We start from the raw sequence: 131,609 nt of genomic DNA, 5'->3' as shown, positions 1-131,609 counted from the left end.
ATTAGTATAGTGGATTTTGATAGCCATCAAATTGATATCAATCCAAACCACTCACTCCTATATATAACCTAAGGTTTTTGAATAAAGATGCACATTTTGTATTTCCATTTTCATAGTTTATGCACTCATTCAGAGGAGGAGAGGGCAACTTTAATTGTTCCTAAGAAGTGTTTAAATTTGGGATTTTGGTTTAAATTAAACTTTAGCATCATCTAGATTTTACTTATTTTTTTCTCTTTTGTTTTTCTCCTTTTTTTTCATCTTCATGACATAGTAGCTTCCTCCTCCTTTAATTATGGAGCAATAATTAGTGCAATTGTTCGATGTTATGCAGTTGCAATTGAATAATCAAACTTAGTTGATGGTAGTATTCATAGCATATGGTACAACTCCTCCTGCTATTGCTGCCAATCCTTGCATTTGGCTAAAGATCTTCTATAGGAATTCTATGGATGATATATACCATTAGTTTAATCATTTTATGGTGATTGTTACATATCATTCTTGAGATGATGTTTAGTGTTTGTTTGAGTTTTCACATGTCTCTAAGAGACAGTGTTACAATGGTACAATGGTTTAAGTGCAACCACTATACAGATTAGAGCATTCTCTTTGGTGCATTGTATGAGATATTACTTGTTCCACTTTTTATTGCACATGCTTTACCTCCACTTCATATGAGAGATGGTTCTATTTTAATGGAAGTTGATGCTACTATTGCTCAAGTTCAAAAACAAAAGTAAGGATGTAGTCATGGCCATGATGTCCACTATTGGGCGTGTGATGAAATTGGTCACACTTATCGGTGTTGTTAACATTTTCTAGATTGGTGTACTTTATTTCTTGGGTGGAGACTTTGGCGTTAACAATGTCTTATTGATGCTGCTATAGTGGAAGCTCTAAATAACAAGATGTTTCTAGGAAACGAGGAGTCACGTGAGTAGTGGGGGCTCCTTGTGCCAATAAGTTGGTGATCCATTCATTTTTTTTTAGGAGTATCATTAAAGGGTTTATTTGGCATCAATTCATCTAGTGTTTACTTCTCAATATCATTTTTATAACAAAAGGTCTTCTATTATTCTTTTTGTGTTAGATAATATAGGCTTGAGTTTATTTTCTATTGTTTAGTGTGTTGCCACATGTTGCCATCTACATTTGCGTCATGTCGTAAAGCTAGTTTTTATTCTTTATGGCATAACTGTACACATGCATGTGCACGGGATGAGGTGAACCTAGTTTTGTGTATGGGTGATGTTGAGGGTGAAGCTTCTATTATTAAGAGTGGTGCCAAGTCAAACTTTTGACCTCATCCTTGGTATAGATTGATTACATGTAATCATGTCAAATGTGACTTTGAGGCTTCTCCCCTTGTTTCATAATTCCTTATCTTTTTTTCATTCCTTTCATTTCTATTCCTTTTTGTCCTTCTACTTCTGTTTTCATCATTTTTGTCTCCCCATTATTTCCTTTTATGTTTCCATCTTGTTCCTTTATTCCCTCTTTAAATCCCTTTGACAATTTTTGTGTTGCAGTGGTTCACTAACTTATGAAGGAGTATGTTAATCTTTTCAAATTTAATTTGTCATCTAGGGCCAAGATTGCAACACATCATCCTGTTCCAATTAGGGATGCTTGTTCAATCAAGGTTCCTGTTCGTCATCAGTCACCAAAGGAGATCAAGATTTTACATACAAACATCAAAGAGATCTGAAAAAGGGTGTTATTCAAAAGTCACGAAGTCCTTAAGCATGTGAACCTCATCTTGTAATGAAGTCTAATGGGAGTATTAGTTTCTACATCAATTGTCATCCCTTAAACAAAGTAACTATCCCATATATATACCCTTTTCCTCACGATACTAATCTTCTAAATCGTATGGGGAGAAGTTGTTAGTTCACCAAATTAGATTTTGTTTCTAGATACTGGCAAGTGCTAATGGCCAAAAAGAATATTCCCAAGATTGCTTTTTATATATCATTTGGTTTGTACAAGTTTTTGGTAATGCCATTCGGTTTGAACAATACTTTAGTGATTTTCTAGTGGATAGTGGATGAAGTTCTTTGCAAGATGTTAAAGGTGACTACCAACTTCTTCAATGATGTTTTGATCCACTCAGAAGGGATATGGGAGGAGCATATTTGTGATGTTCAAAAGGTGTTAAATCAATTGCAAAAAGTTAGTTTAAAGCTGAAGTGATTAAAATGCATATTTGTATCTAAGGATAATGTCACGAATGTGACTTCGGGTATCGAAAGTTATCTGTCAGTTGTCTTTTGAATATTCTTTCCTTACTGCCATGATGGCAAAAGGTTGGTATTGCTAGACCCTTTATCAGTCTCTTTTGTGCTAGTGGAGTTAATTGGGCATTTCGAGTGTACTTAGACCGGATGAGCATAAGGATAGAATTCCTATATGTTATTAGCTAAATATACTTAGCCCGGTAAGGAGTTCCTGTCTTGTTGTGTCTTGCACTAGTTAGTGACAAAAACCCTCATGTAGTGAGATTAGTCCCTCAATATCACTGGATGATAGTTTACCGTGTTTGCCAAACACCCTCACCATCATGCCCTTTATGTTAGTCTCATTTCGGTCCCAAATGCTATTTATGGAAAGTGTTTAGATTCGCTCATTTAGCATATTTATGGAATGTAGAGATTGTCCTAAACACAATGGTGTTCATCCCATGTCCAAATTTGCAATCTAGGGACATTCTATATTTAGTAAGTTTCAAGCTTATCCCAAAGACTAACTCTTGATATTAAAGGAGGCTTGGGGTGAAAGCCCAAAGCATGTGTTCCTTAGGGCAGGGGGGTAGGGGGGGGGGGGGAACGGGCGCTATGGGGGGTTCCAAATGTATAGTAGGGATAGTGAGTAGGTCAGGCATGGTTAACCAACCTAAGGTATAGTCGAGCTCTTGCTTGCGTGTTTGTCCTTGTTCTGTGTCCAATTTGGGTCTAAGCCCAAGTTCCATTCCATGCTAGCTGGTGGAGTACCCATATCCTCACGTTAGGCCACCAGTATGCCAAAATAACACCAGACTCCATTTGGCTCTATTTTGTATACTTGGGATGTTGGTTGCTCTAGGATTGATCTAAGTTGCTCTGTGCTCCTATCCCTTCACTCTTTGGACTATATGCTTGGGAGTCATTCCGTGCTTTAGTGCCATCACTCCTTGGCTCCATGTTTGGGAGTTTGGCACTGTTCCTTCATTCAGTGGCCCAAGGCCCTGAATCTCAGGTTTCACACCATTGTCCTTTGGACATGTGGCATGTGGCACATGGCATATGACATGTGACACATGGCATATGGAGGGTTTAGGTTCCACTTTGTAGTGTTATCCTATGTTAAATCACCATAAGATAAAGAGTAAAAACCACATGCGCTACATTTGGTATCAGAGAATGAGTCTCAGCGAGTACTATCCAATAAGATTAGGCAACTAGTCTCATTGCATACGTAGAGATGAAAACAATGATCCGAGTGGTATATATTTAGGTGCAAAGGCTTCGCAATCATTCCTTGGGTATGGATTTGGTTACCTTTTTGTACCATATTATATGAGTTTGCTCTTGGGCTCATAAGATGGATTGAAATATTCCGTTTCGCATAAGTTTGTGCTTGGGCTCGTGAGTGAGGCACATTAGCAACTCAAAGTTACCCTTTGAGTTGGCAGGATTAATGATAGCCTATTGATGTTTTCATGAGTTGTTCTATGTACCATGAGTAAAAGTAAACCTCCTTGGGTTTACTATGAGTGGCAAATAGGCTGGTCCGTAGTTGTTTAGCATGACACTAGTGGAACCTTCCTAGGCATGATTACAAAAGGATCAATCAAGACTGTAGAGAATAATCTATTGGTTCAAGTAGTTATTGCCATACTCTTTCATAAACTTTTCTTGGATTGGACTGAAGGCAGTGCGGAAGCAAACTTGAGGTTTGGTCAAAAGATGAGATCGAAAAGAGAGTCATCAGGGACGAAGGATCAAACATGTAAATCATTTTCTCTTCTTGGAGAGATGATTTGCAATGAAATGTTAACTCATTGCTTGTGTTCACATTATGCAATCAAGAGTCCCTACCTTAATGCATGTTAGTTATAGTGCTCTTACAAATGGTGAATTGCGGGATGGATAACGATGAAATGCTATGCCATTTTGTCTAGGCTTATTATTGAAGACTTGGGTTGCAATGCTTAATTCTTTTCCAAGGAACCTTGCTATTGCTCCTTGAATAGCTTGATGTTGGATTAGTTTTGAGTTTGGTCAAATAAAGGGTGGCATGAGCTTGTCTGTGTTGTGAGCAAAAGTTAGTGGTGTTGAGTGTTGTAAATCTCTATTGGTGAAGTGTGGCATTTATGTTGCATTTTGTTGAATCCAGTTGGCACTTGATGCTTACATAAACCTTTGAAGTAATGACATGTGTGTTGCTCGTGGTGTTACTCAATTGATAATCAAGTCATTGTGATACTTATATCATATCCATGTGATAATGGGCAATATATTTACGAAGTTGCTTAGTTGAACGATGATCAACCAAAGTGGTTGATAATGAAGCTAATCTACTTACATATAGTAATATTGAAGTAATTTTGACTAAAGTTCTCAATAGTGATCCATTATGCTAAACTTAAGTTGGTTCCTTAGTCTTTAAGTTTGCCCATTGAAGTGTTGGAAAAAGGTTGTAGCATTTATTTGTTATAGGTCATCAATAATTCCATTGCACTTGGAGTAGATTATTGAATGAAAAAGATGTGTAATTGAGGCATTAACATTACTAACACTTATGTCAGTAGAAGTGGCATTGTTATGTTGAGTGATGAGGAACTTTCTTTAGAGCTTGATTTTCCATATCATTTTTCTTGTTAGTGTTTTGGCTTCATATTAGATCTTGAAGGTGGTTGAAAAAAAGTGTTAGTGTAATGTGGATATCTGAAGATGTGGTCTTCGTGATCAAGCCTTGAATGTTCACTTTGCGTTTTGCAGATGTCGGTGTTGGATGTCGGTTATATGGGCAAAAATGTTTGATGCTTAAGCATATTGATGGATCATAAGAATTTGTGTTGAGGTGAACCTATGTGTAGTAGTAAGTAGGAGGAAGTTAGTTGAGTCTTGAAAATTTGTATTCCTAGACTAAAAGTTATTCTTTCTTTAGGATGGAAAATTTTTCTTTAAATTTTCTTAGACTTTTCCAATGGCTGATTTGTTGATCACTTTGCCCGAAAACCTTTCTGTTTTCATAAGCTAATACAAACTAGTGAAAGGGTTGGAGTTGACTTCGGTTGGCTTAGATCTTAATAGGTAGTTTGTATGATGTGGCCCGAAAGGGATATTGACTTTTGGGGTTAAAGCAATTGAGTTGGATAGAGTCTGGAGTTGGTGTAGAAAAATGATTGTTGTGTTTTTTTAGAAAGGTGACCTTTGTGCCTTTCTTCTGTAGCATTGTGCTTAATGGTAAGTTACACTTTGCATTTCGTTAAACTCTATGAGAGTAGTGAGCTCTCACTAATCTTGACTTGGTCTTAGTGGCCCTGCACTTTGGCTGAGGATAGTGATGTTCAACTTAGTTGTTTAAAGTTGAGATGTTGATACCTGTACTATAGCTTTATCTATGAGGAGGTTTTGTACCAATATGAGTTCATCTCATGATCTTCACTTTAGTTTTGATTAAGTGTTGATTATGCATAGCTAACCCCTTCAAAGCATGCTCAGAGCTATTAGTTAGACGAGTTGGTGAGCTTATTGCAGTTGAGTTAGATTGAATAGTCATTTAGTTTATGCTTGTCCATGAATCTTTATCTCGTACCTGAGGTATTACATTCATGTTGGATAAGTATGACTTGATGGCATGAGTTTAGTGTTGGGTCTTATGAAGGCAAGTTGAAAGAGTGATTGTTAGTTGTTTTGCAATTAGTGATTGCTTGTAGACTTTGTTGAAGACTATTGACACTTGCTTTGCTTGTTAGGGCGTGGCCACCAAGAGAATGAGAGAGAGAGAGGGAATATTCTAGTCCTCAAAATATTCCCCATCTTCCTTGTATAAAACCCTTGCCCCACACCCCACAAGGGCAAAAGGGGGCATTTGCAAAGAGCACTAAAGCATTTCTTATGTTTGAGCGAGTGTTGGGGACCCCTTCTTCCCCCAACAAATGGTGAACCTGATGTGATGTGCAACACTTTTGGAGGCGTCATTTCTCTTTTTTTTTTTTGGCCGCAGACTTTAGGAAGGAATTCCTTGTTTGTCTTGTAGTGGTTTTGTTTGATCTTGGGCGTGTTGGATAAGTTTAGAGCTCCTCTTTCTAGCAAGGTATGACGTTTATCAAGCCGTGTAGTATTTGAAGAAATACAATGTTTCTTGGCTGGGTTTGAGGAACAGTTTAGGGTTTTCACTTTTTCGCCTAGATCCTCAGTCCAATTTCTCAAAGTAGTGCATTTGGGCTTGTAGATCTGGCCTAGATCTATAAGTAGTGGTGATTTTTAGCGCTAGATTTGGCCAAATTGGCAGCATGCAAAAAGATTTTCTTCTCCAGCTAAATTGGGTCATTTTTGTAGCAGGAATTCGTGCTCCTTCGGGCTTTGTTTTGGATGTTGTTTGTTTCTAAAGGTGCTCCTGGTCCTAGGCTTTTCAAAAATACCAACGGCGCTTTAGTATCGATCTATATTAGTGACATGCACATGTTTTTCCACAATATTGGCGTTCTGGGCTACTTCTTCTTGGAATTTGGGGAGTATTGAGGCGGCTTCTTCCCAAATTCTTGCGATAGAGGGTAGATGGGGCTGAGCTCTTTCCAACGAGCCCACCAGCAATCAAAATGGGGAAGCATCGAGACCAGAGGACTCATTTTTCTCTTTTGGGCTAAACTTTATTAGAGGTTCCTTGGGAACAAAACAATCTTCAAGGAACAAGAGTTGGCATAAAAACAGGAACAGGAGGAACAAGAACAAGAGTTGGAGTAGGAGCAGGTGCAGGAGTAAAAGTGAGAGCGGAGGGTTACCGGTTACAGGTTACAGGTCCCCAGTTACTAGTTACTAGTTATTGGTTCCCGGCTACTTCAGCGGCTACTCTAGCAGCTACTTTGGCAGTTACCTTATAGGTTAATGGCTACGTGTGCTTGAGGCCTACATCTCCTTCCATTTCGACCCTTATTTCTCTTTGTCATTAGCATTTTGGGCAACTTTGTGCAGCTTGAGCACAAGTCTACAATCTTCTTGCTCCTATCTACCCAGTTGCCTTGACCGAGCATTTGCAGTGTTTAGGGTATTTGATGCTGGTACAAACCAAACGTGCAACAAATTGGCACCCTTTTACCATACCTCAAGGCCCTAAGGTACAGAATAAACTTTCTAGCATCCAAAGGCAACTTAGGTATGACATTGCACCTTCTCTGGCTGAGTCCTCTTCATCCTCAGCAGATTCTAATGACTTAGATCTATGAGCTATGGCACAACCACCTTTAGCTTGACCTTAGCTCCATGTTCTGCAAAAGGGGAGTGATCTGCCGACCTTCTTAGGTGTTTGAACAGTCTCTCCGATATTGCATATCAATCACTTTGATTACTACTATACCACAAATATGATCGTCGATGATGATCGTATGTACCATAACTTCTTGCAGTCTCTCGAAGGCAAAGCAGCAACTTGGGCAAATTCTCTCCTCCCAGAGGACCGGACAGACTTCCAGACATTACTTGCTTCTTTTAAGGAATGTTTCATTGAAAAAAAACCCACAAGTCGGCTACTTGTCGACCTCTTTTCGTTTCGGCAAGGTGCTCACAAGTTTGTTCCTGACTACATCACCCAGTTTTGAGCATATTGGAAGCAGTGTTAGGATCATAGGGTGGTCCAAGATGAGCAACAGGGGATCATGGCATTCACAACAGGTCTGTGTGGGAACTTGCAGCGGAAACTTCTTAAGAAGACATTCAGGTCTTGCCGCAAGGCATTTTTATTTGCCACGAAGCTGGAAGGAGAGCTTCTTGTCGACATGGGGATTGCTAGAGTTGATTTCGACCAAGCCACCACCACATCAGAGTCACCTTGTGCAGTTGTTCGCCCGTCCACAACAAAGCCCATCGCTATTGAGCATACACCTCTGGCTATTGAGAACTTTGCTAACAAGATGCGGCAAATGAAGGAGATCATTCTTCAACAGTAATCACACCATAACAAACTGCTCCAGGAGCTGGTGGAGTCCAGGAAAGAAGCCACTACAACTCAGTAACACAGATTTAAATCCCGTTGGTGCACTCACTGCGAGATGAACACACACAACACACAGCGTTGTTTCAAGCTTCACCTAGAGCTTCGGCCTCCATCTTCTCAACATGTCTAACAACATCCCTTCGCTGATAATTCCACATTGTCTCAGGGTCCAGAGACCTATCAGGAACAGTTGGAGCGACAAGCAATTGAGACAGGCAAAGGCAAGGCACCAGCCTTATTGGTCAACACGATTTTGGTAGCCGAGGAACTTTATAGACAACAGCAGCAAACCGCAGCCACTCATGCCCAAGCGAAGAAGAAGGCAGCCGCTCAGCCTCCATAGATCCCCCGGTGTCAGTTGAGAGTGAATCTTTATTGGCACCAGATCCAGTGACACAGAGGGTGACTTGTAAGCTCCCCTTCAAGTCACTACTCTCTTCTCCTCCTAAGATCTCACCAACAGATATTCCTGTTCTAGAGCTGATTCTTCAACAGCTGGTTGACACTCCCGTCACCTTTTCTCTCTGAGCCATGTTGTGCCTTGTCCTAGGATTCGGCCAGCGTTTGGAGGAGTTTGCACGGTCAGGAACACTAGAGCACACTCTCAAGAGGACTCCTCAAGAGGTGCGCATTGTCAACATGACAAGATATAGTGGAGATCCTGGTCCATTCTTCATCCCGGTGCAGATTGGTACTTCCTCTTGTAGGATGGATGGTTTGGTTGACTCCGGTTCAGGAAGCAACATTATCTCTCTCGAAGCTGCCCTTTTAGCATAATTACATATCATTGAGACCTCCTCCATCGTGCTCAAGACCTTCGCCAATCACACCGTTCCTCCAGCAGGCATTTGCTGCGGTGTCAAGGTCTCTATGCAGAGTGTTACTTCTGAGGTAGATTTCCTTGTGGTTGACTACTAACGTTTTGGAACGTCCTCTTTGAAGGACTCTATCATCCTTGGCCACTCATAGCAAGTCACAACCCATTGCACCATTGATAGTATGCAAGGCAAGATGGAGATTAGCGATGGAACCCATAGTGCCACCTTTCTCAACAACCATGGCAGAGCTCTTTCTCAGCAAGCCCAGAAAGCTCAGACTAAAGTGGTCTCCACACCACACTTTCCTCCTAAGCTCATAGAGGCTTTTCCCGAGTTGGCAATAGAGTTGACCATCTATAAGACGGATGCTTTCTCATTCAATGCAATTGACATTGTTGGAGGTGAGCCAGATAGCTTGAGACATCTCTCAGCCTCACTCTCTTTATTTGAGAGTAAGGCTGAGCCTCTAGCCACACCCTCTTTATTTGATGGCAGGGCTTATAGGGTACGGGCTCCCATATCCAGCTTTTCGGTGTTTCTTGATAAAGGAAGGGCTTCTCAATTCGTTTCTTGCATGGGACCAACTCTCTCTTATGGAGCTTGATGACACAGTCACTCCAGACCAGGTTCATCTTTCACAAGACACAGTTGAACTCAATCCTCCTCAGCAACTATCTGAGGTGTCACACAGATAGCATCTTCCTACTAAAATCACGGTAGCTGACAACTCCGAGCGTATTTTGTCATGTTATTTCTTGGAGACAGAAGATGATATTCAGACACACAACTGACAGAAAGAATCAAGCCAATCAAACATGCTGCATGCGAGTTATAGCTCTTTGAGTTCAGAATTTCCTACCATGGAGCCTCCGGTATTCCAACCACCAGAACGACAACTTTCTTTCAAAATTTACATCACAACGGGCATGAAGGCTTTTGGACTACGCCTTTGCCAACGTTCACAGCCTAGCAAGCCACCACATGCAACATATTATGCCTCACATTCGTTCGAGGAGAATGGAAAGAAGTATGTGGATGCGGAAAAAGAAGCAATGGCTGTTGTTTACACTTTGGAGCAATTTCATCACTTTCTTGCTGGAGCTTGTATCCATTTCCATGTCTATTTTAATGTGCTGACCTTTCTTTTACAGCGACTGGTTCATAGTCCTCGTACTTTATCTTGGATTGTGACGATCCAAGAGTTCTAGCCAACTTTTCATATGCAGCAGGAGTGTGTGATGGATCCGAGTGAGTTCCTGGTTGCTGAAGCTACTTCCTTCATGGATCACCCAAGGCGTTGGCATGAGCACTTGGTTACGGCATTGTGGGCCTTTTGGATGTCCTTCAAGACATCCATCTCCACAACCCCATTCTCCCTTGTCTATAGGACAGAGGCCGTGCTTCTAGTGGAGATCTAGGTGCCATCACTCTCACTTTCACTTCGATACGCAACAGCGATACAGCTTAGCGATGAGGACAAGCTTCATGCACGTGACTTGGAAGTTCTTGCCTTGGAAGAATAGCGAAGATCCACATCGGAACATCTCCTTCGAAGCAAGCAGAAGATCAAGTCAGTCATTGATCACTAGTGGTCTACTGAACCATTCAAGGATGGCAATCTTGTTCTACTCAAGGAGTTTACGCCAACTTCGAAGTTCTCCTCTCGCTGGACCGGCCCCTACTTTGTCCAGTGACACATCGGAGGTGGAGCATACGTGCTAGTTGATGCTGAGGGATGTGAGCTCCCACATGCTTACAACCACTCTCACCTCAAATGCTTCATCCGGTGAGGTGTTCCTCTTCTCTTCTTTTCCTTTTCTTTTTCTTCCTTTCTTTCACTTTACTTTCATAATTCCTTTTCTTACTTTTAGAGGGTGTTTCCCCATTGAACCATGGCCTATGCCTTGGATTTCGTGCTCAGGCTGCATTGCCGTTTGTATGAAGGTTCCTTGCTTGGCTCAGTCTATGTTCCAGGTTCTTTGGCCCTTCCCTTACCATTACTACACTACACACATTCCCCTCACTCATTCCATATCATCTACACCCACAGTTCCATCACCAATCACTTCCAGCAGTGTTGCCCGCACTTATCTCTAGATGCCCGTCTTGCATCTTTTCATTCTTTCACCATCATTCACATCTCTGCTTGAAGTGACATTTACACCATACCACGGACACACATACATGCATTAGCAGCAAAAGACACTACCTCATTTTGACGTGCTATTTCAGAGATATCCTTACGACCATTTGACGACAATGCACTAGCTTTTCTGGAGAGACTTTCTTCCAACCAGGTGAACCTATTCACTCAAGGCACCTAGGTGGATCTTTAGGCAAGGCCACAGAAGCCGAAGCCACTTTCTTCTACTCTAGCACTCAGTGGACACATGCCACGTCTCTTGACCGGCAATCTAGCGACTACGCCATCCTTTTCAGCTGCTGTCTTCTTCAGTCCAACACATCAAACTGGCCACCTTCTCAAAGTGCCACCACCATCTCGGCGCTCCACCATATCAGTGTCGGAGTAGGCACAGGAGTAGGAGCGAGAGCAGGTGATTACCGGTTACAAGTCCCCAGTACTGGTTACCGGTTACCAGCTACTCCGAGAGGTCAACGCTTACTCTATGGGCCAACTGTTATCACTGGCCACCGAGAGAGTGCCATCACCATCTCGGCACTCCACTATATCACTCCATCTTTCATCATTTCCACACTTACCACCCTTGGGCAACACATCCCCTTTTCTACCTCTCTTTCTTTCTCGATTTCAGCCAATCCTTGGAGCATACTGGAAGTCATCAAGAGGTTGCATTTGCATATTACACTTTCCTGAGCCAAAATCTAGGTACAGGTTAAGTTCTTTGGGTACTCACACTTTTTTCTCTATTTTCCTCTTTTCACACTTTTTCTGCATGTTTTCTTCAACTTCAGGGTCCAATTTGACTACAGGGTTTCCCACCAGGTTTTCCTCCGTGTCTCCAAACTTCATACCTACCTTTTTTATTTCTTTTCCACTTTGTTTTCTAGAGTTTCTATTATTTCATGTAGGTACCAGCACTTGGCATCAGTAGCGGTGGTCCACTCTACACTCTTTGGAGGGTTCTCGTGCATCTAGAGCCAGTGCGATCCACCGTGGTCGCATCTTAGGGCATAGCCACCGAGAGAGAGAGAGAGAGAGAGAGAGAGAGAGAGAGAGAGAGAGAGAGAGAGAGAGAGAGAGAGAGAGAGAGAGAGAGAGAGAGAGAGAGAGAGAGAGAGAGAGAGAGAGAGAGAGAGAGAGAGAGAGAGAGAGAGAGAGAGAGAGAGAGAGAGAGAGAGAGAGAGAGAGAGAGAGAGAGAGAGAGAGAGAGAGAGGAATATTTTGGTCCTCAGAATATTCCCCATCTTCTTTGTATAAAACCCTTGCCTCACAAGGGCAAAGGGGGGCATTTGCGAAAAGCATTGAAGCATTTCTCGTGTTTGAGCGAGCATTAGGGGAGGCGCCCCTCCTTCCCCCAACACGCTCGATGAAGATTTATTAGTGATAGGTTTGCTTTACCGAATGGTGTTGCGAAGGATCATGTCGTTAAACTTACATGGTTTTTTCATATTGGTATATCAACTCTACCTCTATCAATATTATTTGGTTATGTTTAGTTTGTAGTGTTGGATTTCATTGAGTCTTGGATGTGGTGAATCATTCTTTGATGATGTTTTATTTATAACTGAGTTTTGCTGAAGAATTGGTCTCAGATACTATCTTCAACTTTGGTTAGCTTAGTTGTTAAAGAGTTTTAAGTGGTGATTCACTCTTGCTTTCTTTTAGTTTTGTTATAGTGTTGATGACATTGAAGTGATGCCTTTTCGTTAATATTGTTGATGTTGAGATTTGAGTGAAATGAGATGTCTCTCCAAGGATTGATATTGAGTTTCATTAATCTCGATAGACATAGTGTTAATGATTTGGCTATGGCTTTGTGTTATTGGCATTTGTGCATTTGTTAGTTGCAACTATGTTAGTGTTCAAATGAGTTGAGTGGCAAGTTTGAGTTAGTTGTGTTCTAGATAAGATTATTTAGTAGGGGTTGAGCTTTAGATTTTCCTTGAAAAGTGATTCAATCATGAACTATGCTAGTTTTACGAAAGGAAGAGTTAGTGATTGATATGAGAATGTTTGAATCTTTATTGAATTTGAGTTGGGATATATCAATCATTAATGATTCTTCTTATGCTTGTTATGAAGTGAGTTACATTTTGTTATAAATGGATTCATGGAGGATTGATTTGGTAATCGCTTGTTGAGCATAACTCTATTGTGCTTAGCTTTTGGATTGATGCAAATATGCTCTTCATTAGCTTAGCATTATGAAGTTTATTTTATAAATCTGTTGAGAAGGATATTATGGATTGTGCCACGATTCCTTCTTTAGCATTGAAATTAGTTTATGCAAGACTTGTAATCATTATTAGGCAAGATTTAGGTATAGACTTCTTCGAGCTTTTGGTTTCTTGAGTTTTTATGTTCATTGTTCCATTTGTTAGAAGTTGTTAGGGAAGGCATTTTAGCTTGTTAACTTCAATGTTGAAGTTAGTATTTGCATCTGGCAATCATTGGTGATGATTAATTATCATCTAGGATAGTTGATTGTCCTTGTGAAGGCTTTTGCTTGATTATTGTTGGTATGGAATAATTTGCCATTCTTCGGGATGGTAGATTCTTTCTTCAATAATGATTATGCATCTCTTCATTGATAGGATGATTGATGTTCTTTCATGATAATTAGTTATGCTCTTTGATGACTTATGGTTTTCTTTTTCTTGCAATACCGCATGTTATTTATGGTTTGCTCTGGATTAATCTCTTGGGTTTGAGACATCGATAGGATGTTGCTAACACTTGCTTAAGAAACTTGAATTCCTTTATATTGTTAACCGAGATTTATTTAGATTGACTTTTATGATAGTTGGCATAAATGAGTGTTTGTTAGTTTTACCATATTCTTTCTATTCTGCTGATTATTGCTTGAGTTAGTTCTGATAGATTGAGATGTTATTTCCTTTAGGTGATACATTTGCAAGCATTTTGCTTGCCAGCCGATAGTACTTTGTGTTCTTTGAGTTATCTTTAGTAAGTTGTTCGGCATACTTTCTATAATTTTTGGTAGTTAAGTTTTCTCATTGAGTTTTCTTGATAATACACTTGCTATTGAATTTTTTTAGATAGTAAATTCTATGTTTTCCAATTATGATGATCTTGGTGGTTTCTATACTCTAATACTAATTTATCAGATGATAACTTACTTGGAATACTTTTGTGTTTTAATCTAAGATATATTCATTGATAATTAAGTCTCTAAGATATTATTGTTTATGACTTTGATATTGTCCATCTCTTGATCTTTGACTTTGGGCCAGTATAGGTAGATTGGCTTCAACACTTCGTATGCATAGTGAAATCTCAAGTCTCGAGGTTGCTACTGTCGATTAGTCATATCACCCGCTTCATTGTTGATGTTCCTTCTTTCGTTCAAAAGGCGTGACTATGTAAACAACTCTAACTACTTGTTTACAGTAGTTTATCTAAACCTTACTGACAGGTTTGGTTTCTTTGCTCATGAGAGTTAGGGCCTTTGGCTTTTCTCTCTATGTCTCTACGGGCAAGGGTGTATCACACTTTTGAAAGCGGGGTGACAACCAGAACAGTAAGGGTGACTAACTCCATTGGTCATTTCCTTGTCAGCGATGGCCGGAAGGTGTCTGAGTTAGTAATGCATTTGCGTTAGACAAAGAGATTACCCTTACTGATTTAAGTTGATGCATTTCTCATATAGTGTGATCACCATGAACTTTTTCTAGAGTTGTTTCCTTGCCAGTGGTCTAGACTTGAGTCTCTAATACCAAATGTAGCGCACCTGAATTTGGAGCCGAACTCCAAGCCCGTTGCACTACGAAACAAGGGTCTGGTACAATCGCACGAGCACCAGCTCCCCATATCTAGCACCTACATGCAAAATGGTGTCAGACGGAGTCTGGCATGATTTTGGCATACCAGTGGCCTAACGCGAGGAGGAGGGTACCCCACCGACTAGAGCAGCATGGAGCTTGGGCTTAGACCCAAGCCAGACGCAGAACAAAGAGCGACACAGCCCAGTGGGAGAAAAACTAATACCTCAGGTAGTCGAACATGCATTCCAACCACTATCCCTACTATACATTTGGAACCCCCCATAGTAGCCTCCCCCCCCCCCCCCCTTGACGAACACACGCTTTAGGCTTTCACCCCAAGCCTCCTTTAGTATCAAGAGTTAGTCTCTAGGACAAACTCAAAATTTACTAAATATGGAATGGCACTAGATTGCGAATTTGGACACGGGATGAACACCATTGTGTTCGGGCTAATCTTTACATTCTGTAGCTATGCCAAATGAGCTAATTTAGACACTTTCCATAAATAACATTTGGGACCGACCAACACAAAGAGCGTGATAGCGAGGGTGTTTGGCAGACACGGTAAGCTATCATCCAGCGATATTGAGGGACTAATCTTAATATGCGAGGGTTCTTGTCACTAGCAAGTGCAAAACATGACGAGACAGAACTCCTTACCATGCTAAATATGCTTAGTTAATAGCACGTAGGAATTCTGTCCTTATGCTTGTCCGGTCTAAGTACACTCGAAATGCCCAGTTAACTCCACTAGCACAAGAGAGGCTATTAAAGGGATCCAACTGTACCGACCTCTTGCCGTCATGGCAGTAAGGAAAGAGTGTCTATAAGGACTGGCCGACAAGTATCTTTCGATACCCGAAGTCACATTCGCGACACTCAAGTATGCATCGACGAGGATATTAATCTTCTCTAAGGGGCGAGAGTGTCGTGAATTCCAAATGTATAGTAAGGATAGTGAGTAGGTTGGGCATGGCCAACCAACCTGAGGTATAGTTTAGCTTCTGCTTATGTGTTTGTCTTTGTTCTGCGTCCGGCTTGAGTCTAAGCCAAAGTTCCATTCCATGCTAGCTAGTGGAGTACCCATATCCTCACGTTAAGCCACCGATATGCCGAAATAGTGCCAGACTCCGTTTGGCTCTATTTTGCGTGCTGGTCCTGGCATTAGGATGTTAATTGCTCTAAGACTGATCCAAGTTGCTCCATGCTCCTATCCCTTCACTTCTTAGACTGTATCCTTGGGATTCATTCCATGCTCTAGTGCTATTGCTTCTTGGCTCTATGCTTGGGAGTTTGGCACCGTTCCTTCATTTAGTGGCTCAAGCCCCTGAATTTCAGGTTCCACACCACTATCCTTTGAACATGTGGCATGTGGCATGTGGCATGCAACATGTGGCACATAGAGGGTTTAGGTTCTACTTCGTGGTGTTATCCTATGGTAAATCAACATAGGATAAAGGGTAAAACCACATGTGCTATAGATATAATTTATTTTGGATACCATATTTTTTATGAGGGTTTGTAAGTTAATTCTGTCAAATTTGTGGCCATTCAAAATTTTCCTACTCTAATGATATGTAACACTTCCTAGGCAAGGTATAATATCTTGGTTGTTTTATTAATCATCTTTCTAATCATACTGCACTATTGTGGGCATATAGAATATTGGCATATGACTATATAAGTGTTTCTATTGGCTGGAGATGCAATATGATATTATTCAATGTGTGCATAGTTGTGTTTAAGTTATAACAAATCATCCTCCTTCAACTTGTACATACTAATGATTGAGTCCTATAGATTAGTGGGTGTCAAGACCCCCAACAAGATCAAGATTGGAAATGCAAAAGACAAAGAGAAAAGCTAGTGGAAACGAAGAAAAAGCCTTAGACTGGTGTTGATTCAGATTGTGGAGAAATGGAACAAGGCTAACCTATATATACTATAGGTTGATGAAGCTCCACCACTCTTGGATCAAGGACGGCTTAAATATAGCTGAGGTCGAGGAGGCGCCACATCATCATCAGAATGTGGCTCAAGACTCAGGAAATCAGAAAGTCAGGAATAGGAAAGTATCTTGAGAGTTAGGAATGTGGTCTGTAGGTCAGGAATCTGGCGAGAGTCAAGAATGTGGCAAGAATTGGGGGATTCCTGACAGCACCTCCTCCTCAAGAACGAGTGGAACGAGGACGTGAATGAGAACAAAGAGGAGGATGAGATGGGTGGTGAGGGATGGGAGATGGAGAAAAAGAATGAGGATTGGGACAAGAAGGATAGCGGCAGTGGAAGTCCTGAACAAGGTCAGGAGAATGAATCAGGTTGTCCGCAAGTTCCCAAGTGCATTCCTCAAGTCCGTAACCCTTCCAGTCTACCAGATAGTAGAGTTTAGACCGTGAAATCTTGGAATCAAGGATGTCCTAAACCTCGTACTCATACCCATCCTCGAGCTGCACTGGTGGAGGCAGAGGAATGACCCAATTTGGAATAAGATTGGGAATATAAGGCTCAAAGATAGAGGAGTGAAAAATAGGGTGAATTTGATATGAGGAGGGAAGTGCAAGGCGATAAGTGACAGGATTAATGATGGCAGTGATAGAAAAAGGATCAAGGCATTTAGAGTCTAGCTCCTCAGGTGAAATATTTTCACCACCAGGCCATGTCCCAAACTTGATTTCATCCCCGATATTGTAAGGGGGACAATCCTGACGATGGACATTGGCAAATGTTTTGTGAGATTCTTGAGCATGATGGAAGTGGAAGGAGATGGAGTTGTGGATTTCCTGGAGGTTGGAGACAAAGGCCTCAGAGCGGGGATTTGAACGAGAGGATTCGGATGGAGAAGGAAGTGAGAGATTGAATTGGGGGTTTCGGCCGGAGTTCACAAAGAAGGGGGAAACTCGAAGGGAGGAGTGAACAAAATTATTATAGGAGAACTCAGTAAGGGGAAGGATATCGAACTAATCATCCTGATGATAGTTGATGAAGCACCTCAGGAATTGTTCCAACGTTTGAATCGTTCGCTCGGACTGTCCATCAGTTTGAGGATGATATGCCGAAAAGAGGTTGGCCTTCATTCCAAGTAGCTACAATAACCATTGCTAGAAATGAGAGATGAACTAAGGTCCCTGATCCGAAACCACATCTGCAGGAATCCCACAAAGTCGGAAAATTTCCCTAAATACCAGTTTTGCCATGTCCTCGCTCGAAAACCCCTTTGTACATGGCAGGAAGTGCGCCATCTTTGTGAAGCGATCCATCACAACTAAAATGCTTTTGAAACCTCTAGAACTCAGAAGATCACTCAAGAAATCCATGGAGATGGATTCCCAAGGACCTGAAGGGACCGAGAAGGGATGAAGCAAACCTGAAGGAAGGTGGCGAGGTACCTTATTCTGGGCGCAAGTGTCACAGGAGGTAACAAAAGCTTTGATGTAGTCATCCATGTGAGGCCACCAAAAGTCCCGTGCAACCAGCTCATAGGTTTTCGCAATGCTGAAGTGACCAGCAGTCAGACTATTGTGGCACGCCATCAGGACCAACCTTCGAGCATCACCTTCAGGAACGCAAAGCTGCTCTCCACGGTACAACAAGCCATCTAAGAACTCGAACTCGTCAAATCACCAGCAGTTGGGAGTCACTAGGTGTCCAGCTTGAAGATGGGGAAAAATGTCACTGGCGAGGTCGTCGAATTGAAGATCGTTTCTGATGGCATCCATCAAGGAGGAGTCCTGAGGGGCCAAGGAAATTGCCATAACTTGAAGCCGATCAGGACTGAGGATAATTTGATCCTGTTGATCGAAGGCAGGATTACCAGGCCTAAGACTGAGATAGAAGTGCCTTGAAAGAGCATCAGGAAGGCCTTGAAGCTTTCTAGGTCTGTACTTGGTAACAAAGTCAAACCGACTCAGGAATTGTGCCCACCTTGCCTAACGACAACTCAAAACTCGAGAAGTGGCAAAGTACTCGAGATTTTTGTGATCCATCCAAACCGTTGTTTGATGGCTTGCCCCCTCCAAGAAACGACGCCACTCTCCAAAAGAATCCACGATGGCAAGGAGCTCCTTGTCGTGAATTTCATAATTGATTTCCGCAAGCTGGAATTTCTAAGAATGGAAAGCAACCAGATGAAATTCCTTATCCGCTCCGAATTGAGACAGCACAGCACCGATGGCAAAGTCGAAGGCGTCAGCCTCGATGAAGAAAGGTTATGAGAGATTAGCATGGATCAAGACGGGAGCAGAACTAAAGGCCATTTTGAGTGTGTTGAAGGCCTGCTAGGCAGCAGAAGACCAAGAAATGGGAACATCCTTGTGAGTGAGATGTGTGAGAGGAAGGACAATATCAAAGCAGTGATCAATGAATTTGCGGTAAAAGTTGGCGAAGCCAAGGAAAACCTGAACATCCGACATTGATTGTGGAGGCTCCCATTCGAGAATAGTCTTGACTTTGGCAGGATCCATCGTGATACCCTCAGGAGTGACAATGTACCCAAGGAACTCCACAGACTCCTAATCGAAGGAACATTTCTCAACCTTCGCGTATAGGCCGTGTTCCTGCAACTTCGCCAGCACCTTTCGCACATGCTCGTCATGCTCCTCCTGAGTTTTTGAGTAGATGAGGATGTCGTCGAGGTAGACGATCACCATCTAATCAAGAAACTCCCGAAAGACGTCGTTCACCATGTGTTGGAAAACTGCTGGAGCATTTGTCAAGCCAAATGGCATGACAGTGTACTCAAAATGGCCATAGCAGGTTCGGAATGCAGTCTTCTATTCATTGCCAAGCCGGATCCGAATCAGGTTGTATGCTCCACGGAAGTTGATCTTGGTGAAGAAGCGGGCACTGCCGAGGCGTTCCAATAGGTCCGATCAAGGGCAGCAAATAACAGTTCCAAATAGTCACCTTGTTCAAACCTCGGTAGTTGATGACTAGCCGCAAACTCCCATCCTTCTTCTTGACAAAGAAGACAGGCGCTCCAGCCAGGGACTGCGAATGTTGAATGTACCCCGAGGGAAGGTTCTCATCCACGTACTCTTTGAGGGCTTTAAGTTCGGACGGGGATAACCCGTAGATAGGCCCCCACGGAGGTGATGCTCCTTCCTGTAAATCAATGGGATAGTCATAAGGCCGATGAATAGGCAGTACACTAGCTTTTTTTTTGTCAAACACATCCTCAAAATCATGATACTTCTCAGGAAGACTGATAGGAGAAACATGCAAAGCAAAAAGGAAAATAGGTTCTTCATGAATGAGTTCTTTCATAGTGATTGTGGAGATAGAAGGAGGCATATGACTAAATGGAATGATGAGATGAGGATACTGTCCAGTGTCAAATGGAAGAGAGGAAAAAGAAGAGGGTGAAAACTTCATAGAGTCAAGAACAAAACCCCAATTTGAGTTTAGGGAACTTTTCCTGATTTGGACTCGATGAGCAGCAAGGGAAGCCGTGGAAGATGGTGACGTGGGAGAGACGAGCTGTAACTCCCTCCAACAGATCTGAGGTTGGTGTAGTTGGAACCAAGGAGGTCGAGCACCATAGAAGAGGACTTGCTATTGATGATGTTAAAGGCGATATCAGTGACAGTGGATTCGATTGTACTCGAACAGGCAACATTTCCCTAAGTCTAGAAGATGGAGACATAAAATGCCCACCGATGCCTTCAACCCTCAGATCCCGTATAGTAGGAGAAAGACAAATGTGATGTCAGGCAGCAAAGTCCGTGTCTATGAAGCAGGAAGTTGCACCCGAGTCCAATAGCGCCAGAGCCTTAAGTCCTGATTGTCCGGTGAAAAAAAGGAGACATGGGATGCAGAAGTTGCGGGAATTGGTGGTGGCTTTGATGAAAGGTGGTGAGGAGCTTGATAAAGAAGAAAAGTGATTTTTATTTGGGGAGTCTAAACAAACGGCTCCTACTCTATTTGGACAAGGTTGTTTCCCGACTGCAATAGAGGTGGACCTTGAGGCAGAGTGAACTCGAGCAGTCGGGGAGGCTTCTTGGGACACACAGCTGCTTTGTGATTAGGATCAGCACAATAGAGGTAAAGATTATGAGATATTCGACATTGCTTCTCAGCAGGACTCAACTTCCCTCTGATGAGTTGGGGAGTACCAGAAATATCCATCGGGACTGGAGTAGTAGGTTCAGGAGTATGCCCCGAAGACTCAAGTTGGGATTCCTGAGTCTGGGACGGGAAAACGGCGGTGCGGCGACTTTCCTGATGACGTTCAAAGAGATGATTGTCGCATTGAAAAGCTTTGTTGATGGCGTCCGATAGGTCCATGGGATCCTCCATGGTGAGTAATAAATCCTTGACACTGTTGTTGAGGCTGAAACGAAATTGATCAATCAGGGCCCGCTCATCCCACTAAGTGTCCAAAGCAAGGAGTTGGAACTTTGCAGCATAGATCGAGGCAGGACGAGACCCCTGAGAGAGACGTCTCATCTTTGTTGTGGCAGCTCGAGCCCGATCCGTCTCGCCAAAACATGCTTCGAGCTTCTCTTTGAATAACTGAAGATCCATCAACTCCGGAACCACGACCCCTTTCATATTCTTCTCCAAGAGAGGAGAAAACCATGACAAAGTTGCACCTTCGAGCAATGTCCCGATCGCGCCGATTTGAGACTCAGGAGTGGGGTACTGCCGATGTTAAAGTGCAAAGATCAGCTCCATTTGGTTCAGGAATCCGCAAAGCTCCAAATGCTTGCCTAAAAATTTCGCCAAGAAACTCACCTTTGGTTTAGGAACTTTGCTTGATCCTTGAGCCGAAAGTGAAGAAAGCTCCTGCTACATGCGAAGAAGGGTCACCTTTAGCTCGGTATTCTCAGACTGGATTTTTGCAAGGACTTTGGCAAAGAAATCAGGATGGCTTGGAGACTCCATCGGCAAAGAAGAATGAAAAGGGGGAAAAAGGCAAAGGCAGTCAAACAATCAAAACGAGCTAAAACAAAAACGAAAAGACCACAATCTGAATCAAACTGTCAAGACCCCCAACAAGATCAAGACTGGAAATGCAGAAGACAAAGAGAAAAACTAGTGGAAACGAAGAAAAAACCTTAAACTGGCGTTGATTCAAATTGTGGAGAAATGGAACAACGTTAACCTATATATACTATAGGTTGATGAAGCTCCACCACTCTTGGATCAAGGACGGCTTAAATATAGTTGAGGTTGAGGAGGTGCCATATCATCATCAGGAATGTGGCTCAAGACTCAGGAATCGTATAGGAAATTAGAAAGTCAGGAATAGGGAAGTATCTCGAGAGTCAAGAATGTGGCAAGAATTGGGGGATTCCTAACAGTGGGATGTTTACTTGCCACAAGAAATTTGAGTCATTATCCAAGAAAAATTATATGAGACTTATATTACTACACAAGATCTTCCCTCAACTTCACCTTTGGAGACCATTCCTAAAAGTTTGAAGATACTAGTGGCCCTATGGGTTTATGCCAAGCTAGAGGCATTAAATAGAGTTTTTATTTATGGAGAACTAGATCATTACTATATAAAGATTTTGCTTTTGATCAATCATTTTTTGGATATGCATGATCAATGGTAGAAGCAAATAGAGGATCCTTTGATACTATTTTAGAACATCTCTATATTTGAATCAATCATGTGTTACCTATTTAGAATGTTACTAGTAAGGACATCAAGGAACACTAAGGTTAGTACATCTATAAGAAAGAAAAGGCTAGATAATATTATGTACCTGATAGAAGAAGAATATTCAGTATTTTTAGTAGAAGTGAAATGGTTACAAGAAGTTATGTGGCATATAAGGAGTGGCAATCAAAACCTCAAAAAGAGTTGCAAGACAAGGTGGTGTGGATATTTGATAGGCTGCCATATATCCTATCATATGTGTCTGAAGGTTTTTCTTTTGGCTCTATGTCTTGACAAAGGGTCCTTCAAACTAGGGAAAACAATCTGTACTCAACTTGCACACTTGAAGTTAAACATATTGACTAACCTTGCACCTAATTTGATATGCCTCTTCAACATTTCCTGGATCATACTAGTGTTGGGAGAGCTATAAAAGAAAAATTTTGTGGAGTCGTACATATATGTTCGTGACCTTAAGGGAAAGGTTGTAGAACTTGATGGCTTTAAATCAATTAAGTCCAAGGAGGCTCATGCTATTAACTTGTTAACATCTTTGCTTTGATAAGATCTAGAATATGTTAAGGAAGTTTACACTTTAACCAAATTGGAGATAGTTTTTATGACTAGGCTAACACCAATTGCACTGACCGAACACTAGCATCATGAAATAATCTAGAGTTTCAACATAAAAAGGTTAATTGGGTATGTAAAGGGAATGGTTATCTCTTTTATCCTTGGTTAAGTTATATGAGGGAGTTGTAAACTGAGGAGGAGCATATTAGTGCGTTAATTGATATAATCATACAAAATGAGTTGATATCATATATGTAGACTTTCTTTGCTTATTTGGATGACCAAGAAAAATGTAAAGTAGTTTACATGACAAGTACTCATCTTTAACATTATGAATTTATTGTTAAGAGAAAAGAAAATGACAAAAACTATTGAGGAAAAAAATAAAAAAATAAAAATGATATCATTTTAACACTTTGAATATAAAGTTAATAGAAATTTTAGTTTTAGAAAAGTTAAATAAAAGTCAAATCTCAAACTAATCTAGGAATATAATGTAGGTATACATTAAATGCCTATAAATATGTCTTGAGTTTAAATTTTATGAATAAAAGTTTGACATTATTATTTATAAAACTTTAATAAATATACAAAGATGACAAATGTATCATCCTCTTTTCTCATTGCCTTTAATTATAAGTTTTGAATGGCAATTTAAATATTGTATAAATGTGGATATCATCAATTAAATTCTTTAAAAGTATGAGTAAAATGAGAATTAAACTTTTAAGTATGATGATTAAAAAAATATCTAAAACAAGTTCACTTAGTTACTCTTTTATCAATTATCTTTCAGTAGCAAGAAATGTGTTATTTTAGAAAAATGGTCAACCACAACAAAATTATCTTAAATCTTTAAGAAAGTAAAAGATTAGTAAGAAAATCTATAAATATAAATTTCAAAATCTTGAAGCAATAGGAATTAATTAAAGAAGACAAAATAAAGTAATTAAAAAAAACTAGATGAAGAATTAAAGAATTTTTATCTACTAAAATGTATTACATGAATGTATTTGAAACTACTAAAATAGTTAATCTAAGTGTTTTGCTAAGGCTAGGATTTTTATGATAAACTTTGATAACATTCAATTACACTTCACTATATAGTACATATAGTGAGTATATCTTTACTCCAAAACTAAAGAAATCAATAATTACAATGTTGAATTGAAGTAATACATAAAGAAATGGATTCACAAATTTATTGAGTAATTTGATCAATGGTATAAATTATTCAATTAATAACTTGAGAGAGTGATAAAAAATTTGATGTACTTCAAAACCTAGAAAACCCTTTAAAAAATAGAAAACTAAATAAAAAGGGTATTTTATGATAAGCTGTATAAAAAATTTGGAGAAATATCGAATACAATTTTAATAGAAATTCATAATGCAAAATAAATACCAGATATTATTGGTAGGGTTGTATTAGAAATGATACATAACCTAAAAACTATAAAAAAAATATTTTTTAATTTTGCAAAAGGATTATGTTTTTAAAGTTGTTATAAAACAAGATAAACATGACAATTATGCTCTCTTAAATCTCAATATGTAACATGAAAGGAAAACCTTTCCAATTAAAGAATGTAATTAACTTAAAATTTAAAAAAGCTTTAGACTTGTCCTACAGGGATGAACTTTCCAGCAAAACATCTTTTTACTATTTAGATATTTTGCTTCAGTTGTTCAGAAATTTGCTGCATAATAAACTTGTCCCAACGTATCTTGCATAATCTTCCGCTTTGGATGATCCATCTCAAATAAGATGGGACAAACTCACTAATATGAAAGTTGAGCACCATATGTAGGTGAATGCTCTTTCTTGCAGATAAACCACTTGCAGTGTTAAAACCATACGTAATCACATTTCCAGCACTGCCAAGCAGAAAAACAACCGTTCAAACATCAACCTGACGCTGTGAATCAATTCAGAGTTTCATGAGATTTAATCTCGTGTTTTCCTGCACGAATGGCATTTTGTGCAGCGATTAAAAAGTCTTCCACTAGACTGGGAGTTTCCAAGGTACCGTGGAGTGCAGAGGTCGGTTTCTTGGAAGTAGAACCTTCCCAGAAGCCTGCTTGCTGGTGGATGAAATTGGAGCGCTTTGGTGAGGCTGGTAAGCTTCGCAAAGAGAAAATCCATCAAAAAGAAAAGAAAAAAGATGAGAAGGGAGGTAAAACTTACATGTGTGAGAAACAACATGCCAGATTTGAAGGAGTCATGCACCTGACAATGGGTCAGACCATATCCCGGGGTGCTTGGACATCTACACGAGCCAGAAATCAAAATGTCATCATTCCAGTAGAAAAGAGACAAGAAAGAAAGAAAACAAATCCACGTACCCCAATCCAGAGGTAGAGACTGCAGTAGCTTCGGCAATGAGCAATCCCCCTCGATACACCGCAGCTTGCGGCTGTGGCAGGTAATTATACGATCGACGTCTTGTAAGTGGCACGACTCTGAAAAAAAACGAAGAAAAGAGTTCGAATGAACGAATGAAAAGAATATGGTGCTTTGTACCTGTGATTGAGATGGATATCGCCCAGCTGAGAGGATCTGTGAAGACGATTGAATCCACACAAATTTCAAGGGCATTGCACAGCAATTTATAGCCTTCGGCATGAAGATTGTAGATAAAAGCAAAGTCTGCAAGTGATCGTTTAGAAACTTCCGAGGCCCCGTTATTTGACTTTGGATTCTGAAAAATAGGTCCGCAATGTGGACAACTTCTAAAGATGTTCTTCCTGGCAATCAAGATGAAGAACATAATAGCTTAGCTATTAGGAAGCTCAACATTGTCTAAGAGACGAACACTACCAAACCACGCAGCAATTGCAAACACTGATGGGCTCGCCACTTTATCGACACTCTGCAGTGTTTCTTGGTCGACAATCTAAACACAAAAGCGTTAGAGAACTAAGTAGCCGAGCAAATAAATCTTACGCTTGCATAATCCACTCTTCCACCGGCATGGCTGATGGCACTCACTGCCTGTTCTATGAGAACACTGGAATCCGTCTCGCCGGATCTCACGAGCTCCTCAGCCCTCTTGAGCGAATGAAAGATCGCCAAAGCCTGAGCCAAAGAAAGAGACTGGAACTCAGGAGACAAATAACTAGAAATGAAACAAATGTAGGACTTACATTTTTTCTTTCGGTGGCAGTGAGTCTCACATTCCGGGAGCTCATTGCAAGGCCATCGGCTTCTCTTACGAGCTTGCAGCCGACCACCTCCACTCCAAAGTCTAAATCCCTCACCTAAGCTAAGGTAAGAGATTCGTCAGCCTGTTTGAATCGAAAAGACCAAGAAAGAAAGAAAGAAATGGAAGAGAAGAAAACGATGGAGCTTACCATGCGAGACAAGACTCGCCATTGCTGGTAATCCTTCTTGCCAAACACGACCACGTCCGGCTCCACAATGTTGAGAAGCTTTGACACCACGGTAGCAACACCCCTGAAGAACAATGGACGGCTTCCACCGCAAAGAGGCTTTTCCAAGTTTTCCACCCGGATCCAAGTCTCGTGGCCGGCGCCATTCTTCTCGGGTGAGTCTCGGACATACAAGTCGCGTGGATTGAAAATGATGTCCACGCCAAGTGGCTGCTCCAAAAAGAAAAGGAAAAGAAAATGCGAGAGAGAAGCGATAATTCTTGAGACGGACCTTGAGCTTTTCGACATCGCCATCGAAATCGCGGGGATAAACATCCAGATCTTCCCCGGGAGCGAATTGCCCGGGATTCACATAAATCGACACCACCACTTTCTCCGCTCGCTGCTTCGCCTCGGACACCAGCGACAGATGACCTTCGTGTAGGAATCCCATCGTCGGCACCAGCGCGATCCGCCTCCCGCATTGGCGCTGGGACCTCGACCACTGCCGCATCGCCCCCTTTTCCCCCACGATCGCCATAAGAACCCTAATTCTTAAACCCTGAGCTCTCAAGAACCCCAATCCTTAAACCCTGGGCTCTCGTTTTAGCTCGTTGGAAGAATGCTGGAAAGAAGAACGCATGGCGCTCCAGAGTTTGTGGAGCTCCCAATTTCCATCGCCCTGGGCATTGCTCTTGTGGCTGCCTTGATCTCCTTGTGGATCTTACAGCCCCCAAGGAATGCCCCCCACGCCATCTTGTCCGGCTCGAATGGCATGCTCGCTAGCAAATCCTCGGCATCTTGGAGCTCTCCAGATCGCCCCAGGACGTCCACCAGGCAGCAGTAGTGCTCCCTCTGGGGCGAGACACCGAAATCTCTCATGAGAAGGAAGAACGCCAGCCCCAATTCGACGAGGCCAATGTGGTTGCAAGCCACCAGCGCATTCGTGAAGGTGATCTCGTCTGGATCAAACCCCTCAAGCACCATCATCCGGAAGAGGGCGAGCGCTTGGAACCCATCTCCAAACGCCGAGAATGCCTGGACGATCGAGTTCCATGCGACCACATTGTGCTTGGGCATCCGATCGAATAGCTTGATCGCGAGATCCAGACGCATGCTCGATGCAAAGATGTAGATCATGCTCGTCCACGACACGACGCTCCTCTCAGGCATCTCACAAAAGAGGGCGATCGCTCTCTCCAGCTCTAGATTCTGGGCATATGCCGCAGCCATGGCATTCCAGGTGACCAAGCTGCGGTTCTCGTCGGCCATGGCATCAAACACCAGCCTTGCGCCTTGGATATGCCCGGCATGGGAATATGCTGTCATGAGGCTCGTGCACGCCACGGCATCGTGCTCGGGCATGTTGTCGAAGAGATTCTTGGCATATTCAAGGCTTCGGCTTTGGGTATATGCTGCGATCATGGCATTTACCGCCAGGATGTTCCACCCCGGCATGGAATCAAACACATCCTTGGCCCGGTGAATATGCCCTGAGCGGGAATATGCGGCGATCATGACGCTGCAAGATGCCGTGTCTCTAAACGGCAGGGCCTCAAAGAGAAGATCCGCGGTATATGCGTCTCCAGCTTCGTTGTAGGCTTGGATGAGCGCATTGCACGAGACCATGTCGTACTCGGGCATCCCGGCAAAGACCCTGTGCGACTCTTCCACGTAGCCGTTTTCCGAATATGCCGTGAGCATTGTTGTGTGGGAAATAACATTCCGCTCGGGCATTTTCAGAAAGAGGTTGAGTGTTCGATCCAGATGCCCGGTTTCGGCATATGCTCGCATCATGGCGTTCCAGGAAACCACATTGCGAGACGGCATAGAATCAAACACATGCTTTGCCATTTCAACAAACCCTAAATCCGCATAGACTTGTAGCAAAGCTGTGTAGGCAACCACGTCGTGGCTCGGCATGGAATCAAAAACTTGCTTTGCTCCCTCAAGATAACCTCTTTGGGAATATGCCTGCATAAGAGCGGTTGACGAGATGGAATCTTTCGCGGGCATGGAATCAAAAATGTGTTTTGCGTCATCCAGCAATCCAGACCGCACGTACAGGCTGATCATAGTCGTCCACGTCACTGCATTTGTTTCTGGCATAGAGACAAAGAATAACTTTGCCTCCTCAAGGTGCCCGGTTTTGGCATATGCCTGGAGCATCGTCGTCCACGACACAACGTTTGGCTCGGGCGTTCGATCAAACATCGCCTTAGCCTCCTCAAGATTCCCATTATGGGCATATGCTGCAATGATAATGTTCCACGAGAATACATTGGGGGATTCCAGGGAATCAAACACGGAACGCGCATCGCACAGGCTCTGGCATTTGCCGTACATCTCGATAACCAAGTTGGCAATGTAGGTATCTGTAATCTCTCCATTTTGCGCCAGCCGGTCGTGGATGCGTCTTGCATGCGCGAGATCTTTGCTTCTCCCACAGGCCCGGAGGAGTGTCGCAAAGTAGTCTGTGTAGATGGAGTGATTTGGATCTTGTTGGCTGCATTGCATCTCTATGTCACGAGATTAAATTGGGAGTTTATTAGTGAGTAATGCAAGAACTCCAGCTCGAATTCGCATCTCGTCTACGAAATGCCAGAACCCCAGTTCAAGCCAGGGAAGTTCACAGAGAACTCGAGACCAGTCCTGTACGAGGTGACACATTCCTTGCAAATCTAACAGTCCAAATGTACGGCCGTGTCAGATGCCTCGAAGATGCTTGCCAGACATTCCACGGTATCGAGCATCCAAACCTCTTCTCGTGGAATATCATGGCTTCGGCATATGCCGTAAATGGGCATCTTGAAGAATCTTTACAGACCCTCTTGAGCATGCCGGAGAAGAATCTTGTGTCCTGGAATACAATTCTAGCTGCGCTACTGAAGCTCAATCAACTCGATCAAGTAAAGTCTGTCTTTGATCAAATGTTTGAATGGGACACTGTCTCATGGACTTGCCTTGTTCAGGCATTTGCCAAACGAGGGGATTTTGATGAAGCCAAGCGCGCGTTCGATTCCATGCCCGAGAAGAACCTGGTGACGTGGAATGCCATGCTGGCGGCTTACGTCTCGCGTGGGCACATCGACGCCGTGGATCTGTTGGGGATTCCAGGTTGGAATCGCCAGACCTGGACGCTTCTCCTCAATGGCCGTCTGGACGAGGGGAATCTGGGCGAATGCCAGCGTCTCTTTCAGTCGATGCCCGAGCACGACATCGTTTCATGCACGGCGATTCTCCGGGTTTTCGCCCAGCTGGGCGATCCAGGCCGAGCGAAATCGCTGTTTGATTCGATCCCCCAGACGGATCTTCTCGCGTGGACGGCTTTGCTTCAGGCATACGCGCAAAACGGGCAACCCGAGCGCGCCAGTAAGATCTTCTCGTCGATGCCCGAGTGGAGCGTCGTGTCATTCAATGCGATGCTCACAGCGCTTGGGACGAGCGGCAGTCTCGCAAAGGCGGAGGGGTTCTTTGATCGGATGCCCGAGAGAGATCACGCAACCTGGACAACAATGATCCAGACGCTCGCTCGCGCTGGGCAATTTCGATCCGCGAAAGATCTCTTCTATCGAATGCCCGAGTGGGATTCTAGATCCTGGGACGCGCTTCTCCAGGCGCTCTTCTTGGCGGGAGAGGTCAAACAGGCGAGGGTAGCATTTGACTCTTTGGGAACAAAAGATGCCTCGACGTGGAACGCGATGCTAACCGAATATGCCCAGGCCGGGCATCTGGAAGATGCCAAGCATCTGTTTGACACAATGCCAGAACACAGCACTGTGTCGTGGAATCTTCTTATCCTTGCCTGCCACCGGGGCGGCCACGTGGAAAGCGCGCGGAGCCTGTTCCAGAAGCAGCCGGACAAAGACGTGGTGACGTGGACGACGCTGGTCGCGATGAATGCCGAGCTGGGGGACGCGCAAGAGGCGGCAGCGCTCTTCCGGCAAATGCCGCAGCGGAATATCCTATCCTGGAACGCACTGCTGGCGGCATTTGCGTCGCTGGATTGGCATCTCGTGAAGATGCTATTTGATGCCATGCCTGAGGTGGACGTGGTCTCGTGGACAACGCTGGTCCACGCGTACGTGTTATCTGGGAAGATTGTTAATGCCACGCGGACGTTTGGGAGGATACCACCGGGCCAGAAGAACTTGGTGACCTGGAACACCATCGTGGCAGGGCACGCCCGGTTTGGGTCCAGCCGGGAGAGTTTTAAAATGCGGGTGGAGGGAATCGAGCCCGACCAGAGCTCTTTCGTGAGTAGCCTCATTGCGTGCAACCATTTGGGGCTGCTAGCGGCGGCTAGGGATAGCTTCGTGTCGATGCGCGGGGATTATGGCTTGGCGCCGCGGAAGGAGCACCTCTGGCTCATGATCGATGCGCTCTCCCGAGCCGGAGAATCGGAGGAGGCGCGAGAGCTCCTCCAGATCGTGGCTGGCCAAGGGTTGAGCAAGAAATTCTATACTCTTGTTTCTTGCAGGTGATATAAGTCTGACGCAGTACTTTCGTATTCCTTGCGATCTTCTCTAGATATCACAACGATTTTTTCGAGCTACATATCCTGAGGTAAAACTTATCTATTCTTTTGTAGGTAGAGTTCTAGATCTATCACAAGGATTTTCTCGAGCTACATATCCTCCATTGCGTTTGAGCGTAAAGTTTTCTATTTCTTTGTAGGTGGAAATCTAACTATGAGTAACCACTTTCATATTCTTTTGCGATCTTCACTAGATATCACAAGGAGTTTCTCGTTGAGGTCAGTTTGCGTAACCTTTTCTATATCTTTTGTAGGTGGAAACCATTGTTCTAACTATGAGCAAATGGCTGTGAGCAGGACATGAGCCAGCATCACATCAACGAAGTAAAAATGGCCAACTCTGTCAAACCAAGGTGCCAGCACAGGCTTTATGCCATAGTGTCCACCATCGCTACAGCAGAAATCGTAGTGCCACGGGAAGGTCATGTCGTAATCGTCTACAAACATCAGCTGGTTCTCCAGGCTATGCAGCTGCTTTTGGAACTCGTTGCTCAGTATGGAGTTGAAGACTTCTATCTTCTGGGGATTGGAGGGGTCACTTCTTTTGATTGCGGCGAGGGTGATCGTGTTGCGGATCACGACACGAGTGCTGCTCTTGTTTTCCAGCAGTGACCTCCAGAAAGCCGAAGCAGTCTTAACTGCTGTGGCAAAGTGATGAACCTTTTTCCATGCGTGCCCGTCGTGGATGCCCGAGTTTATGATCACTGCGTCCGGAGCTCGACCACGAAAGAATTCGTTCTTGACCAGATCACGATATGCCGGTACGTAGAGCGAGCCTAGACCCAGTAAGTTTTGGTTTGGATCTGCATGTCCGTTGAAGATCGATACTAAGCTGAAATTCTGTGCAGGATTGGATGGATTGGTGACGTTGGCCATGAAGATCCGTTCTATGTATTCCTGCTTCAGACCAAGAACAAAGTTCATGAGGTTCCGGATTGTGTCTTGGTGGTTTGAGTCGCCCCAGAAGAAGAGCTTCTTCCCGTCCAAGCACTTCCATGCATCGGCTGCGTTCCAGATGCGGAACTTACAGTGAGCTGAATACACCCATCCGTTGCTCTCCAAGCTCTCAAGGTTGCCAATGCATTGGCTGTCATCGCACTCCTCATGTTCTCCCAAGCAACGGTAACGTCCTTCCTTGTCGAGCTGACAGGACTCGTTGAATTTTGTTCTAGTCCATTTGCCTGACCATGTTGTTGCTGACACGAAGTCGTGGCTGGTGCAGGTTGCAAGATGAGGATTTCTTTTTCGGCTGGTAGTAAAACGGATTTGGACGGTTAGCATCTCTTTCGTAAGGGCCCATGGACCCGGCTGATGCTCCAGTCCACGAAAGTTGGAGTATAGAAGGATAACCTTGAAGGTGTAGTTTCCAGCGAATTCCTCATCCACTTTCAGCTCGACGAGGTAAGAGCCATCTCCGACATCTGTGATTGGTGGCCTTGATTTCCATTGAGGACCTACAGATGATAGAAAATTCGTGAGAACAAAAACTTTCAGAACAAACTTAACTGGAGAGATCCGTCTCGTAGAAGTCTCCTCCAAAGCATCTCCTGTTTCCGCTAGCAGCATATGAGACGATCCAAATCTTGTGAAGAACATCAGTGGACAAGGTAATTTCGCCTCCATTCTCTGCTCTAGGGAGCCCAAAGAAGAGAGCAGCGGTAGTACTTACGTTGTGACATTCCTGTTTGCCATACTCAGAGAAACGCTTGAAGAAGATGCTTGTAGACTCGTTGAAAGACGAACGCTTGTTTGCGTTGGGGGACGACATCGAAGGTACTCTGTCTTTGAATTCGAACAGCAAATCAGAGTAGTAACTTAATGGTGTGCATAAATGCAGTGCTAGCAACAAGAAAGCACCCAGAGAAATCAAAATAATTCCGTTCATAGTGGAGTTCATATGCCTCAAAGGCGATTCATTGAAGCAGCTACCAAAGTGACTGGCCGTTAAGCCAAACATTCTCTCCAACCTTTGTACTGTAAGTTTTGCATGCGTGCTTTGAAATTAGCTTGAGCTTGAGCATTTATATGGATTTGGTGTATCTGACGTTAAGAGAATGAAATCCTAGCTTCCTAGAGGAGCTGGCAGTCGAGATGACATTGGAGGTAACATTTTGTTGAAACTCACTTATGATCAGTCTTAACTTTTGTTTTGCCAGGGTAAGAGCAAATGGTGGTAAGAAGCACATGAATGAGCACCAAATCAACAAAGTAATAGTGGCCAATCGTGCCAAACCATGGTGACAACGAAGGCGCAACTCCATAGTGCCCCCCATCGCTGCAGCAGTGATCATAGTGCCAAGGAAAAGTCATGTCATAGTTATCCACAAACATGACCAGGTTCTCCAGAGCTCGGAACTGTCGCTGGAACTCGTCACTCAAGATCGAGTTGAAAGCTTCCATTTTTTGAGGATTGGAGGGATCAGCTCTTATACTTCCAGCCACGGCGACCGTGTTACGGAAGACCACGCGTGCTTTGTTGCTCTCCCGCAACAGTGACTTCCAGAACAGTGCAGCGGTCTTGGCCGCTGTGGCAAACTCCCGGGGATTTTCCAGGCGTGTCCATCATGGAGGCCCGAGTTAAGTATCACCGCGTCCGGCACTCCTCCTTGAAAAAACTCCTTCTTGACAAGCTCAAGGTAAGCCGGTTCATCTAGTGACCTGAGTCCTAGGAAAACTTTTCCTGGATCCGGAGCACCGTTGTAAATCTGAAAAACGCGTAGATTTTGTGCAGGGTTTGCCGGGTTTGTGACGTTGATGATGATGGAACGCTGCTCGATGATTTCATTCATGCCAAGAACAAGGTTGAGGAGGTTTCGAATGGTGTCTCTGTGGTTAGAGTCACCCCAGAAGAAGAGCTTCTTCCCGTCCAGGCACTTCCACGCCTCGGTGGTGCTCCATATCCGGAACTTACAGTGCGCAGAGTACACCCATCCGTTACTCTCCAGGCGCTCGAGAGCTCCACTGCACTGGCTCTCGTCGCACTGCTCGTCGTCTCTTAGGCAAAGGTAACGTCCATCCTCGTCGAGCGCGCAAGACTCGTCGAACTTTGTTCGGGTCCACTTGCCTAACCACGGTTTTTTCGAGGTGAAGTCGCTGCTGGTGCATAGTGGAAGAGTAGTCCTTGTGCTGCCACCAGTAGAAGAAGTGAAGTGGATTTGGAGGCGGAACACTTCCTTGTCCACAGCCCATTCGGTTGCGGAGTGATCCATCCCGTGGAAGTTGGAGTACAAGAGAATGGCCCTCAGCGTGTAGATGCCCGTGAATTCTCCGTCGACTCTGAGCTCCACGAGATAAGAGCCATCTCCAAGGTCTGTTACTGATGGCCGTGACTTCCATTGGTGACCTGCAGTTGAAAGGATCTTTCCAACAACGCTCGAAAAGAACACACTCTTTTACTTACCCGAGAGATCAATCTCGTAGAAATCTCCTCCATGGCATCTCCTGCTTCCGTCTGCTGCGTACGAGACTATCCAAAACTTGTGGGAGACTTCCGTGGACAAGGTAATCATCTCCTCCCCGTTTCCTTCCATGGGAAGGCCGAAGAAGTAAGCGGCTTCCGTGCTGATATTGTGGCATGGTCTAGTTCCATTCTCAGACACACGCTGGAGGATCACTTGCGCGTCCCGTGAACTGGCTGGAGGAGCTCTTGCCTTGGGTGAAAGAAGGCGGCGAAGTAGATCGAAGTGGAAGCTCTCTGGCGCAGTGGAATGAAGTGCCACGAGGAGTAAGAGACTCAGCAACATAGCTGCAAGGAGCCTCACGGAGTTTTTTCGAGTCATTGGAGGTAAGCTCCTACCTTTAGTTTGGTCCATACCTATATTTGCGTCTGGATATTTTGGTTGTCAAAATTCCTCGTCGCACGTCATTCCACTGCGCCAGAGAGCTTCCCTTTCACCCAAGGCAAGATGTTCGAATCTCTACCCGAAAACACTATAAACACTACGCATTTCATTACCTTAGTTTTTGTTTAGTTGCTCCAATTTTGCTTTTACCTTTAAATCGAAAAACTAGGGCAGTGGTTTAGGGTTTATGGCACGGATGAAAGGAGCCCAGCATTTCCGGCAGCGCCTCGTGCTCTCGACGCTCTCCAACACCGCACTGAGGATCGATGACATCCGCGCGGACAGTGAGGCGCCTGGATTGTGTGATTTCGAGGCGAGCTTGCTCCGTCTGGTGGAGAAGATCAGCAATGGCTGCGGGATAGAGATCAATGAGACGGGTAAGCGTCTTGCCTTTTGCTCCTTGATTTCTTATTTTCAGCAGTCCAGGCACGAAGCTGCGATACAAGCCAGGGATTTTAGCCGGTGGACGCAACCTCGTCCACGATTGTGGGACGGGTCGCGGAATTGGATACTTTCTCGAGCCTCTCATCATCTTGGGATTGTTTGGAAAGAAGCCGCTCTCGATCACACTGAGAGGTATGCTTTCCTCCATATCCAGAACGTTTTTTTGCTTTTCCTTGTTTCTTTCTTCTTCGTGTTTCGATTTCCAAGTCTCTCGGTTGTTAACTAGAATTCTTTGTGGCCTGTGACAGGCATTACAAATGACAGCAGGGATCCCTGCGTCGACACCTTTCGCACAGCAACACTGCCAATGCTCAAGCACTTTGGTGTTCCAATCGAAGGCCTAGAACTCAAGGTTGTTGCCCGCGGAGCTCCTCCCTTGGGTGGCGGTGAAGTCGTCCTCAAAGTTCCCATTGTCCCCAAGAGCCTCACGGTCAGTTTCTCCAAACTCCTCTTCTTTTCTTTCTCTCCTCGCTAAGAATCCTTCGCCAGGCTGCTACATGGGTGGACGAGGGCATGGTGAAACGTATCCGAGGAGTGAGTTACTCCACACGCGTCTCACCTCATATGGCCAATCGAATGGTTGATGCCGCTCGTGGTGTGCTAAATCGCTTGCTCCCCGACGTGTACATCTTTACCGATCACTACACTGGTTCGGAGTCCGGGAAGTAAGTTCCATGATTTTGTGCTGCAAAGTCAACTTTTTTCATCTTGCTTCCTTTGTCATGGCACAGATCTCCGGGCTATGGGATCTCACTGGTGGCAGAAACGACCACCGGCTGCATTTTAAGCTCTGAGTGCGTGGCTATGCATTCAGGAGCATCCGAGCTCCAACTTCCAGAGGACCTGGGGACGCAAGCAGCCATGTCCTTGCTACAGGAGATAAGGCTGGGAGGAGTCGTAGATTCAACTCACCAGGTATCTATCTGTGAAGCTGGAAAGGAAAGAAGTCAATCTCACAAACTTTCTTGTTTGCTATACAGGGGTTGCTGTTCATCCTCTGTGCTCTGTGCCCGGAAGATGTTTCCAAAGTCAGGGTCGGGAAGCTCTCTTCTTACGGTATCAAGATGCTGCAACACATCAAAGAATTCCTGGGAGTGCAGTTTAGTATCAAGCCTGACCCGGCGACAGGCACGGTTCTACTTACGTGTGTTGGAAGTGGCTTCCAAAATCTCTACAGGAAAGTTTCATGAGTCACTGGGGCCATAGCTCTAACAAAAGGAAACTGAATCAGTTACATGGAACTTTTTCTTACCACGCTAGAAGCCATTTTTCCAGCAGCAGTGCATCCACTCTCCTTGATGTGCACAGCGATCCGAGCCGCGGCCTCAAACTCCAGCCAGCCATCCACGACGATCATCTGCCTCTCATCGTCATCATCTGCTGATGCTTCTGAAGATAAGAAGCTGGAATACACTTTGGACACCTTCACCATGTCCGTCACTACCAGCTGGGGGCTCTCGAAGTCCGGATGGCGGTGAGCTCCCGGAGTTAATCCTCGTGGCTTGCTTCTATACTGGCTAGAGCGTCTCGCATTATAAGAGCTGTGTGGTGACTCAAGCTATGGTGAGGACCGGATCGAGGCACTTGAGCATGCAGCTGAAGATCAAGAGCATTTTCCCATGTCTCCCGCATCAAACGTTGATGTCTTTTAGTGACTCAAGAACAGCATGAGGCGTGGGCATTTTAGACACGATCGGTTGAAAAAGCATCTTAACCTGCAAAGAATTCCAATGAAACCAATTCTCTCTAGAGACACAGTCCTTAATAAGGAGACTCTTTGTATCTCCCGAACTATTTTTTGATGTATATCCTGATGAAAATGGCAGTAAGAGGTGTGAGAAAAATTCCAAGTGGAACTAACTCACAGTGAAACCCTGCCTCCCCCCCACCACAATATAGACTGTAGTCCAAAGTTTGTTACTTGAGAACAAAGAGCAAAAAATAAGTCATGATGAGAACTCCCCAAATCTCATGAACCGCACAAATCTAACTTAATTTTTCACAGGCATTTTGCAAGACATTTGCCTATCCTCACTCAAAAGTAGTCACTTTACTTTTCCATTAGATCAAAAGTGCAAAAGATCAAAGTGTTGAAACAATGAGTTTGAGTATTAGAAGTTAAAAAGTAAGGTTTATTACTAAATAATTAAGGTTTCTCTCAAACGGACATCATTTTTTGGAACGGCCAGGATAAAAGAAAATCGATGTACAATAGTATTATATTTCTATCGTCAACTGAGAAACATATGAAGGCATGAGAGCTTCTTTTGAGCATTTTTACTAATCCCAAAGCTTTACAGTGAGTGCCTTACAGAGCATCTAACCAATTAATCTCTTTCGAAGAGTGACGCTATAAAACTTATAGAAGCTTACTATTCATTTCAGCAGCTAGTAGAAGTTTTACTATTCATTTCAGCAGCTAACATTTATTAACTAGTTAGTCTCTTTCGAAGAGTGACACTATAAAACTTTGTTGTTCTAATGGACAAGATCAAGCTCACAATAGATGCAAACAAGCACACTCCAGCCATGACGAAGAAGGTTGCTCTGTAGCAATGCGATCCATGGCAAAGGAGATCACCAACGTCCGGTCCAAGCTTACTCTCGCGGTCGTATAAAACTCCTGCCACCCGGACGGACAAAACATAAGTTCCCAGCGCCTTAGCGACGTAAGTTACATTTTGGAGCGTCCCATAGAACCTGAGCCCGAAGATCTCCGCTATCATGGTGTAAAGAACCGACCACTGGCCACCGATTGATAACCCAATCAAAACCGAGCCGTAGAAGAGCGCTCCGGGAAGCCCAAGAGCGATTATCAAGCTCCCAAGCGAGAGAAGCAAGAGAACCAGGCACAGGAAGAAGGGCCTTGCGACGCCATAGCTGGCGAGGCATATATCCGAGATGAAGCCAACGCCAACGCCACCGATGAAGTCCCAGATGCTAAGGAGGGCGATGAAAGTGTTTGTTCCGGCCTGGGAGTAGCCCAGCGACGTTCCAATCTGGCCGAAATTGTTGGTCACGGTGAGCACAGCGCCAATGCCACAGGTTGACGCCACAAAGATGAGAAGCATGTCGATGCTACAGAGCGCCTGGAGGATTGTGAAATCGTCTCCTCGCTTGACGGGCGATCCTTTAAAGAAGAAGATCGCGCTGTGCAAGGCGATAGCTGGAGCAGCGGCGTTTGCTCCATGATCCGGAGGATCTACGTTGACGACGTTGTTGCCATGATCTTGATTATCTGCTTGAGCTGCGTTCTCCACTAGATCAACCTCGCGATGGAAGGTTTTGGATTCCTGTCTCAGAACCACAAGAGCCGGGATGGAGAGTATGAGCAGCATGATGGAAAAGAAGGCCTTGATGATCCTAGATTCCAGGCGCACGAAATGCTGGAGGATGATAATCGCCATGAGATATCCAGCCAGGATCAAGGTTACCGACAAGAAGACGAAGAGCGTTCTCGAGTCATTGTAGCGGCCGTCGAGTGGGACGGATCGAATGACAAACGCGAAGAGAAGGCATAAGAGCGATGGAAACCAGGCCAGCAAAAGGACGAAGGAATCATCGCTGCGGGAGAAGAAGGCCTGGTAAAGCAGAGTGAACATCGCAACGCTCAATCCCTGTGTGCTGTCGAAAAGACTAAGAACCATGCCCTGGTTCTTGGGGAAATTCTTGGCACAGGCCACGAGGACCGCGGTGGTGGTGAAGGCTGCCGACGCGCCGATCATAAAGAGATAGAAGCACAGCTCCCAGACGTGGGGGTGTGCGATTCTCTGCGTTGTAGCCAGCCATATCGTGAAGTATCCAGCAAAGTTTAGCGCGAATCCAAGAAGGAGCACGACCCAGGGCCCGGTGAGATCGTAAACGAGGCCGGAGAGAATGCCGACGCTGGTGCCAACGTCCTTGAAGAAGCTTATGGTGTTGATATTCTTTTGGTTGTAGCCGAGGGACAGCTTGAGATGCTGCGAGAAGAGGCTGAAATTGTTGAGTGATCCTCCTGAGGAGATCATGAGGAAAAAACTTGCCAATGCAACCATCCATCGACTGTTGTAGAGGTGTGTTCTCGTCCCAACCATGATCCTGGTAGCTAGATTGAAAGAGCACTTCGCAAGTCACTGTTTTCTCTTGTCTCAATGACTAGGTTTTCTACCCGGCTTTCCAGAAAACAAAGGTTTCCTGGAAACCAAAGCCTGGACAGCGCACAGGGAGGGAGCTGCGAGATATGCAAGATGCGGCTTCAATTTTCAATCTTGCATTTTTGCATCCATCAGTTTCATGCTTGACAATGGACTATCTATTTAGTTATATTTGTCAAACATGAGACTGATAGATGCAGAAAATCGATGGTACATCTTGTGCTCGCTCCTTCGCTGCTGCTCCCTGCCGACTTCGTCGAAACAGCTCTCGAGAAATATTAAAACAAATACGTGTTGTTTTAAGTAATTGACATGATGGCCACGTGGGCTGCCACCTAGAAGATCTTTCGCGAATCATCGGCCATGTGACTTGGATTTTAACGTCATGGAAAATCAACTATATAAACCAACCAATTTTATGCAATCTCATTCATCTTATAGCTATGCCTTCCTTTGTTGCAAATGCCAATGAGCACACTGGTGTCAAAGCTCTCATGGATAATGGCCTCGTTACCATTCCTGGCTGTTATATCAAACCTCCCAGCCACCGAGCTGTGAAGCATTTGATCGTTCCCGGGGTGGAGATCCCTGTGATTGACATGGCTGCATTGGAGAGTGACCGAGAGGAATTTGTTCAAACTTTGTGCATGGCTTCGAGTGAATGGGGCATCTTTCAGGTATTTTGATGTGTACCTGTTATGTATCGTATCTAAAATTGATCATTCATAATATGATGCCACATGCCACAGGTGATCAACCACGGGATTCCTGTTGAAACGATGCAAGGCATGGTCTATGGAGTGCTTGAGCTCTTTGATCTTCCGATCGAGGAGAAGATGAAGTATTATACGGAGGAGGTGTTTGTGCCAGTGCGGTACTGTACAAGTATGACACCTTCTCAAGAGACTCATATGGAGTGGCACGATCACTTTCAGCACTACTTTTCAAACAGAGAAAAGGAGCATCCATGGCCGGAAAAACCAGCGTGCTACAAGTAAATGAGCTTGATCAATTTGGATTTCATGAGATTGCTTGTTTTCTTGGATATTGCAGGAGGCTCGCTTCCAGCTATGTTTCAAGCGTGAAACATCTGAGTCAGACTCTGTTGTCGGCTTTGTCAGAAGGGCTCGGGCTGGATTCAAACTGCCTCGCGAAATCGTTTGGAGACTCAGAGATGATCTTGCGATCGAATTACTATCCACCGTGCCCAAATCCTGATCTTGCTCTTGGAATGAATGGCCATACCGACAGCGGCGGTTTGACAATCCTGTTTGAAGATCAAGTTGGTGGACTCCAGGCCAGGAAAGGTGATCTCTGGTACGACTTGAAGCCTATAAAGAATGCATTCATTGTGAACATCGCTGATCAGCTTGAAGTAAGCTATTATATTGACTTGGATTGATTTCTATCATGGTTTCCATGCCAGATTTTGAGCAATGGCAAATACAAGAGCATTGAGCACCGGGTCCTTGTCCAGCCTGATCAAACTCGTCTCTCCATCGTGGCATTTTGCAATCCATCGCGGGACGTTGTGATAGGACCCCTGCCAGAATTTATCGATGAGCAAAACCCACCGCTCTACAGGTCAACCTTATACGAAGAGCACATCACAAATGTCTACACAAAATATTTGGATGGCAAGCATTCACAAAAGCTCCAAATAAACTAAACCGCTCTGCTGTCACTAAAATAAAATAATACAAATAATGAAATAAAACAAGACTACTATCTTATAGCAAGAGCTCTGTGGAACCGTCTGAAGGCATGCAAAGATCTCCACAAAGTCACAACTGCATTCTTGCTTCCAATCTCCGCTATTGCTAGTTCAACTGGTGCTGAAACTGCAGCAGGCCAGGAGATCTTCAAACCTGACACCAGATCATGCAACATTATGCTCAACAGCAAACCTTTCCTTTTATGAAGTCGCCCTGCCTGACATAGTATCTGATGCTCAGAGTCGGTGTTTTGAAGACCTTGATTGATGTTCGATGGCATGCACCCTTGTGGGATCTAATCACCTGGAACTTGATGATAACGTGTTTGCACAGTGCTTCCAGAGTAGACAGTTCTTTGAGATTTTACCCAAGTGGAACGAGGTAGCATGATGGAACTGCCTGATTTCTACATTTGCTAACATGCCAGGCCTCCGTCGGCCATGTTTGACATTGCTGTCATAGAATGCCTTCTCGTGAACAAATGATATATAAGCACATATGCCCAAGCCGGGTTGCTACAAGTGCCGTGTTTGAGAGGATGCCACTTCACGATGTTGTGTCGTCCAACAACTGAGTTTGCACAATGGAATGGATGCGGAGGCAAGGAGGATATTTTTTGTAAAGGAAGAAAGGGGTATGATTTCTTGCGTTGTGATGATTTGATTGTAGAGCATTTTTTTTTCTAGCAAAAGATGATTCAGTCCAGCTGGGTTCTAGCAAAATCGTTGACATGACTTGTGGTTTGAGGAAAAGTTTTGAGGACAACATGAAAATTGAGATGACAAGAAATGTTTGATTAAATGTCGACGCACAAAGTATTGTAAACGTCAGTGTTTCAGAAAATGGCTGCTTGGAGCAGTGCCAAAATAGATAAATAGATTCCGCTTGGACGAGGCCAGGCTTGCATTCCACAGAATGCTGCAAATGCACGTTGTGTCGTGGAGCTCGGTGATCACGGGGCTCTTTCGCTGAGCATAGTGTGTGAGGCCAGGGAACCCTTCACATCCATGCACTGATGTCACGGTATGGAACATCATGACCTCGGCTCTTCTTCTTTCGCAGATGCAAGTGTAAAGATTATATGGCAGATTCTTAAAATGGGGTGTGAGCAAAATAGCTAATTTCAGGAAGCTCTCACAACTCCATGTAATGCCTGTCCTCATGTCGTGGAATGCCATGATGCGCCACCAGGCAAAGCCCTCTTTTTCTTCCGAAGGATGAACTTGGCAGGGATTGTGCCGGGCAGGATTGCCTTTGCGACCATTCTGGCCCATTCCGGGCTTGTCAATGAGGCGTGTCGATGCCCGCTGACTTTGGGTTGACTCTCACACGGGAGCACTACTGCTGCGTTTGAATTCTAGCGAGGTCTGAACAGCTAGATTGTAGAATGGGGGAATCTTCCGCAAATCTTCCACGCCAGCAGCTTGGCAAGGAGCAAATAAAGACAGCTCCGGTTTCTAAGGGACCACAAATGTCCCCAGGGGACCTAGTTGATAGAGTTCTTATAGTACTGGCAGTGCTCAACTTCCTTTCGTGGTGTTTGTATAACTGCTCGTTGACCCATCTTTATTCGAAGATTCTAAAAATATTCCCGTGTGGCTGGTAATTTTCTAGCTTTCTACAAATGCCCCAGTGGAATTTCGTGTCATGGACAGATGCTTCAAGCATATGGCCTTTCAGGGCATCTGCTACATTGTTCACTCTGTGATGTCATTAACAAGGCAGACGCCAAACAAACGCGAAATTTATTTGATTTTTTTTAATATTATTATATCACCCTTTTGTACTTGAATGGAGTTTTAAAATCGATAGCGCAAATTTCTGTGGGATCTGCCCCATTTCAATCAGTGGTGAGATGAGACGGCAATGCCTGCTACAATAGATCACTCTTGCCCTGTATATCCTCCCAAGCTCGGATTCCAGCCACCGGCACAGAATAAGCGATATTTTTTAAATTCCTATTTAACTTTCCAATTAGTTTATAAGTAGTTAGTTTTGTATCCTGTAGGATCAGACACTTCCTGATGATCTTAGAGGAACACACTTCACCAGTGTGTTCAGAACATGGACAAAGAGAAGGCATGTCTTAATTATGAGTTAATTTTAGCAGTGTTTATTTCAATATTCATTCATTTATTCATTCAGGTCTTTATAGTGCCCCCCAAGAAGCATGAGACTAATGGATTCAAATATACCACCATAGTTATTTGTCATCCAATCTTGTTGGCATTTATGTCGTCCACTTCGTCCTTGTAGCTGATAGTGTGCTGGAAACTTTTCTCATTAAAAGATGAATCAAGGGATTCTGATGGTTTGAAACTCTGTAGAAAGTAGTTTTCAATCTCCATCAACAGAGTGCACTTAAATGGTCCAGGTCTATATTTTCTGGATTACCAAACTTGAATGTATTGCTGTGGCATGGCCAAACGTGGATAAGACTTTTTGCTTTTTTGAAAAAGAAGCATGAGGTACAATAGGCAGTTGAAATTGAACATGTCTTTGTCGTCTTCGTGCACCTACGTTTTGCCACCAATATGCTAGCTTGTTAGAATGATCATCAAACCTAGATCTTGATCGATGATTACATGGTTTCATCAATCTAAACTCTGGAAACTACCCCTTATTTGTGTTTGTGAAATGTAATATTAACCATTCCAAAGACAACAAGCTTATTTGGGTGGAATGAAAAGTTACAAGCATATAATTTACTTTGCACACAAATTTACATAGGATCACTAAAGACAAAAGTTGGTCTCAGTCAATGAAGCTTAATAGCTAGAAGTTTTATGTATTAGAATATTTATCAACACTTTTACTCTAATTGGAGTTCTAAATTAGCAAATGGTCTTTGGTTTCAATTTACTTTTTAAAAACCTGGCTATTTTCTCCATTCGCATTGTTTGAATCGGGACATTCCAAGACATATAAATCTTGTTGGCTGAGACACAAGCCCCTTGATTCTAGCTCTGTGCAGCCATGCCGGCCTTGCGGATAAGGGGAAGGAGTTTTTCGAGGCCATGAGCTCCAAGTATGGCGCATTTTACAGAGTCTAGAAGATTCGTGCCTACGGGTGGCAGAAACGCCCACCAGCTGCATTTTAAGCTCCGAGTGTGCTGCTACGCATTCAACAGGGGACCTGGGAACCACGTCCTTACAGGAAAAATGTCGATCTCACAAACGGTTTGCTGTTCATCCTCTGTGCCGGAAGATGTTTCAAAGTCAGCTGCAACACATCAAACATTTCGTATCAAGCCTGGTTCTACTTACGTGCGCGGAAATGGTTTCAAAATCTACCGGGGAGTTCCATTGGGATCCGAGCAGCCAAAGCTCCTAAGCAAACCATATCAGCTACATAAGTAACAACGAGCTTTTTCTCACCAGACTAGAAGCCATCGGTCTCCAGTAGCCTTAGAAGAGCCGCCACAACCGCGCTGCTGGAGATGTCTAGGCCAGGATTTCCAGTCTTTTCAAGCAGCAGCGCGTCCACTCTCTTCCGGAGCTCCTTGATGAGCACAGCGATCCGAGCCGGGGCCTCAAACTCCAGCCAGCCATCCACCACGATCATCTGCCTCTCGTGACGAACGCTGATGCTCCCTCCGAAGATGAGAAGGCTGTAAGCCGGAACCATGGACGTCTCCCTCGCATACACCTTGGACGTCTTCACCATGTCCGTCACTACCAGCCAGGGGCTCTCGAAGTGCCCCGCCGAGAAGTTAACGCTGGCCGGATGGAGAAACACCCTGCCGTCGAGCCTTGTGAAGTACTGGACCTCGTGAGCTGCCGCTAGCTTTGGAACGGTTCCACCCTCGGTCTGAACGTAAGTCTTCTCGGGGTGGCGAACTCTCGCGATTTTTGGATAGAAGCCGGCACAGACGACTGCCTTGATAACTCTGACGCTGTTGGAGCTTGCCTCGAGGCTGGATATATCACCGGGTACGAATCCAAGCTCTCTGAGTACGTTGAGGTAGTCTTCGCGGCTGGCTTCTATGCTGGCTAGAGCTTCCCGTGACAAGAAGTTGGAGGCGCAGTAGTCCTTTTCGGCTTCCCATCCGTCTCGTCTCGCGGTGATCCATCCGTTGTAAGCAGCAACGAGAGCTATGTGGTCGCTCTTGCTGGTCCCGGACAATCTCAGCTTTGCTAGTCTCGCCTCCTCCCTGTTGTCCTGCGGGGAGAAGAAGACCGGGCGTCCGCTCATGCTGGCAGCTATGGTGAGGACCGGATCGAGGCACTTGAGCATGCAGCCGAAGACGAGCATTTTCCCGACGCGAGCATCCACGGGCATCTGTGTAAGATGTCTGCCGAGGGGTGTCAAAGTCTCGTTCTCCGCATCAAACGCGTTGATGTCCTTTAGTGACTGAACTGCTGCAATAACAGCGTCCGGGTCGGGAGGCGTGGGCATTTTAGATAGAGTTGATTGTACTTTTGATTGAAGAAGCGACTTGACCTGCAAAGAGCTCCATGAAACCAGCTATTGAAAGATTCTTTCTTACCTTAAGACAAAGTCCTTCAAGGGAGACTCTTTGTATCTCTGGAAGCTGGTGATCATCGAAAGCTTTGAACTGCTTCTTGCTGTAGAGTCTGAGACAGCAGCCAGGCTGAACACGGCCAGCACGACCAGCCCGCTGCTTGCAACTTGCTTTTGAGACCCAGGTCTCCTGCAAGCACGACAAGCCTTTCGAATGATCATAGCTCATTTCCTTGTGACGTCCTGTATCGATCACATACCTGCGAGAAGGACATCAAAACCATGTCGGAGGAAAAACAGGAAAATATACTTACAATATGTCGTCAATGGTGATGCTAGTTTCAGCAACATTCGTTGCCAGGACTACTTTCCTCACACCCCGCGGAGGCCTCACAAAAACTCGCTTCTGTTGTTCACTCGAGAGCGAGCCATGCAATGCCAGGACCCACTTTTTTTCAACACCATATGCTGATAGTTGCTTGGAATTTTGAAGCCTGGCCTGAAGTTTGCTGATTTCCATCATTCCAGGAAGGAAAACCAGCACGGATCCAGCTTCTGGTTTCCAGTTGCTAGTATCATCCACCGCTACCAGAGGTCCATAAATATCTGAAACTTCACGTTCAAGTGAAAAGACGGTGGACAGCAATAGCTCGATAAGTTCGTAATTGATTACGCTCTCATCAACCGTGTCCAGGCTCCGCATAGTAGCTTCACTGTATTCCATATTTGTTTCAGAGTTTTCGCCTACCCTGGATTCCCAACTGTCAAAACTGTTCGAGGCAGATGTTGTCATTACTTCGCTCTTAGCCTTTTTATTCGTCGCAAATCGAGAGTTTTTTGTTACTTTATATCCTGTCAGCTCTAGGACGTCGTCCAGATGTAATTCTCGAACTGGGAATGTAAAGCCTTGTACTCGAAGAAGTTCGGGGCGAAGACCCAAGCCTTGCTGGAAATAATCAGAAAATAAGCTTGTTTCTGCTGTTGCCGACATCAAGATAACGCGGATTTTGCCTCTTGTTCTGTCACAACAAAGCGAAAATATCAGAAAATAAAGATAAGATACTAGCAAATTACCAGCCAACCTCTGTATATGCTCTCTGAGAAGTAATAAAAGAAGATCACTTTCAAGAGTCCTCTCGTGCACTTCATCTACAATAACATGGGTAACGCCTTCTAGCTCTGGATCAGACAGCAACCTCCTCAACAGAATTCCCGTTGTGCAAAACAGCAGTCTCGTGAATTTAGAGCAGCAGCTATCCAGACGCACGGAGTAGCCAACCTGAATAATCACACCAGATTTTTATGGAGTCAATAGTAAACTGCTATACTTACCACTCTTCCAACGACTTCATTGCGTTCCATGGCAACACGAGCAGCCAGACCAAGAGCAGAAATTCTTCGGGGTTGGGTGCAGATAATGTTACAGCTTCCTCCATTCCCCATTTCAATCTCTTTTTCGAGAACGTATTGAGGAATCTGAAAGAGAAACACACTTAAGAAAATGGCAAATAGCTTATGACATACCTGTGTACTTTTTCCACAGCCGGTTTCTCCACAAATAATAGTCACTGGGTTGCAGCTTATCCCTGCAAGTATTTCAGATTTTCGCTTGAAAACCGGTAAACTTCTTCTTGATGTCATGATGTCTGCGTATTGTCGTGACGTCTGGAGTCTTTCCCAGTCATCCTTGAGCCTTGTGCTTTCAGCGGCACAATCTATTTCATCCCACTGCCGGCTGCTTCTTTGCTTCCCAGCGACCACATGAGCTTTACTGTCTGCAGAGGTATGACGTTTTACATCTCCTCCTCGATCATCAACCTTTACTGGCTCTGAAAGAAGTTGCAAAGATACCTCGGCTGCATAACAAACCAGATCGTAGATCATCGGTATGCCAAGTAATTCCAAAGCACGGTTAGCCACCTTCTTCGTCACGGCTTGTAAGTACGAGGCATCCAAATCCTTGCATCGGAATCCTAGAACTGGAATTTCAAAAGGATAGGAGCTATCAGTTGAGATTCTAACCTGCAGCGTACCAGTATATTTAAGTATTAAGCGAAGAAGAGTGTAAGCAGTATTACCTCCATCTCCAATCTTTTCCCGGACTGTGGTGGAAGCTCCACGTCGAACTTTAAGAGCTCGTTCGAAAGAACAGCCGTGGGATATATGGCGCCGATTGCTACCAGTTCTTCCTCCCTCATAGCTGAAAGGTCCGACCAGGAAACCGTAGCTTGAAGTGTCTTCGTCCCTTGGACCGCAATATGGAAAAGCTTGGAGATGGCTAGATCGAAACTTCCGGTCTCCTGGAATGCTGCTACACACTGCTCATAGGAGTACCCGTACTGAGCAAGTTCTAAAGCGATAGCGTTCTGAGTTGGATCAAACTCGACTGCTCGTTGTACTACACGAACGGCGGCCTTGGACGCTTGAGGAGCAAACCGAGCCGGGAGATCACTTTCATCGACGTTTAGCATGAGCCAGTCGAGTGCAGATGAAATGCTGTTCGCCCGTTCTAGAGCCGACTCGATGTGTTCTTCCTTGAAACCCATCTCTACTAATGAGGACAGCGCTTGAGCTTGATCCTCAAAGTCGGGAGCTTCCTCTACACTGCCAGTGCTGTCTGTTATCACCTCTTCCACCAGTTTTCTGTTCCCCTCGCTCATAAAAACCGACTGAAGCTCTCTGGGCGGATAGGCAACCCTTTTCGGCTTCTCCAGCTTCATCTTGAGCTTTGCTTCACGCTCTGCGGCAGCAGCGTCGAGATCATGCCACTGCTGTCGATACTCCTCGGGAAGTATTCGATCCAATCTACATGAATAAGCGCATTGATCTATAAAAACTATAGCCTTGAAACCATACCTGCGGTCTCCCATTACGTGATGCAAAGCCATTACCGCTGCTCGGTGGTGTGATTCCTGTGAGCTTGGACTATCAGCTCGGCACCAAAGTATAACATCCAGTTCACTCTTCTTAGCATCTGGTAAGATCACCCGGCAGTGAAAGCTCCCTTCATTTTGAACCTATAACCAAAGAGAAAAAGCTCGAGCATGACAAAGAGGAGGTAAATACCGACATGCATGAACTTTGGAGATGGTCTCTTGTTCTTCTGGCACCACTCGTGCAAGAGAGTTTTCGGCGTCTTCACTGGATACGAGGAAGAAGAAGAAGAAGAAGAAGACTGCTGCTGCGGAGCATCGGAGGAAGAAGAGGAGGAAGCTAAATTCTCCGTCGACGCCGGCGGAAGCTCCTCATCCGCGTGCTTGTTCTTGAGATGCTCCTTGAGGCGTCCATCCTGCTTGAAAATCCTGTCGCACAGGGGGCAGGGCAGCGGCTGCAAGGCAATCGATCCATTCAGAAAATGCCGCACTGTCGGATCGAAATCTCACAGACCTGGCCAGTGTTCTTGGCATTGACAGGCGCCGGCTTTCCGCCGCATCCAGCAGCTCCAGATCGATAGACGTGCCGCGACCGCGCCTTCGCAGCGCTGTTCATCCGCTAGAACCCTAGCAATACCCTAGAATCCAATCCAGTGGAAGATTTTAAAACGATTCCCCCCAAAACGAATATTTCCCCATTAAAAATCAACTGTTCTGCGGGCGTGTTTGGCTCAACAGTTTCTTCTAAACTTTCTACCTCCCGGGAATTTTTCTCTTCCAAATGGAGTACTTTAGCGCCCACAAGAAACTCTTGAGCAGTGTGATCTTTGTTCTTGCAAGCGTGATGATCCTGGGACTTTACTTTGTCAAGCCAGGAGCCTTTTATAATCTCGATTTTTTGCCGGATCACACCACCACTTCTTCCATTCCAACGAGCTCTTCTTCTTCTTCTTCTTCTTTCCCGTCCAAAGTTTTGCTCCAGCGCTTATCTGAGAACGGCACACGGGAATGCCACAACGTGAGTACCGCAGCTGCGATCCTGTTTGGGCTTCCCAGAGCAGAGAATGAAGGCGAGGTTACCTTGTCCACCGGTGTTCTTCACAAGCTCTGGATCGTCTCGTATGCTGGCGATGGAAGTAGGCGGTGCTTTGGAGGAGATTTCTTCGAGACAGATCTCTCAGGTACGTTACACTTGAAAGACGCTAAACGCATCCAGAGCTTTGATCCCCTGGAAAACAGGTCCCAACTGGAAGTCACGACCACCAGTAACAGATGTGGGAGATGGCTCCTACCTTGTGGAGCTCAAAGTGGACGACGAATTCGCAGGACCTTACACCTTCAAAGCCATCCTCCTGTTTCCAAACTTTCATGGCTTGGATCAGCAGCCAGACAAATGGGCTCTCAAGAAACAGATGTTCTTACTGAAAATTCGCTTTGCATCCAGAAGCAGCATCTTCAAGTCCCGACCACTCCCGATCTGCAGCAGTAGCGACTTTAGATCGAACACAAGATGGTCTGGCAAATGGACGAGAACGAAATTTAACGAGTCATGCAAACTAGACAAGGAAGGACGTTACCGCTGCTTGGATGGAAACGAGAAGTGCGACGAGAGCCAGTGTAGCGGAGCTATCGCGAGCTTGGAGAGCAACGGTTGGGTGTACTCGGCACACTGTAAGTTCCAGATATGGAGCTCGAGCGAAGCATGGAAGTGCCTGGACGGGAAGAAGATCTTCTTCTGGGGCGACTCAAACCACCAGGACACCATCCGGAACCTCATGAACTTCGTGTTGGGATTCCACCACAACTCCATGCCACGGACATTCATCGCCAACCTCACCAATCCGTCGCACCCCTCGCAAAACTTCACCGTGGTGGAGATTTTCAACGGCCACACCAATCCAAACCTCAACTTCCTGGGCCTCGCAACACTCGACGAGCCTCTCTACCGCGCATACGTGACGCAAGAATTCCTCCGCGGCTCCCCACCCGACGCGCTGATCCTCAACTCCGGGATGCACGACGGCGTCCGATGCAGCAACGCCAGCCAGTTCCTGGAATCCGCCACGGCCGCCGCGCAGTTCTGGAAAACCCTAGCCACGGGGGATAAGATCAAAGCGAGGACGCCGCGCGTGATATTTCGCTCGACGATCACTCCGGCGGGCGAGTCGCGCTCCATGCCCTCGAATCCACAGAAGATGGAAGCATTCAACCAGGTCCTCGGGGACGAGATCCGGAGAGTGCTTGGCGAGGGCGTGCTGCTCGTCGATGCCTACGACATGACCTTCCCCTGGCACTACGATCACAGATACAGTGATGGCGGTCACTATGGGAGGCCGCCTTCCCTGACGCCCTGGTATGGCGGCATCGGCCACTACTACTTCGCTGACCTAATGCTCGTCCACGCCCTCCTCACGGCCATTTGCTCGTAGCAAGAAAAAGCTTTCCCGCGAAAATAATATGGGAATCTTGTCGTGCTTGAAATTTTAACGCGGGAGGATATTCGGCATCTTGCGCTTTGAATATACCAGATCTAGGGTTGTGATTTAGGTGGGGTGTGGGCCGTCAGATGCGCACGAAATTTTGTTTGGAGAACACATTCTCGCCAAAAACAGGGCTGTGGGATTCCAGGGCCCGGCGACGCTCTTTAGGAGGGGCGGGGATGGATCGCGGCCTCCTGGATTAGGTCTTGGCGGGATCGATCGATTCAATCGCGGCGGCGGCTCGAGATGTGGGTCTTCTACACCTTCGCCTTGCCGACGACTCTTGCCCTGGTAGGGGGGACGCTGCGCTACTTCTCGGCGCCCAGCGTACCCACCTATGTGCTAATCACCGTCGGGTACGCGTGGTTTTGCTCCCTGTCGATCATAATCCTGGTGCCGGCGGACATCTGGACGGTGAGTGCGCGGAATTTCTCTTCCGATCTCTAGGGTTCTTGGCAATTCATAAACCCTGGAAGCTCAAATCTCTCTTGTTTCTTCCACAGACGCTCTCGGATGGAGATCCAACGCAGGTTAGTATGTTTTGGGGCTGGTCTTACTGGAGTACGTTCATTCTTACATGGTGAGTGAGCTCTTTCAAGCTTCGCGTGGAAGTTCCGTTTTTTTCTTACCATTTCTTCCTCCAGGATTATAGTTCCTCTCATGCAAAGTTACGAAGATGCCGGGGACTTTACTGTAAAAGAGAGGCTGAAAACCAGCGTCAAGGCAAACGTTGTCTACTACGTCAGTGTTGGTGTGATCGGCATAATTTGCATCGTCATTCTCATCTCGCTCGACAAGCTGAAATGGTATGAAGCTCATTAATAGTTTTTGCGTTGAAGGGAACTCAGTGTTCTATTCTATCTTCCAGGAGTGGTGTTTTTGGCTTTGCCATGACGTGCTCGACACTTTTTGGGTTGATAACTGGAGCCTTTCTTCTTGGTTTTGGTTTCATAGAAATTCCTCGGAGCATGTGGCGGAAGGCAAACTGGCAGTACCGCTTCAAGTTCCTTACTCATCGTGTTGCCAAAGTCGCCGTGAATTTGGATGATGCCCATCAGGAGCTGTCGACTGTTGTTGTGGTGAGCATAGTCAGCTACTTAGGCTACATTTGCTTCTTTTGACACCTGATCTTTGCTATAGATTTTTCGTCTCTACAGATTTGCCAAGCCATTTCTAACCAGATGTCGAGACGAGACGTCTTACGGCCGTGTATGGACTTCATTGAGCAAATGTTGGTTGAGATGGTACATGTTCTTTACCTTTTCATAGCCTTCTGGATGATAACATTATTTTCCTCTCAGATGCAAGAAAATCCATCCTTCAAACCATCTGCGGGGCGTATGAGTGATAACGACATGGAATATGACCAAGACATAAGCGGGATGGCGGAACTAAGGCGTCGTCTTAGACAGGCGCACTTCACTTTTGCAAGATATAAAAGGTGTGTTCTATCAACGGTTTTTTCTTCATTGTTTACTACAAGTTGTTCCAGTGAATACGGGGCTCTTGTGTTGGAGGCTTTAGAGTTGGAAGATACGATGAAAAATTATGAGAGGGGTGCGGCTGAACAATGGTGAGATTTTCTTACGGGGTTTCGAAATTTGCACTGATTAATTTTTTTTCAGGCTTTACACATCAGGGATTCGACCCCCAAGAACTGGCACCATGGCTCGTCGTCTGGACCATCTAGGTAATTCCTCCTCTGATATGCTATTGGCATAAACGTGGTTTTGCTGGTTGTAGAATGGATTTGGCGATGTAGCTTGAGACCAAAAATCCTGCGGTTATTTGCTATTATTTTTGGTGGTATGACAGCTGCATTATTGATCGCTGAGGCCACCTTGTTACCGGCTAAAGTCGACCTTTCATTCTTTTCATTCTTGATAAACGTTACCTCCGACAGCGAGATATTAGTGCAGGTTTGATTTTTGCTGCTACTCTTGCTCGTCATCATACCGAACTTCTATTTCCGCAGGTTCTTGCGTTCGTACCTGTGATGTATATGTGCGCATGCACGTATTTCTCTCTCTTTAAGCTTGGAATGTTCACATACTATTACTTTGCACCCAAGTATACAAATGCCGTGAGCCTTTTGATGATTTGCTCGTAAGAAACTCCAGCTAAATTTTCTGTCATTTGTGAGTAATCAAATTGTCATGCTTGTTGTGGCAGAATGGTCTCGCGCTACGCACCGCCAGTGTGCTACAACTATCTCGGATTGATCAGACTGGAGGACGAGCGTCACAAAAACACCGTCTTTGAAAAGGTATGGTCATGAATTTGCTAACTTTCTACTTGAACAGTGATCCCATTGCCTTTGCAGCGAATGGGAGTTTCTTCGTCAGGGAATTTTCTTTACACTTTCAATAGAGTGTATCCGATTTTTATGGTGATATACACGGCTGTGATCGCCACCAACGCTCTCAACCGTCTCATTGACTTTTTCGGGAGCTGGCGGAGATTCCGCTTTGACGAGGAGGCCGAAGAAACAGATGGATGCAATCCATCTGGTGTGATTATCATCCGCAAAGGTACGTACTGAAGCTCTATTTTTTCTTTTCTTATTTGGTGCCGTTTACAGAACGGGCATGGTTGGAGCGAGGATCGGCTATTGGAGAGCACCTTGTGCCACTAGCACGAAACTTTGGCAGCGAGGCGGATCATCAGGAGACAGAAGCAATGCTGCAGCAAGTAAGAAAGTTTACTTCGCAGTTTTCTCTAGTGCTGATAGAAGAAGCTTTGTTCCAGGGACCGCAAGAGCCGTTTAAGATCCACGCAAATGGCCATCAGCAGCACGCTGGTCCCCTTCCAAAGAAGGACGCCAACCAAGGATTCTCAGCTCCACCGCCAGCTCCAGCCCCGCCGCGAGTTCCTCGCGGCCCCCACGCGGACATCGCCGCAAAGTACATGGCGATGCGCGAGCAAAGGAAGGAAGGCCGGGGGCAGCCGCAAGTCGGGATGACAAACTTCTCCAGAGCTCCGCCTCCGGTGATGCCGTTTATACCCGAGTCCATGCCGGTGGCGGTCCCCGTTGGTGGTGGTGGTGTTGGAGCTCCCGCAACGCGTTTTGAAGAGCAGGCATCGAGATGGAAGTTTGCTCTCCCGGAGTCTTTCTCGGGGCACAGCCAGAATTTGGCGGCGTCGAGAGAGCCCCCACGACCGGTGGCGCCGTCGTCCGCCGATACTCTAGATAGCATCTTCGACAGCTTGAGGACGAGACGGGAGTTCGACGAAGAGGGTGACGACGTTGGTCTCACGCTATTGCCGAGGCAGTGAGACCGATGGTGTTGATACGTTTTTTCTTACATCCAAGGCTTCGTTCGCTGCTCGTCTCACTCAGCATTGTAGGTGCACGTAGCTCTCTCGCAACTGCTCGGCGTGGATCTCCATTTCTCTGATGGTGGCCTCGGCCCTCTCGTGTAAGATGGTTGGAACGCGCACCATTTCTTGCCGGAACCAGTCCCTGAGCGTCATCTCTGTGCTTTGGCTCACGGGCTTGGCTTTTTTGCTCGTCGTGGGCCGCCTCCGCGCTGCTCGAGAGGTGCTCTTGATCGATGCTGGTATCAATGCTGCTGCTGGAAAGCTCGGTAGTGCTGCTATCTCGAGTACTTTCTCTTTTGCTCCTTCACTTTGTTGTGGTCGAGGAGCCACCACCACCACTTCCTGTTCTATGCGTTCTTCCATGGCGTCGTTCTTCACGTTTTCTCCCTGGCCCGCTAGATCTTCTTCTTCTTCTTGGGCGTTTTGATCGCCCTCTTCTTTCACGGATTCCAGCTTCCTGGAGCCCGATCCATCGTGAAAAATGACCCTGATCCGGGTGTCCACCCCAATTCGCAGGAGGTCGTCGTTGTAGAGCCTGTAGGGCGTCTTGACCCCGATCGAGACGCCGTTCACGGTGGTGCCATTGGAGCTTCCCAGATCCTGGGCCGCCCACGCATCGTCCACCCAGTCCACAGACATATGCTTCTGCGAGATTGTCTCATCCTTGATCTGGAACCTGTTTGTTCTTGTGCGCCCGATGGTGATGTGCTTGAGCCTCCCGGAATCAAACGTCGTACCTTGGACGATCCCCTCCTCCACACGCAGCGTGAGAGGCGTCGGCATCTTCTTGGCGCTGCCAATGTCGCTGCTGAGCGCCCGGATCGATCGCCTCTCATCCAAGAACCCTAACCCTCGCAAGAGGAAAAGTAGCCGTTCGTGCATTTCAAATTTTGGCGCGGCTTTATTACAGGGCAAATTTTTGTTTTTCTAGGGTTCTTGGCCATGGCGACGCCGCTCCAGCGGATTGTGAATGGCGCTCCACCCGGTGAGTGAGGATTTGCTTGCTTCTATATGAATTCTTCTTCCACGCAGCTGCTTGGGAAAAATGCTGGGCGGAGAGGGTGACGCCGTGGGATTTGGGAGGAGTTACTCCATTAATCCAGCATCTTGTCTCGCAGGAGCAATTGCCCCAAGGAAGATGCTTGGTTCCAGGCTGTGGATCGGTAAGCAACTTTAGAATTTGTGCAATTACCTCGCGTGCTTTCTTTGATCTCTTATCTTTCATTTTCTTCTTCCAGGGATATGATGTTCTCGCATTAGCAAACCCTTCTCGGCATGTTGTAGGCCTTGATATTTCCGAGACTGCTCTTGAACGAGCCAAAGAGGTAAACGATTATTTCAAGCGATTTTTTTTTTTTCTTCACTTCATTTTTACAAATGCCTCTTTTTTGCACTAGTTGACATCAAAAAATACAACCAGCCAGAACTACGTGGAATTTAAAGCGGTCGATTTCTTTAGCTACAGCGAGCCGAAACCATTCGACCTCATCTTCGACTACACGTAAGTTGTTTCCTTGTGTACTTGTTTTTCAGTTTTTTCCAGATTTTTTTGTGCGCTGGAGCCATCTTTGAGACCAGCTTGGGCGAAGAAGATGGCTGAGCTCTTAGCGCGGGACGGCGAGCTTTTAACTCTCATGTATCCGGTGAGTGGAAGCTATCGTTCTTTAAAAGCTTTAAATACCATCGCAGGTTGGAGATCACGAAGGCGGTCCGCCTTATGCAGCGTCGCCCAAAGCGTGAGAACGTTTTTCTTCATCTTAGTTTTATCATTCGCATTTTTGTTACAGCTACGAAGCTGTTCTTCATCCATGCGGATTGCATGCTTTATCTTTAGAGGACAACAAGTTTAGCATTGGTGCACGAAAGGTATATAAAATCTTTTCGGTACAAACCTCCTGTGCAAGCCGTTCCTGTTCTTTTTTCACACAAAATCAGGGACGAGAGATTCTTGGCAGATGGAAGAAAACAACACCAAGGATTTGACTTGTGCATCAACACCAAGGTACCGCTTTTGTTAGCTTTGATTTTTGTCCATTGTCGATTAAAACTGTGTGTATTGACACTGAAAGTTTCCAGGTTTGACACCGAAGTTTTCCTGGAGCATAAAACAAGCCCGTGTTACTAGACTGGACTGGACCGGACAGTCCCCCAGCAAAAAAATATTATACTATACAGACAGAGAGGTTTTCCAGCGTCGAGATCTTTGACAGTGTCTGCCGCAGCCGAGATTCGAGACAACACGTGAAACGCATGCCACCGCTCGCTTAACTTACGATAATCGATTCCCCAGATCCCGCTGCCGCAATCACGTCTCCCATCTTCCTCCTGACGCGAGCAGCCTCCTCCTGCCTCCCTGCCGCCACGTAAATGTTGGACAGCAGCACATACGGCGCCTCGTTGAGCGGCTCCAGGCGGAAGAGCACCTCGGCCACACGAGCCCCGCGCTCGACATCGTTGTGTGCCTTGCAAGCCGCCAGCAAGCCCATCCACGCCACGAACTCGGCCTCGAACGGCATCACCGCCAGGAGCTCCTCAGCCTCCGCCAGCCTGCCCGCCCGGCCCAGCACCGTCGCCATGCACACGTAGTCCTCCAACTTGGCTGGCGCGCCGCAGTCCCTCGTCAAGCAGCCGAAGTAGTGCCGCGCCGACTCCAACAGCCCCGCCTGCGAGCACGCCGTGAGGACCGTCCCGTAGATGAAGCTGCTGGCCTGGACGCCTTCCAGCTCCATGCTCCGGCACATCTCCACGGCCTCGCCACCCCGGCCGTGCTGCGTGTAGGCGGCGATGAGAGTGCTCCAGGACATGGTGTCTCTCACCTCCATCTCGGCAAACACGCTCCTGGCATCGCCCAAGCTCCCACACCGAGCGTAGAGGTTGACGAGGGACGTCTGAACGACGCTGTCAGTGTGGAAACCGGCGGAGGTTACTTGCGAGTGGAGAGACTTCGCGAGGCTCAAGTCGGTGACACCTTGCTGGACGTAGGCCGAGATCATGGCGCTCCAGGAGACCGCGTCCTTCACAGCCATGGCATCGAAGATCTTCCTGGCCGCGTCTCCGTCACCACACTTGGCGTACATGTTGAGCAGAGCGTTCTGGAGCACCTCGTCCGTCGCAAGGCCCGTGGTGGTGGAAGCCAGCTTCTCGTGGACGGCCCGGCCTTCTTCCGCATTGCCGAGGCTGGCGCAGGCGCTCAAGACACTGGCCAAGGTGACGGCGTTGGGAGCCACGTCCATGGCTTTGTAGAGCTGGATCGCCTCCTCGCTGTGCCGGTGATGCGCGTAGGCGGAGATCATCGCGGTCCAGGAAACCACGTTCCGGATCTTCATCCTGTCGAAGACTTTGCGGGCGCTGTCGACGCTGCCGCACTTCCCATACAAGCTCACCAGCGCGTTCGCCACCGCCAAGTCCGGTTTGTAACCCGCGGCTTTCATCTGTGCGTGGACGGCCTTGCCTTCTTCGAGAGCTCCCAAGCTGGAGCACGCGCTGAGGACGCTGGCAAACGTGATCCCATTCGGCTCCACGCCCTCGGACCCCATCTTCCGGTAGAGATCCAGCGCCTCGCGAGGGTGGCCCTTCCGGACGTAAGCGCTGATGATCCCAGTCCAGGAGACCACTGTCCGCTGCTTCATCCCGTCGAAGACTTCGCGAGCTTCCGTGATGCTCCCACACTTTGCGTACATGTTGACGAGGGAGTTTTCAGCAGCGGCGTCGAACTGGAAGCCAGCGTCCACCATCTGCCGGTGGACTTCCTTCCCCTGCTCCAGATCCTCCACAGCCGAGCACGCAGCCAGCACCGTCGTGTAAGTGATCGCGTTTGGCTCCACCGGCGGCGACGACGATCCCATGCTCTTGAACAGCTCGATGGCTTCTCGGGGATGGCCGCTCTGCGAGTACGCCACGATCATGCTGTTCCAGAAGAGCACGTCCTTCCAGCGGCAGTCGTCAAACACCTCCCTCGACTCCTTCAAGCTCCCACACTTGGCGAACATCGTCACCAGAGCCGAGTCCACGAAAACATCCGGCTTGAGCCAGATCCTCTTCATGTGTGCATGGATCTCCTTGCCAACTTCCAGAGCTCGCGGACCCAAGCTCGAGCAGGCGTTGAGCACGGCCGAGAACGTAAACCCGTCTGGATCGATCGCCATGGCCTTGTAGAGCTTGATCGCTTCTCTTGCGAGCCCGTGCCTCACGTATCCAGCGATCATCTTACTCCAGGAGATGGAATCCCTCCTCCGCATCCCATCAAAGACCTTCTTTGCGTCCTCCAAGCTCCCACACTTGGAGTACATTTGCACCAGATGGTTCCCAACGTAGACATTCTCGTAGTACCCGTTCTTGACGACGTGCTCGTGGATCTTCTTCCCCGCCGCAAGCTCGCCGCAATCTCGCAGTAGATTCCCGTAGGCCGGGGCGCAATCCTCCTGCTGGTGGCTGTCGATCCACACCAGCGCATTGTCGAGGCCGCCGGGCAATGCCGATTTGCCTTGCTGCTGGCGCCGATTGTCGAAGAATGTGCTGTGCCTGCCGGATCGCTTGGCCTTACCTGGAGCGAGCCGGGTGCTGAAATCGCGAGAGACGATCGAGGCGCCGCGCACGAGCACGACCTTCCGCCAGGGCATGCTAGAACCCTAACTGGCCATAACGGTAGTAAAACCCTGGAATATTTAAAAGATGCCGAGAATGTTTAAGCGCTGTTTTGTTTGACCAAATAGGAAAGATTCCATTATAATGAAAGCTCATATGCCTTCGCCCTTGTCTCAATGAGTGGTCCTCATCATCATATCGCAAAACAAATGGAAGGTCGATCTTGACGATGAAAGCTTTGTTTTTACCAATGTCTAGCTCTGCCTTGGAGACCGCGATGGGAGTTTTACAATGGTAAATTGGAGGCGCTTAATTCGCGCCGGGTTTAAGGTAAAACAGGGTATTGCTAAACCCTCTAGCCCTAGGAAGAGCTCCAAGCGGCTCAGTGGGCCTGTAGCTATGGCGGATCCTTGCGCCGCGCTGCCCGATGTTCCTGCCAAGCGCGCTCGCGAGGAGGAGGGAGGCGGCGATGGCATGATTGTCGTCGAGAATGGCTGCGGTAAAGTGGCCAATGCGGCGGCGATTATCACGCATGAGGAGACCGCCCCTGCTCCGGGCACCGGGCGGGCCAATCTCTCGCGGATCATGCCCGGCTGGTTCTCCGAATTGAGCCCGATGTGGTCAGGCATGGATTTCTTCTCTTCTCTCTTTCCCTGTGCTTGTTCCTCCTCTTCCTCCATTGGAATGTGTCGGTGCCGCAAAACGTCGTGTGGAATGCATTCGTGGCGAGAGCTTTTTTTTACTTATCTTTTTGTGTGTGCTTCTTTCTCAGGCGAGGCTCATTCTTTCGAGGTGAAGAAGGTCGTCTTTGAGGGCAAATCAGACTTCCAAGATGTGGTTGTCTTCGATGTAAGATCATTGCTCGTGAATCAAGCTTTCTCCTCTCTGACTTCGCAAAATGTGTGTTTTTTTTCCAGTCGGTCTCTTATGGAAGGGTGCTCGTCCTGGATGGAGTGATTCAGCTCACGCAGAGAGACGAGTGTGCGTACCAGGAGATGATAGCACATCTTCCACTTTGCTCCATCGAAAACCCAGCAAAGGTGGCTCCAATGCGGCTGATAACTCACGGTTCTAACTCGAGTGTTCCAGGTTTTAGTTGTAGGAGGAGGAGATGGCGGAGTACTTCGTGAAATCTCCCGGCACGAGTCGGTTCAACAAATCGACATCTGCGAGATCGACAAAATGGTTGTCGATGTGAGTCCCTGTACTTTTGTGACGTGATGCTCAATCTGACCAGTGTGGGGTATTTTTCAACTACAGGTAGCGAAAGAATACTTCCCGGAGCTCGCCGTGGGATTCTCCAATCCCCGAGTGAACCTCCACATTGCTGATGGTAGAAATAGAAGTGTATTTCCAGACCAAAGCTTTGTTCTTAGTTCTTGTGAATGCTTGCAGGCGTGGCTTTTGTTCGTGATGCTGCTCCTGGAACTTACGATGCGATTATAGTTGACTCTTCTGATCCCGTTGGTAAGTTTTTTGCTTTGGAGAGTTGCATTTTCTTCTGTATGCCCTGCTGACAAACTTACTGAAATCTCTTTCTTGCAGGGCCAGCGCAGCAGCTCTTTGAGAAGCCGTTTTTCGAGTCCATGGTGAAAGCCTTGCGGCCGGGTGGAGTCGTTTGTACCCAAGCCGAGAGTCCTTGGCTCCATATGCCTATTATAAAGGACATAGTGGCAGCTTGCAGGCAAACGTTCAAGGGGTCCGTGAACTATGCCTGGACCACAGTACCTTCGTATCCAAGGTGGATGGCTTTCTTTTCGTTTACTTCGAGTTTTAACTTCCGAGTTCTAACTCACGGTTCTCTCGCAGTGGAGTTATCGGCTTCATGTTGTGTTCCACCGAGGGACCCGATGTGAATTTCCGGAACCCCGTCGTATCTCTGGATAAGCTGGAGATGATCACCATCGGCGAGGGAGGCTCGGAGAAGCGTGTACCGCTGCCTCTCAAGTATTACAACTCGGACGTAAGCTCTTTCACGTTTTCTCTTGAGTCACACTGGACACTGGAGCGATTGTCCTGCAGATGCACAAAGCTGCCTTTAGCCTGCCAATGTTTGCAAAGCGTGAGCTGGAGCATCTCCTCACGCCCTGAACCAAAGCGAGCAGGCCGGCAAAGGCCCTCCAGAGTAATGCGGTTCTTTCCTCGCAGATAATTTGGTACTGGGTCGTTCCTTTCAAAGTTATTATTAATGGGTGTCACCCGTGATGGGGTGTCCACTGCTTTTCAGCTATGTGCAGATTGGACACACTCACTCACGCAGCAGTGGCTGTACGTACGAGTATTCAGAGCAAAAAAATATATATTGAAAAAGAAAGTCACACACACTCGGTAGCGTTCTATCAGATCAAGCCAGCCAGCCGGCCAGCCAGCCATTTCTTACACGATTGGATGGGCCGGGAAGAATCCAATCGGCGAGAGAGATTGGTTCAAGCAGTCTATCATGTAAAAAAAAGGTATGAGTTGTTTCCCGATTCTTCTTTCCAGGGGCGAGTTTCGATCTTTGTTTTGCTACTAGTTCGTACTCTGATAAGACTGATAAGCTCGGGGTCTCTGTTTTTGTCCTTGCGCACAGGGGGAAATTTTTTGGAGAGATTGATCGGTCGGCCATGAAGAAGGAAAAGAAGAAGACAGACACGCGGAAAAAAGAAGAATAACGAGATGGTGGAAACAGCAGCGTAGGCTCGGTGGTTCGTGGTTTTCGTCAACGAAAGAAGGCCCGGTGAATAGAAGGAGCGAGGAGAAGAAGAAGAGAAAATAAAAGGATGAAGAGAGCTCTGAGCTATGGCGGAGTGGAGGTCGCGATAGAGACTCCCAAGCGAACAAGAGAGAGAGAGAGAGGAGAGCTGGAGAAATAAAAATGGTGGTGGATGGATCGATCTCCATTCAAGGCTTTTAATTTCATGTGTGGAAATGGGGACAACCCTGAAGTAAATGCCTAAGTATTGCGAGTGTGGTGTTTGGCCTTCTCCCGTGTGGCGCATCGCGGGAGCGCCATAGGTAGAGGAAAGCGGCGATCGATCCATCCGGGGGCCCGGCGGCGGCGAATCGATTCGAGCATTGGAATTTGCTCGCGGCGCCAGATCGCGGTAAGCGGAGCCTCTCTTTTCACCTTCTTGTTTGTGGAGCCCTACGATCTAGGGGAGGGAGAGGGAAAATTCTTGGCGCTAGGCTACGCGTCGCGTTTAGGGGCGCGCGATTGTGGCTGCCTGCCAGGTCTCCTCCGCCTCCTCAATCTCTCCTCCCTCTCTCGGAAGATCCTCTCTCTTGTGCTAGAGAGAAAGATCGCCGCTCCATCTGTCCTCTTGCGCTTGTAGCCGTTTGATTGCCAGCGTCTGATGCGCCTCGCCTTGGCTGCTTGTGCGCAGATCGGCCGATCGTGAGGAATCCGCATTGCCAGTGACGGGATTCTTCGCTCGCATCGACATGGATCGCAGCTTCTCGCCGTGGAAAGGATGCCGTCGCCAGTGTTACAGTGGATGGTTCTTGGAGGATGGGAATGCTTAGGCGTTGCCCATGTCTGGTTTCCTCTCCAAGATCAAGGCTCGTCTCGAACCAGGCCAATACTCCACTTTCAAGGAGCCGGGTAGTTTGTTTTTCTTCTTTTCTTTTCCTTGAGTTTCGTTCTTCTGGGGTATAGGATGGGTACGAGCAGCGCTGGAGGAAAACACGGACGAGCAACAAGAGGTATGTACACTATACACTAGTTTTTTTTTTTTTTTTTCCTTGTTTTTTTTCCTGTTCTTAGTTTCTTTGATGTGAGCGTTTCTTTGTTGTTCCATGCTTTAGCAGGAGTCGGAGGACGCACCGCCTCCTCCTTTGCTAGTGGATTTGGTGGAGCGGATGGAACGCGTGAGTCTTGATTCTTCTCCGGTCGAGCATGCGGCAGACGCAGTATCCGATCGTGACAACTCGTCACCTCAGAACGCGTCACAGGAAATGTGGGAGCTGGACAAGTTCGACAGCGTGCTGCCGGATGGCTTTTTCTCGATCATTCCCGTAAGTTTGTAAGTTTGTGAACTTCGTGCGAAGCTATTTTGGTTTTGTGTTTTTTGCAGCACGATAACGCGAAGGTTCGCCGCCCGACGCTTCCTAGTGTGGCGGAACTACGCGATGCTGATTGTGCGATTTGGGATGTTATCCTGGTGGATCCTAGACGGGACAAATTGCTTGTCAGATTGAAGGAGCTTTGCCTTGAGATTGTCAAGGAGGTCGACCCGAACAGTGCAGACGCCATTCGAAGAGTTGCTGGCATGGTAATGCTTTTTTTTTTAACTTCTTGAAGCAACATCTGAAAGAGCTTCTTGCAGGTTGCGGACTTCTATGGTGGTCCTCTCTTTGAAACAGGCTACTCAAAGGAGATAAGCTCAGACGCGGGTGTGACTTTGCTAAGTCAAGTTAAAGTAGGTTTGTGCCGTCCACGTGCGCTGCTATTCAAGTACCTTGCAGATGCTATTGGACTAAAGAGCCGTCTTTTGATGGTATGTTCTTATGCTGTTCATATTGCGGCTTAACGTTTTCTCTCTTTTGCCAGGGTTTGCAACTGGATTCTGTTCCCAGCACGTCATTGATATGTTCGAATCCAAGACGACATTTGACAAACGTTGTGCATTTAAACGGGAAGGAGTTGCTTGTAGATGTGATGCGCCATCCGGGACTCTTGAGATCCTTCACAGTTAAAGCTTTAGTCATGTACCATATTTCTGGACCTGGGGATAGCGATTCTACAGAGTACGATTCGTGCGATTCTCCACTCGAGCCTAACAGTCCTCTTTTTTTCGGTCCACCTGAAAGGTAACTTCATATATTGCGATGCAGTTTAAATATTTTTTTTCTTGCTTCTAGCCCCTCTCAGAGCGAGCCGGACGTGAACAACCTATTGTCCCGTCATAACCGGAGGAAAAGCATGTCTGATGACCGTGGGAACAAATCAAGGTGTGCATTGAACTGTACGTCGGTTCCAGTTCAAATTTGAGTTGACATTGTTGGCAGTAATTTTTAACTACAAAGTGAATGGCTTTTGACAGTCCTGAACTTCCATCCGAAGTAAAGTATTTTCAGAGGAGACATAATATGGTGGACGGTGCTCGAAGTTTTCCCTCAAGGTGGTATGATCATTTACTTTTGTTTTTCTTTAGTTAACTTTTGTCATTTATGTATCACACAGTCCAGAGCATCCCCAGGCTCGCCTTCGTTCTTTCCGGCCTATTAAATCTCAAGACGGCAGCAATTCGAGGTCAGACATAGACTAATCTTTTCCTTCTCATTCTTTTGTTTTGATCTTAACAGTAGTCCAGAAACCGGTGTGAGAATACGAGCACCATCAATTTTGAGTGGTAGTAGAAGGCTTCCCGATGAAGAGCGAACAACAAGTACATCCAGGTAGTCTCTCGCGTCAGAATTTTCATAACACTTTTAAGTTTTTGCAGTCCTGATAATTCTCCCCAGCATGAAAATATATCGGTCTCCAACTTTAGGAGGCGTTCTTCGTCATTCTGCGTTCGAGAAGCTGAAAGAATAACCAGTTCTTCGGAGACTCGAAGAGTTAGGAAACGAACAAATGCTCCTGAAATCAGCGATGACGTAGTGAGGTAGAATTCGACTTTTTATTTGATGATTTATTTTTTGAATTTTAAAAGGGTCGTGCGTGCTATCAACGAGGTAGTTAAACAAGGGAAAAAAGCGAGCGAGCAGGAAGCTCAAGCAAGACTGGTTAGCTGCTTCTTTTATAGTATGACTTTTAACAGTCTCCCACAGGAAGAAGCTGTTAGCGAACCGAATTCATTAAAGCTGTGTGGAAGTTCATCTTCTACACAATCGTTTTCTAGTGATCCGGCTAGGATCTCTAGAGATTTTGGAAAGGAGTGCGGATCCTCTACCTCAATCAATGAACTCCTTCCAAATCATCCGATAATGCCGTACACAGAGTGGACTATTAACTTCACGGAGCTACGTATCGGCATTCGTATTGGGATTGGTAACTTCAAGCGTGTTACATTTTCTCCGTCCTTGATGTTAGAAAGTTAATGTCACAGGATCTTTTGGTGAAGTCTTTCGTGCGACTTGGCGAGGTACGGAGGTTGCTGTGAAGGTCATGCTTGAGCAAGACCTTACACGAGAGAACACCGAAGATTTTTTCAACGAGATCTCTCTCTTGAGGCAAGTTGCATTCTTTCATTTTCCTATATCCTCTTAACCTTGATTTTACCTGGACATGAACAGCCGGCTACGGCATCCTAATGGCAAGTGCTTTCATCTCTTTCTTTGTCGTTGATCTGATATGCTTACTCACAGTCATCTTGTTCATGGGAGCATGCACGAGTCCTCCTCACCTGTCAATGGTTACCGAATACATGCATATGGGCTCACTCTATCGCCTCATCCATATGAGCGGACAAGGAAAGAAGCTAAGCTGGCGAAGAAGACTGAAAATGCTACGAGATATCTGCAGGTATCTTTCGCGCTTTCCCTCTACTGGTTATTACTCTCTAACGCAGAGACGCCGTGATTTATTCAGGGGGATGATGTGCGTCCAACGCATGAACATCATCCACCGGGACTTGAAGAGCGCAAACTGCTTAGTGGACAAGCACTGGTGCGTGAAAATATGTGATTTCGGCTTATCGCGGCTCACCACCGGGACTCCTATCCAAGAGACGACTGCCGCTGGCACGCCCGAATGGATGGCTCCGGAGCTCCTTCGCAACGAACCCGTCTCCTACAAGTGCGATATATTCAGCCTGGGAGTGATAATGTGGGAGCTGTGTACTCTGAAGAAGCCGTGGGATGGTGTCCAGCCTTTACAGGCAAGTAACTCTTTACTCCTCTCTTTGTTTCGCGAAACTTAGCTCCTTGTTCTTCCTTCCAGGTCGTACACGAAGTCTCTGTGAAACGATCCCGTCTGGAAATTCCTCAAGGCCTCCTTGGAAAGCTCATCGCTGGTAAGAAGATCTCGAGGATTTTTCTTCGATCTTTGTGTTCTTCGTGGTTGATCTTTGTGTTCTTCGTGGGGTTCTTAACGCTGTCTTCCAGATTGCTGGCAAGAGAACCCACAGGAGAGGCCAAGCTACGATGAAATACTCACTCGTCTCCACGAGTGTGAGTTTTTGCTCGGCTAGAAAGGAAATATCTTTGCTCTCACAGTTTTGGTCCCCTTTTTCCAACATTGTACAATTAGTGACGAATAATAAACGCGGCATATTTTTCATGTGGAAATATTTTAGGGTTAGGTTAACCGGCGACGACGAGCTCTCATTTTTTTCGCTCTTTTGCGGCAGGAGGCCGACGACGCTCGCCGATAGCGCCTCCAATCGATATCTCGGATTCGTGGCCAGGGATTGCGAGATTGATGCGCGCTCCAGCTCGCGCGGCGCCGCGACGAATTTCCAGGGATTATAGGCTACGTCAGCTGAGTAATCCATCGCTGGAGCTCGTGCGCGAGCATAGGGTAAGCGGCGAGGCGCCCGCATTCTAGGGTTCTTCGGCATTCCAGTGCGGTCCGCGGAAGCGATGAAGAAGCCAGCGCCGGCCTTGATTCCTGCGGATGAGGAGGCGGCGGCGGTGGCGCAGCAGCGATTGGCAGCGGCTGACGCCGGCGGCGCCATGGATAGCTCGTCCGTCTCGGCGTCATCTCGCGCGGCTCGGGGTGGCGACAACGGCGCTAGCGACGAGCAGCCGCGGGAGGGCGGGCAGGAGTCCGTGGTGGTGGAGCGGCGGGGCGATTTTGCGGTGGTGTGTAAGTGGACGATCGTCCAGTTCTCCAAGGTCAAGGCCCGCTCGCTGTGGAGCAAGTACTTCCAGGTCGGGGGCTACGATTGCCGGCTGCTCGTCTATCCCCGCGGCGACTCGCAGGCCCTTCCCGGATACCTCTCCATCTATCTCCAGGTGACCGATCCCTCGTCATCGTCAAAGTGGGATTGCTTCGCCAGCTACAGGCTTTGCGTCGTCAACCAGCGCGACGAGAGCAAGTCCATCCAGCGGGACTCGTGGCACCGGTTCTCCGTGAAGAAGAAGTCGCATGGATGGTGTGATTTCACGCCGTCGACCGTGGTGCTGGATCCCAAGAGCGGGTTTCTTGTCAACGAGTCGGTGCTCATCACGACGGAGATCCTCATCCTCAGCGAGGTGACGAGCTTCAACCGCGACAACAACGACCTCCTCTTGGCTCCCCCGCCGGAGGCTCTCAGTGGCAAGTTTACGTGGAAGGTCCAGAACTTGTCGCTCTTCCGGGACATGATCAAGACGCAGAAGATCATGAGCCCCGTGTTCACTGCCGGGGAATGCAACCTCCGGCTCAGCGTTTATCAGTCGTCGGTTGGCGGTGTGGAGTACCTGTCGATGTGCCTCGAGAGCAAGGACACGGAGAAGACGTCGTCCTCGTCGGAGCGGAGCTGCTGGTGCCTCTTCCGGATGTCGGTGCTAAACCAGAAGCCCGGGCTGAGCCACATGCACAGAGACTCGTATGGGCGCTTTGCCGGGGACAACAAGAGTGGGGACAACACCAGCCTGGGATGGAACGACTATATGAAGATCTCCGATTTCATGGCTCCGGAGATGGGCTACCTCGTTGACGATTCCGCGACTTTTACTGCGTCCTTCCACGTGATAAAAGAGTCGAGCAGCTTTGTCAAGACGCCCATCGGCAACCGCTCCGTGAGGAAGAGTGACGGGTACCAGGGGAAGTTTCTTTGGAAGATCGAGAACTTTACCAAGCTCAAAGATCTGCTGAAGAAGCGGAGGATCACGGGGCTTTGCATTAAGAGCAAGCGATTTCAAGTTGGCAATCGGGACTGTCGCCTTATTGTCTATCCTCGAGGTATGTAACTGTTTATCTCTGCTCTACGACCTGACGTGTTTTTGTAAAATGCAGGACAATCGCAGCCGCCCTGCCACCTTTCTATGTTTCTGGAGGTTACGGACTCCAGAAATTCGTCGGCAGATTGGAGCTGTTTCGTTAGCCACCGCCTTTCTGTGGTTAATCATCGTGAGGAGCGCTCCGTTATCAAGGAGTCTCAGAACCGATATTGTAAGGCTGCTAAGGACTGGGGGTGGCGTGAGTTTATCACACTCACCAACCTTTTCGACCAGGATTCTGGTTTTCTTGTTCAGGACATGGTCACATTTTCTGCAGAAGTACTAATTTTGAAGGAGACATCAATGATCACTCCCGACTGTGAAGGGAAGTCAGGTGTCAATGGGATGGAATGTGGAGCTAACCAGGGGATGTTTACCTGGAGAGTTGAGAACTTTTTGGCTTTCAAAGAGATCATGGAAACTCGGAAGATATTCAGCAAGTTTTTCCAGGCTGGGGGCTGCGAACTTCGAATCGGTACGCATAACTTTGGAATTATACTTTCGTTTATTCAACAATGTGCCTGGCTGCATGAACAGGTGTTTACGAATCTTTTGACACACTCTGCATTTATTTGGAGAGCGATCAGTCCCCTGGTACCGATCCTGACCGCAATTTCTGGGTCCGGTACCGTATGGCGGTCGTAAATCAGAAACACGCCGATCGAACTGTTTGGAAAGAGTCCTCCATCTGTACAAAAACGTGGAATAACTCCGTGCTCCAGTTTATGAAGGTTTCCGACATGGTGGAGCCAGACGGTGGGTTTATGATGCGTGACACGATCGTATTTGTTTGCGAGATTCTGGACTGTTGCCCGTGGTTTGAGTTCTCGGATTTGGAGGTATGTTTACTTGTCGTTTTTAGCAAATCATGCTGTGGTGTTGCAGGTTTTAGTCTCCGATGATGACCAAGATGCTCTTTCGACTGATCCGGATGAGTTACTGGAGTCTGACGACTCCGACGGTAGCAGCGAAGACGAAGAAGATATTTTCAGGAACTTACTTGCAAGAGCAGGCTTTCATATGAGCTACGGTGACAATCCTCAGCGGCTTCTCGATCCCCGGGAAAAAGTTTCCATGGACGCAGGAGCAGTCGCAGCATTTCTAACTGATCTCCGTGTATATCTGGACGATCCGGTGAAGGTGAAACGTCTGCTTTTACCCGCTAAAGTCTCCACGGTCGCAAGTTCGTGCAAGCTGGGGAATGGTAAAGAGGCGACAACTTCTCCTAGTTTGATGAACCTGTTTATGGGAGTCAAGGTGCTTCAACAGGCCATTGTCGATCTTCTGCTGGATATAATGGTGGAGTGCTGCCAGCCTGCAGAATCGAAGAAGCATAACGACCGTCAGAATGGGAAGCTTCAAGCGGTTCCAGAGAGTGCCAAGATTGATCTCAACTCGAGAGAAGGTGGCACTGCTGCTTTGAATGAAGAGGATTCTGCACAGAGGGTGTTCAACCAGAGGCTGGACGACGCTGCTGATGGCATTGGCTGCCTACAAGCGGTACAAAGCTGTGAAATAGATGGTAAAAGTGTCGCTCAAGTACCTGAATCAGAGCCATCAGTAATCCATTCAAACGAGGTAAGCTAGTCTTGAATTTTCTGTTGGATCACTAACATGGCCACTCATTGTCTGTGGATTCGAGAAGCTAAGATGGCCTGAACAATCGGAAGAGCTCTTTCGGCTGATCGTGAACTCCTTGAGAGCTTTAGATGGGGCTGTTCCACAAGGCTGTCCAGAACCAAGGAGACGACCACAGTCTGCGCAGAAGATGGCTTTGGTCTTAGAGAGGGCTCCGAAATACCTGCAACACGATCTCCTGGCGCTCGTTTCTAAACTTGTGGATCCTTCCGAACATCAATCGGTCGCTTCCACACTTTTAGATTGGCTTCAAAGAAAGGACACGGACATCAACTTGCGTCTAGCGGTAGGTGCTAAGTCTCTCCATACATTGTTTCTATCGCTCTTTATTGCAGGGTCTTGGGGCATTGGTCCAACTTGATCTGAATACGGAAGTTTGGGAACAAATCCTCCAGCACGCGCTGCGGATTTTTGCCCACTCTGAAGACGAGGCTCTGATTACCATTATCACATACATTTTTAAAGCTGCCGCCAAGTGTTATCAACTTCCGCAAGCGGTAAGACCAGCTTTTGTCGTGAACCTGATTTAGTGGTTTAATGCTACAGGTGAAAGCCGTGCGAGGGAGGCTCAAGATGCTAGGGACTAGTGTTTCTCCAAAGGTTCTTGAGGTAGTAAGAGACATGATATTCACTTGTCCTGGTGTGGGAGAAGCATTACTTAGGGACATCGACGCAGATAGTGAATGCAGTGATAGCGACGGTCTTTCAGTTTTTGGTTATGGGGGACAGGGCGACGCAGCAAGAATCGCAGATGTAGATATTTTGTTGGAGATGCTCAACGTTTCTCCTTTCGTAGTAGAAGCTCAACGGTTGATCGAGAGGGTGGTGGCAAGGGGTACCATTAGTAATTCTTCTGTGTATAAGGTGTTATGCATCCGACGGGTTGGGAAGGCAAAGGATTCCAGGGACGCAGGCAGTGCCTCACGGAGCCCTGACTCAACGTCAAGTCCGGACTGCATGTTTACGGCTCTTCTGGCACTCGTGAAGGCAATATCCAGCTCCAAGGATTCCAAGGTTCGTGAATTTGTCAGCACTTTGTACACTGACATGTTCAAGTTATACTGCGATGACGGCTTGCGGGAACGCATGGTTCGGGGTCTTGTAGAACGTGCGACGAACAGCAGTAGATGTGGGGACGATGATCAGCTAGAGATGAACATTTTGACGCTTTTAGTCAAGCAGGAGGAAGGGAAGGAAGGGAAGGAGTTGAAGATAGTGCCTACCGTTCTGCGTATGATGCGTAAAGCGGTACAACAAGCAAACGTCGAGTGCGCTTCAATTCGGCAGCAGCTGTCTGCCCGCGAAGAAGAGCTTGCGAAGGTTCGGAGTGACAAGCAAAATGAAGTCACCCGGTTTGCACGAGAGAAGGCTTCGCTTTCGCAGCGTCTCTCAGAAGCTGAGGCTGGACAGTTGCGGGTTAAGGTGCGGTCTCTTTTTGCATGTCGAGTTTCTAAGTTTGATGTTTTTGTTTTTTGTTTTTCAGTTAGAGCTGAAGGGAGAGATAGAGCGTTTGTCGAGGGATAAAAATGAGGCGATTGAGCGGTTGAGAGACACCGAGAGCCAGCTCGAGTGGTCTCGTTCAGAGCGGGAAGACGAACAAGCCAGCCATGCGTCTGAACGGAAGCGTCTTGAAGACCGATTGCGTGACGCTGAGTCCCAGATATCGCAATTCAAACGCAAACGCGACGATCTAAAGGTTCGTCTTTCGACAAAAAGTTTATGCAGTGCTGACGTATCTTTTTCTCTCCTACAGAGGATTACGAAAGAGAAGACCGCGCTTGCCGAAAGACTGAAGTCCACGGAGGCCGTGTGTGCAAACTACGCCGAAGAGTTCGACCGTCTATCGGCAAAGTCTGTCACGCGAGACGAGCTGTGCCGGTCGCAGGAAGAGGATATCCGCAAACTAAAGGAAGCGCTAGAGCGATCCGAGGAAGACAGCCGTGGGAAGGACCTACAGATAAGTCAGTACAAATCGTATGCTCACAACATGGACACTACAAACCAGGCACTACAGGTACGTCGTCTACAGTTCATTTTGTCACGTCCATTCTGATCGAGCTCTCTTGCGCAGGAACGCGTCGAGAGCCTGCAGTCGTCGATCCGAGAGGAGCTCCACATGCACGCGCCTCTCTACGGCGTGGGCCTGGAGACGCTCTCCTTTGGCGAGCTGGAGATTTTGGCGAGAATACACGACGAGGGGCTGAGGCAAGTGAGAGCTCTCCAGATGGCGCTTCGCGGTGACTTGCACGCTGCTCCTCCGCCGCCGCCGAGGCATTTCGGACTGCCCGCCGTGGCGCGGCCGAGCAGCAACGGCACGGCCGGGTTCCATGGAAGTGGACGCGCCAATGGTACAGTAAGCTCCTGGTTTCCTTCGACATCATAAAAGACGCAGGTTGTGTGCTTGGTTTTGATTTGTAGCGTGTGGTGCCTGGTACTAATCCTCGCTTCTCTCTTGTGAATCACAGGCGTTTTATGTTAGAGAGACGACGAGCACTACCACTACTGCTGCTACTAATAACAGACCGTGTAGAGGCTATTAAGATTTTGAATGCCCGGATTATCTGAGCATTACATCGTCCGTCCAGGTTCTCTTTTTTAATTTTTTCCTTTATCGTTTTTCTATTGCATTTCTCTCCTCTTTGTTTGAGAACAGGTGGTCGCCCTTGTAAAGCTCTCTTTTTGTCATCACGACTAAAATGCATTTTCTTTCTAGTTTTTGTAGAAAGCGCAGCCAGGAAAAAGCTTTAAAAAGTAAAAAAAAAAGCAAAAATTTCTCCGTGTTTATATTCCTAGAAGTGTTTGTGAGGGAGAAAAGAGTGTGGGGTGTGTGTGTGTGTGTGTGAGAGAGAGAGAGAGACAATGGCGGGGCTTGTGTTCTTATCGATTCTAGCTTTGGTTGTGGCGATTCCACACACCACTCTGGCCTTAGAACTCGTAGCCTCCAACGCAAGTCCAGCGTCCCCAGGAGGGCAGCGCTTCGACGCGGAGCTGGGCATCAACGGCGCCCTGTCCATGATGGTGGACGCCATCCACTACATACAAATGGCCTTCGCCTACTCGAGCCCGGCCACCCCGAGAAAGACCGTCGACACAATCACTTTCACTCTCGAGGACATGCCCGGCGTCGCCTACACGTACGGCAGCCAATTCCACCTCAGTGCCTCGTACGTGGCGGGTTACACTGGCGAGTTCCAGCGCGAGATGCGAAGCATTGTCTACCACGAGATGACTCATGTGTGGCAGTGGGACGGCAAGGACGGGAACCGGGCGCCGTCTGGACTGATCGAAGGGATCGCGAGCTTCATCACGCTCAGCTATGTGAATGATCTCAGGCCCGGGTTTGTGACGGAGCTCAATTCCAAGCTCGCCACCGGGTGGAGCGAGAGCTTCTTCAGTGACCTTACGGGGAAGAGCGTGGAGCAGCTGTGAGTGACTATAAGTCGAAGTATCAACATAGGCATTTGCTATAATGCTAGCGTTTGAACCTCATCTCTTAGTGTTTGGCATTGTAATGTTTATATCAGTCTGCAAACTTTTATTAATGGAATCTGTGTTTGTCATCACCTCACAGCTGATCCACGCTCTTTCCAGTCGGATCCTGGAAGTAGCTCTCGAAATGCCTTGTCCCGGCATTTGCAACAACGCTAGTGTTTGAGCATGTTTTAAAATCTAAAAGCTTTTACTTTGGGCACCAGAATTACTTTCCTATACAACATCTTGTTTGTGGAACTTCTGTTTGTAATCATTCCACAGCTGATCCACGCTCTTCCCAGTCAGATCCTGGAAGTAGCTCTCGCTCCAACCGTCGTAGAGCTTCTTGTTGAGCTCCGCCACGAAGCTGGGGTGGAGATCGTTGACGTAGTTTAGAAACAGCGCGGTCACGGCATACCCCTCGTCCCAGTGGTTCCCCGACCCCACAAACCCATTGCCTGATACCCCGAGCTTAGCCTTGAGCCTCATAAAGTCGGCAATCCCCTCGATCAGTCCCTGCGGCGGCCAGCTCCCCTCCTTGCCATGCCACTGCCAAATGTGAGTCATCTCGTGGTACAAGATGCCTGTGAGCTCACGAACCATATTCCCAGTCAAAGTAGCAACGTACTGTGCGCTGAGATGGATCTCCACACCAGTAGCATAGGCCACCCCGGGCTTGTCATCCACGGTGAAGTGGATGGCATCGACCTCCTTCTTGGGCATGTCGGGGTTCTCATACTCGAAGCCAAGCTGGACGAAGGCCATGGCATCGTAGAGGATGGAGAGGGCTCCATTTACTCCCATGATGGAGTCAAATCGCTGGCCTCCTGGGGATTCCGGGGTTGTGTTAGTGCCTGTGATGGAGGTTGCTTGCGTTACCTGGGACGTTGCTAGTCTAATTAGGATGATAAGAAAGCGGAGGAATCGTGCCATTCCTTTTCTTTCTTTTCTTTATTGTGAATATTTATTATAGATTAGAGAAATTACTCTGCAGAGCCAATTGTCAATATTGTCTCATTGAGAAATTAGAATAGGCTGTTGTTTTCTACCTTTGTTTGAAGACAGGGTGTTTAAGGCTTTCTTAGCTGGGTTGCAAAGAAAAGAAAACAAATGGAAACCAAAGAAAAGAGAAGAAAAATCTCAAAGGCTTAGTTATATATTGGTTCATTTTTAGTCATAAATAGCAGAGCAATTTAAGATTTAAGCATCCCTTTATTGTCATAATTGTAACTTATTTAATTGGAGGGGGGTGTATCACATATGACCGATCATAAATATATTCCTATGAAAATCCCAAATCATTTAAAATTAAACATTTTTTCTTTAATCTATTTTTTCAAAATTATGTAATTTTAAAAATAATTCAATTGTGTTTAAATTTTAATTTTTTTAATTTTTAATTTAATTATATTCACCTTGCTATAATCTATGTATAATTATATTTATAAATATATTTATATAAATACTTAACTTATTATAAAATTATAAATATTTATATAAATATTAATCAAATATAATAACATTAAGACATAGCATTATTATTTTTAGATGGCAATATCACTGTTATTATATAACCTTAATTTATGTTAATATTCATTACTAGCATATGAAAAAATATGATTTGTTTAAATATATTTAAAGCTTGGTTAGAAGACTTTTCACCTTGCATAGTTAAATCCGATCCTTGGAGCACCTGCCAATCAGTTTAAGAATTTTTATATGCTTTTTTGTGCTCATTAGGGATATATTAAATTTATTCTAGATTAATTAACATAAAATGTTATAGTCAAGTAAGTTATAAATTTTATAAATTATTAATGTTCACTCCTCCATAAAAGTATTACCTTCATATAGTTTATTTAAATTTTTAAATAAATATATATTAAAATAAATATTTTTTTAAGTACTAACTACAATTTATTTTATCATAAATATTATATATAAAATATTAAATACACATTGTTATTTTTATTACCTAGATTTAAGGGCTCCTTAATTGATGTAAATACCATAAAATTTTAAATTTAATAATCCGAAATGTTCAATAATTTATTGCACTTCTAGCAATTCTCGTTTTGCTTTACTTTATTGAAAATCTTGGGTAATAAATAAAAAATAAAATAAATTAGAAAAATAAGAACAACAAAATGAGATCACAACTAAAAAATATATATGATTTACAAGAGTGGGAAAAGCAGAAGACAGAGTGTTTGAAACACAAGACTAATATACTTTTCTAAAACACTAAGACAAACATCTTTTACATTGGCATTTGGAAGAATATACATGCATCATTTTAAATTATCAACAGCTTTTTGAATTATCATTTAGCCTTTAAATATTGCAATAACCTGGACCAGAAGTATGAAGAATAGGGTGTTTATCTTGACAGGAGCCTTAATAGAACAACCCAACATACATCTTCATGATGACAGTCAATCATACAATAGTCAGTTTCAAAGACAATATGCAAGATTCAATTACTTGAAGAAATGTTATGAAAGAAGCTCTTGGTTTTGGCTACAAAGAAGAAAGAAAAAAACACTTTTGTACCAAAGTGAATGAGAAAAACTCATTGAGGTGATTGTTAATCATTTTCATTGCCTGCTACTTCACCTCTAGTGTTCTTACTATAAATTATGTGGTAGGTATCTTCATGGAGAGGCTAATAATAACAAAGGTAAGCATTTGCTTTTTACTCATTTTGTACTTACTAATCTATTTAGAAAGTTTCAAGTGGCATGGCAATGGTCTAGGTTGGAGTGATTCTTGCACATGTTATTACCACTTTCCTAGCTTTTCACAAAGGGCTTTGACCTTGAGGTAAGGCTTATAGCCACACTTGATATCTTGCGATAGAGCTAGTAGATCTTGTCATGAGAGCTCGTTAGCTTGCATAGCAAATCAATCAAGACGATGTAGGCAGCATATCTAGAAAATAAATCTAGGAACAAGAAAAAAAATTGAGAGATTTTCTTATTCCTTATTTCTTCTTAGATAGACAAGTAGAAAGATCGTTTTTTTCCAATTGAAACTTGACATGCTGCCCAATTATTGACCACAAAACACATTCGGGGCCTTGAGCTCACAACCTTGAAATTAGGGTTCTTTTGATCGAATTCAATTAAATCTGAACTATTGGATTAATTCAAAATAAATGGTATGAAAAAACAAATTTTGATACTTAATATTAACTCTGAATATAATAAAAGCTTGCCGAAGTGTTTTTTCTAGCGAGTAGGTCGTCCATGCATAGGCAATCCTATATGATGCCAGGCATATCCTATAGAATGATGCTTATCGGGGTGGTATGTAGTCTAAAGCTATGAAATAAACTTTATTATTGAAATTCTGTTTGTAATCTTTCCAGTCAGATCCTAGAAGTAAGCTTCTTGTTTAGCTAGCTCTTCCATAAAGCTGGGATGGAGATCATTAACATAGTTTCGAAACAGCATAGTCACGGCATACCCCTCATCCCAATGGCTCCCGGACTCTAAACCCATGCCCAATAGCTACAGCTTAGCCTCGAGCCTCATAAGGTTGGCAATCCCCTCGATCAGTCCCAGAGGCACCCAACTCCCAAATATGAGTCATCTCGTGGTACAAGATGCCCTGGAGCTCATGAACCAAGTTCCCAGTGAAAGTAGCAACATACTGTGCACTGAGATGCCAATGGCATAGGCCACCCCAGGCATGTCATCTACAATGAAGTGGATGGTGTTGACGTTACCTGAAATGTTGCTAGTCTTAGGATGATAAGTAGGAGGAGAAAGGCTGCCATTTTTTTTTTCTTTTCCTTATATCATTATTTCACTTATTGAATAATAGTATGTTTTCTAGGATAATTTCTTAATAAGTCAGATGATCATAAAAAAGAAACAATTATTTACTATATTGATCAATTAGCTTCCAAACTCCAAACCCAAGGGTGGTGGGGTGCTAGCTTAGCATGTGAAAGGTATTGCTTTCTTTTCTCTCTTATGTAATCTTTGTTATGGATATCAGAAAGGAAACAATTGTAAGAATCTTTAGCAAAACATTTACTATTTATTTTGGTGGGATTAAATATAAAGTAAAACTTCTTTTGGTAGACAAAGTGATTTGAAGTAATATACAATAAGCTTTATGATAATAAACTACATGAAAACTTAAAAACTCAATGAGTAAATAATAATTTAACTAACTATAAAATAGAGAGCATGGTGAAAGTGTTATTATTAGGAAAGAAAACATGAAGACTGTCACATGGAAAATTTCCTACACTAATGCTTTAGTTTTAACTTTTTATATTTTATTATTTTAATTAAAAATTAATCTAAAGTATTCAATTCCTTATAAATTTACCATTATCTAACCATTGAAGATTCAAAAAGCTAAATACATTCTGAATGCTTCTTTCTAGCTAGTAACTGGTTCCTTCTAGGAGTGTAGTTTATTAATAAATCTATGAACAAAAGTTCCTCATTGAAATTTCTGTTTGTAATCGCTCCACAACTGATCCACACTCTTTCCAGTCAGATCCTGGAAATAGCTTTCACTCCACCCGTCATAGAGCTTCTTGTTAAGCTCTGCCACAAAGCTGGGATGGAGATCGTTGACATAGTTTAGAAACAGTGCAGTCACGGTATACCCCTCGTCCCAGTGGCTCCCCGACCCCACAAACCCATTGCTCGACACGCCTAGCTTAGCCTTGAGCCTCATAAAGTCGGCAATCCCCTCGATCAGTCCCTGCGGCGCCCGGCTCCCCTCCTTGCCGAACCACTGCCAAATGTGAGTCATCTCGTGGTACAAGACGCCTCGGAGCTCAAAAACCAAGTCTCCAGTGAAAGTAGCAACAAACTGTGCGCTGAGATGGATCTCCACACCAATGGCGTAGGCCACCCCAGGCATGTCGTCCACTGTGAAGTGGATGGTGTCAATCTCCTTCTTAGGTGTGTCGGGGCTCATATACTCGAAGCCAAGCTGGACGAAGGCCATGGCGTCGGCGAGGATGGAGAGGGCTCCATCTACTCCCATGACAGAGTCGAAGCGCTGGCCTCCCGGGGATTCTGGGGTTGTGTTGGCGCCTGTGATGGAGGTGCCTTGAGTTACCTGGAACGTCGCTAGGATAATGAGGAGAAAAATTGCCATTTTCTATATGTTTTTCTTTTCCTTCATTTGAGTTATTATTCCAAATGTAGAGTCAAACTCGCCCATTGAATAATTGTCTATGTTTCCTGGGATGGTTTCTCAATAAGACAGATGATCAAACAATTATTTTATTTTTCCGGCATCACTCCTTCTAAAGGTAGACCCCAACAAAGGGTGGTAGAGCGCTCAATTGAGGATCGATATTCCTTTTCTTTCTCTTTGTTTTCGTATGCCCTTGCTCCGGCATTTGCTGCAAAGAAGCCTAGAATCTTTGCCAGATCGCCGGGAGCCGGAAGAGCTCATCCATCTCCTCCACACCTGCGCATCCCTGCGATTGGTCGATGGTGGTAGGAAGCTCCACGCCCATATCTCCCGTCTGGGCCTTCTTGAAAGGGATGGGCGTCTCGCGAATCACCTCATCGACATGTATGGCAAGTGCGGGCATTTGGAGGATGCCAAGGCTGTGTTCCAAAGCCTTGACGCGAGTAAGAGGAGCTCTCTCTCGTGGAGCGCGCTCATCACGGCTCACGGCTCATGTGGATCGATCGGAGGGGCTGTTGGCCTGCTGGACGACATGGAGGAGCAGGGAATTCTCCCGGATCAAACCGCCCTCTTGACAGCGCTCAATCTTTGCTCCACACACGGCGCTCTCGCAGAGGGCATTGTGGTACACAAAAGAATAGCGGATCGTGGGCTGGAGAAGAATGTGATAATCTCAAATGCGATTACCAACATGTATGGAAAATGCGGCAAGATCGACCAAGCTAAAGATTTCTTCGATAGAATGTATTTCCGAGACACAGTGTCTTGGAACACCATTGTTTCAGCATATGCCAAAAATGGGCATCAGTCGGATGCAGTAAAAATGCTCTTTGTCATGCAGCTCGAGGGTGTCAAGATTGGAAAAATCGGATTTGTTACACTCCTCAAGGCTTGCTGCGACAAAATGTTCCTGAAGAGCGGCAGACTCATTCACTCTTGTCTTGCGGAGGATGGTCTCCATGAGACGGACGTCACCGCTGGAACGAGCCTCGTTCATATGTATGCAAAGTGTGGCAGCCTTGCGGAAGCGCGAGAGATTTTTGAGCGGATGAGCTGCAAGAACAAGTTTGCATGGTCTGCCATGATCAGCGCTTACGTAGAACACGAGGAAACGAGATCTTCCCTTGAGTGTTTTCGTTTGATGCTGCTCAATGGTGTCGAGCCAGATGAGATAACTTTCGTGGCGGTTTTAGAGGCTTGCGGCGTCCTCAAGGCTGGATGTTTTGTCCATGGCTTGATCCAAGAGTGTGGCTTCCAGAGCGTCCCATTTGTAGGAAACGCGCTGATAACCATGTATGGGAGGTGTGGCAGCGCAGATGAATCGAGGAGAGTTTTCGAGAGCATGGATTGTCCAAACGCAGTCGCCTGGTCGTCGATCATTGCAGCTCTCGCGGAGCAAGGCAATGGAAAAGGACCGGAGGCGATGGTGTTTCTTTGGCGCATGCAGCTAGAGAGCGTGAGGCCGAACAACGTAACTCTCGTGGCGGCGCTCAATGCGTGCTCGACCCCGGCGTTTCTGCGCGAGGGGCGACAGATTCACGCTCTAGCCATGGAGTCCGGCTATGACTCGTCTGACAAGATCGTGGGGAACGCGCTCGTCAACATGTTTGCGAAGTGTGGGAGCTTGCTTGATGCACGAGAAGCCTTCTCCAAGATCTCTCACAAGGATGCGACGTCGTGGAACGCCTTGATCACGATCTACGCACAGAACCAGCATGGAAAAATCGCACTCGATTCGCTAAAACGCATGCAGCTGGAAGGATTCCGGATGAACAAGCACACTTTCGTAAATGCTATCATTGCCTGCACGGAGATCTCCTCCTTGAAAGATGGCAAGCGCATCCACGGCTGGATTCGCGAGAGGGGAATGGATCTGGACGTTCTACTCGGCAACGCAGTGCTCAATCTCTACAGCAAATGCGGGAGCCTGGACGCCGCGTACGCGGTGTTCCTCCAGCTGCGAAGAGAAGACGTGATAACCTGGAATGCAATGGTGGGAGCCTACGCTCGCCACGGCCACGCGGAGCGAGCTCTCACGCTTTTCCGAGTGATGCAAATGGGATCCGGCACCATGCCAAACTCCATCACCTTCGTCAGCGTCCTCTCGGCGTGTAGCCACGCCGGGCTCTTGGAGGAAGCTCACTCCAGCTTTGTGTCGATGAGGAGCGACTATGGGATCGCCCCCGCTGCGAAGCACTACGTGTGCATGGTCGATCTTCTCGGGCGAGCCGGGAAGTTTGAGGAGATGGTACGTTTCGTGGGAAGCTCTCCAGTGGAGGGCGATGCCGTGGTGTGGAGGGCCGTGCTGGCGGCTTGCAGAAGCCACGGCAAAGTTGAGATTGGGAACCGAGCTGTTAAGCGGCTCTTGGAGCTGGAGCCGGGCTCACAAACAGCTTACATTGCTCTTGTTCACAATTATAACTTTTAATTATAAAAGAATAATATTTTCTCACTAAGTTTTTTATTATTGTTAATAGCAACTAAATAGCCTCTCCACCTTTTAAATTCCAAGCCATTTATAAACACGGAGCAATTTGAGGCTGCTTGCCCTCTATACAATTGCATTTCTATATTCACGGCAGTGAATTGCAGACGACTTCTTCTGGAAAGGGAAATCTATTAGATTGAATTGATATATCTCGACAAGAGAGGAGCACGAGCGATCAATTGTAACAGGCGCTGATTTCTCATTACGGCAAAACTTCCAATTGAAATGGGAGGGAAAAATACTAAATGATTTCAAGCTCGCTACGGACGCCAGGAGAAATACCTCGTAGCCTAGGAGGCGCACAGCTCTACTGTTTGGACTTGTCAGAATATTTTCTGGGTGGCAGCCTTCCAGCTTCTCTGGGCAAGTCTTCGAGCCAAGGAACAAGCTTGGAAAACAAGACATGGATTTCGGCCAGCTCCACCGGCTGGTTCACTTGGATCTCTCCCACAACGAGTTTGAAGGAGATCTATCAGCGTTGACTTCCAACACCAGCAACATCAGGATTGTCATGCCTGCTGCAAATCGGATTATCAGCCACGCACCTCTACTTGCATTTTGAGTATACAAATTTACAAATGCTGTTAGATATAGTCTTGCCTTTTGCCAGCAGCGTGAAGGTTGGCAACCAACACGTATGGAGAGCCACATTCAGGCCTAAACTCCACAATTTTCTCAGCTGCCCGAGCTGCCAGATCGTCGTTCTCGTAGAAAGTTGACGCTGCTAGCAGGCTCCCCCATGTAGCACCATGGGCGGCAAACGGCATCTTGTCTGTCACCTCTTCGGCAGTATCAAGCTGCCCAGACCTCGCCAGAATGTCAACAACGCAGCAGTAGTGCTCCCGCGTGGGAGTCAACCCAAAGTCAGCGCGCATTGACACAAACTCTGTCAACGCCTCATTGACAAGCCCGGAATGGCTGCACCAGGCCAGAATGGTCGCAAAGGCGACCCTGTCCGGCGCAACCCCTGCCAAGTTCATCATCCGGAAGAGAAAGAGGGCTTTCCCTGCTGGCGCATGAGCCTTGATCATGGCATTCCACGACACGAGGTCCCGAACAGGCATTTCACGGAAAGTTGTGAGAGCTTCCTGAAAAAAGCCGTTTTGCTCGTAGGCCGAGGTCATAATGTTCCATGCTGTGACATCGCGAGAGGGCATGGATGCAAATAGTTCCCTGGCCTCGCTCACTCTGCCGTAGTGAGAGAGCCCCGTGATCACTGTGCTCCATGACACAACGTGCCTCTGCGGCATTCTGTCGAATGCGAGCCTGGCCTCATCCAAGCAGGAGAATTGGCAGTAGACTGCGATCATGGTGTTCCAAGACACTAGGGTTCTCTCAGGCATAGATTTGAATCTAGTTTGGCACTGCTCCAAGCAGCCATTCATCCCAAATGCCACGAGCTCTACATTCCATGAGATGGCACAGTGTTTTGGCATTCTTTCCAGGACCTGCAAGGCTTGAGTGAGATGCCCCGCTTGAGAAAACCCGGAAAGTAGCGAGTTCCAAGAAAATGGATCCCTTTCGGGCATAGCATCGAAGCACGTCTTCATTTCTTCAACGTATCCAAGTTGGGCATTTGCTGCAACAACGGCATTCCAGGAGACGACATTGCAGGACGGCATTTTCTGGAACATGATCTTCACAAGATTAATAGAGATGTTCTGTGCGCCAGATGACATCAAAGAAGTCCAGGAGATCACGTTTCTTTCAGGCATTTGATCAAACATAAGCTTTGTGCGATCAACACACCCGCTTTGAGAATCGGCTGACACTGCGATGTTCCACGACACTAAGCTTCTGCATGGCATTCTATCAAACATCATCCTTGTCATGTCAACCTTACCATTCTGTAGAAACGATTTTGCTAGAGCGTTCCAGGTACCCGCTGCTTTGCCTTGCGTTGAATCAAACATCTCTTTTGCCTGATCAAGATGCCCCGCCCGGGCGTACAGTAAAATCATCACATTGCAAGCGATCAAATCCCTTTCCTCCATTGCAAGAAATATCCTCCTTGCCTGCGCATCCATTCCATTTTGCGCAAACGCAGTGATCATGGCCGTTGACGACACGGCATCGTGAAGTGGCATCCTCTCAAACACGGCACTGGCGCCAAGGATATGCCCGGCTTGGGCATACGCACTGAATAACCTTGTCCAGGACAAAAAATTCTGTGACGGCATAACGTCGAACAGGGCTTTGGAATCCTCCAGACGAAGACCCGGAGCTTCGGCAAATGTGGAAATCAGGCAGTTCCATGCTACCTCGTTCCGCTTGGGCATCCTGTCAAAGAACTTTCTAGCCAGATCAAATTGAAGGTACCGTGCAAATGCCGTTATCATCAAGTTCCAGGTGATTAGATCCCGCCCGCGCATCCCATCGAACATCAATCGAGCGTCTTCGAAATATCCGTTCTGGGCATATGCAGTAATCATGGAGTTCCAGGAAACTGTGTCAGGCAGGGGGGCTTGATCGAACAAGAGCTTGGCTTCTTTCAGTCGGCCGTTTTGGTTGTAGACATTGAGCATAATGTTGCATGATCTGGTGTCAAGGTTCGGGATAGAGGCGAAGATCTCCAGGGCCTGCTGCAGTTCCCCGCAAGCGCCATACATGAGCACCAAATGATCCGCCAGGAACTTGCAATGGCGGAGATTGGAAGCAAGAATGGAGCTGTGGAGCCTCCTGCCTTCGTCGAGATCTTTGCTCCTGGCACATGCCTTGAGACGGCGTCCCAGTTCTTCCACAGATCCATTGCACCACGGGATCTTGCTGGAGCTGCCATATTGTGCTGTGAGAATCTTTCTGAATCCTTCAGTAGGCCATGCAATCATGAAAACATTGGAAGACAATATGATAATATGGTTTGACATTAATATTTTTAACTATTATTACTATAAATTCAAATTTGAAAGATCTCGTGTATTGTAAATCTGAAGTTTTCCAGAATGTTTGATTTGTGATGTGCTCGTGATACAAGGTTGACTTGTAGATTGGTGGATTTTTCTCGTTGTTAAGTTCTGGCAGAGGCCCTACCACAGCATCCAAAAATGCCGTGATGGTGATCAGGCTGGACAAGGACCCGGTGCTCCATTGTTCAAGATCTGGATGGAAGAGAATAAGAACCATGATTCAATCAATCAAAGTACTATAAAAGTGGTTATTCAACTTACTTCTCCAATTTTCACGATGAACGCATTTTTTATAGGCTTCTAAGTCGTACCAAAGATTGCCCTTTTCTGGCCTGGAGTCCGCCAATCTTCAAACAGGATTGTCAGTCAGCCGCTTGTCGGATTAATCCCAAGAGCAACGTCGGGATTCGGGCATAGTAATTCAATTGCAAAATCATCTCAGACAGCGGTTTTTCAGCCCAAAGTGTAGCTTCCCAGGATCATGGTCAAACACCTCTACAAAAGTCGATCTTCCTCATGATCTCCTCCGGAGGATCACTCTCAACAATTTCAGCCTCTTCTCGCAGCATCTCAAGCTGTCCCTCGACTACAACCAAAAGAAATATCAACACCATAAGCTTCTTCAAAGATGTTGGTACTAGCGTCGCCATTCTCTCCGGCCTCGTCTATGATCTCACCGGGCCCTTGCTCCTCCTTGGATTCGCGCTAAACTTTGCTGGATACTTCACGATATGGCTGGCTACAACGCAGAAAATCGCGCACCCCCATATCTGGGAGCTGTGCTTCTATCTCTTTACGATCGGCGCGTCGGCAGGCTTCACTGTTCTGTGTCCTGTGCCAAGAATTTCCCCAAGAACCAGGGCATGGTTCTTAGTCTTCTCGACAGCACGCAGGGATTGAGCGTTACGATCTTCTCTCGCAGCAATGATTCCTTCATCCTCTTCCTCTTGCTGGCCTGGTTTCCATCGCTCTTGTGCCTACTCTTCGCGTTTGTCATACGATCTCTCCCACTCGACATCGGCGAGAACGCTCTTCGTCTTCTTGTCGGTAACTTTGATCCTGGCTGGATATCTCATGGCGATTATCATCCTCCAGCATTTCGTGCGCCTAGAATCTTGGATCATCAAGGCCTTCTTTTCATCATGCTGCTCATCCTCTCCTTCCCGGCAATACAAATCCCTCAGGTAGATCATCAAGATGGTAAGAACGTGGTCAATGTAGATCCTCTGGATCACGGAGCAAACGCCGCTGCTCCAACTATCAGCTCGATCTTCTCCAAAGGACTGCCAGTCAAGCGAGGGGACGATTTCACAATCCTCCAGGCGCTCTGTAGCATCGACATGCTTCTCATTTTTGCAGCGTCAACCTGTGGCATTGGCGCTGTGCTCACGGTGACTAACAATTTCGGTCAGATTGGATCGTCCCTGGGCAACTCCCAGGCCAGAACAAACACTTTCATCGCGCTGCTCAGCATCTGGGACTTCATCGGTGGCGTTGGCCGCGGCTTCATCTCGGATACGTGCCTCGCCAGCTATGGCGTCGCAAGACCCTTCTTCCTGTGCCTGGTTCTCTTGCTTCTCTCGCTTGGGAGCTTGATAATCGCTCTTGGGCTTCCCGGCTTCCCGGAGAGCTCTTCTACGGCTCGGTTTTGATCGGGCTGTCAATCGGTGGGCAGTGGTCTACACCATGATAGCGGAGATCTTCGGGCTCAGCTTCCATGGAACGCTCCAAAACGTAACTTACGTCGCCAAGGCGCTGGGAACGTATGTTTTGTCGTCCGTGTGGCCGGAGTTTTATACGATCGCGAGAGTAAGCTTGGATCGAGAGATGATGAGCTTCTTTGCCATGGATCGCATTGCTACAGAGCAACCTTCTTCGTCATGGCTGGAGTGTGCTTGTTTGCAGCCATTGTGAGCTTGATATTGTCCATGAGAACCGAAAAGTTTTATAGTGTCACTGTTCGAAAGAGACTCACTGGTTAGACGCTTTGATGTATTGACTTCGCTGAAAGAACAGCAAACTTCTATAAGGCCACTCACTGCCGATTAGTAAAAAAAGCTCGAAGGAAGGTCATACCTTCACTTCCAAAACATTTGTCTCTCGGTTGATGATAGTAACTCGTTGTAGAGTCGATCATATACAACTATATGTAGATATTTCTGTTTTCAACGCTGTTGTTGCTCTTCTGTGTCCTGTAACGAGGGAGGGGGAGGAGGGAGAGAAGGGGACGATGGTTTGAGTGGCTCTATCTGTGCAATCTCGAGTAAAAGTTTGTGGAGTGACTGTGGCTTGGAGAAGAATGGGGAGTGATCGCTGCCTTTGAGAAGAAATACCTTCTCGGGGGGGTTGCTGCTTATCAGTCTCTCTTGGAGGGCCGGCGTTAGTGCGCAATCGTCGGTTGTCTGGATGAAAAATCTCCGCACGCTACCATATCTTTCCTGTGTTAGGCACAGCCTCTCCAGGGTTGGAGCAAATGGCACGGGCCTCAGAGAAACGGTCGCCAGTGCTACGTCCTGTAAACAAAGCAAAAACAAAAAGCTTCTTTTTCAGTCACCGTGCTGGCTACTAAAAACCACGAGAAAGGACGTACCTTTGCGGGGCTTTGGTTGAAAAACAAATCCTTGATCAGGCTTTTGTCAAACTCGAGAGCCGTGGGAACAGACGAGCTACCGTTCGCGTATACAAACTGTTGAGCCTTGGGTAGAAGATCGTCTGCAGTGATTAACTGCAATCACAACACAATCGAAATCATGTTTGTGGTGATCACAAGTTTTATATGGAGTTTACCTCCGGAGCAAAGATGTCGGACGCCCTCTGTCCGTTCGCCACCATTGCCGCAGAGACGAAAACAGCCTTGCAGATTTTGGTGGGGAAAGCTTCCATGGCGTAGGAGATGCAAGCGCCACCAAAGTCGTGGCCAACGAGTATCACCTGAAAGCGCAAGAAAAGAGAGCGAAAAAGCGGGGGAAAAAAAAGAGTATCTGTCAGATAGGATGCTCACGGACGAGGAAGCGATTGAAGTTTTTAACGGGTGTACCTTCTCATTGTCTGGAAGCTTTTCCAGGAGCGAGAGCAGCGGCTTTACGTACTGTGAGAGCGTCGAGATTGTGTTTGGATCGGTGTGATCGATGCCGGAGCCAGTGAGATCCACGGTTGAGGCAGTGAAGCCAGACTCCTCCAGCAACGCGATGGATTTGTACCAGCACCACGCTCCATTCCCGGCTCCGTGAACCAGCACAAAGTGCTTGCTCTCGAGATTGTCAGGGAGACCTGGCTGGAAGAAAGACAACAACAAAGAAAAACAGACCTCGATCATCAAAACACTCGCTCCATAAAACTATAGAACTGCTGGCTAGAGAACTACAAACAACTAGAAACTACTCGAGAACTCCAACTAGGAACTTACCTTGATCCCATTGACGAGCTGGTGTGGCGGCACGACCGGATCCGAGATGGAGCGCGGCCTGGTGCTGGCGCTCCGCGGGAGCTTCTCCGGGAACAAGTTGGGATTGTTGCGCTGCGACGCGGCGCGCTCCAGCCGGATGGATTTCTGCTGCTGCTGCAGCGCAAACGCCAGCACCTGGCGCTCGATCAGCTCCTCCTCGAGCGCCTTTTGCTTCTTCTGCGCCGCCTTCCGAGCCGCCTTGTCCTTCTTGGCCGAGGAAGAAGAGGACGAGTTCTTCTTCCCTTTGCCCGACACCATCCTCGCCAGTCCATTCCCCATTTTGCTCTTGCTCTTGCTCTTGCTCGCTCGCTACAAAAGACCAAAATTCTCTCACGCTGCGCTACTATCTAGCTAAAACCCTGTCCGCGCGCGCGATCCATCCCTGGATCTACCTAAATGCGCGCCGCCAATCCCCGACGCATTCTCCCGGATCGCGCGCTTGTGGGAAGGCCTACCGGGCGCTGGATTGGCGCTCCTTCTCCTCTCCCCTGGAATGAAAGAGAGCCGCCGTGTGGCGCCCTAAAACCCAGCCTTCATAAATTATGAGAGCCCAGAGCTACCTCTCGCGGCATTTCCTTTAAGAGGATGATTGCCCGACCGTGTTGTTTCTCCTCTAAACAATCACTAAAGAAACCACTCACTCGCAAGGGAATTCCTGGGTAAAATTCGTAAAAAAAGAAGATCAAACTGTGGATCGATTGGGTGCATAATCTCTGGGTACAATAATGTGCTCCCATGACTTTCTCTCGCGTCTCATTCCAATTTTTACTGCCCAAAACTCCCGCTTTCTGTCCGCCATAGCCGTATGCTCATGTCATCGCGGTGGTCTTGTACGCTGTACACGGCGTACGTCATTCTCGGTAGCGTACAAACACCTGTATTCACACACACTGTAGAGATTTTTTGCGTTGTTCCTTTTGGATTCACTGCGCAGTGTATTTTAGACTCTGGGAGGATTGCATTGTAGCCCTTTGTTCTCGGCGTAGACGACGCTGGAAATAGTTCGCCAAGCTTTTCCTTTCACAGGTGGCGAGTCCATTCCATGTCCACCACATGAGAAAAATCACCTTTGACTTTGACTTTATCGTCCAGCACTGGCGGTCAAATCTTATGCTCCAAATCCGCGTTTAAACTTAGAAAAATATTTCGTGCTTAGCACCAAAAAAATTGTTTATAGAGATTGGCTGACTTGCAGTGTTTGTGTTTCACTTGGTCTCTTCTATCATCGACCTATATAACAAACTCTTTCTCGCATAATTTCACAAGCATTTCAATGGAGCTTGCTGGATTTCTTTTGATCCTCTCGCTGTGTGCCACCTCCACCCACGCCCAGATCACTCTCGTCTTCGCAAACAACGCCCAAGGAACCGCCGGCGGTAGGCGCTTCGACTCCGTGGTGGGTGCCCAGGGAGCCTTCACCATCCTCTCCGACGCCATCACCTTCGTCCAGTCCACCTTCGACTACTCCAATCCATCCACGCCCAAGAAGAGCGTCTCCAGGATCACCTTCACGGTCGACGATATCGGCGGCGTCGCGTACACCAGTAACGATCAGATCCATCTCAGCGCGTCATATGTTGGGAATTACAGCGGCGATGTTGCGAGAGAGATCCGGGGAGTGATGTTCCACGAGATGACTCATGTGTGGCAGTGGAACGGGAGAGGCAGCGCCCCCGGGGGATTGATCGAGGGGATTGCCGATTTTGTGAGGCTCAAGGCGAATCTGGCACCGTCGCATTGGGTGAAGCCCGGCGCGGGGAATCGGTGGGATCAGGGGTACGATGTCACTGCCAGGTTTCTCGACTATGTCAACAGTCTAAGCGCAGGCTTTGTGGCCAAGCTCAATGCCAAGCTTGCAACTGGGTGGAGCGAGAGCTACTTCCAGGACTTGACCGGGAAGAGCGTAGGAACGCTGTGGAGCGATTACAAAAAAAAATACAGCTACTCATTGGATAGTGGAAGCACACAAAACATCCAAAAATGATTCAATATATATTAGTAAATACCTTAAAATAAATCTGTGAAAAGGATTTTTATAATACTTATATCTATTTAAAGTTTTAAAAAAAATATGTGACATTAAAATTCTTAGATGATAGTATAAGAAACGCAGAGGAAAACGTGGGACTGGGAGACAACAGTGAGCAATGCAGGACAATGTCAATCGTCTCGCTCTTCTTGTTTTGTATTTTTACCCTACTTTATCTCCCTGCTGACCATTCACGCTGATCTAGCTCCTTCCTAGTGACGACACCGATAACAAAGGGTCGCAAGCTTGTTTGCTAACGCGACGTTTTCTCTTGAGGGTACCAGGTAAAAACATGCTTCGCGAGAGGATGGCGAGCATGCGGTATGACGACAAGAGGAACGCGAGATGGATGGGGTACGAGCTGTCGCTACAATGCGATGATAAACTGAGTCCATGACTAGCGCGTTTGCACCCCCTTGTCACTCGTGGGACCTAAGGCCTGGGGAGTTGTTATGATTCTCAGCTTCCACTGTCTCTGCCGGTTTGTAAGTTGCATAGTTTTACTTGTCGTTCTTGTTCTATTACCGATTCCCTGGCTTGTTTGATCAGTTCGATTGCATTCAGCAAAATCTGGAAGTTCACCATGGGTGATGCTACCATTTATGCTATGCACTAAGTCTTCTTAGACAGTGTCCAAGTTTATCTGGCTGATTCCAAGTTCATTTTTCCTTCATGTTATTGCGAGTGGCAGTGACACACCGTTTACACCTAATCGCGCACCTCCGATTTCAGAGATCGGACAAAATCAAACTTCCTCTACAAACGAGACGGAGGATGGGGTGACCGAAAACCAATCTTGCTGGTTTCCTGAGCTCGTGGAGCTTGGTTATCCAGATGAGATGGTCGCACAAACTACCTTTGTGCAACCCATGTTGCTTCTCATTGCCGTGCAACGTGATGTTCAGAAAAGGCATCGCAAGACGACTGCTCTGGGTGCACTTCCAGGATGTCCATCGAGAGGATATCAGGTTCAGGTGCTCAAAACGGCTCGCTCGGTTTGCTCAGGTTTGCTCGGATAGAGTAAGCTTTTGAGAACCTACCAACATGATTTATCTTGCGTGTGTATTAAGTAGCCATAGTGATGGTATGAAGGAGCAACGAGGCATGCTCGGTAGGTGGTATGGAAGAAACATTAGAGTTCCACAATTCCACCATCATTATTGGTAAAGTGCAACACGTTCACTAGTGATTTTGAAAGATTTTTGCATCATTTGCAAAAGTGGTGCAAAGTTTTCTGTTGCAATGCTTGTATTGCAATGTATCACCTCCAGTGCTTGGATCCACCAATGAAATCTGTTCTAAAGAGGAGCTGGAGATGCCCTGGTTTGTTGTGTTAGTGTGCATGAATGTCTTTCATTTCTCATGCTGGCATCATGTATTTAATTTTGTTTTAGGAGGAGCCTCTAAGTAGATTCTCAAATTATTGGTATTGACTTGGCAAAGGTTATCTCGCTGCAAGAGGGAAGCAACAGGAGTTTCATGCACTCTCATACGGAGAAGGACGACGGAGGAAGGCAAGAAGGCAGAAGAGGAGCTGATGAAACATTACCTTTTCAAGTGGAAGTCGAGGTCTTACCTTCATTGCTCTTGGTAAGTCTTTTCTTGCTTATAGACACTAGTCATTCATATGAAGCATCACAGGATACTGCTGAATGAAATGCTCACCAACCCCATCCAGCTCCATCTCCCTGGTCCCTGGACGAAAACCTAGAACTAAAAAACAATGGAAGAAATATGAATGCCATACCTTCCAGCTCGATTGGGATCCAAAATCTGTGATGGATCGGAGGAGCTTGAGGAGGACATCCTTCTTCTTGTTGAGAAAATACCGTGTGTTAGCCGATGCCAAGAGCCTGCATTCCCTGGTGGCCCTCTATCTCATTTCTAGCAATACTATTGTGGAAGCCCTCTCCAAACCATATCCTTCACGACCTCAGTCCATTGATCGTATTGTTTTTATTGACATAAAAGGTATGACTCAATGTTCCTAACTTGTTTTAGTTGGTAAACCAAAACTAAAACTACAAAAAAATTGCATAAAATTCTGTTGATTAGTAATAAATTAATATGAGAAGTTAGTGTTAAAGTTCTAAAAGGCAATCTTTATATTGATATAATTCAAGATTACTCTAGAATGAGTAGTAAGATTAAGATAGAGAAAGTGTTTCTAATGGATTTAATGGGATTTAAATCAGCAAAGTGAGAGAACCATCATAAGTAATTCAATAAGTCTCTAAGTTGGATAATCTATTCTCTTTAGAGGATATACAATAAATGATGGTCTTTTGGTGTTAAACCATTGATAAATAATGGCTTGGTGCAAAAGATAAAATACTAATCCATGATGGGGTTACTTTAGAAAATAGGTTTTCCCCGCCTCTCCATTTTATTCACAGCAAACCTGATTCGTGGCTCAATTTGGGACACACAGATGCCTGGATTTTGCACACTCGCTGAGGAAGTGATGTGATAATGGTCGTGGTGGTTTTGCTACACCACCACCTTGCGGTCTCTCTGAAACTAGGAGCCAGCGACTCCCTCATCCACTCCTGCTTCGGCTAATCAAGTGAACTGCACACAGCGTGTACAGAACCGTGGCTGGTGTGAACACCACATGGATAGCGCGTCATCTGATCTGGTCCTACAAGTTCTAGGGATGGTAAAGGTTTTGGACACGGCAGTACCACTAGAGGTGGATGTGGTATGTTTTCTAATTCATTGTTTAATGACACACTCTTCTCCTCATGAGATCTAGGTGGCATATGTCTTGCCACCTTCCAGATTCTATAGGCTAGATGATTGTATATATTCAGTGTGATATATTAGTGGTATTGGATCTGTTGTGATGTGAAAAGGTTCGACTCTTTTTACATGACTCAAGGGCCATGACTCATGACCACGTGGACATGCCACGACAGCTGATAGAGACTGACATCTCAACAGGATCTCAATCTTGGAATGATGGCTCTCACTAGGGAGGAGGCTGGTGAGGAAGAGGATGAGCTACCTTGGATTTAGGATGGTGCAAGGAGGCTGACAAAAAAAGCGAGTCAAAAGAATATGGCTGAAGAGGGAGTTCTTGGCGCTGCGTTAGAGCAGCAGAGGCGCTGGGTGCTAAGACAAAGAGGTGTTGCCAAAGGAGACAATACCAGGAAGCAAGTTGTGTGTTGTGTGCGATGTGGAGCACAAGCTGTGCTCTAGATGCTCCCAGTAGAGGCGCTAGACAGTGCTGGACGTGCTGTCTAGAGGTGCTGGGCAAAGCCACTGCAGAAGGCACCATAAGGCAGTACATGCATGGGTGCTAGATGGAGGCATGCTATCTAAATTAAGGCAATACCAGGCACTGGCCAGAAGCATTGTGATTCTTGGGCAGGATCCAGGTGCTGGCCAAGGGAGAGCATAATGAGGGCTAGTATGCTGAGATGATGAAGCGATGTTGCAAGGAGTCTGTGTTGCCATTTAGCACTAGTTGTAGTGATCCGGTAGAGCACCTTGAGAGGAAAACTAGAGGATGAGAGGGAGACCTAAATATTCAGAGTCCAAAAGGGAGACTTCCAGTATGAAAGGCTGGACACTAAAGTATGGTGGACCAAAGGCACACACTATTGCATTGGGTGTGAGTGTGATCTAGGCTGGCAAAGGTGCTAGAGGTGTGGATCAGAGGCTGTGCATGGATCAGAGGCTACAGAATGTTGGAGGCACTAAAGAGACGTAGGAGGAGAGGCACCACTATGTGTGTTCACTAGTGATAAAGGTTTGATCAAGGGAGAGATCCTGAGAGGCAAAGAGCCTTCTAACTGATCTAGGAGGTAGAGGCAAGGCTATAGAACTTTTTAGACGTTTTGGCATTGGTGCTAGTTATTTTTGAAGACAGATGCTGGGATGGAGATGTTTCTAGCTCTAGTAGATGAGGCAGACCACCTTGAGAGGCAGTAGTGAAGTTGTGTGCGGTGTTGAGCACAAGGTGTGCTCTAGATGTTGCTAGTAGAGGTGCTAGACTGTCACAGAGCATTTTTATAGACAACCTCATTAGGTCGGAAATTTACAGATAAAGTTTTTCAACGTGTTTATTATGATAAGTTAGGTACCTTTTTGGCCCGTTAGAGTACCTACCATTATGACTTGTTATTGTTTTACTTGGAGGTTTGCATCAAGTATCTAACTCATAATCCTACTAGAGCTGTGTTCACATCTATGGCGTGCTATTTGTAAATCCCCTATAATATACTTGCACAAAGAACCATGCATGGATAGTCTAGGTGGCACTCTCCAATTGGATGGAGTCCAAGATGGGCATATATGGATTTTAAATGGTACAACTTCTGAGTGCAGGCGATGTTGTCCCACTTGATAGCATGCCAAGATTCTGTGGTGGTGTTGTCCCATAGATTGGTAGATAGCAATACCAATAAGTTGTTGCAGGCTGATAGCTAGTAAATTATTCTTGTAGTGGCAAGGAGTTATGGACCTTGGTGTATCATGTTGAGCCCCTTGAAGCCACCATTGGAAAGCTCAATCAAGCCAATGGTCTGGGACAACTGTGGTATTTTTGTGAACAAGGGCTTTGAGATCCATACCCAAATCTCTTGTCCAGGAGCAAAGATTGTGCCACCAACCTTTGCTGATATCTCTAGCAAGGTTAATAGAATCTGAGACAGCATACTTGACAATTTTATCTTGAGCAGTGCATATGAGGTTGGACGTATTGCATTATTTTTTTCCATACTTGGATTTCAAAAAGGAGCAAGCTACATTTCATAATTAAGATCCCAATTGCTACTTTGTTAAATTCAATATTCAAGAACCAACGGTTAAGTTGTTCCATTTGTCTTCATATCATTCGTAGTAGTCTAGGACCCTAAACCTCCTTAACATATATGAGGATAGTGATCACCTTTGTGTGGTAATACTATCTATGTGCATCCCATTAAAAAATATCAGCTTGCTTGAGATCACTCTGGAGTGAGTAATATGCTCTTGTGGTTGCTTAGATGTATTATGTTGTCTTGGCCTCTTGTGGTGGACCATATACCTAAGATACTTGTAGTTTTCTACCTTGACCAGCAAGTGGTGTTGGTAATGGAGGTCATTGCTGTCACTTCTTTGTTGTGGATGACCAAATACCATGATCTATGTTTTTGTAAAGTTCATAGATAAATCAATAATGCAGCAGAAGGTCGCAAGCAAATTTGGACATATTGATGATTATAGTGATGCCTTTTAGGCCATTTGAGTTAGTGAAAAAGTTCCTTTTATGGGACTGTCGAATGATTTACAAAAGTTCACAAAGCAATAAAATAATTGCTTCTTCTCACATATCATTTGTTCATACACAGTTCATTGTATGATGAGATGATTTATACAACCATATTTATCTTGAAAGCAAACTTGGCCAGCAGCTCGTTTGGAGTTAGTCTCACTCCAAGAGACAAGGTGATACTTTTGAATAGTTGCAAATAACTTGAAGAAGATAGAGCTCACCATAATGGTTAAGTAATTTTTTGGGACCATAGGATCTCTAAATTTATAGATGGGAACCACATGGTTCAAAGTCCATTCCTTGAGGGAAATCTTCATTTGCTGCTCGTTAAAAAATTAGGTGGAATATGCATGCCAGGAACTTCTTGTCACATGCTTGGAGCAATTCAGCTGTGAAACCCCAAGCATTTTGGATTTTCATTTGTGAAAACAATCAATCACAACAAGAATGTCATCTTCATTAAATTGGATTGGAGCTTATGATTGGGAAGTGGTAGCGTCTCCTATGTGTTAAATGTAGAGATGTCTAAGTTCACCCAAATTTTGGTGCTGTTGAGAAGGATAGGCTTTACAGGCTTTTTGAAAATTTGGAAAGTTTTATGAGGTGAAGTTTGAAGTTGCTGTACATTCTCTAAGTTCTTCTAAATATGGTGTCAGTGTTTTTTCCATTTACATAGTAGTTGAAAACATTGCTAAAAGATTGCTACATCAAAAGCACCTTATTTGACTTTTTGTTGTTTAATTTGATAAAGTAGACCACATTTGTCATCCCACCATATCATTTGATGAGGATATTAAACCTTGTTTATGGGGACATCAAACTTCATTTATAAGTGGTAGAGTTATAAAACACAAATCCTTAAATCCCAAAATGGAACCAAAGGCATGCTATATAGCAGTAGTCAAAGTGAAAGTCTAATGAATATAACACATTTGGACAAAATTCCAACTCGGAAAGTTGAAAACAAGAGTGAAACTCTTAAAGAAGTGTTTGAGGAATGAGCATAAAGCAATTGATAAATGAGTCTTTAGAAAAGGACAAAAGAATGACCAACACTTAACAAATATCATGTAAAAATGTCAAAATTAAATCTTATATTAAGTCCAAGACCAAGTCTTAGGCCACATCTGAGATCGAGTCCAATATCAAGTCCAAGAGAAGGACCTAAGCTAAGGCCCAAGATCGAGACCAAGTATGCCAAAGTGTATTTTAAATCTTACGAAGTTTAGTAAGTCTTTACGAGATAGTAGTGGGGAGGACTTCAAAGGAACTAATGTAGCTAAGAAAAGCTAGTGTGACTAACAATAATTAAACCTACATAATGGGTGATGATATAAACACTAGAGAGTCTAATATTAGAGCGAATATGAATGGACAAATAAAGTGATTTGGTGAAATATTTAAGAGCCAATTCTAGCTTCTTCAAGAGATCAAATTATTAATCCTCTTAATCTAAGTGTGGGTGGCATTATTTACTTGGATACTTTGCATAACTCATTGAAACATTGCTTTAGCCATGTGGCTAAGGCACCCTTATAACAGAAAGTGGGGAAAGTACCCACAAGATTCACATTAAGCTACATTGTTTTAAAATATCATCCTAAAGCCTTTAATGGTGGAAGGAAAGAGGAATAATTTTTTTTTTAGTAACCAAAGGCATGGTTATATAATGAGGAAGTTCTAAAGGTTAAGAGGACTTAGTGGATGGGCTATCAGGCCCTAACCTAGTGGTGGTGTTAATAAACACCACCATGAATAGAAAGGGACTTACTAGGGATTGAAAAAAGAATATTAGGGAATGGTGTTTCTTTATGTCTTAAGGCATTTTAAAGATGTTAATGAGTGGTTATAAGGTGATCACTATAGATAGATGGTTTAGTCTTGGAGAGATGAGATCGTAATACATGTGGTATTGAACTACTAATAAAATAGTAAGAATAAATATGGTTTTAATATAAGAGGCTAGGACGTAAGTGGTACTTTTGGGTGTTTGAGGTGAGACTTGGATATATGAAACACTTGGATCAAGTGTGAAATTGATGTAACTTTGAGTTCACCTCTAAGGACTTAGCAAATACCCAAAAACCTATGAAGGTTGTAAGTGAAACTCTTCTAAATGGTTAAAAATGTGGTTAAGTGATTAAAGTAAAGTGAAAAATTTAATTACCTACACATAATAATTTTATATTACTAATTAAGTGTTATTAAGTGATTCAATTCATAGCCAAGAGTAGGCAACTTCTTCAACAGGTTTGGAGTAGTCCTGAAGCATTCAGCTTTCAGTTTGGACATATCCAAGTAGGGGCATTCTTTATTTGCAGCTTAGATACCACGTTCGTGCAAAGTCACTTGCATATCCAGCCTATTTCTGGGATTGGGAGGGTGTCAAACAAGTTTAGGTATAGGTATGGTTAAAAACAATTACTCAATATCATTCAACCTTGATGCTATTTATCTATGACTCAATTATAAATTTCTCTCTCTTAATTTATTTATATGTCAAATCTAGGTTGATTTGGGATATTCTTGAGGCATAGCTTTGACTGACTAAGAAACCAGGGGAGAGAGAGAGAAATATTGGGTTTAGTTGAAAAGTCATAATAGCACATGAAATTTTTAAAAAATAATTAATAATATTTTATAATAATAATAAAAATAAATTAGTATTCCAAAGAAACTCTATGTTATGTCTTATTATATTATTGTTGAAATAAAAGTCCTTCTTTTAAATTTAAATGTATTCTTGACAATTATTTTAAACTAAAGAAAATAAAATAAAGTAGAACTATAAAAGAGAACTATAAAAATATCTGTTTTAGTACACTAATTATTATATGAAATATAATTATTTGTTGAATTTTCTGAGGAATGAATTTTTATTTATTTTTATTTTTTATATTTAATTTTTATTGTTTTATAGAAGCTCTAACTGTAAGTTGGGGTGCAAATAACACTTTAAATTCTAATGAATCTGCAATGATTGCTGATAATTTTGATAGGCTTACATCACAAATACTTAGTGGAAAACATAACTCTATGTATCCTGCAGATTTTACTTTGAAAAGACCATTTGATATTGAATATGGAGTTGCTATATTAGAAATAAAAAGATTAAATTGTGAAAATTCTGAAAGTGTTTTAGGGATTAGTTTAAGAACAAACTTTAATAGATTATTAAGAAGATATCGAAATGAAATTATTGCAGCACGTTCAGCAAAATGTCAAATTACAAGTGATAATTATCAAATTCAATATTCTTATTTTTCCTTCTATAATAATGTTTCTAACATACTTCAAAGTATCTTTGTAAGAAATCAATTATATTTAAGTACTTGCAATAAAAATAATGATTTATCTACTTTAGATGCTGCTTTTGATAATAATATAATTTATACAGATCAATTTTTAAAATCTCAAAATGGAAAAAACATTTTATTGTTAGAATCAAATTGTAAAATCTCTCTTTATTCTGAGAAAAATCTATTGTGGAGATCAAATAATGATAATGAATATTATAGTTTATGCTATCTCAAGCTTCAACTAGATGGAAATCTTGTTTTATACACTCATAAAAATAAAGTAATATGGGCTATTGATTTATTTTGTTTAAGAGAACCATATTGTTATTTATTTACTTATATTAAATTACAAAATGATTGTAATTTAGTACAATATAGTATAACCTCAGCTTTAAATGAAATTGTTTTATGGGAAACTAAAACTTATTCTCATATTGGATGTATAAAATAAAATATGTTTTAATATTTTTTAAATGCTTACATGTTACTACATATATACATTTAATTTTGTTATCATTGCACAATATATTATAATAATAAAGAATAAATTAAGATAAAACTAAAATTTCTAGAGGCTAGATATGCTGTACGTTTTAGTATTGTTGTATGGAGTTCTCTAGTTGATACTTATAGTGAAATGAAGACATTGTAACTCTTTCTTCTCTAATATTGCTGCCAATATTAGGTACTTGATGCCGTGGTGGGTGAAATGTAGTTTCTTGCTCCACCATCTCTGTTTTTTAATGCAATTGCCCTTTTGAGGATATATTTCTAGCAAGTCTGTACAAAAGGCTCCAAAAACTCCACACCCTTCTATCTAAACTTCTCTCTAATCATATAAAAATATTCTTTTCCTCTAATATTCCTAGGGAACCCAAAGCTCATTCTTTGGTTAATATATGAGAGCTATGTTCATGTGCTATCCATCCTGCCCAAGAATCACAATGCTTCTAGCCAGTGCCTGACATTGCCTTAATTTAGATAGCAACTGCCTTGTGGTGCCTTGTGCAGTGGCTTTGCCCAGCACCTCTAGACAGCCGTCCAGCACTGTCTAGTGCCCCTACTGGGAGCATCTAGAGCACAGTTTGTGCTCCACACCGCACACAACACACAGCTTGCTCCCTGGTATTGTCTCCTTTGGCAACGCCTCTTTGTCTTAGCACCCAGCACCTCGTGCAGCGCCAAGAACTCTCTCTTCAGCCATAATCTTTTGACTTTCTTTTTTTGTCAGCCTCCTTGCACCATCCTTTTAAATCCAAGGTAGTTCTCACTAGCTGATGTGGCATGTCCACGTGGTCATGAGTCATGTCCCTTGAGTCATGTAAAAAGAGTCGAACTTTTTCACATCACAACAGATCCAATACCATGAAAAGTGACAATGCATTGCCAAAGGATATATCTCTAATATATCACATTGAATATATATAACCGTCTAGCCTACAGAATCTGGAAGGTGGCAAGACATATACCACCTAGAGAAAAGAGTGTATCACTAAACAATGAATTAGAAAACATACCACATCCACCTCTAGTGGTACTGCTGTGTCCAAAACCTCTACCATCCCTAGAACTTGTGTGTTGAGGTAGGACCAGATCAGATGATGCGCTATCCATGTGGTGTTCACACCAGCCACGGTTCTGTGAACGCTGTGTGCAGTTCACTTGATTAGCCGAAGCAGGAGTGGATGAGGGAGTTGCTGGTGGCTCCTAGTTTCAGAGAGACTGCAAGGTGGTGTAGCAAAACCACCACGGCCATTATCACATCACTTCCTCGGCGAGTGTGCAAAATCCAAGCATCTGTGTGTCCCAAATTGAGCCACGAATCAGGTTTGCTGTGAATAAAATGGAGAGGCAGCATGAGGAACTCTATCCGAGCAAACCTGAGCAAACCGAGATATCCTTGTAGTGAGCCGTTTTGAGCACCTGAACCTGATATCCTCTCGATGGACATCCTGGAAGTGCACCCAGAGCAGTCGTCTTGCGATGCCTTTTCTGAACATCACGTCGCACGGCAATGAGAAGCAACATGGGTTGCACAAAGGTAGTTTGTGCGACCATCTCATCTGGATAACCAAGCTCCACGAGCCCAGGAAACCAGCAAGATTGGTGTTCGGTCACCCCATCCTCCGTCTCGTTTGTAGAGGAAGTTTGATTTTGTCCGATCTCTGAAATCGGAGATGCGCGATTAGGTGTAAACGGTGTGTCACTGCCGCTCGCGATAACATGAAGGAAAAATGAAGAGTTTAACTTGGAATCAGCCAGATAAACTTGGACACTGTCTAAGAAGACTTAGTGCATAGCATAAATGGTAGCATCACCCATGGTGAACTTCCAGATTTTGCTGAATGCAATCGAACTGATCAAACAAGCCATGCTCTGTGCAGGGAATCAGTAATAGAACAAGAACGACAAGTAAAACTATGCAACTTACAAACCGGCGGAGACAGTGGAAGCTGAGAACATAACAACTCCCCAGGCCCTAGGTCCCACGAGTGACAAGGGGGTGAAACGTGCTAGTCATGGACTCAGTTTATCATTGCATTGTAGCTCTCGCGTTCCTCTTGTCGTCATGCCACATGCTCGCCATCCTCTCAACCTCGCGAAGCATGTTATTACCTGGCACCATCAAGAGAAAACGTCGCGTTAGCAAACTGATTCACTCGGAAGCTTGCAACCCTTTGTTATCGGTGTCGTCACTACGAAGGAGTTAGATCAGCGTAAATGGTGGGATCAACTCAGCAGGGAGATAAAGTAGGGTAAAAATCAAAGCAAGAAGAGAGAGACGATTGACATTCACTTGAGAAGTTTCCATTCCTCCGGCGCATTGCTCACTCTCGAGAAGAAATTGTTGTCCTCTGCGTTTCTTATACTTCTAAGATTTTTAATGTCATTTATTTTTTAAAGAATTTGCATCAAACTTATTAATCCAATTGATCAAATAAAGCTTTATTTGTAATTTATAAACACAAAATTAATTTTATTGAGTATCAACCATTAGATGGCAAAATAGAAATGAATATACTAAATAGGGTTTAAGAAAATTTATAAATTATAAACATGTTTATAAATTATAAATACAAAATTAATCTAAATGAATAACAACACTTAGATGGTAAAATATCCTAGTTTGCTTAAGCAAATTAAAAACTTTAAATAAATATAAGTATTATAAAAATCCTTTTCATCACATTTATTTTAAGGTATTTACTAATATATATTGAATCATTTTTCGTTATGATTAGCTGTATTTTTTTTTGTAATCGCTCCAAAGGGTTCCAACGCTCTTCCCGGTTAAGTCCTGGAAGTAGCTCTCGCTCCACCCAGTTGCAAGCTTGGCATTGAGCTTGGCCACAAAGCCTGCGCTTAGACTGTTGACATAGTCGAGAAACCTGGCAGTAACATCGTACCCCTCATCCCACCGATTCCCCGCCCCGGGCTTCACCCAATGCGACGGTGCCAGATTCGCCTTGAGCCTCACAAAATCGGCAATCCCCTCGATCAATCCCCCGGGAGCGCCCCCTCTCCCGTTCCACTGCCACACATGAGTCATCTCGTGGAACATCACTCCCCGGATCTCTCTCGCAACATCGCCGCTGTAATCCCCAACATATGACGCGCTGAGATGGATCTGATCGTTACTGGTGTACGCGACGCCGCCGATATCGTCGACCGTGAAGGTGATCCTGGCGACGCTCTTCTTGGGCGTGGATGGATTGGAGTAGTCGAATGTGGACTGGACGAAGGCGATGGCGTCGGAGAGGATGGTGAAGGCTCCCTGGGCGCCCACCACGGAGTCGAAGCGCCTACCGCCGGCGGTTCCTTGGGCGTTGTTTGCGAAGACGAGAGTGGTCTGGGCGTGGGCGGAGGTGGCACACAGCGAGAGGATCAAAAGAAATCCAGCAAGCTCCATTGAAATGCTTGGGAAATTATGTGAGAAAGAGTTTGTTATATAGGTAGATGATAGAAGAGACCAAGTGAAACACAAACACTGCAAGTCAGTGCGAGGAGAGAACTAACTTAACTCTTAAGGAGAAGAGAGTGGCAAGCACGGAATATTTTTTTAAGTTTGAACGAAGATTTGGAGCATAAGATTTGACTGCCCGTGTTTTCTTTGACTGGGCGATAAAGTCAAAGTCAAGGTGATTTTTCTCAGTTGGTGGACATGGGCCACCTGTGAAAGGAAAAGCTTGGCGAACTATTTCCAGCGTCGTCTACGCCGAGAACAAAGAGCTACAATGCAATCCTCCCAGAGTCTAAAATACACTGCGCAGTGAAGCCAAAAGGAACGACGCAAAAAATCTCTACAGTGTGGGTGAATACAGGTGTTTGTACGCTACCGAGAATGACGTACGCCGTGTACAGCGTACAAGACCACCGCGATGACATGAGCATACGGCTATGGCGGAAAGAAAGCGCGAGTTTTGGGCAGTAAAAATTGGAATGAGACGCGAGAGAAAGTCATGGCACATTATTGTACCCAGAGAATCGATCCATAGTTTTATCTTCTTTTTTTACGAATTTTACCCAGGAATTCCCTTGGGAGTGAGTGGTTTCTTTAGTGATTGTTTAGAGGAGAAACAACACGGTCGGGCAATCATCCTCTTAAAGGAAATGCCACGAGAGCTAGCTCTGGGCTCTCATAATTTATGAAGGCTGGGTTTTATAGTCCAGCAAGTGGAAGAGAGATGGAGCTTGAGCACTTGCATCGTCCTCTTCACTGCAGCGCTATGGCGATTCGTGACGGTCTACTGGTGGCGCCCCAGGGTGATCGCGGCGCAGCTGAAGAAGGAGGGCATTCAGGGGCCTCCACCCCGATTCATGGTAGGCCAAATAGCTGAAATCCAGAACATGAGGAGCGCCATTAAGGATCACGACATGGAAAGTTTCAGCCACGACATCTTCCATCGGGTACATCCTGCGTTGCTCAAATGGCGGAAGCAATATGGTATGTTCTTGTCATCCCTGATGAATCTCAAAGCTTCGTTTCTGATGATCATGGTCCAGGGAAGAGATTTGTGTCTGGTGGGGAACTGAACCAAGGAAATCGGTCTCGGAGCCTGAGATCGTAAGGGAAGTTTTGTCTAAGAAGTTTTCTCAGTTTGATAAATCGGAGGCCGGGCTGCGGTTCGCGAACTTGTTCCTTGGTCGTGGATTGGTTTCTGTTACTGGAGAGGAATGGAGTCATCACCGCCGACTCGTAGCACCGGCATTCTTTCATGAACGTATTAAAGTGGGTATTCATACTATTATCTTCTCATGATGTCTCGCTGATAAGTGTTTCTGATTCTCCTGTACAGGTACAATCGCAGGGTGTGCATCTCGCATGCTTGATCAATGGGAAGCTACGAGGCAGCAGAATCCCGAGATTGAAATCTCTGGAGAGGTGCGTAAGCTCACAGGAGACGTTATCTCCCATACAGCATTTGGAACTAGCTATCTCAAAGGGCAGAGGGTTTTCGAGATATTGTCTAAGAAAATCCCAGAGCTACTGCCCAAGCTCATCAGCTTTTCCTGGATTGCAGGCTTCAGGTATGCTCGATCATCTATTGAACTGAATCATAATCATTTGCTTACAGGTTTCTCCCTCTTCCAATCAACCTCCGACTGTGGAAACTTCATCAGTGGATTCTCTGATCACTAGGATCATAGACGAGCGTCGGAACTCAATGAAGTCAGGGGGGAGCAATACATACGGGAATGACTTACTTGGACTGATGCTAAAGGAGTGTGACAGCAGCAGCAATTTCACAAGCAGGGATCTGATAGAGGAATACAAGACGTTCTACATTGCGGGCCATGAGACCACAGCCATCTTACTAACCTGGGCTTTGATGCTACTGGGAGGCTATCTTGAATGGCAAGAATGTGTTCGTGCTGAGGGGGTAGAATGCACAATATAGCACCCCCTCTTATTTAGGGTGGGCCTCATTTGCTTATTTAGATTACCTTATTGCTTACATGCACATGCCACCTCATTACTATAAATTAAAGATTGTTCTAGTATATTATTTTCAACTATTTTTAAGTATTTAAAAGTACAAAAATCAAATATATTATTTATTCTACTATAACAGCATTATCTTGATTGTATAGCTTAATATGACTGCATAGAATATTAAATATAGCTTCCTTTCTTTCAATATATATTTTTCACCAAATATATTCTTGAAAGTAAGAGCTGTATAATCCTTTTGTTATACCATAGCAAGGAAGGGATTTTTTCACTGCATTCCATGTTGATTCAATACGATTTATATAAACTCTAGTCACGGGATCAACAAAATTCTGGGAGTGGTTGACTGTATAATGAGTGAAGTTCAATTGATTCAACCACTCTAAATCATAACCAGCCCAACAATCACTATATATAATTTTTCCTAAAAAATTAATTATAATGATTAGCTAAGAATAATAATAGAAATAGAACTTATCTGGTTCGACATATGTATATAATATATCAGTTAAAGTTTGTGTAGTACGATCAGCCACTGAAACCATAAACATTCGATCTGAATCACATTCAATTCCTCCAAAAACCCATTGACCTTCTACTCTTCTACCACGATTATATTTCCACTTACCAAACTTTCATCAATTTCCACAATTCTTCCTGGACCACCAATCTTTTGACTACTTCATTGTAATGTGATAATACAAATATCACGACAAAAGTTGTACCAATTTGTTGTCGTATGCTCACTTTTAATACCACACTCAATACGAGATTGATCTTGTGGCATTTTAATGCACCAACAATACATCACTCTAAGCATTTGAGTAAATGTGAAATTACTATTTGCAAACCATGTATTAGTTCTAAGAGATCTTATGGTATTGCAATTTTTACAATTCCACTTTAAACCATCTTTACAACCTCGATTATCAGATCGATATCTCATTGGTCGATGGCATCTTTCACATTCTCTCTCTTGTGGAAGAAGACTAACCATAATACAAAAAGGAAAAGAATTTACCCTACTATTAGTTCTCTCAATAAGATCAGAAAAAGAAAGACTACTATCTTGAGCATGATTTACATATTCCAATCTAGCCATAATACTAAAGAGAATGAATAAAATAAGAAAGAAAATATAAGGAGCACAAACATAAAACACAATGAATCGTAGGTTATATACTTATAAATTATAGCCGTTCATTCACTGGCTAATTATAAAATTATAGTCGTTAACATATCCATTAACAGCATCTACTAATTAAAGTTTAACGTTACTAATTTAGAGTTAGTCGTTAAACATTTAGGGTGTAGGGGCGTGGCAAAGGAGCAACCACGTAAGAGTGAGGGGTGCTGTATTATGCATTTCTTCCTCCTGAGGTACACGAAGTATGTGGCAATGAGATTCCTGATGGTGAGAGTGTTAGCAGGCTCAAGCTCGTACGTCGATCAAGATATCTTAATTCCAAAACTTAACGTCTTGATTCTTGAACAGGTGGGAATGATCCTTTACAAAACTCTGCGGCTGTATCCACCAGCCATCGAGATGACCAAGGAGTGTGTGGAGGAGTCTTGGCTGCAAGATTTACACGTTCCAAAAGGAGTATCTGTGTCGTTTCCAATCATTGGATTGCATCAGGATAAGGAGCTCTGGGGAGAAGATGCAGGCCAATTCAATCCGGATCGCTTCAAAGATGGGATCTCAAGAGCGTGCAAGCATCCCAATGCTTTCATGCCGTTTTCGTTTGGGCCGTGGCCAGTCGTTTGCAATGATCGAAGCCAAAGTCATTCTGGCTATAATACTACAGCAATTCTTGTTCCGGCTTTCACCGAACTACTGCCATAATCCTGGGATGAAGTTTGACTTGAAGCCTATGCATGGAGTGCCGCTTGTACTCAGTAAAATGTGATGCATGTTCGTGGCATTAGAAGTTTAAAAAAGTTATGTTTGTTGAACTACTCTGAGTTCTTGAACCAAACTGGTTGATAAATCATCAGATCTTTCATAGTACCTCAGAAATGTTTAGAACCATCGTGATGGAGCCCCAAGAGAGGTTTCTGCATCTTTCATCCACCACCGAGTGAACTCGCAGGCTTCTTGAACAAGACGTAGTTTGGTGTCAAGCATCCTGGAAGGGGCGAGGTGATCAAGCGTGAGATCAACCTGTCCTCCTAACTCCTAAATCCACCTCAAGCAGCGAGAATCTCGGTCTAGACAACCAGTGTCTTGGACATAGGTGGCCAAGCCCAAGTTAGCAAGAGCCTTCATATCAATGCCCACAATTGTTGTTGGGACAATGAATGCACCTAGATTGAGAGCAACTCTAGCATTGATGATTAAAATGGGAGATATCTAGGGCTAGAGAGGAAGCCACACCACCAAGAGCATGTACTGAAATTTTAAATTGCTGCCAAAATCCTAAGAATTGGTGATAAAGCACACCAATGATTGTTGTAATTGGTGTTGCCAAGATTTGATCAATGAGAGTGCATGGGCAGCCACTTGTCATCATAGAGGCCTATACTGGTCAAGCTTGGAGTGCATGTAAACACTAGATCTTGAGATATAAGCAAGGATGTGTATGCTGCTGCAAATGCATTTGGGAAAAGCAATTTGCAAGTAGTGAGAAATGGAGCTAAAGGAGCTAGTGGAGTTGATGTTGAGGTAGAGTATAGCTCTTGCATAGCTATTTTATGCTTCTTTTGAGCTCTTGTCAAGGCAAACTGCTGCTTGGGCATGAGAATTGTGTTCACAAGGCATTTGTCACGATCAACAATTGGGGCTGCCTCGAGCACTCTTTAGTCAAGTAGTTGTTGGTATCTTGTTGATATTGATGCCAATGAGCTGTTATCCATAAAGGGTTGTTGCTGCACACACAGAGGACACTGGGGTCAAAGTTCTAGATAGAGTTTCCAACACTTAGTAGTGTTATGTGTATTGGCTTTGCATTCCTCACACCACCAATAACACCGTTGAGTCTTACTTTGCATTTTGAGTGCTTGCAACTCCTCCACAAGCTTCTTCTACTATTGGGCTTGCTACTGCACAAGTGCCTAGTACTCCTTGAGCTCGTTGAGTGCTAACTCAATTGCTGTGGGCATCTTGTCATTGACAATATGTGTTGGCTGGGCAAAGACACATACCTAGGCTTGGAAGCTTGGCTAAGAATGGATGTCATAGCGCATGCCAAGCTTAAAGAATGTCCTTCTCCACTTCTAAGGCGTGGTCAAATGTTGCTTCACAAGTTTCATGTTGTTGTTTGAGGGCTTTGCGCTGCACTCCAGGCTTGAGTCCTTGGATGAATGTTGACACCATGGGCTTCTTATATGCTATAAGCCTTTGTAGCAAGCACATACACAAATGCTTCTTGAACTGGATAGTGTAGTCACTAACACTTGCGGCATTTGCCAGAATGAAAATAGCTCTATACAAAGTTGTTGGTTAGTTTTCTCCACTCCAAACTACTTGAGAAACTTTTCAATCATTGTAGATAGTGATTGTCACTCATCTGGAAGCAAAGAAAACCATGCCTTAATGCCCTCCAAGCACTAAAGAGTTAGAATTCTAACCCAACCTTCATATATGCATCTATAGGTGGCATCATACAAGATACTTGGTATGACTCCTCATGCTAGTGTATCAAATTCATACCTATATTAATTGGCTTGTCTTTCATACATGCATTATATATCATAACTTAGAAACCTTATTCCTCTTACCTTCTTAGTTCTCTCACACTAGATGATCATGTATAGGTGATTATGTATGGATGATCATATATAAACTCCTCCATACTTGACCTCACATGCCCTCTCTTCTGAAGTTAACTCTTCAACTAGGAACCCTATTCTTTTGATTTGTCAATCCCACTTAACAAATATGGTTTTATGCATAAGTAGGTAAGTCTTCAAATTCCAACTTCCATTCAAAGATATTTTTTTGAATATGTAGGAATTACTTCCTCAATCTTGATAGCTTTTGCTTCATAGCAAGCTTTAAGACCATACTTTTGTTATGTTACTCAAAATTTGTATATGCCTATGAACCATTTTTATTTGGCTTTCTAAGTACTAGCTTACCCAAAATCATCTTTGGAACATTAAAGGGACTTTCACTATTAGCTTGTTAAGGCTTTTCCTTTCAAAAGTTTTGTAATTGCCATTTAGTCTAACATGGACAATTTCATATTTTAGTGGTATCATGATTGCAAGTAATAAAACCCTCAAGCACTCATTTGATTCCCCACTCATAACTTGTATAACCACTCTAAGTTATATCTTTTTATTCCTATAATTCAATTCTATCCCTTTACTATTTTTTTTAGCTCTATGTGTTCCTTTTGTTTATTTTCCTCTAAACTAGGAAGGTAACTTTACACTTTTTACCTATATCTTAGTAGGTATTTTTAGGGATAAACCTACTTAATGACTTAAGAAGTGATTCATCAATTGGGATATACTCTACTTGTAATCCTATATACCAAGATTAATGTTGTTACTTATGGGCCCCCATATACTTGTTATTACCAGTGTTAAAATCCCTTTTGGCTTTATTCACTTTGAATAGACAAATTTTTAACTTTCCTTAACTTTGAACCTTAAGTAACACTTCTTATCCATTATTTTCTAAGGACTTAGTTTCTTAAGCCTTTTTTAGTCTCAATGATGGACTTTTTAGACAATGAATATTTATTTTTATGACAATGATCCACTATATCATAATATAAATAACTTATCCTTCAAAGGATATATCTAACCTCCTTGTTATTCTAATAAGAAGTAGTTAATTTTTATTATTCCCATCAATAGTATTAAACTTGTGCTTAGTTACCTTATAGTTATCAAATCTTATGATTCATTGCCAATGCTTTCACAACTTTGATCAAAACACTTTAATCTCCTATCTTCTAGCTTAAGCTTTGTAACTCCTATTTCCATTGAGGTTCTTTTGGTTAGTATTTCATGAATTAACCACCTTGACCCACTCAAGGCATTTTCTAATAAAATATTTAGTGTCTCCACACTATGGGCTCTATAAGTGATACATTCTACTTGTTTGCTAACACTATATTTATACTAAATATTGGTTAATCTTTCACCATCATATTCAAACACAGCTCTTTGTAAAAGTTTTTTTCTTCTATGAACATATTTTCACAACTTTAACATAAAACCTTCTACTTACTATTCTTATACTTGGATCTTATGATCCCTCCAGTCCTTGATTGAGCATAATTCATTTCAGTCCAAATGTGTTTCAATTAATACTTTGGAACTATCATTTTATTTCACTGAGTCACCCAGGTTTTAGACTTTACTAGTTCTGCAACCCATAAGGTCTTGGCTACTTTGAAGGTGCTATAATTTAAATACAACTTATTGTATTCATATTCCATTTATAAGGATCATTCTTATATGTGTTACTTCAATAATTGATTATCTTTTGTTTCATATGGGCTACTTTTACCCTTTAGAACTTTCCTTATGCATTATAAAAATGTTGACTCATTTTTTAAGTACACCCCCAACTCCTTGGGTTGTTCCAGCATTTATTATAAGTAGCCCAAACTACTATTTCAAAGATATATGTTCTCATTTGCATTAAGCACTCATAGTTATCAAATTCAATCTTAAATTCATGAATGTCATTCTCAACTATATAAGGATAATCTTACAACTCCTTTATTATCTAGGAATCTTTATCTTTCAAGTAATCCTAACCATAATTATTTACCACAATTATATTTAAGATAGCTTGCTAAGTTAAACTTTTATATAGATCATATCCTTAGCTCTTTAAAGAAAACCTTCTATGATTCCTAAGATCCCAAAGTTGTTCTTTTATCAATTATCTAGTATAATACCTATAAGTTCACATATAAATTAAAGTGGAGAGCCACACCCTCTTAACATGCTACTTCTTGAGTATAGCTCCACTCCTAGCACCTTCAAATGTCAATATCAAATAGTGATATATTTGACTGCTAATAAAAGTCAAATTAAGAAACAACTCTAATACTAAGTTGAAAGCAAGTAAATTTTCCATTCTACTTTAATCATTTAACCACACTTTTGACCATTTGGAGGAGTTTCATTCATAACTTCCATAGGTCTTAATCCCAACTTAAGGTACTTATTAAGTCCTTAAAAGTGAATTCAAAGTTGTATTAACTTCACACTTAGTTTAAATGCTCCACGTATCCAAGTCCCACCTTATACACCCAAAGCTACCACCAATGTTCTAGCCTCTTACACTAAAACCATATTCATTCTCACTATCTTATTGGTAATCCAATACATTGGATTACCAATATATATATCATGATCTTGTTTTTTCAAAATTAAACCATCTATTTATGGTGGTCACTCTATAACCACTCCTAGTGTAGTGCACATGAATTTGGAGCTGAACTCCAAGCTCATTGCGCTATGAAACAAGGGTCTAATGCAATCCCACAAGTACCAACTTCCCATATCTAGCATCTGCACACAAAATTGTGTCAGACGATATTTAGCACGATTTTGGCATACGAGTGGCTTACATGAGGAGGAGGGTACCCCACCAACTAGAGTAGTGTGAAGCTTGGGCTTAGACCCAAGTCAAACACAGAACAAAGAGTGATACAGCTTAGTGGAAGCCAAATTAATATTTCAGGTAGTCAGATATGCATTCCAACCACTATCTTTACTATACATTTGGAACCCCCCATAACTCCCCCCCCCCCTCTTCCTTAGGAAATACACTTTTGGGCTTTCACCCCAAGCCTCCCTTAGTACTAAGAGTTAGTCTCTAGGATAAGCTTAAAACTTACTAAATATGGAATGTCCTTAAATTGCAAATTTGGATATGGGATAAACACTATTGTGTTTAAAACAATTTCTATATTCTGTAGATATGCCAAATGAGCAAATTTAGACACTTTCCATAAATAGCATTTGAGACCAGAATGAGATTAACACAAAAGGCATGATAGCAAGGGTGGTAAGCTATCATTTAGCGAATATTGAGGGACCAATCTTAATATTGCAAGGGTTCTTGATACTAGTAAGTGTAAGCCAATGACATGAGTTTCTCAAACTAGGTTGAGTATGCTGAGCAAGAAACACATAGGGTTCCTACTTTATGTTTATCTGATTTAAATACAAGGTCATTGACCAGTTTCTCAACTAGTTCAAGTAGGAACGATAAAGGGAAATTGTATTGACCTTCTGCCATCATAGTAGTAAAGAAAGAGTGTCCATAAGGACTGGCCAACAAATATCTTTTGATATCTAAAGTCACATTTGTGACTGTAAGTGAGCATTGCCATGGACAGAGAGGGATTTAGTGGGAAAAAAGGATAATGTTCCTTTATGTCTTAGGGCATTTTAAGGATGTTATAACACCGCCATTAGATTAGGGCCCGATAGCCCATTCACTAAATCCTTTTAACCTTTAGGACTTCCTCACCATGTAACCATGCTTTTGCTTATTAAGCAAGAGGGCCACTCCTTTTCCTTTCCACCATTAGGGGTTTTAAGACAATATTTTGAAACAATGCAATCTAACGTGAGTCTTGTGGGTATTTTCCCCACCTTCTGCCATAAGGGTGCCCCAACCACATGGTTAAAGCAAGGTTTTGATAAGCTATGCAAGGTATCCAAGTAGGTAATGACACCCATATTTGGATTAGGAGTATTAATCATTCAATTTCTCAAAGGAGCTAAAATTGGCTCTTAAACATTTTGTCAAGTCACTTTATGTAGCACATGTGTTTATAGAATGAGATTTTGATATTGTCACTATAAATCCTTAGAACCTTAAGGGATAAATGGGGATAAAATAGCCATTAAAAAATCTCTTATTAAGCCATTGCCTCTTTTTCAGTTAGCTTAAGAGGAGAGAGATAAGGTGCACTATATATGGTATTAAAGCCAACAATATGAGTTTGATTCCTATTACTTAGTGGCTATTTAAAAAATATAATATACCCTTAAGCAAGATATATTCTTACCTCTAAATTTGAAATCATACGTATTGGGCATTCATGTTTATATCCTTTCTTTTGTGGGGCATCCATGAACGAAAGTATCCATTGTGGGACTGCAGTACAAGTGGATGACGAATTGCTTCACATGGAATATTTAATCTATGGACAAAAGTATCTAGTGTGGGACTGTGGTACAGGTGAATGATTAGTTGCCTCACATAGAATATCATTCATGGACAAAGGTATCCATTGTGGGATTGTAGTATAGGTGAATGATAAGTTGCTTCACATAGAATATCTAATCTACACAATATAAGGATTAGTAGTTTTAGTGATAAAAATATCCACTATGGGACTATGGTACAGATGGATGATTAGTAGTTTCACATAAAACATTTGATCTACACAGTAGAAGGATTGGTAGTTTTAGTGATAAAGGTATCCATTGTGAGACTTGTGAGACACAAAATCCCTAGGCCCCAAAGTGGAGCTGGAAGGGCACCACGTGGTAGTGGCCGAAGCGAGAGCCAAACGAGCGTAACACATTTGGACCAAAAGCTCCGACTTGAAAGGTCGAGAGCGGGAGTGGAACTCCCAACGAAGTGCTCGAGGAACGAGCACGAAGTGAGCAAAAAGCGAGGCTCCAGAAAGGGACCCAAAAAGGACCAACACATGACACGTGGAAGTGTCCGAGATGGACTCGAGTTGGAGTCCGAAATGGAGTCCAAGATGGACCCGAGTTGGAGTCCGAAGTGGAGTCCGAGATGGACCCGAGTTGGAGTCCGAAGTGGAGTCCGAGATGGACCCGAGTTGGAGTCCGAAGTGGAGTCCGAGATGGACCCCAGTTGGAGTCCGAAGTGGAGTCCGAGATGGAGTCGGAGATGGAGTCCGAGATGGAGTCCGAGATGGAGTCCGAGGTGGACCCGAGATGGACCCGAAATGGAGTCCGAGATGGAGTCCGAGGTGGACCCGAGATGGACCCGAAATGGAGTCCGAGATGGAGTCCGAGATGGACCCGAGATGGAGTCCGAGATGGACTCGAAATGGAGTCCGAGATGGACCCGAGATGGAGTCCGAGATGGAGTCCGAGATGGAGTCCGAGATGGACCCGAGATGGAGTCTGAAGTCGAGACCGAGACCGAGACCGAGACCGAGACCGAGACCGAGATCGGGACCGAGACCGAGACCGAGGCTGAGCCCGAGCCCGAGTCCGAGTCCGAGCCCGAGTCCGAGTCCGAGTCCGAGTCCGAGTCCGAGTCCGAGTCCGAGCCTGAGAGGGTGAAAGCCCAAAGCGTTCGTCTCCTAGACCCTGGGGGGTTTGGTGAGCTCCAAAAGTATAGTAGGGGGAGGACTACAGTGGAGCCAGTTTGGCCAGGAAAGGCCAGTTTGGCCCAGGAAGGCCGGACCCAGTGTTGGGTGATGAGCTGCCCACTGGGAAGTCCAAGACTAGAGTGAACACAGACCGACAAGTGGGGTAGCTTGGTGAAGTGTTCAAGAGCCGGCTCTAGTTCCCCCGGGAGATCGACTGGCCGATGCTCCCAGTCCAAGTGTGGGTGGCACTACCTACTTGGATACCAGGCGTGGCTCAACGGAACCTCGCTCTAAGCCCATGGCTAGAGCACCTAAGGGCAGAAGGCGAGGAGAGTACCCAGGTGGCTCGCGTAAGGCCACGGTGTTCCGAAATGTTGCCCCAAAGGCCCAGACTGTGGAAAGGAAGAGGAGCAGTCCTCTGGGGTAGTGACCAAGGACACAGTCGTGTGGTGAGGAAGTCCCAGAGGACCGTGGGACTTAGTGGTCGGGCCTGTGGGTCTCGATCAAGTGGCAGTGTTGGCAAACACGGCCAGGGGCAGAAAGGGACTTAGTGGGGACTGACAGAGGGATATTGGGGAAGGCTATTCCCCTTGTCGGTGGGCATCCTAGGGGTGCTAAGGAGTGGATCTCAGATGACCACTCACGGATGGTTTGCCTAGTCTTGGAGAGCCAAGACTGTGATGCAAGTGGTAATGGACTGCCAGTGTGGCAAAAGTGATTGGGCATGGCCTTAGCGTAACGGGCTGGCATGTCGGTGGTACCTTTGAGTGTCGGTCATGGGATCGGACACGTGGAGCACTTGGACCAAGTGCAAATGTTGAGTGGCATGGATGCCATTCTCAAGGCTAGCAAGTCCCAAGTCCTGGATTGGACTTATGGAGGTTGTGAATGAGACTCCTCCAAGTGGTCGGAGGTGTGGTTAAGTGACTAAAGTAGAATGGAAAATTTAGTCGCTCACAATTTGGTATCGGAGCTGTTCCTTAGTCCGACTTTTATTGGTGCGCAAGTATATCACCACTGGTGTTGGCAACGGAAGGTCCGAGAAGTGGGCCTATCCTTGAGGAGTAGCAGGTCGGGAAGACATGGCTCTCCATTACAGTTCATGTGTGAACTTGTAGACAAGGTGGTGGATAGAAAAGGGGCCAATAATGGAACGACTTTGGGATCTTGGGAACAGTGCAAGGTTTTCCTCATTAAGTTGAGGAGGTGATCCAGATGAGCGTTTGACTCAGCAAACGGGCCAATGTAGTTGTGGTATACAACTAAAGTTGGGATCACAGGAAAGATAAAGACTCCAAAGCAATAAGGGAGTCACAAGATTATCCTCATATAGTTGAGGTTGGTGCTCATGAATGTGAGACCAGAAGTAATGACCGTGGGAGGTCAAATACGGAAGAGGACTCAAGTCCTTGAAATGGTAGCCGGGGCTACCTTTAATAAATGCTGGAACAACCCAAGGAGTTGGGGGGTGTACTTAGAGATGAGTTGGTATTCTCATCACATGGACAAGTAGTCCTAAGGGGCAGAGGTTGCCCCAGAGAACAAAAACAAGTGTCAGAGTAACACTTGTGAAAATAGTCCTTCTGAGTAGGACAGGAATGCAGGAAGTGTATTCCAGTGAGCTAGTGCCTCACAAGTGGGACCTTACGGGTCTGTGGATGAACCAAGTCCAAAACTGCTGGATGACTCAAGTAGAGTCAAGGAAAGGTCCTAAAAGGACTGATTGAAGCATTTGGACTGAGGTGTGTTGCACCCCACGAAGGATGGGGGGGGGATCATAGGATCCAAGGATGAGAACAGAGGGTATCTCATCGATGGCAAAATGTGCCATGCTAAAGTTATGGGAAAGGTGTTCCCAGGAGAAAACAACTTTGACACAAAGTTGTGTGTGACCTCTATGGTGCAGTGCTAACAGATGGTTGGCATGAGAAAGAGCGGTGTTGGTCTTGGTAAAGACTTAAACACGAAGGGGAAGTGTCATAGAGGTAGGCTCGTGGAGCCGATGGTGTGGAGACACCAAATGTGCCAAGGTGTGATACCTTGAGGCTATGTTGGTGGGTTCATGAGAACCCCTTGCCAAAGGAATCCCAATGGAAATGGGAATGGCATAGCCTAAGCTGCAGAGCATGCAGTTGGAGTGTGGTGACCCAGATAATGATGGAGGTGTGAAAGCACCAAGCAATGAGTTGTAGGACTTGACAACTATGAGGCAACTAAGCAAGAGGTGCAAAATAACTGGTTAAACGGGTAGAAGGTAGCTACCCAAGACTTCTAGCATAGGGAAGTTGGATATACCCTTGCGGGGGATAAGTTGCTTATGTTGCGATATAGTAAGTCAATGTCATAAAAGGAAATACTCATTGTCAAGAAAGCCATCATTGGGACACCTGAACACTCTAGAACACCAGAAGGTGGTGTTTGATGTCGCGGGGGCAATGGATAAAGCCCAAGGGACTAAATCCCTAGCGAATGATGGATAGAAGGTGCTATCCAAATGTCCAAGGTTGCGGAGACAGGAGAGGACTGTCTACCCAAGTTGGACAAAGCCAAAAATGGAATTTTGGCAAGGCTAGTGATGGGCATGTAAAGGCCCATAAGCAACAATGTAATCCCAGTGTGTGGGATTATAAGGTGAGCATACCCGGATTGAGGAACCACTCCCTGGGCTATTGGGTAGGTTCATCCCTAAGAATACTTGCTAAGGCATGATAGAAAGTGCAAAGCTATCCTCCTTATCTAGAGGAGAATGACCGAAGGAAAGGTGTGAAGCCAAAGGCAAGTAGTATTGGGATGGAACTGAACCATAGAAATCGAAGGGCATAACCAAGGTTGGTTATGCCAGCTGGGAGTGGGGAATCAAGTGGGGGCTCGAGGGTGTTGCCGCTAGCAACCGTGATGCCATGGAGAGTCTAAGTTATGGAATTGTCCATGTTAGACTATGTGGCATTTGGAAGGCTTGCAAAAGGGAGGCCTTAGCAAGCTGAGGGACAGAGTTCCTTCAAGGTTCCCAAAGACGATTCTAGGTAGCTTAGTACCTAGAAAGGCCAAGTGTAAATGGTTCATGGAACGCGCGAAATCAGAGTGGCGCAGCAGAAGCGTGGTCTTGAAGCTTGCCATGAGGCAAGGCTATCAAGGTTAGGGAAGTAGTTCCCGAGTGTTCAAAGAGAGGGCTTTGAACGAAAGTCGATGGTCAAGGACTTTCACGCTTATGCAAGAACCATGTTACAGTGGTCGGAGAACTTGCCAAGCGAGATTGGCACGTCGGGGGAACAAATACCCTAGTTGAAGGCGATAACTTCAAAAAGGGTGGGCCATGGGGCCGAGCATGGAGGAGTCCATGCATGATCACAGACATGTCAAGGGAGAGGACTTGGCAGTGTGGAGGAACTAGGTTCCTAAGCTGTGATCTGTAGCGCGCTTTAAAAATAAGTTGGTGCACCGGCGTGGGGAGTCACGCCAGGCATCTTGTGTGATGCCGTCCGTAGATGCATATACGAAGGTTGGGTTCGAGTCCCGACCCTCTAGTGCTTGGGTTCGAGTCCCAAATCACTAGGGCGTGGTGATGGTTTGGAATATGAGGACACTCATATTTCGGTGGTCATGGACTCTCAGTGGGGAGACTGGTTTGGGCACACCGCCAAGCGAGGGATGCCTCGGAGTCGTGATGCACGGTTAGATTGCTTAGTGTGGAAGCTCGGCATATCTAACTTGAACGCTTTGGTGCAAGTAGCACCAAGGTCGTGGTGAGTGAGATGGGGACACCTAATCTCAGTTGCTATGAACCCTTGGCCGTAAGGGCTAGCTTGGGTGCACCGCCAAGTGTGGGGGATGCCCCCGGGGTTATAGTCAACAACTTGGAGGTCTAGAAGACCAAGTACCTCTTGGCAACTCTGTTAAGGTGCCAAGGTGAGATCACTAGGTGATCTTATGGCCAGATAAGGACAAGGTCCTTGGTTGGCTAAGGAATGAAGTTCCTGGTTCAAAATGTTGAAATTGAACTGTTTAAGATGGTGTGGCTTGGTCGTGATGACCAAGTGGGAAAAGCACCTAAGGGAAATAAACTATGTCCGTCCGATGGCATAGTGAGTCCGAGGAAAGTAGTCTCTATAAAAGACCCATGGGAGGGTCACGAAGTTGGGCCATGGATAGAGCCCATAGCAGAAGATGCTAAAGAGACGTACTAGGGGTGAACATCCTCCGGACTTGGCAAAGAAGAGTCTTTGCTATGGAACCGAAAGGATACCTCAAAGATGGAGGTAGCGATCCGATGTTGCTGGGTGCAACAATCAAGGATAGGAGCAAAGGACTAGTGGCCAAGTTTGGGCCATGGAATTTAATGGAAGGGATCCAAATGGCAAAGTTAGCCAAGGAACACTAATGTGTTCAATGCTAACAGCTTGTGGGAAAGGAAGTGGACTACCAAGGATGGATTCCTAAGTGTTCCAATTTGGCGAAGTAAAAGCTCAAAGTGAGGGAGCGGTAAGGTAGCCAAATGATAGGGCCATGGACAGCCCTAGCACAAAGTATGATAGATGGAAATTGAGACTACTCGAGAAGGAGTAGTGGGATTGACTTAGAGAAGGGTCTCTAAGAGATTTAGCGAGAACTAAACCAATAAAAGGAGAGAACCACTACATGTGGTCCAATCAGTCTCTAAGTTGGAGAGACTACCCTCCTTAGAGGATAGGCAAGGCATGGTGAGCCTTTGGTGTCAAACCATGGAGGCATATGCAAAAGGCATGGTGAGCCTTCAATGTCAAACCATTGACGAATATGGAGAAGGCCTGGTGAGCTTTCAATGTCAAACCATTGACAAATATTGGCTAGGTGCCAAGGATGGAAATGGTAACACATGTGAGTGTTATTTTACAAAATGGTTTACCGTTCGATGAGGACATCGAACTTCGTCTATGGGTGGTGGAGTTGTGAGACACAAAATCCCTAGGCCCCAAAGTGGAGCTGGAAGGGCACCACGTGGTAGTGGCCGAAGCGAGAGCCAAACGAGCGTAACACATTTGGACCAAAAGCTCCGACTTGAAAGGTCGAGAGCGGGAGTGGAACTCCCAACGAAGTGCTCGAGGAACGAGCACGAAGCGAGCAAAAAGCGAGGCTCCAGAAAGGGACCCAAAAAGGACCAACACATGACACGTGGAAGTGTCCGAGATGGACTCGAGTTGGAGTCCGAAATGGAGTCCAAGATGAACCCGAGTTGGAGTCCGAAGTGGAGTCCGAGATGGACCCGAGTTGGAGTCCGAAGTGGAGTCCGAGATGGACCCGAGTTGGAGTCCGAAGTGGAGTCCGAGATGGACCCCAGTTGGAGTCCGAAGTGGAGTCCGAGATGGAGTCGGAGATGGAGTCCGAGATGGAGTCCGAGATGGAGTCCGAGGTGGACCCGAGATGGACCCGAAATGGAGTCCGAGATGGAGTCCGAGGTGGACCCGAGATGGACCCGAAATGGAGTCCGAGATGGAGTCCGAGATGGACCCGAGATGGAGTCCGAGATGGACTCGAAATGGAGTCCGAGATGGACCCGAGATGGAGTCCGAGATGGAGTCCGAGATGGAGTCCGAGATGGACCCGAGATGGAGTCCGAAGTCGAGACCGAGACCGAGACCGAGACCGAGACCGAGACCGAGATCGGGACCGAGACCGAGACCGAGGCTGAGCCCGAGCCCGAGTCCGAGTCCGAGCCCGAGTCTGAGTCCGAGTCCGAGTCCGAGTCCGAGTCCGAGTCCGAGCCTGAGAGGGTGAAAGCCCAAAGCGTTCGTCTCCCAGACCCTGGGGGGTTTGGTGAGCTCCAAAAGTATAGTAGGGGGAGGACTGCAGTGGAGCCAGTTTGGCCAGGAAAGGCCAGTTTGGCCCAGGAAGGCCGGACCCAGTGTTGGGTGATGAGCTGCCCACTGGGAAGTCCAAGACTAGAGTGAACACAGACCGACAAGTGGGGTAGCTTGGTGAAGTGTTCAAGAGCCGGCTCTAGTTCCCCCGGGAGATCGACTGGCCGATGCTCCCAGTCCAAGTGTGGGTGGCACTACCTACTTGGATACCAGGCGTGGCTCAACGGAACCTCGCTCTAAGCCCATGGCTAGAGCACCTAAGGGCAGAAGGCGAGGAGAGTACCCAGGTGGCTCGCGTAAGGCCACGGTGTTCCGAAATGTTGCCCCAAAGGCCCAGACTGTGGAAAGGAAGAGGAGCAGTCCTCTGGGGTAGTGACCAAGGACACAGTCGTGTGGTGAGGAAGTCCCAGAGGACCGTGGGACTTAGTGGTCGGGCCTGTGGGTCTCGATCAAGTGGCAGTGTTGGCAAACACGGCCAGGGGCAGAAAGGGACTTAGTGGGGACTGACAGAGGGATATTGGGGAAGGCTATTCCCCTTGTCGGTGGGCATCCTAGGGGTGCTAAGGAGTGGATCTCAGATGACCACTCACGGATGGTTTGCCTAGTCTTGGAGAGCCAAGACTGTGATGCAAGTGGTAATGGACTGCCAGTGTGGCAAAAGTGATTGGGCATGGCCTTAGCGTAACGGGCTGGCATGTCGGTGGTACCTTTGAGTGTCGGTCATGGGATCGGACACGTGGAGCACTTGGACCAAGTGCAAATGTTGAGTGGCATGGATGCCATTCTCAAGGCTAGCAAGTCCCAAGTCCTGGATTGGACTTATGGAGGTTGTGAATGAGACTCCTCCAAGTGGTCGGAGGTGTGGTTAAGTGACTAAAGTAGAATGGAAAATTTAGTCGCTTACAAGACTATGGTATAGATGGATGACTAATAACATCATATGAAATATTTGATTTGCACAATAGAAAGATTGGTAGTTTTAGTGATGAAGGTATCCACTGTGGGACTATGGTACAATTGAATGATTAGTGCCTTACAAGGAATATCTAATCTATACAATAAAAAGATTGATAGTTTTAGTATGGAAATTGAAGTGTTGATTCCCCTTGGCTTAGTAAGTTTAACTATTCTTAGTCATACTATCCTTCCCTAGTATGAGACACAAATCCCAAAGCCCCAAAAGTGGAGCTGAAAGGGTGCCATATGGTGGTGGCCGAAGTAGAAGCCAAACAGGAGTAACACATTTGGACTAAAAACTCCGACTTGAATAGTCGAGAATGAGAGTGCAACTCCCAACGAAGTGCTCGAGAACAAGCACGAAGCAAGCCATAAGTGAGTCTCTAGAAAAGGGACACTAAAGGACCAACATAAGACCCGAGATGGAGTCCGAGATGGACCCAAGATGGAGTCCAAGATGGAGTCTGAGATGAACCCGAGATGGAGCCTGAGATAGACCCGAGATAGAGTTTGAGATGGAGTTCGAATATTAATACAGGCTGTTGGGTGAAAGCCCAAAGCAATCATCCCTTAGAGGGGGGGGGGACGGTGGGGTGTAGAGTATAGTAGGGCGAGTGTGAGGGTTGGACCTCAATGGAGCCAATTTGGCCCAAGAAGGCTATACCCAAGTGTTGGGTGATGAGATAACCACTAAAAGCCCATGGCTAGAGCACCCAAAGGCGGAAGGTGGGAGAGTACCCATGAGGCTTGTGTAGGGCCACGGTGTTCTAAAATGTTGTCCCAAAGTCCCAGACTATTGAAAGGAAGAGGAGTGGTCCTCTGGTGTAGTGACCAAGGATACAATTATGTGGTAAGGAAGTCTTAGAGGACAATGGGACTTAGTGGTCGGGCTTGTGTGTCGCGAATGTGACTTCGGGTATCGAAAATTACTTGTCGGCTAGTCCTTACGGACACTCTTTCTTTACTGCCACGATGGCAGGAGGTTGGTATTGCTAGACACTTTATCAGCCCCTCTTGTGCTAGTGGAGTTAACTAAGCATTTCGAGTGTACTTAGACTGGATGAGCATAAGGACGGAATTCCTACGTGTTATTAGCTAAGCATACTTAGCCTAGTAAGGATTACCCATCTTGTTATATCTTGTATTGGCTAGTGACAAGAACCCTCGTGTATTGAGACTAGTCCCTCAATATCGCTAGATGATAGCTTACTATGTCTGCCAAACACCCTCGTTATCATGCCCTTTGTGTTAGTCTCATTTCGATCCCAAATGCTATTTATGAAAAGTGTCCAGATTTGCTCATTTGGCATATCTACAGAATGTGATTGGTGATGGAACTGCGAGTGTAGAGGATATGGAATGAGTGAGGGGAATATGTGGGGTGTAGTAATGGTAAAGGAAGGGCCAAAGGACCTGGAACATAGACCGGGGCAAGCGAGGAACATCCATACAAACAACAATGTAACTTGAGCATGAAATCCAAGGCATGGGCCATGGTCCAATGGAGAAACACCCCCTGAAAGTAAGAAAAAGAGCCATGAAAGTAAAGTGAAAGAAAGGAAGGAAAAGAAAAAGAAAAAGAAAAGAAGAGGAATGCCTCACCGGATGAAGCGTTTGAGGTGAGAGTGGTTGTGAGTGTGTGGGAGTTCACGTCCATCAACATCAACTAGCACATATGCTCCACCTCTGATGTGTTGCTGGACAAAGTAGGGGTTGGTCCAACGAGGGGAGAACTTCGATGGTGGTGTAAACTCTTTGAGTAGAACAAGATTGCCATCCTCGAATGGTTTGGTAGAGCACTAGTGATCAATGACGGACTTGATCTTCTGCTTGCCCCGAAGGAGATGTTCAGTCGTGGATCGTTGCTATTCGTCCAAGGCAAGAACCTACAAGTCCTTATTGCTAAGCTGCATTGCTACTGCATATCGAAATGGAAGTGAGAGTGATGGTATCTGGATCTCCACTGGAAGCACAACATCTATCCCATAGACAAGGGAGAATGGGGTTGCAGAGATGGATGTTTTGAAGGACGTTCAAAAGGCCCATAACGCCATAACCAAGTGCTCGTGCCAACACCTTGGGTGATCCTCCACAAGCTTTGAGATGACTGTCTTCAATATCTTGTTGCTAGACTTTACTTGGCCATTGCACCCAGGATAATAGCTGCTGCTCTTCACGTGCTTGACCTGCAGCTGCTGGAGAAGATGTTGCATCACTTGTCCAAGGAAGCCACTGCCACGATCGGAAATCAAAACAGCAAGAACTCCAAATCGGCAAATGATGTACTCGTAGACAAAATTTGCTGTAGACTGTTGATCTGCTGGTAGTAGAGGGGTGGCCTTAACCCATTTTGTGAAATAGTCCATTGCCACGATGATATATTGCTGTCCTTTTGAGCTCAATAGACAATGTCAAGTCCCCACTGGAAAAAAGGACCCAAAGAAGTAATGAGCTGGAAAGGAAGACATGGAACATGGCTCCGGGGGTTGAACCGTTGGCACTGCTCACATGCCTTGGCATAGGCCAAGCTGTCCTGGTGAATCCAAGGCCAAAAGTATCCATGGCACAAGAGGAGCTGTGTTGTGACCCGTCTTGAGAAATGCCCCACACAAGAGTGGAAAGCGCGAAGGATCTCAAGGACCTTGTGTTCCCCCACACACCGCAACAAAACTTCCTGAGAAGTCCTCTTGTAAAGGTGTCTATTGAGAAGGCAAAATCCCCGTGCTCGGATCTCGGTGAGGAATCCGGTGGGAATTGACCTGAATCCAGGTACACTGCAATGTCTTGTAATGCTGCTGGGACCACAAAGGAAGTAGCTTCAGCAACCAGGAATTCGCTCGGATCCATCATGCGCTTCCGCCGCATGTGAAAAGTTGGCTGGAACTCTTGGATGGTCACAATCCAAGATAAAGTACGAGGACTGTGAACCAATCACTGTAAAAGAAAGGTGAGCACATTAAAACAGACATAGAAATGGATATAGGCTCCAGTGAGAAAGTGACGAAATTGCTCCAAGGTGTAAACTACAGCCATTGCTTCTTTTTCTACATCCATGTACTTCTTCTCAGTCTCCTTGAACGAATGTGAGGCATAGTATGTTGCATGTGGTGGCTTGCCAGGCTGTGACCATTGGCAAAGGCATACTCCAAAAGCCTCTGTAATCGTTGTGATGTAAATGTCGAAAGGAAGTTGTCATTCTGGTGGTTGGAGTATTGGGGCTGTGTGGAGTGACTGCTTCAATGATTCAAAGACTTGATGCTGGGACTCACCCTAGACAAATGGAACGTTGTGTTGTAGCAGAGCTATCAGAGGCCAGGAACGTGTAGCATAGTTGTGGAGGAAATGGCAAAAGAAACCCGTTTGCCCGAGGAAGCTACGAAGCTGCTTCACATTGGTTTGTGGGTTTCAGTCCAAAATCTCCTAAGCCTTGGCTACCTGGGGTTTGATCCCATTTAGTGAGACATCAAAGCCTAGCAACTAGCCTTCAGTCACCCCGAATTTACACTTTGCCGGGTTCAATGAAAACTTGTGTTGTCGGCAGCAAGTGAAGATCTGCTCCAAGTGCACAAGGTGGTCCTTGAAGGAGTTCGAAGTCTTGCAAAGATCATCCATATACACCCTCAAGGCACTTCCAATCAAGTTGTGAAAGGCATGAGTCATAAAGTGTTGAAAAGTAGCTTCGGCATTATACAAGCCAAACAGGAGGACATTGAAAGCGAAGACGCCCCAAGGTGTTCAAAAGGCTGTAAGATCTCGATGATTAGGGTGAATGAAGATCTGGTTGTACTCTGAAAAGCCATCCATGAAAGAGTAGTATCAGTGTTTTGCCATCTCATCCACAATTGCATCGATAAACAGAGTTGGAAAGTGATCTTTTGCAGTTGCCTTATTCAAGTCTCAAAGTCAACGCATAGGCAGAGTTTTCCATTTGCCTTGCATGTAGGGATGAGATTGGCCACCCACTCTGAGCTCTCCAAAGGGTAAATAAAGCCGGCTGCTAGAAGTCGCTCGATCTCCAACTTCATCTCTGTATGAGCTATTGGGCTAAAATGCCGCATCTTTTGACAAACTAGTTTGGCTGACTCTGAAAGCACAATACTGTGCATGATTGTGTCCATGGGAACTCCTTGAAGCTGGCCGTAGTCCCAAGAAAACACGTCCTTGAAATAGTGAAGGAGATCCAAGAGCTTTGCTATGTTTGTTGAAGCAAGTGATGTGGCGATAAAGACCGGATCCTTGTCATCACCTAGTAAAATGGCATGAACCCTGGAGTCTCGAGAAACCTTAGGCTCAAGGGGTTCATCTATCTTAGATTCCTTCTCGACTTTGGAAACCAAAGAGCAGGGAGTGCCTCTTGCCTCTCGCATCATGGTGATTGCTTGATGTGATAACCTATCCACCCAAAATTTTTCTTCACAAGGGACACTTTAAAAAGTCATATGAGAGAACTCATCCTTTAGGTTGACCGCCCGCTGCCATAGCTCTTTCAGGTTCTCCTTGTGGACTTGGTATTCTCTAGTAAGTTGGCGTATGATGAGTTGCACATCTCCAATGAAAGTGACTCGCCTAAACTTGAGATTTGTGGCCAACTTCATGGCATTGATAGCCGCCAAGTACTCTGCTTCATTAACTGATGTTGCTGGCAAAGTGATAGAAAGGTCGGCTACTTTATTCTTCTTAGAATCGATCATCCAAACTCCAATGCCGGCAACTTGGTTTTTGGGGTAGAAAGAACTGTCGAAATAAGCTGTAATCATAGGAGTGGCCTCTTCTTCAAATAAAGATGCTAGGAACACCACATCTGCCCTGGGCATTGAACTTCTTTCATGGGTGGTGGAGTTGTAAGGAACCAACTCCCCGAAGTGTCATAGGCTAAAGGATCCCCGAAAGTATGACCGAAATGATAAAGAGTTCATCGGATAGGACTGAGTCTAAGATCGAGTCCAAGATTGATTCTGAGACCAAGTTCGAGATAGAGTCCGGGATCGAGTCCGAGGCAGACTCCAAAACCGAGTTAGAGATAGAGTTCGAGATCCAATATCGGGTCCGAGACCGAGTCCGAGGTCAAGTTCGAAGTTGAGTCCAAGATCGGGTCCGAGATCAAGTTCGAGATCGAGCCCGAAGTCAGGTCCAAGATCAAGTCCAAGATTGAGTCCAAGATCGAGTCTGAGTACTAATACAGGTCAAGGGGTGAAAGCCCAAAGCATGTGTCTCCTACGGGGGGGGGGGCGGGGGGGACGTCCGGGTAGATAGGGGGGTCGACCCGACTTATACTGGCTGACGGGGCCCTGGGGCGGTTGTAGGGGGGGGGCTGAAGGGGGGGAGGGGTCGCGGGTACAGGGGGGGGGGTGGGGGGGGAGGTGTGGGCGGAATGGGGGGAAGGGGGGGGCGCGGGGGGGGGGGAGGGAAGGCGGGGGGCAGACGAAGTGAGGGGATGGGGGCAGTGGGGGGGGGGGGGCGGGGGGACCCGCGCACGTGATAAGGGGGATAGCGGGGGGCCGGGGGGGGAATGGGACGGGGGCAGGGGGGGGGGGATGGTGATCGGGGTGTAGCCTTGGCGTGGGGGGGGGGGGGGGGCTGCAAAGGGGTCCAAAAGTATAACAGAGATAGTAGTGAGGTCTAGGAACCAGTCTTGAAGGAACTCTCCAGTGGTGCTTCCAAACTGACAAATGGTCAAGGCAACTGGGTAGATAGAAGCAAGAAGATTGTAGACTTGTGCTCAAGTTGCGCAAAGTTGCCCAAAATGCCTATGACAAAGAGAAATAAAGGTCAAAATGGAAGGAAATGTAGGCCTCAAGCACACGTAACTATTGACCCATAGGATAACCGTGTAAGTAACTAATTTTTCCATTCTACTTTAGTCATTTAACCGCACCTTTGACCACTTGGAGGAGTCTCATTCACAACCTCCATAAGTCCCATTCAGAACTTAGGGCTTGCTAACCCCAAGAATGGCATCCACGCCACTTAACCTTTGCACTTGGTCCAAGTGCTCCATGTGTCCGATCCCATGACTGACACCCCAAGGTACCACTGACATACCAGCCCATTACGCTAGGCCATGCCCATTCACCTTGGTCACATCGGTGGTCCAACACCACCTGCATTACAATCCCGTCTCTCAAAGACTGGGCCATCCATCCATGAGTGGCTATCCTAGATCCACTCTATAGCATCCTCAGGATACCTGCAGACATGGGGAATAGCCTTCCTCAATGTCTCCTTTCCGGCCCCCACCAAATCCCTTCCTGTCCATGGCCGTGTTCACTAACACTGCCACTGGATCAAGGCCCACAGGCCCGACCACTAAGTCCAACTATCATCTGGGACTTCCTCACTATGTGACTATGTCCTTTTTCACCACACCAAAGGGCTACTCCTTTTCCTTTCCACAGTCTGGGACTTTGGGGCAACATTTTGGAACACCGTGGCCTTACGCGGACCTCGTGTGTACTCTCCTCGCCTTCTGCCTTTGGGTGCTCTAGCCATGGGCTTAGAGCGAGGTTCTGTTGAGCCACACCAGGTATCCAAGTAGGTAGTGCCACCCACACTTGGACTGAGAGTATCGGCTAGTCAACCTCTCGAGGGAACTAGAGCCGGCTCTTGAACACTTCACCAAGTTACCCCATTTGTCGGTCCGTGTTCACTCTAGTCTTGAACTTCCCAATGGGCAGCTCATCACCCAACACTAGGTACAACATTTCTGGGCCAAACTGGCCTTTCCTGGCCAAATTGGCTCCATTGCAGTCCTCCCCCTCACTATACTTTTTGGAGCTCACCAAACCCCCCAGGGTCTGGGAGACGAACGCTTTGGGCTTTCACCCTTTCAGACTCGGACTCAGACTCGGACTCGGACTCGGGCTCGGTCTCAGCCTCGGCCTCGGTCTCGGTCTCGGTCCCGGTCTCGGTCTCGGTCTCGACCTCGGACTCCATCTCGGGTCCTTCTCGGACTCCATCTCGGGTCCATCTCGGACTCTGTCTCGGTCCAACTTGGACTCCATCTCGGACTCCACCTCGGGTCCATCTCGGACTCCATCTCAGTCCATCTCGGACTCCACCTCGGGTCCATCTCGGACTCCGTCTCAGGTCCATCTCGGACTCCATCTCAGACTCCATCCCGGACTCCATCTCGAACTCCCTCTCGGGTCTATCTCGGACTCCATCTCGGTCCATCTCGGACTCCATCTTGGGTCCATCTCGGACTCCATCTTGGTCCATCTCGGACTCCGTCTCGGTCCATCTCAGACTCCACCTTGGGTCCATCTCGGACTCCATCTCGGACTCTATCACGGGTCCATCTCAGATCCATCTCGGACTCCATCTCGGGTCCATCTCGGATCAATCTCGGACACTTCCACGTGTCATGTGTCGATCCTCTTGTATCCCTTTTCTAGAGACTCACTTATCTTTCACTTCGTGCTTGTTCCTCGAGCACTTCATTAGGAGTTCCACTCCCACTCTCGACCTTTTCAAGTCGGAGCTTTTAGTCCAAACGTGTTACGCTTGTTTGGCTTTCACTTCGGTGCAACGTGTATGTACATTTCTCCAAGTCCCTTAGGGATCAAAACAACATTGAGAGCGCACTCTCGAAGAAACTAGTGAAACTATGAGCGCGAACGCCCGGCGCTGCTCTTGGGCCGTCCACCTCCCAAGTGACTCCACTGCGGAGCTTGAAGCCACCTGCTTCGCCTCGCCACTCCTCCACTCGGTCACAATGATGTCAAGCCGGACGAACACCATGTCGATCTAGCTCGACATCGTCGCAGCCAAGCAGTCCAACTCGAGCACGATGACCCGGCATCGCTCATGGGTCACTCGCCTCCAAGGTGATTCCACTGCACAAGCTGAAACCACCTGTTACACCCCAAGACGTGATGCTGTGTCTTGGAGCGCCTACCTCCCCAGTGTACTTCCAGCACTAAGTCGGTGCCCATTGCGAACAAACTCCAAGGCGTAGAACAAGCAAGGTGTGAGCCTCCTCCAGCTCTAGACTAGAGCGTGCTACCTTGCCTCCCACACTAGACAAGTGCGCTGGCCCCCTTCAATGATATACGAGCCCCCGTTGCCGGCATCGCGACAATCACAAGACTTGCAAGCCTCCGCGAACCTCCTCAAAGGACTAGCCCTGAAGCAAGAACCATGTGGGATCCCCTCCGCGAGCAAACCAACTCGGCCATCCGCCACTGGCCCCCTTTGTGACAGCACTTCCCTGTCACTAGATCCAAAAATGCGCCCATAGTGTCTTCCACGTCCATCCACCGCGGACACTTCGCTATGTCGGGATGTCGTCCTGAACTGTCCTCCACCAGTCAACAAAGTTCCCATGACTTGGTCGTGTTTCCACGACTCAAGTCGCCAAGAACCTCCGACACATGCAGCTTCACGCTCTCCGTACCTCAGTCGCCACCTTGCATGGCCCGACCTAAGGCGAGAAATCCCGCTCGAAGCTGCGAGACCAACAACCGTCGCGTTTCCACCATGTTGCTGCCGTGCCAACCACATGCAACGAAGATCCCTGACAATTGGCTTTCGCTTCGGCCACTACCACATGGCGCCATTTTAGCTCCACTTTGGGGCCTAGGGATTTTGTGTCTCACAACTCCACCACCCATAGACGAAATTCGATATCCTCATCAAACAATAAACTATTTTATAAAGTAATACCAGCTTGTATTACCCTTTGCATCCTTGGCCCCTCGCGAACATTCGTCCATGGTTTAATACCGAAGGCTCACCTTGCCTTACCCATCCTCTAAGGAGCATAGTCTCTCCAACTTAGAGACTCATTCAACCACTTGTGATGGTTCTCTCCTTTTATTGGTTTAGTTCTCGCCAAACCTGTTAGAGACACCTTCTTTAACCCAATCCTGCTACTCATTCTCGAGTAGTCTCAATTTCCATCGATATAACCCTTGCACTTTGGAACTTTTTAATTCTGACTTTTCAAAGTTAGTGTCCTAGGTGTCTTCGACACATTGCATTGCACATATTATGCAACTCCAGTTCCTCATCCTAGAAAGTTCTCTACTTGAGGGCACCATCATCCTCTCTTCAATTTCATGCCACCTTTGGCACTAAGTTCCAGTTATCATATTTTGTGCTAGGGCTGTCCACAGCCCTATCATTTGGCTACCTTACCGCTCCCACTTTTGGAGCTTCCGCTTTCGCCAAATCGAAGCAATTGAGAATCCATCATTGGGAACACATTGCCTTTCCTACAATCCGTTAGCCCCTAACACCTTTCTGTTTTTAGCCTAACTTTGCCATTTGGATTCTTCCCATGGCTCTTTACTTAGCCACAGTCTTTTGCTTCTATCCTTGATTGTTGCACCCAACAACATAGGATCGCTACCTCCATTTTCGAAGTATCCTTTCGGTTCCATAGCAAAGACTTTCCTTTGCCAAGTTCGAAGGGTGTTCACCCCTAATATGTCTCTTTAGCATCTTTTGCTATGGGCTCTATCTACGGCCCAACTTTGTGACCCTCCCATGGGTCTCTTATAGAGACTACTTTCCTCGAATTCACTATGCTATTGCATTGACATATCTTATTTCCCTTAGGTGTCCTTCCCACTTAGTCACTTTGACCAAGCCACACCATCATCAATAGTTCCAATCAACACTTTGAACTTGAAACTTTATCCCTTAACCTCACAAGGACCTTGTCCTTGTTTTGGCCATAAGATCACCTAGTGATTTAACCTTGGCACCTTAATAGGTTTGTCAATAGGTACTAAATCTTCTAGACCTTTAAGTTGTTCACCATGACCCCGGGGCATCCCCCACACTTGGCGGTGCACCCAAGCCAGCCCATCTAGCCAAGGGTCCATAGCAACTGAGACTAGGTGTCCCCATCTCATTCACCAGGTCCTTGGTGCCACTTGTACCAAAGTTTTCAAGTTAGATATGCCGAGCTTTCACACTAAGCAATCTAACCGTGCATCACGACTCCGAGGCATCCCTCGTTTGGCGGTGTGCCCAAACCAGTCTCCCCACTGAGAGTCCATGACTACTGAAATATAAGTGTCCTCATATTCCAAACTATCACTACACCCTAGTGAGTTGGGACTTGAACCAAGCACTAGAGGATAAGGACTCGAACCCAACCTTCGTATATGCATCTACGGACGGCATCACATAGGATGCCTGGCGTGATTCCCCACACCGGTGCACCATCATACACTTAAAGCACGCTACAGATCACAACTTAGGAACTTAGTTCCTCCGCACTGCCAAGTCCTCTCACTTGAAAAGTTTGTGATCATGTATGGACTCCTCCATGCTTGGCCCTATGGGCCACCCCTTTAAAGTTGGCTCTTTCAACTAGGGTATTCGTTCCCCCGACTTGCCAATCTCACTTAGCAAGTCCCCCACTTAGCAAGTCATCTGACCACCGTAACATGGTTCATGCATAAGCGTGAAAGTCCTTAACTATTGACTTTCGTTCAAAGCCCTCTCTTTGAACACTCGGGAACTACTTCTCTAACCTTGATAGCTTTGCCTCTCGGCAAGCTTCAAGACCACACTTCTGCTGTGCCACTCTAATTTTGCGCGCTCTATAAACCATTTACACTTGGACATCTAGGTACTTATCTACCTAGGAGGAAAGTTCAAGGAACTCTGTTCCTTAGCTTGCTAAGGTCTCTCCTTTCGCAAGCTTTTCAATTGCCATATAGTTTAACATGGACAATCCCATGTTTTAGACTTTCCATGGCATCCCAGTTGTTAGTAACAACATGCTTGAGCACCCACTTGATTCTCCACTCCCAACTTGCATAACCACCCTTGGTCATGCCTGTCAATTCCTATGGTTCGGTTCTATCCCTTTACTATTTGCTTTTTGGCCTCATACATTTTTTTGGGTCATTCTCCTCCAAACTAGGAAGATAGCTTTGAACTTTCTACTATGTCTTGGCAAGTATTCATAAGGATGAACCTACCCGACAGCCTAGGGAGTGGTTCCTCAATTTAGGTATACTCACATTATAATCCCACACACTGGGATTACCATTGCTACTTATGGGCCTTTATATGCCCATCACTAGCCTTGCCAAAATCCCTCTTTGGCTTTGTCCAATTTGGGTAGACGGACTTCTCTCATCTCCACAACCTTGGACATTTGGATAGCACCTCTTATCCTTTATTCGCTAGGGACTTTGTCCTTTGGGCATTATCCATTGCCCTCATGACACCAAACACCACCTTCTGGTGTTCTAGAGTGCTTGGGTGTCCCAATGATGGCCTCTTTGGCAATGAGCATTCCCTTTACGACATTAACTTACTATCTCGCAGCATTATCTAACTTCTTTATCCCAATAAGGAGTCTTAGGTAGTTATCTTCTACTAGTTTAACCAATTATTTTGCACTTTTTGCTTTGTTGCCTCATAGTTGTTAAGTCCTGTTAGGGTGTGGCCACCGAAAGAGTGAGAGAGAGAGAGAGAATATTCTGGTCCTCAGAATATTCCCCATCTTCCTTGTATAAAACCCTTGCCTCACAAGGGCGAGGGGGGGGGGCATTTTTGTGGAGAGCAGTGAAGCATTTCTCGTGTTTGAGCGAGCGTTGGGGGAAGCGCCCCTCCTTCCCCCAACAAATGGTGAACCTAGCATGACACGCAGGACTTTCTGAAGCGTCATTTCTCTCTTTTCTTTTGGCCGCAGAGTTTGGGAAGGAATTCCTTGTTCATTTTGCGGTGGTTTTCTTTGATCTTGAGTGTGTTGGATAGGTCTGGAGCTCCTCTTTCCAGCAAGGTATGGTGCTCATCAAGCCGTGCAGTATTTGAAGAGATACAACGTTTCTTGGCTCGGTCGGATGAGCATTTTGGGGTTTTCACTTTCTCGCCTGGATCCTCGGCCGAATTTCTCAAGGTAGTGCATTTGGGCTTGTAGATCTGGCCTAGATCTATGAGTAGTGGTAGTTCTTGGCACTAGATTTGGGAGAATTGACGGCATGCAAAAGGATTTTCTTCTCCGGCTAGATTGGGTTATCTTTGTGGTAGGAATTCATGCTCCTCCAGGCTTGGTTTTGGATGCCGTTTATTTCTAGAGGTGCTCCTGGTCCTAGGTTTTCGAGAAGTACCAACGGCGCCTTAGTGTCGATCTACATCATGGACATGCACATGTTTTTCCATAATGTTG

At 45.6% G+C, this 131,609-nt stretch overlaps 29 protein-coding genes across 42 annotated transcripts; 15 read left to right on the top strand and 14 right to left on the bottom strand.

The window, feature by feature from the left end:
- Positions 1-25,787: 25,787 nt before the first annotated feature.
- On the bottom strand, positions 25,788-27,143 carry LOC9656658 (pantoate--beta-alanine ligase). Its single transcript, XM_002973823.2, has 5 exons — positions 26,789-27,143; positions 26,479-26,727; positions 26,272-26,385; positions 26,072-26,203; positions 25,788-26,021 (listed from the first exon to the last, which is right to left on the bottom strand). The coding sequence occupies exons 1-5, from the start codon at positions 27,035-27,037 to the stop codon at positions 25,902-25,904; spliced, it is 864 nt and encodes a 287-aa protein (XP_002973869.1). The 5' UTR covers positions 27,038-27,143; the 3' UTR covers positions 25,788-25,901.
- On the bottom strand, positions 27,103-28,293 carry LOC112347709 (pentatricopeptide repeat-containing protein At4g16835, mitochondrial-like). Its single transcript, XM_024679042.1, has one exon. The coding sequence runs from the start codon at positions 28,291-28,293 to the stop codon at positions 27,103-27,105; it is 1,191 nt and encodes a 396-aa protein (XP_024534810.1).
- A 753-nt stretch (positions 28,294-29,046) lies between these two features.
- LOC112347628 (pentatricopeptide repeat-containing protein At4g02750-like) lies at positions 29,047-31,971 on the top strand. 3 transcript variants are annotated; one of them, XM_024678777.1, is made up of 4 exons: positions 29,047-31,062; positions 31,174-31,252; positions 31,331-31,794; positions 31,882-31,971. In XM_024678777.1, exon 1 carries the CDS (start codon positions 29,055-29,057, stop codon positions 30,978-30,980), a length of 1,926 nt encoding a protein of 641 aa, XP_024534545.1. In that variant the 5' UTR covers positions 29,047-29,054; the 3' UTR covers positions 30,981-31,062; positions 31,174-31,252; positions 31,331-31,794; positions 31,882-31,971. The 3 variants fall into 3 exon arrangements, with proteins under 3 accessions (XP_024534545.1, XP_024534544.1, XP_024534546.1); XM_024678776.1 differs by having other exon boundaries at positions 29,047-31,252; XM_024678778.1 differs by having other exon boundaries at positions 29,047-31,252; positions 31,331-31,818; positions 31,882-31,964.
- LOC9643063 lies at positions 31,307-33,433 on the bottom strand. The gene is made up of 3 exons (XM_002973822.2): positions 33,159-33,433; positions 32,540-32,811; positions 31,307-32,487 (listed from the first exon to the last, which is right to left on the bottom strand). Exons 1-3 carry the CDS (start codon positions 33,431-33,433, stop codon positions 31,307-31,309), a joined length of 1,728 nt encoding a protein of 575 aa, XP_002973868.2.
- On the bottom strand, positions 33,026-34,987 carry LOC9656657. 2 transcript variants are annotated; one of them, XM_024678779.1, is made up of 3 exons: positions 34,830-34,987; positions 34,434-34,778; positions 33,026-34,376 (listed from the first exon to the last, which is right to left on the bottom strand). In XM_024678779.1, exons 1-3 carry the CDS (start codon positions 34,843-34,845, stop codon positions 33,460-33,462), a joined length of 1,278 nt encoding a protein of 425 aa, XP_024534547.1. In that variant the 5' UTR covers positions 34,846-34,987; the 3' UTR covers positions 33,026-33,459. The 2 variants fall into 2 exon arrangements, with proteins under 2 accessions (XP_024534547.1, XP_002973867.2); XM_002973821.2 differs by having other exon boundaries at positions 34,434-34,987.
- Positions 34,988-34,989: 2 nt separating this feature from the next.
- On the top strand, positions 34,990-36,560 carry LOC9656656 (probable RNA 3'-terminal phosphate cyclase-like protein). The gene is made up of 6 exons (XM_002974018.2): positions 34,990-35,252; positions 35,302-35,451; positions 35,568-35,749; positions 35,809-35,984; positions 36,051-36,234; positions 36,300-36,560. The coding sequence occupies exons 1-6, from the start codon at positions 35,063-35,065 to the stop codon at positions 36,507-36,509; spliced, it is 1,092 nt and encodes a 363-aa protein (XP_002974064.2). The 5' UTR covers positions 34,990-35,062; the 3' UTR covers positions 36,510-36,560.
- Positions 36,561-37,631: 1,071 nt separating this feature from the next.
- Positions 37,632-39,434, bottom strand: LOC112347658. The gene has a single exon (XM_024678893.1). The coding sequence runs from the start codon at positions 39,390-39,392 to the stop codon at positions 37,749-37,751; it is 1,644 nt and encodes a 547-aa protein (XP_024534661.1). The 5' UTR covers positions 39,393-39,434; the 3' UTR covers positions 37,632-37,748.
- Positions 39,435-39,895: 461 nt separating this feature from the next.
- Positions 39,896-41,182, top strand: LOC9643062 (flavanone 3-dioxygenase 2). Its single transcript, XM_024679040.1, has 4 exons — positions 39,896-40,129; positions 40,202-40,446; positions 40,506-40,827; positions 40,879-41,182. Exons 1-4 carry the CDS (start codon positions 39,896-39,898, stop codon positions 41,119-41,121), a joined length of 1,044 nt encoding a protein of 347 aa, XP_024534808.1. The 3' UTR covers positions 41,122-41,182.
- Positions 41,183-44,025: 2,843 nt separating this feature from the next.
- Positions 44,026-48,802, bottom strand: LOC9656655 (DExH-box ATP-dependent RNA helicase DExH1). 2 transcript variants are annotated; one of them, XR_002992838.1, is made up of 11 exons: positions 48,703-48,802; positions 48,489-48,649; positions 47,711-48,437; positions 47,157-47,654; positions 46,965-47,108; positions 46,715-46,911; positions 45,947-46,651; positions 45,658-45,892; positions 44,546-45,611; positions 44,435-44,497; positions 44,026-44,363 (listed from the first exon to the last, which is right to left on the bottom strand). XR_002992838.1 is itself a non-coding variant. In XM_002973820.2 (11 exons), exons 1-9 carry the CDS (start codon positions 48,706-48,708, stop codon positions 44,550-44,552), a joined length of 3,735 nt encoding a protein of 1,244 aa, XP_002973866.2. In that variant the 5' UTR covers positions 48,709-48,802; the 3' UTR covers positions 44,026-44,390; positions 44,462-44,497; positions 44,546-44,549. The 2 variants fall into 2 exon arrangements, 1 of the variants encoding a protein (XP_002973866.2); XM_002973820.2 differs by having other exon boundaries at positions 44,026-44,390; positions 44,462-44,497.
- A 386-nt stretch (positions 48,803-49,188) lies between these two features.
- Positions 49,189-51,026, top strand: LOC9656654. Its single transcript, XM_002974016.2, has 2 exons — positions 49,189-49,686; positions 49,745-51,026. The coding sequence occupies exons 1-2, from the start codon at positions 49,287-49,289 to the stop codon at positions 50,932-50,934; spliced, it is 1,590 nt and encodes a 529-aa protein (XP_002974062.2). The 5' UTR covers positions 49,189-49,286; the 3' UTR covers positions 50,935-51,026.
- Positions 51,027-51,110: 84 nt separating this feature from the next.
- On the top strand, positions 51,111-54,317 carry LOC9656653 (LMBR1 domain-containing protein 2 homolog). Of its 2 annotated transcripts, XM_024678884.1 has the most exons (14): positions 51,111-51,399; positions 51,489-51,565; positions 51,630-51,791; positions 51,854-52,064; positions 52,143-52,229; positions 52,287-52,426; positions 52,478-52,558; positions 52,611-52,675; positions 52,729-52,904; positions 52,961-53,091; positions 53,158-53,251; positions 53,309-53,516; positions 53,567-53,676; positions 53,734-54,317. In XM_024678884.1, the coding sequence occupies exons 1-14, from the start codon at positions 51,232-51,234 to the stop codon at positions 54,259-54,261; spliced, it is 2,238 nt and encodes a 745-aa protein (XP_024534652.1). In that variant the 5' UTR covers positions 51,111-51,231; the 3' UTR covers positions 54,262-54,317. The 2 variants fall into 2 exon arrangements, with proteins under 2 accessions (XP_024534652.1, XP_002974061.2); XM_002974015.2 differs by having other exon boundaries at positions 53,567-54,317.
- Positions 54,318-54,321: 4 nt separating this feature from the next.
- On the bottom strand, positions 54,322-55,188 carry LOC112347708 (FHA domain-containing protein At4g14490-like). Its single transcript, XM_024679039.1, has 2 exons — positions 54,637-55,188; positions 54,322-54,531 (listed from the first exon to the last, which is right to left on the bottom strand). Exons 1-2 carry the CDS (start codon positions 55,186-55,188, stop codon positions 54,322-54,324), a joined length of 762 nt encoding a protein of 253 aa, XP_024534807.1.
- Positions 55,189-55,236: 48 nt separating this feature from the next.
- Positions 55,237-56,504, top strand: LOC9643061 (thiocyanate methyltransferase 1). 3 transcript variants are annotated; one of them, XM_002974014.2, is made up of 9 exons: positions 55,237-55,291; positions 55,339-55,469; positions 55,545-55,631; positions 55,704-55,807; positions 55,850-55,949; positions 55,996-56,042; positions 56,094-56,172; positions 56,242-56,308; positions 56,383-56,504. In XM_002974014.2, the coding sequence occupies exons 1-8, from the start codon at positions 55,249-55,251 to the stop codon at positions 56,287-56,289; spliced, it is 639 nt and encodes a 212-aa protein (XP_002974060.2). In that variant the 5' UTR covers positions 55,237-55,248; the 3' UTR covers positions 56,290-56,308; positions 56,383-56,504. The 3 variants fall into 3 exon arrangements, with proteins under 3 accessions (XP_002974060.2, XP_024534653.1, XP_024534654.1); XM_024678885.1 differs by having other exon boundaries at positions 56,376-56,501; XM_024678886.1 differs by having other exon boundaries at positions 55,252-55,291; positions 55,425-55,469.
- On the bottom strand, positions 56,341-59,046 carry LOC9656652 (pentatricopeptide repeat-containing protein At4g18520, chloroplastic). Its single transcript, XM_024678883.1, has one exon. It carries the CDS (start codon positions 58,923-58,925, stop codon positions 56,571-56,573), a length of 2,355 nt encoding a protein of 784 aa, XP_024534651.1. The 5' UTR covers positions 58,926-59,046; the 3' UTR covers positions 56,341-56,570.
- Positions 59,047-59,179: 133 nt separating this feature from the next.
- On the top strand, positions 59,180-61,208 carry LOC9656651 (spermidine synthase 1). Its single transcript, XM_002974013.2, has 9 exons — positions 59,180-59,515; positions 59,663-59,739; positions 59,808-59,930; positions 59,980-60,084; positions 60,151-60,223; positions 60,286-60,357; positions 60,436-60,631; positions 60,700-60,853; positions 60,913-61,208. The coding sequence occupies exons 1-9, from the start codon at positions 59,182-59,184 to the stop codon at positions 60,979-60,981; spliced, it is 1,203 nt and encodes a 400-aa protein (XP_002974059.2). The 5' UTR covers positions 59,180-59,181; the 3' UTR covers positions 60,982-61,208.
- Positions 61,209-61,228: 20 nt separating this feature from the next.
- Positions 61,229-66,094, top strand: LOC9656650 (probable serine/threonine-protein kinase SIS8). 4 transcript variants are annotated; one of them, XM_024678879.1, is made up of 21 exons: positions 61,229-61,343; positions 61,463-61,976; positions 62,256-62,473; positions 62,528-62,574; positions 62,680-62,886; positions 62,946-63,143; positions 63,198-63,368; positions 63,422-63,681; positions 63,733-63,822; positions 63,915-63,995; positions 64,055-64,123; positions 64,177-64,269; positions 64,317-64,478; positions 64,527-64,599; positions 64,645-64,864; positions 64,923-65,046; positions 65,110-65,129; positions 65,182-65,338; positions 65,405-65,693; positions 65,756-65,828; positions 65,920-66,094. In XM_024678879.1, exons 3-21 carry the CDS (start codon positions 62,404-62,406, stop codon positions 66,003-66,005), a joined length of 2,490 nt encoding a protein of 829 aa, XP_024534647.1. In that variant the 5' UTR covers positions 61,229-61,343; positions 61,463-61,976; positions 62,256-62,403; the 3' UTR covers positions 66,006-66,094. The 4 variants fall into 4 exon arrangements, with proteins under 4 accessions (XP_024534647.1, XP_024534650.1, XP_024534648.1 ...); XM_024678880.1 differs by lacking the exon at positions 61,229-61,343 and adding an exon at positions 62,029-62,103 and having other exon boundaries at positions 61,357-61,976; XM_024678881.1 differs by lacking the exon at positions 61,229-61,343 and having other exon boundaries at positions 61,357-61,976; positions 63,915-63,992.
- A 33-nt stretch (positions 66,095-66,127) lies between these two features.
- LOC9656649 lies at positions 66,128-72,160 on the top strand. Its single transcript, XM_024678877.1, has 11 exons — positions 66,128-67,702; positions 67,757-68,215; positions 68,278-68,579; positions 68,626-69,318; positions 69,386-69,664; positions 69,714-69,875; positions 69,925-70,800; positions 70,862-71,074; positions 71,132-71,392; positions 71,450-71,770; positions 71,844-72,160. The coding sequence occupies exons 1-10, from the start codon at positions 66,397-66,399 to the stop codon at positions 71,759-71,761; spliced, it is 4,863 nt and encodes a 1,620-aa protein (XP_024534645.1). The 5' UTR covers positions 66,128-66,396; the 3' UTR covers positions 71,762-71,770; positions 71,844-72,160.
- A 77-nt stretch (positions 72,161-72,237) lies between these two features.
- Positions 72,238-73,026, top strand: LOC9643060. Its single transcript, XM_002974010.2, has 2 exons — positions 72,238-72,803; positions 72,903-73,026. Exons 1-2 carry the CDS (start codon positions 72,238-72,240, stop codon positions 73,024-73,026), a joined length of 690 nt encoding a protein of 229 aa, XP_002974056.2.
- A 57-nt stretch (positions 73,027-73,083) lies between these two features.
- On the bottom strand, positions 73,084-73,782 carry LOC9643059. The gene has a single exon (XM_002973818.1). It carries the CDS (start codon positions 73,780-73,782, stop codon positions 73,084-73,086), a length of 699 nt encoding a protein of 232 aa, XP_002973864.1.
- Positions 73,783-77,310: 3,528 nt separating this feature from the next.
- On the bottom strand, positions 77,311-77,979 carry LOC9643058. The gene has a single exon (XM_002973817.1). The coding sequence runs from the start codon at positions 77,977-77,979 to the stop codon at positions 77,311-77,313; it is 669 nt and encodes a 222-aa protein (XP_002973863.1).
- A 229-nt stretch (positions 77,980-78,208) lies between these two features.
- Positions 78,209-80,477, top strand: LOC112347707 (pentatricopeptide repeat-containing protein At3g09040, mitochondrial-like). The gene has a single exon (XM_024679037.1). It carries the CDS (start codon positions 78,209-78,211, stop codon positions 80,447-80,449), a length of 2,241 nt encoding a protein of 746 aa, XP_024534805.1. The 3' UTR covers positions 80,450-80,477.
- Positions 80,478-81,093: 616 nt separating this feature from the next.
- On the bottom strand, positions 81,094-84,065 carry LOC9643057 (pentatricopeptide repeat-containing protein At4g02750). The gene is made up of 2 exons (XM_024679036.1): positions 83,909-84,065; positions 81,094-83,315 (listed from the first exon to the last, which is right to left on the bottom strand). The coding sequence occupies exons 1-2, from the start codon at positions 84,063-84,065 to the stop codon at positions 81,094-81,096; spliced, it is 2,379 nt and encodes a 792-aa protein (XP_024534804.1).
- Positions 84,066-84,146: 81 nt separating this feature from the next.
- LOC112347705 lies at positions 84,147-85,067 on the top strand. The gene has a single exon (XM_024679035.1). It carries the CDS (start codon positions 84,147-84,149, stop codon positions 85,065-85,067), a length of 921 nt encoding a protein of 306 aa, XP_024534803.1.
- Positions 85,068-85,294: 227 nt separating this feature from the next.
- Positions 85,295-87,579, bottom strand: LOC9656648 (putative methylesterase 14, chloroplastic). Of its 4 annotated transcripts, none has more exons than XR_002992844.1 (6): positions 86,822-87,579; positions 86,453-86,689; positions 86,203-86,346; positions 86,006-86,140; positions 85,492-85,928; positions 85,295-85,371 (listed from the first exon to the last, which is right to left on the bottom strand). XR_002992844.1 is itself a non-coding variant. In XM_002973815.2 (5 exons), the coding sequence occupies exons 1-5, from the start codon at positions 87,137-87,139 to the stop codon at positions 85,581-85,583; spliced, it is 1,182 nt and encodes a 393-aa protein (XP_002973861.2). In that variant the 5' UTR covers positions 87,140-87,579; the 3' UTR covers positions 85,440-85,580. The 4 variants fall into 4 exon arrangements, 1 of the variants encoding a protein (XP_002973861.2); XR_002992843.1 differs by having other exon boundaries at positions 85,353-85,419; XR_002992842.1 differs by lacking the exon at positions 85,295-85,371 and adding an exon at positions 85,372-85,438.
- A 554-nt stretch (positions 87,580-88,133) lies between these two features.
- On the top strand, positions 88,134-88,899 carry LOC9643056. Its single transcript, XM_002974009.2, has one exon. It carries the CDS (start codon positions 88,134-88,136, stop codon positions 88,842-88,844), a length of 711 nt encoding a protein of 236 aa, XP_002974055.1. The 3' UTR covers positions 88,845-88,899.
- An 11,692-nt stretch (positions 88,900-100,591) lies between these two features.
- Positions 100,592-101,383, bottom strand: LOC9656647. The gene has a single exon (XM_002973814.2). It carries the CDS (start codon positions 101,356-101,358, stop codon positions 100,687-100,689), a length of 672 nt encoding a protein of 223 aa, XP_002973860.1. The 5' UTR covers positions 101,359-101,383; the 3' UTR covers positions 100,592-100,686.
- Positions 101,384-102,140: 757 nt separating this feature from the next.
- Positions 102,141-103,405, top strand: LOC9656646 (cytochrome P450 4A12A). Its single transcript, XM_024678908.1, has 4 exons — positions 102,141-102,393; positions 102,453-102,678; positions 102,746-102,977; positions 103,025-103,405. Exons 1-4 carry the CDS (start codon positions 102,377-102,379, stop codon positions 103,087-103,089), a joined length of 540 nt encoding a protein of 179 aa, XP_024534676.1. The 5' UTR covers positions 102,141-102,376; the 3' UTR covers positions 103,090-103,405.
- Positions 103,163-105,247, top strand: LOC112347704 (cytochrome P450 72A13-like). The gene is made up of 2 exons (XM_024679034.1): positions 103,163-103,330; positions 104,897-105,247. Exons 1-2 carry the CDS (start codon positions 103,163-103,165, stop codon positions 105,245-105,247), a joined length of 519 nt encoding a protein of 172 aa, XP_024534802.1.
- Positions 105,248-123,900: 18,653 nt separating this feature from the next.
- LOC112347703 lies at positions 123,901-124,287 on the bottom strand. The gene has a single exon (XM_024679033.1). It carries the CDS (start codon positions 124,285-124,287, stop codon positions 123,901-123,903), a length of 387 nt encoding a protein of 128 aa, XP_024534801.1.
- Between the last annotated feature and the right edge of the window lie 7,322 nt (positions 124,288-131,609).

This window comes from Selaginella moellendorffii, unplaced genomic scaffold (assembly GCF_000143415.4).
Source record: "Selaginella moellendorffii unplaced genomic scaffold, v1.0 SELMOscaffold_23, whole genome shotgun sequence".
Lineage (NCBI taxonomy): Eukaryota > Viridiplantae > Streptophyta > Lycopodiopsida > Selaginellales > Selaginellaceae > Selaginella > Selaginella moellendorffii.
The sequence above is the reverse complement of the archived record's forward strand: the minus strand, read 5'-3'. Positions and strand labels throughout refer to the sequence as shown.

Bases quoted from the DNA above. Each gene is read 5' to 3' on its own strand.
- LOC9656658 (XM_002973823.2), bottom strand. From the start codon at position 27,037: ATGGCGATCGTGGGGGAAAAGGGGGCGATGCGGCAGTGGTCGAGGTCC. The intron at 26,728-26,788 runs GTCCGTCTCAAG...TTTTTGGAGCAG, and splicing joins GCGATGTCGAAAAGCTCAAG to CCACTTGGCGTGGACATCAT. The intron at 26,204-26,271 runs GTAAGTCCTACA...TCTTTGGCTCAG, and splicing joins CTGCCACCGAAAGAAAAAAT to GCTTTGGCGATCTTTCATTC.
- LOC112347709 (XM_024679042.1), bottom strand. From the start codon at position 28,293: ATGATGCGAGCATATGCCGAAACCGGGCATCTGGATCGAACACTCAAC.
- LOC112347628 (XM_024678777.1), top strand. From the start codon at position 29,055: ATGCAAGAACTCCAGCTCGAATTCGCATCTCGTCTACGAAATGCCAGA.
- LOC9643063 (XM_002973822.2), bottom strand. From the start codon at position 33,433: ATGGAAGCTTTCAACTCGATCTTGAGTGACGAGTTCCAGCGACAGTTC. The intron at 32,812-33,158 runs GTGAGTTTCAAC...ATTCAAAGACAG, and splicing joins AAAGTTAAGACTGATCATAA to AGTACCTTCGATGTCGTCCC. The intron at 32,488-32,539 runs GTTAAGTTTGTT...TATCATCTGTAG, and splicing joins CTACGAGACGGATCTCTCCA to GTCCTCAATGGAAATCAAGG.
- LOC9656657 (XM_002973821.2), bottom strand. From the start codon at position 34,845: ATGGACCAAACTAAAGGTAGGAGCTTACCTCCAATGACTCGAAAAAAC. The intron at 34,377-34,433 runs GTAAGTAAAAGA...TTTCAACTGCAG, and splicing joins CTACGAGATTGATCTCTCGG to GTCACCAATGGAAGTCACGG.
- LOC9656656 (XM_002974018.2), top strand. From the start codon at position 35,063: ATGGCACGGATGAAAGGAGCCCAGCATTTCCGGCAGCGCCTCGTGCTC. The intron at 35,452-35,567 runs GTATGCTTTCCT...GGCCTGTGACAG, and splicing joins GCTCTCGATCACACTGAGAG to GCATTACAAATGACAGCAGG. The intron at 35,985-36,050 runs GTAAGTTCCATG...GTCATGGCACAG, and splicing joins ACTGGTTCGGAGTCCGGGAA to ATCTCCGGGCTATGGGATCT.
- LOC112347658 (XM_024678893.1), bottom strand. From the start codon at position 39,392: ATGGTTGGGACGAGAACACACCTCTACAACAGTCGATGGATGGTTGCA.
- LOC9643062 (XM_024679040.1), top strand. From the start codon at position 39,896: ATGCCTTCCTTTGTTGCAAATGCCAATGAGCACACTGGTGTCAAAGCT. The intron at 40,130-40,201 runs GTATTTTGATGT...CACATGCCACAG, and splicing joins GTGAATGGGGCATCTTTCAG to GTGATCAACCACGGGATTCC. The intron at 40,447-40,505 runs GTAAATGAGCTT...TGGATATTGCAG, and splicing joins GAAAAACCAGCGTGCTACAA to GAGGCTCGCTTCCAGCTATG.
- LOC9656655 (XM_002973820.2), bottom strand. The intron at 46,912-46,964 runs GTAAGTATAGCA...GTGATTATTCAG, and splicing joins ATGAAGTCGTTGGAAGAGTG to GTTGGCTACTCCGTGCGTCT. The intron at 45,612-45,657 runs GTAAGAAAGAAT...AGCTCTTTGCAG, and splicing joins TTGAAGGACTTTGTCTTAAG to GTCAAGTCGCTTCTTCAATC.
- LOC9656654 (XM_002974016.2), top strand. From the start codon at position 49,287: ATGGAGTACTTTAGCGCCCACAAGAAACTCTTGAGCAGTGTGATCTTT. The intron at 49,687-49,744 runs GTACGTTACACT...CCTGGAAAACAG, and splicing joins CTTCGAGACAGATCTCTCAG to GTCCCAACTGGAAGTCACGA.
- LOC9656653 (XM_002974015.2), top strand. From the start codon at position 51,232: ATGTGGGTCTTCTACACCTTCGCCTTGCCGACGACTCTTGCCCTGGTA. The intron at 51,792-51,853 runs GTATGAAGCTCA...TCTATCTTCCAG, and splicing joins TCGCTCGACAAGCTGAAATG to GAGTGGTGTTTTTGGCTTTG. The intron at 53,252-53,308 runs GTATGGTCATGA...TTGCCTTTGCAG, and splicing joins AAAACACCGTCTTTGAAAAG to CGAATGGGAGTTTCTTCGTC.
- LOC112347708 (XM_024679039.1), bottom strand. From the start codon at position 55,188: ATGCACGAACGGCTACTTTTCCTCTTGCGAGGGTTAGGGTTCTTGGAT. The intron at 54,532-54,636 runs GTGGCTCCTCGA...GCATCGATCAAG, and splicing joins TAGAACAGGAAGTGGTGGTG to AGCACCTCTCGAGCAGCGCG.
- LOC9643061 (XM_002974014.2), top strand. From the start codon at position 55,249: ATGGCGACGCCGCTCCAGCGGATTGTGAATGGCGCTCCACCCG. The intron at 55,470-55,544 runs GTAAGCAACTTT...TTCTTCTTCCAG, and splicing joins TGGTTCCAGGCTGTGGATCG to GGATATGATGTTCTCGCATT. The intron at 55,632-55,703 runs GTAAACGATTAT...TTTTTGCACTAG, and splicing joins CTCTTGAACGAGCCAAAGAG to TTGACATCAAAAAATACAAC.
- LOC9656652 (XM_024678883.1), bottom strand. From the start codon at position 58,925: ATGCCCTGGCGGAAGGTCGTGCTCGTGCGCGGCGCCTCGATCGTCTCT.
- LOC9656651 (XM_002974013.2), top strand. From the start codon at position 59,182: ATGGTAAATTGGAGGCGCTTAATTCGCGCCGGGTTTAAGGTAAAACAG. The intron at 59,740-59,807 runs GTAAGATCATTG...TTTTTTTTCCAG, and splicing joins AAGATGTGGTTGTCTTCGAT to TCGGTCTCTTATGGAAGGGT. The intron at 60,358-60,435 runs GTAAGTTTTTTG...TCTTTCTTGCAG, and splicing joins TGACTCTTCTGATCCCGTTG to GGCCAGCGCAGCAGCTCTTT.
- LOC9656650 (XM_024678879.1), top strand. From the start codon at position 62,404: ATGTCTGGTTTCCTCTCCAAGATCAAGGCTCGTCTCGAACCAGGCCAA. The intron at 63,996-64,054 runs GTATGATCATTT...TGTATCACACAG, and splicing joins CGAAGTTTTCCCTCAAGGTG to TCCAGAGCATCCCCAGGCTC. The intron at 64,124-64,176 runs GTCAGACATAGA...TGATCTTAACAG, and splicing joins CAAGACGGCAGCAATTCGAG to TAGTCCAGAAACCGGTGTGA.
- LOC9656649 (XM_024678877.1), top strand. From the start codon at position 66,397: ATGAAGAAGCCAGCGCCGGCCTTGATTCCTGCGGATGAGGAGGCGGCG. The intron at 69,319-69,385 runs GTAAGCTAGTCT...GGATTCGAGAAG, and splicing joins CAGTAATCCATTCAAACGAG to CTAAGATGGCCTGAACAATC. The intron at 71,393-71,449 runs GTACGTCGTCTA...TCTCTTGCGCAG, and splicing joins CTACAAACCAGGCACTACAG to GAACGCGTCGAGAGCCTGCA.
- LOC9643060 (XM_002974010.2), top strand. From the start codon at position 72,238: ATGGCGGGGCTTGTGTTCTTATCGATTCTAGCTTTGGTTGTGGCGATT. The intron at 72,804-72,902 runs GTGAGTGACTAT...TGTTTATATCAG, and splicing joins GGGAAGAGCGTGGAGCAGCT to TCTGCAAACTTTTATTAATG.
- LOC9643059 (XM_002973818.1), bottom strand. From the start codon at position 73,782: ATGGCACGATTCCTCCGCTTTCTTATCATCCTAATTAGACTAGCAACG.
- LOC9643058 (XM_002973817.1), bottom strand. From the start codon at position 77,979: ATGGCAATTTTTCTCCTCATTATCCTAGCGACGTTCCAGGTAACTCAA.
- LOC112347707 (XM_024679037.1), top strand. From the start codon at position 78,209: ATGCCCTTGCTCCGGCATTTGCTGCAAAGAAGCCTAGAATCTTTGCCA.
- LOC9643057 (XM_024679036.1), bottom strand. From the start codon at position 84,065: ATGGCGACGCTAGTACCAACATCTTTGAAGAAGCTTATGGTGTTGATA. The intron at 83,316-83,908 runs GTGTTTGACCAT...GGCCTACTGAAG, and splicing joins GAAGATCGACTTTTGTAGAG to GATTCAGAAAGATTCTCACA.
- LOC112347705 (XM_024679035.1), top strand. From the start codon at position 84,147: ATGGCTGGCTACAACGCAGAAAATCGCGCACCCCCATATCTGGGAGCT.
- LOC9656648 (XM_002973815.2), bottom strand. From the start codon at position 87,139: ATGGGGAATGGACTGGCGAGGATGGTGTCGGGCAAAGGGAAGAAGAAC. The intron at 86,347-86,452 runs GTACACCCGTTA...TTGCGCTTTCAG, and splicing joins AGCTTCCAGACAATGAGAAG to GTGATACTCGTTGGCCACGA. The intron at 86,141-86,202 runs GTAAACTCCATA...TTGTGATTGCAG, and splicing joins CCGACATCTTTGCTCCGGAG to TTAATCACTGCAGACGATCT.
- LOC9643056 (XM_002974009.2), top strand. From the start codon at position 88,134: ATGGAGCTTGCTGGATTTCTTTTGATCCTCTCGCTGTGTGCCACCTCC.
- LOC9656647 (XM_002973814.2), bottom strand. From the start codon at position 101,358: ATGGAGCTTGCTGGATTTCTTTTGATCCTCTCGCTGTGTGCCACCTCC.
- LOC9656646 (XM_024678908.1), top strand. The intron at 102,679-102,745 runs GTGGGTATTCAT...TCTCCTGTACAG, and splicing joins TCTTTCATGAACGTATTAAA to GTACAATCGCAGGGTGTGCA. The intron at 102,978-103,024 runs GTATGCTCGATC...ATTTGCTTACAG, and splicing joins TCCTGGATTGCAGGCTTCAG to GTTTCTCCCTCTTCCAATCA.
- LOC112347704 (XM_024679034.1), top strand. From the start codon at position 103,163: ATGCTAAAGGAGTGTGACAGCAGCAGCAATTTCACAAGCAGGGATCTG. The intron at 103,331-104,896 runs GTAGAATGCACA...ATTCTTGAACAG, and splicing joins AATGTGTTCGTGCTGAGGGG to GTGGGAATGATCCTTTACAA.
- LOC112347703 (XM_024679033.1), bottom strand. From the start codon at position 124,287: ATGCCCAGGGCAGATGTGGTGTTCCTAGCATCTTTATTTGAAGAAGAG.